The sequence below is a fragment of the Dendrobates tinctorius genome, unplaced genomic scaffold, assembly GCF_039654945.1.
Source record: "Dendrobates tinctorius isolate UK_male_01 unplaced genomic scaffold, ASM3965494v1 ptg000138l, whole genome shotgun sequence".
NCBI lineage: Eukaryota > Metazoa > Chordata > Amphibia > Anura > Dendrobatidae > Dendrobates > Dendrobates tinctorius.
The window spans coordinates 8,486,931-8,631,109 of record NW_027361806.1 but is presented as its reverse complement, the minus strand read 5'-3'; the positions used below and the strand labels follow the sequence as shown (position 1 = coordinate 8,631,109).

The window sequence follows — 144,179 nt, the reverse complement described above, 5'->3', positions numbered from 1 at the left end:
TGGTCTGGTTATAAAGATGTCTGATAAGGGTGGAGTGGTAGTGGTATTAAATTCATCAGATTACCACCGCAAGATGTTGGAATTATTATCAGATGACACCACCTATAAAAAATTAAGATATAATCCATCAAAAGAAATAATTGCTCAGAATAGTGCCATTATTAAAGAGGCTTTCAGTTTGGGAGTACTGACAAAAGGTCAGGCTGAATATTTGGAGGTTAAAAATCCTGTTTTACCCATAATCCATGGAGTCCCTAAAATTCACAAGTTTGATGGTATTCCTCCAATGCGACCAATAGTGTCGGGCATAGGATCTACTAATGAACACCTATGTCAATGGGTGGATTCATTACTTCAAACTCTAGCTCAACGAACTCCTGGACATATTAAAGATTCCAAACAGGTTTTGGGTATTTTTTGTAAAAGAAAGTGGTCCTCTAATTATGCGTGGCTCACATGCGATGTAATTTCATTGTATACCTGTATTCCTCATGAGGTAGCAATTCGGGCATTACAGTATCATTTCCGGAAATTTAGTAATTTTTCTGACAAACTACAGAATTACATTTTACAAGTAGCTTCATTTCTAATGACACATGTATTTTTTTATGTTTGATGGTAATTTTTTTTTACAACAAAGGGGAGTGGCGATGGGTGCAAAATTCTCGCCCTCTCTCGCTAGTCTCGTTATGTCCTTTTGGGAATTGGAGTATATATATTCCGCATCTAATCCTTTTATAGAGAGCCTGATCTGGTATGGCAGATATATCGATGATACCTTAATTATTTGGGGTGGAGATATGTCTGCCATACCAGATTTTGTGGAGTACTTGAACTCCAATAAATATAATATCAAATTCACACACAAAAGTGATCCCTAGAATATTTCTTTGTTGGATTTAGATTTAAGGGGTATAGATGGTGAATTTATTTGTACAAAAACGCATCATAAACCACGTAGTGGGAACACCATCTTACGTGCATCAAGTAGTCACAATAAACAAACAATAAAATCAATTCCAGTGGGTGAATACACTCGAATTAAACGTAACTGCAGTTCAAGTGATGCCTTAATGGATGAATTAGCATGTGTTACTAATAAATTGAAGAATCGTGGGTATCCCAATTGGACACTCAATAGACCACAACGTATAGTACAGGCAAAAAATTGGGAGGAATTAATCATGCTTTCCTCAATAGATCGGAGGAAAAATGAGGATATAGAGAAGAAGCCATATATTTGTTTATAATATAGTCCGCAATTTGTGGGCATTAAGAAAAATATTATTAACAAATACTTACCTATATTATATGAAGATGACCAATTAGCAAGAATTTTAACTTCTGGCATAAATGTAGTATCCCGCAGGGCACCTTCACTGGGTAATATGTTATCACCAAGTATGTTTTCATCTGCCGGTAAAAAACCTAGGGATAACTGGCTTACCAATAGAGGTTTTTACAAATGTGGCGCCACGTGTTGCAAAATGTGTAAACATGTACTGATATCAAAGGAATTTAATAACAATGACAACACTCAAAGATTCAAAATTAATAATTATATCAATTGCAACTCAAAAAACATAGTGTATAAAATAAGTTGTGACACCTGCAATTTGTCTTATGTCGGATGCACTACAAGGCAATGAAAGGTACGAATCAGAGAGCATTTGTACGATATTACGAATATTAATAATTTTGAAAGGAATACATCAGCGGCTTCTAAACATTTTATTGAATGTCATGGCAGAAGTACCTCTCATTTCATAGTACAAGGAATTGAACGTGTGAGTCCTTTATCTCGGGGGGAGACACCAGCCGACGCCTTCTCACTCGAGAGGCGTTTGGGATTTATCAATTAAATACAAGACATCCAAGTGGTTTAAACAAGAGACATGATTTAATGTTGCACTACCATTAATGTTTTTATTACTATCATTGTTATTATTGTGTGTGATGTTTTTTTTTATACACAGGACCTTTCCTGTGAATCATGTGATGTATATACCGATTCCTATTGGTTAGTCTCATATATATACCCGAGCTAGGCTGGGGACTGGTTATGGCTTTGATAAAGACCATGTAGGTCGAAACGCGTAGCCTCTGTAACATCTTCCTCTGGTTGGTTATAAGGAGAGTCATTATATGTCATTTTAACGATTTATAATAAAGAAGAGTTTTTACACAGCTGGAGCTAATCTTCTTTTCCATTTCCTGACGTTGGTTCGCACGGAGCTCCGTGAATCTGCAAGAGTTTACTGGTGAGCTGGCTTTTTTTCCATTTTCTTTAAACCCTAGACATACACTGTGAGAAAGGTCTGGAACTTGGCTAAGAGTTTTTGAGGACTGACATAGTATACACTCCTCTGTAATGTTGTTTTGCAGTGATGCTGGAGAGCAGTAATGATGGGGATCCTGTTAGTCAAAGTGATCACCAAGCTAATATTTGCCATCTATTCGGTGGCTAGGTGAGAAAAGTTTTTGGCTAGTATTATATCCCTTTAAAAGATACCCATACTGCACCTCTTCAGTCTCCAGTATATTGGGGATTGCTTACATTATCGCTATTTTATTAAACTTGGCCATGATTCTGTGCTTCTTACTAGTATATAAGTATTAGGGTATGTTCCCACGGTCAGTAAACACTGCAGGTTGGACGCTGTTTACTTGAGCAGTTGTAAAGGAGAGAGGGTCATTGGATGCAGTGACGAGCCAGAGGCAGAGAAGTGGTTAACAGGATTTACTGAACAGGTAACTAAACAAGGAATACTCCATGCAGGGAGGCAAGATTAGTAACGGCAACAACAGGAATTGCACACAAACACAATGCTCGAGAGAAAGATATACAAAAACAAGGTAACTTATTGCTTGCAGTTCTTGCAGGGGAAAAGCTGGAATATCTCCCGACGGCGTCGCAAATCGTGGACAATGTCTCTGGCTCTGTTACGGAGGAACGAGAAGCACTGTCTCCCGACGGTGCTAATGGATCCGGTCCTGCTTGGCTTGAGTGTGCTGGAATGTAGAAACAGTCCTTTGTGTAGATTCCTCAGGGATGGTGCCAAACACGAACCATGAGCACGCTCACAGACCGTGGCAGCGGGCGGTCCTCTGGATAAATCTCTAAGAACGGAGCTAGGCAGTTTATCTGCAACTGCAGGCAGGAAAGAGCAGTCTAGAAAGGGAGGATCAGAAGATAGCTCAGTTGTGACACAGTCAATTTTAGAGCAAGTATGCTGCGGGATGGATGACGTGGAGTTAGCAGTCAGAGCGGAGAGGGAGTCAACCTTCTCCTGCTGCTTTCCTGCCAAGTCTGACCCGTTCCCGCACTCAGTCCCTATTATATTCCCCACGCCCCCTGCTGTTCAACGTGAAGGTCCTCCCCTCCCAGAAGAACCCTCCCCCGGCAATAGTGGTGACAGTCCCGATAGTTCCGGCCTCAAAGGGCACTGGAAACTGCTGACTCTTGTCTCGGCTCATCTTCTTACACCGTGTCCAACCCGCAGCGTCCAGATATTACAGCATAGTGGATGGGATTTCAAGAAATCCGATGCCCATTATGTGTGCACAGACGCCCGCGGCTTATCTGTAGAGACGGACATGCGGCGCGTCTTTCTAGACTGCAACATGTCCTTTATCTTGCGGAGACGTGAGCCTCCACAAGATAAATTTCACCATACATTGTATAAGACGAGGTGATTTGGCACGGTTCAATGAACACATGCGGAAACACCTGCGTTCAATAGACGGCAGCGCTTTGGACGCAGCGAACGTGCTGCATCCAAAGAGCTGCCACTTCCTGAACATGTGCACATAGCCTTAGAGGTTCTCCTCCTGTACTGGTTAGTGTCGCCTTCCTCATAGACGGCACAGCTCTGCGCTTCTCAAAATGGCCAGATCTGTCCATCCTCAGTGTTTCTCTGCTCATGTCACTCCATCAACATCCATTGTGAGAACAGAATCAGACTCAATCAGTGAGTTAGAAGGAGAACATGTAATCCTTATATATTAACATCACAAATCATGTCAGTAATTTATGGTTGCAATCAAAAGTTTCAACTCTCATTGCAAATTAGATTTATTTCCAACATTTACAAACTTTCTGCTGTTTGCAATAAACCAATGAACCAGAAAAGATTGGAATACCTCAATGCAACTAATATAACAAGTGGTTTCTCCAAATTGTGCCTCTTTTACTGGCTACCGCATTCTGTGAATTATTCACCCTTTTACATCTTTAGTACTTAGTAGAGCACCTCTTGCTGTTATAACCTGCTGCACATATGAAGCATAGGCAGACAGCAGCTTCTGGCAGCGTTTCTGAGTAATCTTAGCTTTCTCATTACGGGCAATGGCCTCCAAGTCACTGATAGGAACTGAAGGAGTTAAATTGAGTTCTGTCTATGTTGCATTCTCTTGTTTAAAACCTTATCTGTTCTTCGAGGAGATGTCTCAGACATCTCCCTTGTGAACCCAGGTCAAATACCTCTGCTTTTTCGCCTAAATGACTTTCTTTGTCGAAAACAAGTTGTAAAATCATTTGTACTGCGCATGTCTGTAAAATGTTTAAATTCTTTACTATAAAAGACGGAAGCCTAACTGATAAGCCAGAGGCGTCTTGGAGGCATCCTGAGTGGTATTATACAGCTGGTGTCTGTGTAGTTCTTCTCGACGGAGCTGATTTAATTAGAGACATATGATGCTTCACACCTAAGAACATCGGTCCTTCAGATGAAAGAGTAATCTGAGGGATCCCGACAGTTTCCTGGCGCCCGAAACAGGGACCTGATATAGGCACCTCTCCAAGACTACCCGATCTACAGACCACTCCAGTTACTGATGAAATTGTGAACAGCAGACCTAAACACCTGGCCAGGTAAGAGATCAATTTTTCTCTTCTCTGCTCTTCATAATCTATCATTATAACTAAGGTCCGTATAAAGGGGAATCTAGTAGAGGAGGGGGCCGTAAAATCAGGTCCATATAAGAACTCTGAGGAAATCGGGTGTGACACGCATATGTAATTTCTGCTCGAATGAGAGGTTACTGTAGGTTCTGTGTGTGCACAGCTATTTTTAGAAAAAGAGCTGATGCAAATCAAAATGGGAGAGGTCTGACATTACGGAATATAAGGCTGGGTGAACAGTTCATACTGCGCAGCCCGGACGGACAAGTTTTTCACAATAGACGGTTCCGCACTAGGAATAGAGGAGGTTGTTGAATCGCTACTTTGATTTGAAAGGTTGTGGAAAGTAGAAAAATAAGCTGCACAGTAGGTATTCGTTCAAAGAGTGGTGCTATTGCCTAACTGGGTCATGTGACAGCGTCCTTTCGGGGAGGTCACCGCCTAAGCTTAAATCAACACCCTTTACGAATAAACCTTGTGACAGATAAGAGTGTGACCGAATGAGCACAGGACCGTGAAATGAGCCTGTGACAGGATATGACTGAAGAACCCCAGTAGATGGACACTTTATTTACAATCCTGTGTGTTGTGGGAGTATTTCTGTTCGGATGCTACATAGCATATAAGTACACGAAACACGTAGTACACCGAGGAACAGACACTCCATTTAGCCTGTTAGCACCTTAGGAAGAAGGTAACGAGGTATAGTAGAGCCTAGTCTTGAGCTTACCCAATACACCACCTAAGGCAGGGGACTAACAGGAAGACAACAAGAGAGACAGGATAAGAATAAAAGATAAGATGGGGAACAGTCAGGGAAAGATACCTGAAGAAGGAAATCGGTTATGTGATATAATTGAGGATAGATATGGAAGTAGTGCAGCAAAGAACCTGGAAAAAGTATTAATCAAATCCAAAGTGCAAGATAGGCAGGCTGTGTGAATCCTTGTATATATGTCTATGAGAACCTCTGAATAAGATGAGAGATGAGTAATTGAGTATAAAAAAAAAAAAAAAAATCAGTGAATGAGCACGTATGAATGAATCATCACACATCATTTTTGTGTCAAGAGATTTGTGACCTTTCTAGTTGTGGTGGAATCCCGGACAGATGCGTTATAGATATTTCAAATCTACATCTGAGACTGAATGAATTGAGTAATGATATAGTTCGTGTTATATGTGGCATTACATTGTAAAGTTTCCTGAATGCATTTGGCCAGAAAAAGGGCAAGGCATGGTTAATCTCATTATACAGTTATCTGCCCTTACAGTGAAATCCCGTGATTTTGAGTTTCTTTGTAGAAATTGATTTTGATAAGTCTAAAGAACTACAGAATTCTGTGAAGGACGACGCTGCATTCTGACGGGAGGGGTGAAGGATGGAGCTGCGTAGTTTTTCTTCTCCCTTCGCTCTTATCTCTGCTGAGTGTGAGTTGTGCTCAAAATTCTCTGTAATTCTATCCGTAAGGTACACACTGAAAGATTTGTGCATTTTAAAGCAACAGTACTTAATTGAAGATTGGAAGTTAAAAGTAAGATATGGTGCCTAAATTAGAAGGGAATTGTAAGTGATTGCTTGGTCATTAATGTGTTTGAACCTGCTTCTAGTTGTGTGATTGATTTGTATAGCAAATTGTGTCAAATTACAAAAGACAGAGAAGGAAGGAAGCAGTAAAACAAGTGGGACAAACATTGAAAAAGGCAAAAATACCAGAGTGTGAATGTTTGGATGTACAAAAAGGCACAGACAAGGGAAGAAAATAGCAAGTGAATAAATGATGCTTGAGAATGTGCAGCAGTGTGGAAGGTGTATTATGAATGTTTGATTGACAAAGTGTAACCAGAGACCCAGACAAAATAGATGGACTTGTAAACACTGTGGTCAGACTCAGACAAACCCAGACTGAATAGCTACTAGTGTGACCTGTGCTACTGACCTAAGAGAATTGCACTAAATCCTATCCAGACAAGATCATAAGAAGCTGACATAATAGTGTGGATAGTGGGTAGTGGGGACATTGGCCCTTGAGGAGTAAGCTGACAGTAGACATCAGACGGCCAACCCCAGCAGGACCTAGAAGTGTGACTAGAATAAGAAAGATACAGGTGTATTATCCCTGGAGCCCCTCTGACCAGCTAGCTTTGCTGAAGCAGCTGCCTGCCCCTGAAGACCAACCATTCCCGTTTTACAGACACATAAAAAAAGTACAGCAGACATATAAGTGTACCTGGGCAGACCTAGAGAGGTTGGTGAGTTTAAAGGCAGGTGACGCACTAGATCATATAATTAAGACACACAGATGTGACAAAGAATCAGGCTTGGGGCATGGATGATAAATCTGCACGATCTGGGGAGATGTACTGTGAGTCACTAAGACAATGGGCTGCAGTGGAACAATCAGAGCAGTCTGTACTCCTGACTAATGTGACACAGCAAAGAGGAGAGAGAGTAGAGATATACCTTGGACGGTTACAGCTGAAATGGGCAGACATGGGGTACATTTGCATAAACCCACTTGATGTTAGAATACTGGTGAATGCATTCATTGACGGTATGAACAAAGACTTACGAGACGCAGTACAGACAGCCAGACCTGAATGGAGACATGTAGATCCGAAAGACCTCCTTAAGGTAGCTAAAGAAATTGAGCAAACAAGGACAATAAAACGACCTGTCATGTATGCTGGAGCACAAGGAAAAAAGTGGAGACGTAATAGGAAAGGCATGTGAGATGACACTGACGATCCATGCCATACTCCTACAAGTTCAACCAAAACATCTGTCTATGGCCAGACAGCTCCGACTTGAGTGTGCTCTACTAATTCCTGAGTATGTCACTCCTCAAAAGATGTAACGTTCTGAATCCAGCCACCCTCCTGCCTGTGGATTCAGAAAAGGGGGAATTGGTGACCGTATTGGCAAGTGAGGAAGGATACTTTGACATGACGCATGAACATGTCTGCATAGAACTGATGAGTCAGGAGACAGTTGGGTTTGCACACATTCATGAAAAACCTGTTCCTAATGCAGACTTTGAGTTTCTTTTTTGTAGATGGCCCCAGATACCACCAGGATGGACGATTCTACACTGGATATGCAGTAGTATCCTCACATGAGGTAATCCGAGCGGAACCACTCTCTCCTCACATGTCGGCGCAGGAGGCAGAGTTGAAGGCACTCACTGAGGCGTGTAGAGCCGCTGCAGGTAAAGTCGCTAATATTTTCACAGATTCGAAGCCCATTAAAAATGCAGAGCTGGTGAAACAATTGATGGAGGCATTGATGTTACCAGTCCAGGTTTGCATTGTCAAGGTAAAAGCACACACAAAGGTGACTCCGTGGAGGTAGAGGGCAATAGAAGGGCGAACGAGGCTGCTAAAATAGCACAAGGCGGCCTAGAGAGAGCAGTGGACGGTGGCGGGGAGTCAGCGTATTCCAGCCACATTGGGTCTAGATGTCCTGAAATCCCTCCAGCAAAAGGCTGCCCAAACAGAGAAGGTACACCGGGGGAGACTGGGAGCTGAGCTGAACTCAAATGGAGTATGGGAGAATAAGGATAAAATGTGCCCACCAAAGTCCCTGTTCCCAATCATGGCGCAAGCAGCACATGGCCCCAATCACACCTCAAAAAGTCACATGTGTGCCATGGTAGATGCCTTCTGGATCGCTCCTGGCTTCAGTTGCGCAGCCGCGAAACTTGTACAATCATGCCTCATCTGTGCACAGCACAACCCAGGTAAAACAGTAAAAGTCCCTAAGAAAGCGACACCTAGGCCTCTCTACCCGTTTCAGAGACGGCAGATTGACGACATACAGCTACCAAGGTAGGAGTGTATGCAAATATCCTAATATGTGTAGATCTCTTCTCTGGATGGCCAGAGGCCTACCCGGTGAAAACGGCTACAGCTCGAGCTACTGCAAAGAAACTGGTGATGGAACTAGTACCACGATTCGGTGTCCCTGAAACAATTGAATCAGACAGAGATCCAGATAGTGTGGAAGGAACTCACTGTCTACAACCTGGTGATTACGTATATGTCAAGAAACACTCCAGAAAGACCCTTGAACCCCGATATCAAGGACCTTACCAAGTACTCCTAACAACGCCTACTTCTGTTAAGTTGGAAGGACGACCAACCTGGATCCACGCATCGCATTGCAAACTAGCCACAGGAATTAACAAAGCATAAGAGTGCATAATGTTTTGGTTTGGTTTTGTTGCATTATCTGTAATAATGGTAGCTGCGTGGGATAGTCTAAATTCTTCAATGTCCTTGAATAATAAGTTTATACAACATCATGAAAAAATACTAAATGATTGGTCAAATCATTTGCTGGATCTGCACACATTCAGCAGTATCAGCCACTAGTATTCCGTTCCTTGTTATTCCTGTGCCACCCGAGGAATTATTTGCCTGGACCAGTTGTTCTGATACACTTGCTAATAATGCCACAAATAATGTGAAGTTATGGAACACAACTGTTGGTATACCTATTGTGGGATGGGTAGGATACCCTTGGTGGCAGGGTAATCTTTCAGGAAGTAATACATACCTTCAATATCTGGCATATAAAGGGGGGGCTTGGGTACCCAGGAATAGAACTCGATTAACCTACCTGGGGCAAATTCCAATGTATGGCCTACAAGTTAGTTTTAATGTAACTTCCCACTCTACTGATGCCTTCAAACCAATACTGCTAGAAAGAAGGTTGCATAACACGTCCTGGGAGTATTCCAATTTATTTCCCCAGGGCAATAATGAAACTTGTTTTAATATTTCAGGTAATATACCTTGCAACGAGTCATCTGGATATGAGAAAGGAACTCCCACCTGTGGAAATCCCGATGTAGGGTAGTGTAGCCCTTTAGGACAACTTCCAAATTGGTGTATGCTTCAGAATGTATCTGCGTTCATAGATTTAGTTCATAGACTGGTATTACAACATTCAGCCCTATGGGACCTACCTAATGACATGTTCTGGGTATGTGGAGACAATGCATATAAATGGTTGCCAGTAGGGGTAAAAGGTGCTTGTACTCTGGGTCGTTTGACTCCAGCTACCTTTGTTATTCCGAATGACCAGTTGAATACTCAGAGCATACCTAAACACACGTTGTACAAAAGAGCTGCTGACAATACACCTCGCCTCTCTGGGAGACCACATATAGTGCAGATGAGTGTGGCTAATAAAATTGTCAGCTCTATTTTTATTTATCCTATGATTACTCAAATGTGGGATAAATTAGTCAGGGCTACAGATTACTTAGATGACCAAATATGGGATATATTGGATATATTGAACACCACCGTTGCTGTCCAAAATCAGCTCATCATAGCCACTAATCAGCATACCATAGTATTAGATTATTTAACTGCAGCGCAAGGAGGTATGTGTCAAGTCATCGGACCAGCTTGCTGTCATTATATAGATCCCAACAGTAGTTTAAAGTTAAAATCAAAAATAGAGGATGTTCAAAAACTTAGAGATCAGTACAATAAAGACAATGATCGTACTAAGGATAGTTGGTGGTCAGATACATTCTCCTTTCTTAATCCAGCTAATTGGTTTAAGGGTATTGGAGGCTGGATAACTGGGATTATACTAAGTCTATTACGTATTGTTGTTTGTATCTTCGTAATATATGTGCTATTGAAACTTGTTTTTTGGTGTATCTCTGTATGCAAGAAAAGATGTAGAAATAGATAAGGAAGTTTGACTGTAAACAACAAGAATTTAACTATTATTCCTTTGAGTCCTAGATTGACATCTTATTTCTGGCATGAAGGAGCGTACTCTTGCAATGATGGACGTGGCTTCAGTATCTGGGGGATGGAGAAGGTAGAAGACCTGTCTCCCTTGGGCAACCCGTCGGCCTGGGATAGTACCTGGTGAACGAGCCACTATCCGCTGTTGTTGCAGGATCCAGTGTTCCAGATTGTGGAAAATGAAGATGTCAAAGGGGGGAATGATAGGAACTGAAGGAGTTAAATTGAGTTCTGTCTATGTTGCATTCTCTTGTTTAAAACCTTATCTGTTCTTCGAGGAGATGTCTCAGACATCTCCCTTGTGAACCAAGGTCAAATACCTCTGCTTTTTCGCCTAAATGACTTTCTTTGTCGAAAACAAGTTGTAAAATCATTTGTACTGCGCATGTCTGTAAAATGTTTAAATTCTTTACTATAAAAGACGGAAGCCTAACTGATAAGCCAGAGGCGTCTTGGAGGCATCCTGAGTGGTATTATACAGCTGGTGTCTGTGTAGTTCTTCTCGACGGAGCTGATTTAATTAGAGACATATGATGCTTCACACCTAAGAACATCGGTCCTTCAGATGAAAGAGTAATCTGAGGGATCCCGACATCACTAATGTTCTTGGGTTGTAAAAAGAGTGGTCCAAAAAGAAAGAAAAGAGATCACCGTCTTATACAAACAAGGTAAATGATAAAAAAGATACAAAGCCAATGAATGTTCGAGAGACACACATAGCTGGAATAAGAGCTCACAAGTTCAATGCTATAGGAACTACAGGCATGAACATGGCAGTAAGAGGAAGCTGTCAAGAGATTCCCAAGGAGGCAGATGGTCAAAAACAACAGCAGCAACCTAAGGGAAGGAGGTTTCAGTTTGTACAGTAAGGCTAGAGTGACAAGAGAGTATAAAAAATAGTTCTGATTTTCATCCACAAAAGTGCTACGTTTTTCTCACTTGTCATCCATCCGTGTGCAGCCCGTATAAGCCATTTTTTACTCAACAGCTATCAGTCATTTACAGTACGAATTAGTTTCCTGTTACAGCATTGCAATGTATAGATTGGAGAAAAAAGGATTTAGTTAAGCTCACCCCTCATTGATGCTGCAGCAAGGTCCGAGCAAGGACACGTCTCCACTTGGACATCTTGGAATACTTCATAGAAAAAGGAAAGTCCAGCTCAAGGAGTAAAATCCAGAATTTTCTTTATTTATTTAATTAAAATGCAAGCATGGCTGCTATAGTCATCATTGCGGTTTTTACCCTGGCATGGGATAGCCGCACAGAGAGTTCCCAGGAGGTTCTGTACTTGTTTCGAGCGATTTACGCTCTTAGACTCAGACATTCTGGGGGCTTCACTGCTGGGCTCTCCTCACCTTCCCCTCCCTGGTAAGTCACCTTATGGATCCTTCTGCAGCTTTTATGTATTTCTAGCGGGTAGCACTTGTTTCCTATCCGGCCTTTGATTTGTAGGGATCCAATCTTACGACGCTGACATGGCATTATGATATGGGATAGGAGGGGTGTTATTTTCCCAATTGTGTTACTTACCTGATTTTCCATCTAGGGGAAATTCGAGGGGTTGTTCCATGGGATATATCTTCCATACTTATTCATGAGCACTCTTTTGTTATTAGTTTTGTACTATTGGTATTTAATAAAAATTTGGATTTTTTTTTATACAAATGTGACTGCATGCTCTCTTGTTTCTCCTGGTATTAATAGTGAAGAATAATGGTGGCTCGGTGATGCCTACAGTGAAGCATGGTAGCAACTCATCAATGCCTACAGTAAAGCATGGTGGGGGCTCGATGATGCTTACAGTGAAGCAAATCGCATTAGGAAAACTTTCTGAACATGTTCATATTTGTCTTATTTGTGGGTCATATTCATTACAAACAAAAACTAAGGATGAAATTCACTTTCAATATAAGCCCTTGAAGGCATTATCCAAGATTAGAAAAACATAGCTACCTTCTTCCAGAAATGCACCACACCTATCTACAAGCTCATAAGAAAGTAATTTTTATTTTTTCTAATCCTAACCAATCTTTTTAACCTTCTGGATCAATATTCTAGAGCTCAGGCACAGCGCTTGTTTTGTGATAACAAGAAATTTATCGGAAACCTGAAAGAGAAGTTTCAAATAACCTAAGGCAATCACGTTATAGGAAAATTATTTTCAGAGTGAAATCCTCCTCATGACACAGTAATTGAGTTTTGATGACTTGTTTCATTAAAGGAAACTGTGATTTGCATATTAATTAAAGGCTTGAAAAATTCCAGGCATTGTTTACATATTTTTCCAATGGGTGTCTTTTAGTTTTTGATTTTAATTAAATTCAAATGTCTTGGTGGAGCAATGAAAGTAAGAAACATGTCCTGAACAAAGAACATGACCCACCTCCGCTGTATTATATTCTATAGTACAAGTATCACAGAGGCCATTCACAAGGAGCACATATTGTAGCCAGTATTCCAAAACCATACAAAAAGACAGGTAGTGTGTCCCAGTTTTGGCACAATCGTGTTTCTTTCCAATACAGACAGTTTGAGAAACTACAACTGCATAAACAAATGACTTAGTTGTAAATTCACTGCAGTTTCTCTATTGGACCCACTGTGTGTATATATCACATATCCTGTACAGATCCTGAGTTAGATCCTAAATTATACTCAAGAGCTGCACTCACTATTCTGCTGGTACAGTCACTGTGTTCATACATTACATTACTGATCCTAAGTTACATCTTGTATTATACCCCAGAGTTGCACTCACTATTCTGCTGGTGCAGTCACTGTGTACATACATTACATTACTGATCCTGCGTTAGATCCTAAATTATACTCAAGAGCTGCACTCACTATTCTGCTGGTACAGTCACTGTGTTCATACATTACATTACTGATCCTAAGTTACATCCTGTATTGTACCCCAGAGCTGCACTCACTATTCTGCTGGTGCAGTCACTGTGTACATACAGGATGTTACTCAGGATCAGTACTGTAATGTATGTACACAGTGACTGCACCAGCAGAATAGTGAGTGCAGCTCTGGAGTATAATACAGGATGTTACTCAGGATCAGTACTGTAATGTATTATACTCCAGAGCTGCACTCACTATTCTGCTGGTGCAGTCACTGTGTACAGACATTACATTACTGATCCTGAGTTACATCCTGTATTATACTCCAGATCTGCACTCACTATTCTGCTGGTGCAGTCACTGTGTACATACATTACATTACTGATGCTGAGTTACATCCTGTATTATACTCCAGAGCTGCAGTCACTATTCTGCTGGTGCAGTCACTGTGTACATACATTACATTACTGATCCTGGACTGATCCTGAGTTAGATCCAGAGAGGCCATACTGGGCCTCTGGCCTTAAAGGGAGGCCGATATGATGGGGCTAAAGCAAAAATAAAGGGAGCTGCATAGTTTATAGGGGACTTAAAGATCGGAGGTGGAGTTTAGGTTTCAACCAAGGAGAAGAGGTGTCAGAGGTGTGGGGGAGGTATATATAAGGGTCAGCCATCTTCCTAGGGGCAAATATTTTAGATGGTCATTAGCTAGTGAGAAAAGCTATTGATATATGTGTTATGTGTATATGTGTTAAGGATACAATTTGGGGGTTTGGTAAAAATGGGGATTTAAGTTTATATTTGTTGATAGATTTCAGCATATCATATAAAATATGTCATAGCAGTACGCATGGGGGGTCCCAAAATTGGTGGAGTTCATTAATGTCAGATCAGTGGGGGGGATCTCAAAAGGTTCTGGACCACCCCTAGGTGGATTTAAGTGGACGGGTGTTTAAATAATCCCAGGGAAGCAATTAAAGGACCTGTGGTTAATGGTTATGGACATTGGCCAGGTTAGTTAATAGGTTCTTCTGAGCTGGTGAATAGCGGCTAGAGGTAAGACATGACCTGGGGTCAAGGTGGGCTTCTTAAACTTGAGGTTTATAGTTTTGAGGTTTCGAGGACCACCCCTTTGGGTGGTTCTTGTTTACATTGTTTGTTAATAAATGTTACAAAAAGGCTGCTGTGGCCAATTAATCCAATTTAGGCTGCTTTCACATATCAGTTTTTTGCCATCAGTCACATTCCGTCAAATTTTTTAAAAAGCGGATCCGGCGACTGATGCCGCTGGATCCATTTTTTCTCATAGACTTGTATTAGCGATGGATGGCAGCACGTTTCATCCATCGACGGATCCATCGGAAATTCTTTGTCCGTCGGCTGGATACAACGGACATAGGAAGGTTTTTTGTCTACGTTGGAAAATCGGACAGCGACGGATCCGTCGCTGTCTGATTTTTGCAAGAATAGAAGCCTATGGGCGACAGATGATGGAAATCGGCTTCGGATTCAGTTTTTTTAACAGTGCATGCGCCGACACTGTGTGTCTGTATGGTGTGTGTGGGCTATGTGTGTGTGCGTGTGTGTGGCGGGCCTGTGCGAGGGTCTGTGTGGGGGTATGCGGGGCTCTGCGGGGGTTTGCTGGGCTGTGCGGGTCTGTGCGTGGGTATGCGGATCTATGCAGTGGTATGCGGGGCTGTGCTGGGGTATACAGGGCTGTGCGGGTCTGTGCTGGGGTATGTGGGTCTGTGGGGGTATGCGGTGCTGTGCGGGGGCCTGCGTGTGTGTGTATGCAGGCATTGTCCGATGGGACTACAAGTCCCATCAGGCCATGCCTGCTACAGTGACAGTGATTGACACATTAGCCAATGATGGGACAGTAGTAGTCCCATCATCTTGGTAATGTGATGAATGTAAAAAAACAAAAAAAAACAAAACATACACACATACAGTATATAGTTCATACTCACCATATTCTGCTATTCCCCAAAGCCCTTGCTCACCTGAAAAAAAATTAAAATAATAAACCAACAATATACCTCCTGTGTCCGACGTAATCCAATTAATACGATTGTCCCACAACTATCTCCCGTGGAGCGCTGTCAGACCAGCTGATGTGACCTCTCTCCAGGGGCTCCGTTGATACAATGACAGAGATGATCCTCCGCATTGTATCACTCCGCCGCTGACAGGTCACCTGAGTTCACATGCCACTTTGTGCACTACAGCGTGAGGATTTTCTCACGCTGTAGTGCCGTAAAGCGAGAGGCTTATCTCCAGTGACACACTGCTGGAGGGTTATCTCCGGTCAGTGTGTCATCGGAGGCCTATAGGGCCTGTCACACTAAGCGATATCGCTAGCAATGTCGCTATAACTTGTGACGTTATAGCGATATTGCTAGAGATATCGCTGTGTGTGATACTTACCGCCGACCAGCTCCCCCGCTGATTATCGCTGATCGCGCGAGAACCTCCAGGACTGTTTCTCGTCGTCAGCTTCCTGCGGCGCTTCCTGTGGAGAGACGAGCGACGAGCGTGGACGCGGGCGGGAGGACGCAGGAGGACGCCTAGTGTGACAGGTAAGTAGCGACCCCCGTCCACTGCGATGTCGCTGGTGAGATCTGCCTGTGTGGCAGCTCACTAGCGACCACTTAGCGATGTACCAGCGGTCCTGACCGCGTCATATCGCTGGTCGGGATCGCTGGTACATCGCTAAGTGTGACAGTACCTTATAGAGAGGTCACATCTGCTGATGTGACAGCTCTATAGGGCAGATCGTCATGGGACAATCATTATTAAAGGGATTACGTCGGACATGGAGTATAATGTTGGTTTGTTTTTGTTTTTTTTGCAGGTGATCGATGGCTTCGACTGGATAGGTGTAAAATAAAAATTTTGAAAAAATGTGTCGTGTTTTATTTCATTAAAATACTTTATTCTTATGTGTGTTTTTTTAACCCTTTATTAATATAAGATTAATATGCATAGGCATCTTATTGATGCCTCTCCATTATTGACCAGGCTTAATGTCACCTTCCAATAGCAAGGTGACATTAACCCCTTATTAACCCATATGCCACCACTACACCGCAGTGGGAAGAGAGGGTCTAAGTGCCAGAATTGGCGCATCTTAGAGATGCGCCATTTGTGGGGCGGCTGTGGGCTGGTATTTGTAGCCGGGGGGGCAATATCCATGGCCCCTTCCTAGGCTATGAATATTAGCCCGCAGCTGTCTGCATAGTCTTTCTAGCTATAAAATATAGGGGGACCCCACATCATTTTTTGGGGGGTCCCCCTATTTTACAGTAATAGCCAGTAAAGGCTATGCAGACAGCTGCGGGCTGATTTTCATAGCCTGAGAACGGGCCATGGGTATTATCCCCTTCCCAGGCTATAAATATTGGCCCCCGGCCATCGGCTTTCCCCCTATGGCACAGAAAATTGCGCAAGAGCCCACGCCATTTTTTTTTCCGTTTTTTTCTTAAATAAAAAATATTGTTCATTACTAAGCATCGGCCTTGCTATTATTTATCTATCTATCTATATCTATCCATAGATATATCCATACATATCTACCTCGCTGGCGTATGAGTGGAAGTGGAGGTCTGTGCCAGTTACTGATCCGGCCATGAACCAGTCCATCTGGTCTGTCAAGAGACACACTCATCTCATCAGTGCATAAAACCTGGGAACCATCTGTCTTCACTCTTCACATATTTCTTGGACCAACCTTGACATTTCCCATTGTGTGCCTTGCTCAGTGATGGTCGTATTCAGCCTCCTCATCTCGGACATGTCTTGGAGCACTGAACACCTTGTGCTTCAGTGTCTTGTTCAGTGGTGGTCGGGCTCGGCCTCCTCACCTGAAAACCTTGTACTTCTGGCACTGGAGGATAATGGCTTCCTGATCGCTTCACGTCTGATTTTCTTGGATCTTTGTCAGTTAATGTGCTTCTTTTTTTCTCAACATGTTTTTTTCTCCCTGGCGACTTTTTTCAACAAAACTTTTGATAGTTCTGATATTGCCCCAATATGTGAGCATTTTAAGGAGCTGCGTCCTCTGTAAGATTTGTAATAATTTGTAACTTTTCAGCGTCAGTTAAATCTCTTTCTGGCCCATTTTCCCTGAGGAAAACAAACTGCCTGATAATTCTGCACACCTTGATAAAGGTCGTTGTATCCTTAGGCCTCACCTCCCTCATTACACAAATACTCATCACCTGATCTGCTTCATCCAATAAGCATTCAAGTTTATACAAAAACATCTGTGTAAAAATCACGTTATGGTCAAAATACTCACCTGCCTAAGGCTGCTTTTACACTTACTGTGTTTTTGCGGGCCGATTTTGCCGCCCCAATAGATTTCTATGGGGCCGCAAAATTGGCCCGCAAAAATTCCACGGTGCGCCATGTGCCGTACGGCCGTGAGGGCCATATTTGTGGCCATGATAAAAGATTGAGCTTGCTCGATCTTTTTCACGCCGTACAGACACGGCTCCCATTGAAAATCAATAGGGCCGCAAGAACAAGCGGAAGTTTGTTTTTGTGGCGCACAGTGACTTCCTGTTTTGTGGAACGCCAGTTTTTTTCCATTACTATTTCCATAGTATTGGAAAAATGAAAACGACGATCCGCAAGCTTTTTTGCAGCCCGTTACTGCGGCACACCGTAAAAATTGCGGCAATACGGCCCGCAAAAAACCTGTAAGTGTAAAAGTAGCCTAATTATTGCACACAGTGTACAAGCCGGTAGGTACTCTTAAACCCAAAAACCATCACCCTGGGCATCCCGGGGTATGTAATGTAATGTATGGTGTTCTCATATAGCGGTAACTTGTTAGATGGGAGAGGAATTATACCAACCAGTACAATGTAAGAATCAGTTATAATATCATATTAATGATGTCTTCCGTACTTATATTAAAGTTCCATGTTTTATCTACAAAGTGGCATAGCCAACAGGGTCCACTACCTTAAAGGCAAACTGTCATGTCTCCAAATGCTATTAATCTGCATATATTGTGGCTTCAGTCACTAATATCACTGTGAGCAGCTGCTGTAAGTATGCCCCTTGCACTTAGATTGACAGCTTGCTGTGCAGTGTGCACAGATCGGCGGCAGGGTGAGCTGTCAGTCAAAGTCATGGGCCCTTAAAGCCAGTAATCACAATGATGTCACTAGTGACTGTAATTGCTCCAGGTACACTTGTATGACTGAAAGCTGGTGGCTGCAAGGAACAATAAAGTTCTTTTTCTCCCAAAAGCCAAACTTTTAATAAGGCGACCAAACAGCATTTAAACACTTAACATGCCGATTAACCCTATATCTGCAGGTTAATAGCATTTGGGTACAAGACATTCACTTTAACAGAAGTTTAAGGCCCCGTCACACTAAGTGACTTACCAGCGATCCCGACACCGATATCAAGGTGTCAGGATCGCTGGTAAGTCGCTATGTGATCGCTGGTGAGCTGTCACACAGACAGCTTCACCAGCGATCAGCACAGCGATGCCGAGTGCCCGGCGTCGCTGGCCATCCCTGTAAAAAATAGAATCAAAATAAAAAATATAGTTATTCTCACCTTCCGACGTCGCGTTCAGCCATCCTGCCTCTCTCCACGCTCCGGTCCTAGTGATCCTTTGCGAGAATGACCGCGAGATGTCACGGTCTCGCGGGAGCGCGAAGTCTCACGGTCATTCATGCAAAGGATCACTGGGACCGGGAGCGTGGAGAGAGGCGGGATGGCTGAACGGGACGTCGGAAGGTGAGAATAACTATATTTTTTATTTTTTTTATTATTTTTTACACCTGATCGCTGGTCTCCCGCCTGTCACACACAGCGATGCGTGCTGGCCAGCGGGAGACCAGCGACCAAAGAAATGTCCAGAGGTTTCTTCCAGTGATCAGCGATACCAGCAGTGGGGCCGCTCGCTGATCGCTGTCACACACAGCGATCTCGCTGGTGAGATCGCTGTTATGTCACAGAAGTTGTGACTCAGCAGCGATCTCGCTACTGAGATTGCTTAGTGAGACGGGGCCTTTAGTCAGGGATAGTAAGTAGAGATGAACTACTTTAAACTACCCAAGTCAGGCGATCACCTTGTTCCTCTGCGACAGCTGGACCATGACGGAGCTCACTTCTGCCCTTGTAATTCTCTCTCAGTAGGCAACACTCTCTTGGCTGGCTACCGCAGAGGCAGATACTTGTTCCTTGACTGGGGTATTTTGGATTGTCTTGTTCATCTTTAATGATAATGCAGGCAGATATTCCTTAGAGGTTCAGCCAGGAAAGAAGGGGCATGGAGTTTTTCACAAGGTTTTCAACCAGGGGAGTTGAGGCATGACGTTTTGACTCTAATAAAAAGACTAATGTATCAACTGCCTCCATATATAAACCAGGGTCTGAAGGTTTATCAGCCAATTGTGGCTACAATGTGAGCTTGGGGCAAAGAGGGTTAGAAAGGGAATCAATATAGATCCATAAACGTCAATGGAGCCTAAACCAGAAGCTTCCTATTTCTCTTGCTATATTCTCTATATTTGATCCCTATAAGAATTTTCTATGTATTATACAATGTTATACTCGGTTTGCCAGCTCATTATGCTCATATTCACTCCTAATACACAAATAAACTTCTTATTGTTGACCTGTTTATTAAATTTGTGTCAATTGGAGTTGACAATTGCTGTATAAACAGATAATATTAATAAATTACTGCTTGTACAATGTCGTGCATCAGGCTGCAAGGTATGTGACATTCCCACTCTATTGTCCTGCTCCTCCCTAACTTCAAAGCACTCTGGAATATTAAGGAAATTCTCCTGAGCCATAGTCATCATCATGCTGCATAGATGGATGCTCACATGCTGCAGTCGACTTTCACTCCAATCTTTCTATAATTCGGGGGTCTGCAGCCAATGACTCAAGCTGTATTGAAACTACAACTCTTAGAATGCATGCCGAGGGCTGAAGTTTCCCTACAGCTGGAGGATCCCCGGATTCAGACCGCTGCCATAAATCATTGTGAATCTTATAGGCTTTATGGAATGTGTGGATCACACCAACAATGTTATATACAGTAAATAAATTTCAAAAATGCGCCTTAAACTGTGTAAAGTAACAAAATTAATCAAAAAGTTGTCCTTGTTAAAAAAGCACTAAATGGCACTTTCCAATAATATACACACACACCAAGCAGTGATTAAAACGCTAGCTAAATGAAGGGAACCATTATTAGGTTAAAATTTAACATTAGGTAAGTTATTACAATAATTAATTAAAAGCCACACTTCCAAAATACACAAAACATACCCCAAACAAAGGGGGAACCAAAAAATCCACATCAAAGTGGAAAACACTAGTGTTGATCATCTTCTACGAGGTTGAAAAATAGTAGGAACTTCATGCAATCAAACTCAATTATTGTCCACTAAGAATAAAGTCATGTAATAGGAACGGAAAGGAGGTACCTAAATAATTAAATATGTGCCTAAGGCATGACAAATATTAGTCTCCTTTTCCAAGACCTTATACTGGTATAAGAAACTAAAATGTTTCTATACTAATGCACAAAGCATGGGCAACAAACAAGGAGAACTGGAACTACTAACGCAGGAAAAGAAATATGATGTCATTGGAATCACTGAAACTTGGTGGGACGATACACATGATTGGAATACAAGACTAGAAGGATACAACTTATTTGCAAGAAACAGACTTGATAAACGAGGAGGGGGTGTCGCATTGTATGTTAGAAACACGTATATCTGCACAGAGATTGAAGCTTCAGAGACTGGGAGTTCTGTGGAAACTGTTTGGGTAAGAATACAAGGACAGAACAATGGAAAGGACACCATTGTAGGCATTTACTACAGGCCGCCTGTGCAAGCTGAAGATATGGATGAAATTCGCCGAGTTCTCCAAAAATATGACATAGTTGTCATGGGAGATTTTAACTATCCAGACATTTGTTGGGAATCTCTCTCAGGCAAAACTAACAGGTCAAGGAAATTCTTATCCTCTTTTGCTGACAACTTTATCTTCCAAAAGGTAGGGGAGAAAACAAGGGGAACTGCTACCTTGGATCTAATCCTTATAAACAGGGAGGAAATGGTTGAGGGGGTAAAAGTGGCTGGGACCCTAGGAGGTAGCGACCATGCTATTTTAGAATTTTGGATAACTAGAGGAGGAAGACCTGTGAAGACTCAGACGTCAAGGTTAGATTTCAGAAAGGCAGATTTTAAAGGATTCAGAAAGAGAATTGGAGGGATCCAATGGCTGGATATCCTTAAAGACAAAAATGTCCAGGAAGGATGGGAAATCTTGAAAAATGAAATTCTCAAAGCACAGTTGTTAACAATTCCGAAAAGAGGGAAGAATAGGAAGCATTTAAGGAAACCAGGATGGATGAACACAGAACTTAAGCACATGCTAAAAAGAAAGAAAAAAATGTTTATAAAATGGAAAGAGGGAGGCATATCTAAAGAAGAATATAATGCTGCCTGCAGAACCTGCAGGGCACAAATCAGATTACTAAAGCTGACAATGAATTGAGGCTTGCAAGAGACGTCAAAAGCAATAATAAAGGATTTTGGGGATATGTCTAAAGTAAAAGAAAAATCAAAGATGCTATAGGATTTTTACAGGATAAAAATGCTGAAATGGTAAGACAGGATGTTGAGAAGGCTGAACTTTTAAATTCCTATTTTGCATCTGTTTTCTCTCAGAAAGGAAATGTAACATCAACTGTTCTTCACTGTCCTATTAAGGAAGTAAAAGAATCCAGGATATCTATAAACAGAAAGATAGTGAGGAAACACTTAGCTAACCTAAATGAGTTCAAGTCTCCAGGTCCAGATGAATTACACCCCAGAGTACTGAAGGAGATAGCAGAAGAAATTTTTGAACCCCTCTCCATAATCTTTGAAAATTCTTGGAGAACAGGAGAAGTCCCAGAAGACTGGAGAAGAGCAAATGTTGTTCCTATCTTCAGAAAGGGGAAGAAGGTGGACCCAGGCAACTATAGGCCGGTGAGTCTGACTTCTATACCAGGAAAGATCTTTGAACAAATTATTAAACAACTTATATGTCAGTAACTCGATAAGAATGAAGTGATTAAACAGAGTCAGCATGGGTTTGTAACTAATAAGTCATGCCAGACTTACTTAATTTCCTTCTATGATGGAATCACGGATTGGGTGGATCAGGGAAATGCTGTAGATATAGTATAGTATAGGTGGATTCATAACTGGCTTAGTGATCGGACCCAAAGAGTGGTCGTAAATGGCTGCACATCCAGTTGGAAGAATCTCTCAAGTGGGATACCACAGGGCTCTGTCCTGGGCCCTGTATTGTTCAACATCTTTATCAACGATTTACATGAAAGAATTGAGGGTAAACTGATTAAATTTGCTGATGACACAAAGCTAGGAGGGATAGCTAATACTAGAGAAGAGAGAGGGGATTCAAAAAGATATAAATAAACTGGAGCAGTGGGCAGCAACTAACAGAATGCTGTTTTAACAGAGAAAAATGCAAAGTACTACATCTGGGCAATAAAAATGAAAAAAGCATATACAAAATGGGAGGAATTTTGTACAGCACATGTGAAAAAGACTTGGGTATACTAATAGATCACAGACTGAATATGAGTCAACAGTGTGATGCAGCAGCAAAAAAGGCAAATGCAATTCTAGGATGTATTAACTGAAGCATACAGTCTAGATCACGTGAAGTCATTATTGCCCTCTACTCCTCTTTGGTCAGACCTCATCTGGAATACTGTGTCCAGTTTTGGGTGCCACATTTTAAAAAAGACGCCAACAAACTGGAGCAAGTTCAGAAAAGAGCGACCAGAATGGTGACCGGTCTGCAAACCCTGTCTTATGAGGAAAGGTTGCATTATTTGGGAATGTTTAGCTTGCAAAAGAGAAGACTGAGAGGAGACTTAATAGCTGTCTACAAATATCTAAAGGGCTGTCACATTGTAGAAGGATCATCTTTATTCTCATTTGCACAAGGAAAGACTAGAAGCAATGGGATGAAACTGAATGGGAGGAGACACAGATTAGATATTAGAAAAAACTTTTTGACAGTTAGAGTGATCAATGAGTGGAACAGGCTGCCACAAGAAGTGATGAGTTCTCCTTCAATGGAAGTCTTCAAACAGAGGCTGGACAGACATCTGTCTGGGATGATTTAGCAAATCCTTCTGTTAGGCGTCGGGTTCCTGCCGCTGCACAGCAGGAATCCAGAGCCTTGCACCCAGCAGTCTCCCATTCTTCTTCGGCCGCAGTGGAGCCTGCTCAGCAGATTTGTCAGTCCCGGCGCTCTGCCGAGGCCAACTCCGTGGGTTTGCTTGCTGCTGCCACCTCTGGCTCAGCAGCTAGATTCTCCAGGGACTAAGTCCTCATGTCGGGCCACTGAGCATGCCCGTGGAGTGATCTCCCATTGGAGATCGAGGGTCACGTGCTCAGGTCCTGCTCGTGTTCGGATTGGCCCATCCGAGAAGCCAGGAAGGTCCCGGACACCCGTGGCTATAAAAGGTTCGCATGGCCGCTCGCCCATGCGCTAGGATAGACTGTATTTACAGACCATAAGGTTTGAGAGATGCATGCCCGTATGAATGTATCTGGTGACTGACTCATTATGAAACCCCTACCCTTGGTACGCATGTGTTGTGCAGCCTAGCCTGCTAGCGCCCAGGCTTAGGTGTAGGTAGCTCAGGGTTTGAGTCAGACATTGGTCCTCACCAGTGATCCAGCACGCCTCAGTGCACGTGCTCCACACTCCACTGCCAGCGTCTTTAGCGGCGCTCGTGGCAGTGACGCCGCGCGCTCAGTGGGCCTAGAAGGACTCTAACCCCGTGTACTTGGGGTAGCGTTCTGTGGCCGTACACTGTGCGCTCTTCTAGCCGAGCTCTGTGAGCACAAACAGACTCCGGCGTTTATGTTCAGCGGTAGTGCGGCTCTGTGAAGCAACAGAGTCCGCCCCCGTACACACCGGGTGACGATAACCCGCGTGTGTTTTTATAGTATACCGCCATATAGCATCCGCCATTACTGAGCAGCAGGTTACCACCCCTGCCCGGTGGACCCCGGGCTGCGAACGCACCTTATTACTATCTTTATTATTTGGTGCGTTCCGCCAGCTCTAACACCTGCTTTGAGCAGGGGGTTGGACCAGATGGCCCAGGAGGTCCCTTCCAACTCTACGATTCTATGATTCTATGATATCAAACTACAGCCAGAAGTTGTATTGCACCTGTGAAGGAGTAATATTACCTTAACCCAGAGAGCGGGAGAAAAAGTGTGGGTGGTCCAGCGGTTCCCCCTGCGTCCTGACGCGCGTTTCTCCCTTTGCTTCTTCCGGAGGCATGTGTAAAGTAACAGTCTTACCTTGGACCCACCCGCCTTCTTCATGCAGTCCAAAACTCAAAATCCTGATGACGCGGTCATACTCAATATTAGGCTCATTATGGCGCAATGCAGTTGCAGTTTATATTAGTTTCAGGATGAGGCATATTTTTCTGTTTTTCCTCTTTAAATTCCAGGAGCCATCACTCTTTTTTTTGCTGATGTTTTAGGGTGAATTATTTTAAGTAGCATTTTTCAGTATGTAGAAATTAGAATTTTATTTAAACTATTTTATTCTAAGTACAATTCCCCCTAAAAAAAAAATACATTTTCATTTGATAAGTATTTTTGTAGTTTTCCAGGCTTCATATGTATTGTATGTACTATACTGACGTTAACGATTCACTCACGGAAAATATGTTAAATTGTTGGTTACGCTTGCTAAGGTTACATTGTCAGTTCACACTGAAGTTGACATCTTCAGCGTTTAAAATTTGTTTTTAACTCTTTTGTTAGTTTAGTGTTAAAAGTTGTTTATTTTTACAAATTTGTCCTAACACTGATGCGAACAACAACTTCTTTTTGAACAAATATTTATTAACTATTAAAATTTACTCTCCTTTCCAAAATACAGAAAAAATTAAGAGGTGGCACAATAGTGCAACTCTTCATCCCCCTCCCCTATTGTAACCTATCAGTGATTAACGGGCAAAGGGGTAAGATTAATTGACAGATACACAGGTGTGGATTTGTAGTGCTTTTTGGTAAACAACGCTTTTCTCTTTACCTTCAAGTGTATATATGAATTGGGGTTGCCCACCCTAGAGCAAGCAACGTAGAGTTGTTCATGTGAGATACACGGACTCTCCAAATTATTGCCGACTAAGTGATTGATCTTGTGCTTTGTTTATAGTCATAGAAAATGCAAGTCGGATTGGAAACTGCAGATGCTTAATTCAGACTGTCACATCCGTTTCTCTTGAAGACGATGTTCCTGTTAGGCTGGCGGAACGCACCAAATAATAAATTGATAATGGGGTGCGTTTGCCGCCTTTGGTCCACCGCGCAGAGATGTTAAACTGCAGCTCGGTAATGGCGGAGTGCAAACTAAACACCGGCGGGTAACCGCTGACCCGGTGTATACAGGAGTGAACTCTGTTACTTCACAGAGTTCGCTGGCACCAATGCCGGAGCCTGTTAACTCCACAGGACTCGGCAAATGGAGTGCTACTGTAGAGTCTCAGGACTCTTCCCCAAGTACACAGGGATAGAGTTCCTCTTGACTCACTAGTGTGTGGCACCGCAACTGCGTTGCCAGCAAAACAGATATATTTATAAACAAGCGTGCAAGTGTGCACAGAGCCGCTCAGGCGGACGTTGCCACTCGCCCCGGATTGGGCAGATAAGCGCACAGGTTGCGCACGGCACTGCACAGGCGGTGGCTGTTACTTGCCACAGTACGATAGTGCCCCACAGGCAGCGACACCATCGGACGCTAGTTTGTGCTGAGAACTAGGAGCACAGTGGCATGAGCATTGCCACCTGTTGGCGCTGACTCTAACTCTGAATCCCTAACTCAAACACAACCAGAGGGAGGGAATCTTAATGAGTCAGTCACCAGATACATGCATCCATCTTCATACACACAAATAACAATTAGAGTCTATACTAGCACATGGCCGAGCGGCCATGCAAACCTTTTATAGCAGCGTCCTTCCGAGACCTTCCTGACAGTCCAATCCGAGCTGGGAAGGACCTGAGCATGTGACCTCCGATCTCCAATGAGAGATCGTCCCACAGGCATGCTCAGTGGACCGAAAGGAGGACTTAGTCCCTGGAGTAGCTCGCTGCTGACCAGCATGCCTTGCTATAGCTTGACCTGAGGTGGCAGTAGCACCCAAACCCACAGTGCTGGTCTGAGCAGAGCGCCAGGATCGACGAGTCCGCTGAGCAGCCTCCTCTGCAGCTGGAGAGAAATGGGAGATCGCCGAAGGCAAGGCTTGGGATTCCTGCTGTGCAGCGACAGGAACCAGACGCCTAACAGTTCCAGGTGTTCAGATGTTTCAGCTGCCTTTGATTCAGCCTGTATCATTTGTTTCTCCTGAAGACGTTGTTCCCGATATTCAGATGTTTCACCTTCCTTTGATTCAGCCTATCTCATATGTTTTTCCTGAAGACAACGTTCCCGATGTTCAGATGTTTCAGCTTCCCTTGAATCAGCCTGTCTCATCCATTTCTCCTGAAGATGACACTCCGGTGTTCAGATGTGTCAGCTGCCTTTGATTCAGCCTGTATCATTTGTTTCTCCTGAAGAAGTCGTTTCCGATGTTCAGATGTTTCAGCTCCCTTTGATTCAGCATGTCTCATCCGTTTTTCCCGAAGACAACATTCCCAGTATTCAGATGTTTCAGCTTCCCTTAAATCAACCTGTCTCATCCATTTCTCCTGAAGATGACATTCCCAGTGTTCAGATGTTTCAGCTGTCTTTTATTCAGCCTGGCTCATCTGTTTCTCCTGAATATGTTTTAATTATTTATTAAATTAAAGACAAGTTTTACTAAAGCTGGATTAATTTTTTACCTGTAAAAAGGGGCACAATCTGTGGAGAAAATCCACTTCAGAAATTTACATAACAGGGATGATATATTTATATTTCATCCACAATATTGCCACTGTATTGATCTCTAGATTTCCTGCCAAAAATATTGGACAGAAAATTCTCCGAAATGCTGGAACTTGTGGATTTACCTTTAGATGTTGGTTGCCCTTGTATGGTTCTAATGGTGAAGTACATTGCACCTATTAAAATCAAAAGGTGTCGGTTTTTCAGAGCAACGTTCTATATTCTGCTTGATAGAGAAACTGAAATATATTAAGTGTCCTCCCAGAGACTGATAAGCAAACAAATCAATATTCTCATACAGAAATGTATGCAAATGTCGCTAATGAATTACCCATGCATGACCCAATGTGGAAACAATGTACCCAGCCTCTAATTACAAGCTTACTGCAGGGCACACAAGTGGCAGCTGTAGATGTGGCTACAGTCATAGAAAATAAGCTTTGTGCAACTTATCAGAGTACTATCTACAAGCTAATATTATTGGGAGAATTTATAGGCGTAGAAAACACGAGTTGTTACATGTGTCACATGGCTTGAGTTCATAGAAGCTCGAGGCTCAATATCATCTACAGATCAATAGGATACATAACACTGGAAGCTCCTGGGTCTCAATGCAATATCATGGTCCATGATTTACCATTTGACATTTATAATATTCTGGTCTTCCTATCTGGACTTTTGAGCCCCTGTCGCATGTACATTTGCTATAGCTATATCTGGGATCATAACTTTAAAAGAGTTTATCTATGTATCTCATATCTATATATATCCAAACCATTTAACATCCAACCATCCATCTATATATATATCTCATGTCTATTTATGTATCTGTCAAACAATCCTTCATTGAGGAGTAGAGTGGCTAGTAAAACCCTTGGATCCACAGATCAGTGTGCCAATGCATGGATTTCCATACTTAAGTGGCTGACATTATGGGATTACCGTAATTGTAGTTTGCATGTCCACTACAGCATGACTGAATTTAATGGAGCTCCTAATATTCCTATTTAGTTACTTCTATATTTAGGGATTAGTCAGATTACAGTTATCAAATTTAACGAACAAGTTCATCCACTGTGTTCGGCAAAATTTACCGGGAACTTTATTTCACAACTGACGATGAACATCTTTGTTCTTATCTGAGAATATTGAAATCAACTCTGACCCCTCCGTTCAACCCAACTGGCCAATGGAGATTTTTGGAAAATAAACTCAGTTTTCACAGCTACCTAAACCCAATATAAAATGACATTGACAAATAGCTTCTTGCGAAACTTGTCGTTTAGCAAGTCAGTCTCCAGTTCTGTGTCAGTTGGATTAATCATATGGCTTTCCAGTGTCTGCCTGACATTGAGACTTCAAAAATTGTAGTAAGCGTGTAAGAAGGTTGACTATGATGGTGTTGTGTACCTTTAAAGCGTAATTCCCACAGAAAAACAAGTTATCACCTATACCAGCGGTTGGATCTCCAGCGATCCCGAGATCGGTGCTCTGAAGCCCTCTCCTGCACATGCGCTGGCTCCATTCATTGTTTAGGATACTGCCAAGTGTAGCCCTTGGCCTTTTCCTGCAGACAGCTAAAATTTTGACAGGCAAGCTACATACTAACAGCATTTTCATCCCGGAACAGTAGTAGACATTTTTAAAGTTACTTTATTACACTTTAGTGATTTGAACAGAAATAAGTGCCTAAATGGCTACACAAGTTATTTAGATCTCTGTAAATAAAAGTTAGGTAACAATGTATTCTCCACATACGGCAATACTTAATAATGACCATATTACACAAGTTTTGGTATGGCTAAATTAAAGGTCTGACCTTAACCCCTTCACGACCTATAGGTACATGATTGGTCGTGTATTCCCCTTTGATGCGGGCTCAGCTGATCTCTGGAGATGAAGTAGAATGAGTGTGCTGAAGGCAAAGGGGGATTACACTGTAAAATAGTAAGTTCAATTTTCTCAGAAAATTTCGTTTTTGTATTATAGGTAGATAAATTATTGAATACGCCTTATATAATGTGAATAAAGGTCACCTAGATTCAAGAATAAAGTTTGCTATGGGACCCATGGGACACTAGTTGATCATTGCTTCTGCTCCTTCATTTTAGCGATCGATAGGGGTCTGGACATGTGAAAAGTTTTCTGAAAGCGCGGTTATGCCTAAAGCAAATAATATTTATTAGGGCTCACTCACACACGCGTATAACATGGCTGAGCGCTACCTTTTTTTTTTTAGCAGATAGCAGTTGGACCAATGTTATACTATGGGTCAGGGCAGATCTGCATTTTTTTATGCAGATTCTACAGGAGAAAAAAAAAAATCATAGCGTGCTGTGAGGCTCTCTGCAAGTTGGACCATGGGCACTCATTCAAGTCTATGGGTGCGTGTAAAATATCAGACTGCACTTGGAGGTCATTCTAGTGCAGTCCGATTTATGCGGACACAGACAATGGAGAAATTCATTTCTTCTTCTTCTCCGCACCTGTGATAAGATTTTCTCATGTGAGAGAATCAGATCACAGTAAACTGAGACACGGCTCAAACTCTGATGAGATTTTGAGCCAAGTGTCATTACTGTAATCGATCTGATTCTCTCGGAACTTCGGAAGAGAGAATCATTGCTTGTGTGAGCGAGCCCTTACCCACATTTATTTTTGACGCAGGTAACATCTTGTCTAGATTAACTTAGACCTATATATAGCTATTGACATTATGATCAGGGTGAAGACTGAAGATTTCTAGATAAACCATTAGTCACAAATTAATGCAGCCAAATCAATTAACAAAGGGAGGAAATTATCACATACCGCACTGCATTCTTATGAAGAATAGTGTAGCATTCATCATTACATTACATTAATATTTAATATATACTGCAATCTACTTATAATCTATCTTCCCAGTTCAAATTAACATTACCAAAGTATGTGGTACATCTACAAATGATGGACAGATACAACCCCAGTAAGATCATGGCACAGTATCTTCCTCTCAGTCTGTGAGAACTACAAATGTATTGTGCTGCTATTCCCATCGTGTTTTGTTCTTACCTTGCCGGATGTATAGCTTCTTGTTATCCTCCAAGGAGGAAAAGGTCAGCGATTATCATATAATGAATGCCCCTCACTAGCTATTATTTGGATCTTTGTATCAGGAAAATGGTCTTCCAAGGCTCAGTCTGTGGTGCTGCCGCTTTTGTTGTCCCCTAGCTTCAGAGTTTTTCTACATGTGAGGTTAAGCTGTAATTACACTGAAAGATAATCAGGAACGAGTGAACTTAAAGGGAATCTGTCACCCCATTTTCGGCCTATAAGCTGCGGCCACAGCCATCAGGGGCTTATCTACAGCATTCTGTAATGCATTCTGTAATGCTGTAGATAAGCCCCCGATGTATCCTGAAAGAGAAGAAAAATGAGTTAGATTACACTCACCAGGGGGCACGGTCGGGTGCGGTGGGTGTCGCGGTCCGGCGCCTCCCATCTTGTAGAGATGATGTCCTCCTTCTTGCTTCTGCTGCGGCTCCTGCGCAGGCGTACTTTCTCTGCCCTGTTGAGGGCAGAGTAAAGTAATGCAGTGCGCAGGCCCTAGAAAAGGTCAGAGAGGTCCGGCGCCTGCGCACTGCTGTACTTTACTCAACAGGGCAGAGAAAGTACGCCTGCGCAGTAGCCGCAACAGAAGTAAGAAGGAGGACATCATCTGTAGAAGATGGAAGGCGCCGAACCATGACACCCATCGGACCGAACCAGACGCCCGGGTGAGTATAATCTAACTAGTTTTTCTTCTCTTTCAGGATACATCGGGGGGCTTATCTACAGCATTACAGAATGCATTACAGAATGCTGTAGATAAGCCCCTGATGGCGGTGGCTGGAGCTTATAGGCTGAAAATAACAGAGAAAAAACTGTTGCACTCACTGGTAGCTAAAAAGTTATTCCTTTATTATATACAGGGCGGAGGATACAGGCCGACCGAAAAAGAGCGATGGCTGTTTCACACTGCCAAGCGATTCATTCAAGATCCATCTTCTCTGTTGTCTCTGTGCACAAATATCGGACTGCACACGGATGACATCCGAGTGCAATCCGATGTTTTACATGCACCCATAGACTTGTATGAGTGCAAGTGATACGAATATCAGAGCCACTTGCAGCATGCGGTGATTGCTTCCTTATCCCGAATTGGCATGAGAAATTAATCGCAGATCTGCACCGCCCCATAGTATAACATTGGTCAGAGTGTTATCCGATAAAACATCGGATAGAACTCGGCCGTGTTATGCAGCACTGTGAGTGAAATCTTTTACTGGACCCGTAGAAGCGAGTAATCGCGAAACGGCCGTTGCCCGGCACCTCCCTCCCCTAGCATTCCTCTACGTCCTGCATGTCCACAGATTTGATGGAAATTATGTGAAATAAAGACGCACAGTTTTTCAGCTACATCGGTGAGTGCTGCATTTTTCTTCTTTTTTCGCTTCACATTGAAATACTCATGTTTTTTCATGCAAGCACCTCCATTTTTTGACTGAATTATATGCCGCAATACTTCAGATAAATAGCTCCGTCTGGTAATATGGTGATTTGTGTGCCCTAGTATGCCGTTCATCTGTTTGCTCTTTGCTGAAATCTTTTATTGACATACTGCCCAGAAAACTTACACAGCCAGGAGAGGCACAAATCTAAATGGAGTTCCCTTCCTAATTTGATCTAAAAGCAAATTTGGTCCGCAACCAATATGCTATCACAAATACACAGGCTTTTTTAGAAATGCTACCGGAGGGACGCTTACCAACATACGTGTTTGCCTCGTCAGGTGTTTTTACCTGTGGGACTCATACTGCAAACCTGTTAGTGCAATTTCTGAGCCTCTAAACCAGGTGATAATTATAGAAGTTGTCCACTACTTGGAAAACTTCTTTTCATACCCCTCGCTTTCCCCCATAAAATAATAAAGCTTATACTCACCTCCCATGCTGGCGACGTTCTCGTGGAATCGGCACTCGCTCTCCCTGGGGTTTTGAGTTGTGACACGTGACGCCGACGCCAAATCTGCGCTGCAACATTGTCCCCGCACTTCATACGAATTGAGCATGATGAGGAAGGCAGGTATCAGCTGCAGCCAGGAATTCCTCTTCATGTGCCATTTGTCCGTAGGCAGATATAACTTGAGTATCTGGGTGCTTGGATGAGCTCGGCTCTTGATGAGCATTGGCTGGTGCTTGGATTTGAAGCTCAAATCCCCGCTCCCGCATGTTTGGCGCCTTGCTGACACAGCCAATAAACATGCAGGGATTGCCTACCAGTCATTGTAATGCCGTAGCCATCTTGGTAGTGGCATTACTGTGACTGGCTGACAGCATTACCTCATCATGGGTTATAAAGGGACAGGCACCACCACGCTCGGCACACTGACACCCTTGCACAGCTCAGGGACATTTGTGATTAGCGGGAGAGAATGGTTGTCCAGGCCTGAGTGTGCACAGTTTAACTAATCATAGTCCGCTTGTGGTGATACTGGTGCTAATGCTGAACCATCAGACTAACGGTCATTCTAAGGGTACTTCACACATAGCGAGAGCGTTAGCGAGATTGCTGAAATGTCACAGGTTTTGTGACGCAACAGCGACCTCACCAGCGATCTCGCTACGTGTGACACATAGCGGCGACCGGCCCCCCACTGCGATATCGCTGATCATGCTCGAATGTCCCAGGCCATTTTTTGATCGTTGGTGTCCCGCTGGCCGGCATGCATCGCTGTGTTTGACGCCATAACAATGACGAGCGACATCGTTGGCGACTCAGAACTCAGGGATACAGGCGTGATTTTGCTTTGTCTTTTCAACGCCCCTCAGCTCCGATTAGTGGTCTCAAATTAGGATCTTTGTAACGTTTCCTTTTATAAGTCAGCTATCAATTATATGCAATCATAACATTTAACATGTACAGTTATAATAATCGCGTGTCCCCGTGTCAGTGACTGTGGATCCACGAATAAATAGCGCACTAGCGACTCAGACAGGGACGCTGAAGCGGGGTGTGGAAAAGGCAACGCTGAAGCACGCCTATTGGGGTCTGAGTCGTCAGAATCGCTGCTGTGTGACAAGGTCTCAATGACCGCCGAGGTCCTTATACGGATCGCCGTATCGTTGCTGCGTCGCTGAGTAGATCTGCCTGTGTGACAGCTTACTAGCGACCATGTTGCGACGTACCAGCGATCCTTACCAGGTCATATCGTTGTCGGGATCGCTGGAGCGTTGCTATGTGTAACGGTACCTTAAGGGCTAATCCTGTGCTTTGCTGTTTGTATCAGATACATTGTGCTATAGCCTAGGGAGAGTTGCAGGAATATGGAGAGTGGCAGAATATAGCTTCGAGGCAGGGCTTAGCGCTTTGCAGTCCATTGCTATATATATATCTGCTGCACGCGACCACATTTGTTTTTTTGGGGGGATTGACTATATTGTCATCTATAGTTTAACATGCTTACTGTTACATTATAGTGGTATATAAAACTCAAAAAAAGTTCACTTTTTTTTTGTATTGAATTAGTCATCCATACAGTTTAATGTAGTTAGTGTTACATTATTATTATTATTATTATTATTATTATTATTATTTATTATAGCGCCATTTATTCCATGGCGCTTTACATGTGAGCAGGGGTATACATAATACATACTAGTACAGTAATCTTAAATAATACAAGTCACGACTGGTACAGGACCCCCGCGAGGGCTCACAATCTACAACGGGATGGGTGAGGATACAGTAGGCGAGGGTAGAGCTGGTCTTGCAGCGGTTTCGTGGATTAGTTGTAACTGCAAGTTGTAGGCTTGTCGGAAGAGGTAGGTCTTCAAGTTCTTTTTGAAGGTTTCCATGGTAGGCGAGAGTCTGATATGTTGTGGTAGAGAGTTCCAGAGTAGAGGGGATGCGTGGGAGAAATCTTGTATGCGATTGTGGGAAGAGGAGATAAGAGGGGAGTACAGAAGGAGATCTTGTGAGGATCAGAGGTTTCGTGCAGGTAAGTACCGGGAGACGAGGTCACAGATGTACGGAGGACTCAGGTTGTGGATGGCTTTGTATGTCATGGTTAGGGTTTTGAACTGGAGTCTTTGGGTAATGGGGAGCCAGTGCAGGGATTGACAGAGGGGAGAGGCCGGGGAATAGCGGGGGGACAGGTGGATTAGTTGGGCAGCAGAGCTAAGAATAGATTGGAGGGGTGCGAGAGTGTTAGAGGGGAGGCCACAGAGCAGGAGGTTGCAGTAGTCAAGGCGGGAGATGATGAGGGCATGGACTAGGGTTTTTGCAGATTCTTGGTTGAGGAATGTACGGATCCGCAAAATATTTTTGAGTTGAAGTCGGCAGGAAGCAGAAAGGGCTTGGATATGTGGTTTGAAAGAGAGATCAGTGTCAAGAATAACCCTGAGGCAGCGAGCTTGAGGGACTGGAGAGAGTGGGCAGCCGTTTACTTTAATGGATAGGTCTGTTGGGGGGGTCACGTGATATTGGCGAAAGATGATTAATTTTTTTTGTCCATATTAAGTTTTAGAAATCTAGTGGAGAAGAAGGATGAAATAGACAGACATTGAGGGATTCTGTTTAGTAGGGAGGTGATATCTGGTCCAAAGATGTAGATCTGTGTGTCATCAGCATAGAGATGATACTGAAAGCCATGAGACTCTATGAGCTGTCCGAGGCCGAAGGTGTAAACGGAGAAGAGCAGGGGCCCTAGGACTGAGCCTTGCGGGACTCCGACGGATAGGGGGCGCGGTGAGGAGGTGGTGTGCGAATGGGAGACGCTGAATGTCCGGTCTTCTAGGTATGACGCAATCCAAGATAGGGCCAAGCCTGTGATACCAAGAGATGAGAGGGTCTGTAGTAATAGGGAATGGTCCACTGTGTCAAAGGCAGAGGACAGGTCCAGGAGGAGGAGGACAGAGTAGTGTCGCTAGGCCTTGGCGGCTAGTAGGTCATTGGTGACCTTAGTTAGGGCAGTTTCAGTGGAGTGGTGTGGCCAGAAGCCAGATTGCAAGTGGTCAAGGAGGGAGCAAGAGGAGAGGTGGGAGGATAGTTCAAGATGGACCTGTTATTCCAGTAGTTTTGAGGCATAGGGGAGAAGTGATATAGGGCGATAGCTAGATACAGAGGATGGGTCAAGAGAGGGCTTTTTGAGGATAGGTGTGATTGAGGCATGTTTAAAGCTTGAGGGGAAAACACCAGTTGTTAGTGATAGGTTGAAGAGATGGGTTAGGGTTGGGATGAAGACTGTGGTGAGGTTTGGGATGAAGTGGGATGGGATCGGGTCAAGTGCACAGGTAGTGAGATGTGATCTTGAGAGTAGAGTGGAGAGTCGATCTTCTGTAATGGTGGAGAAGTTGGTTTTGGGGGAGGAGGGCAGGACAGGTAGGAGGAAGGGCACTGGGGGTTGTTGACCAAAACTGTCTCTGATGTTATCAATCTTCTCCATGAAAAATGAGGCAAAGTCTTCAGCTGAGATGAGTGGAGAGGGAGGAGGTGCTGGGGGGCGGAGGAGAGAATTGAAGGTGTTGAATAACTGTTTAGGGTTGTGAGACAGGGCGGATATGAGAGATGAGAAGTAGGTTTGTTTTGCTGCAGCGAGTGTGGCCTTGAAAGTAGTGAGGGACTGTTTGAATGCGATGAAGTCCACATTGGAGTGGGATTTTTTCCATCTCCGCTCAGCAACCCTGGAAGCCCGCCTCAGTTCTTTGGTCAGACTGGTGTGCCAGGGCTGTCTGTTGATTTTGCGAGTTTTTGTATGTTTGAGAGGGGCAACATTACAATGATATATAAAAGTGCAAAAATAGTAATTTTTTTTTCTGAATTGAAATAGTCATCCATAGAGTTTAACATGGTTAGTATTACATTACAGAGATATAGAAAACTAAAAAATAAGTTCAACATTTTTTCTTGGATTCACTTAGTCATCCATAGAGTATAACAAGGTCAGTGTTACATTACGGTGATATATAAAACTAAAAAGAGTTGAATTTTTTTTCAGAATTCAATTAGTAAGACTTACAGTTTAACACGCTTTGTGTAAAATTACGGTGATTTAAAATTTGTAAAAACCACTTGAGCTGCTACAGTTGACCAAATTTTTTGTTCCATTAAAAAAAATTAGTTTCAATTAATAAAGGAAGCTTGGTTCCCAGAGACCTAGCGATTACAACATGTGTAAGGGATATGAAAGTGGAAGTGCTGATGATGGTGCATACAGACGCTGAGGACGTGTGGCAGATGCGACTATGCCTGTTGCTGGAGCACAAGAAACGTGCCCATCCATGACACATAGCTTCCTGTCCCACTTTGCAGGGAGGCACGAGAAACCACTTCTGAAGTCACACCAGTGCGAATAGTCGGTTGGAAATCAGATGTTTCCAGCATGCTTTCCAGCACCACCCAGTCTTCCACATGGTTTAGTCTCAGCAGCCAACAGTGTGGATCACTTAATCCTCACCCTGATCCCCCTTCCTCCCACCATATTGAGTCCCAGTAGACCAGTGATCCCACACTAGGACATTACGAGGAGCTCTTTACAACATCATTTCTTGATTGTGGCCTCTCAACCTGGATGTTCCAAGAGGGACAGGAAGACATGCTGTTTAGTGATGCACAAAACTTAAAGTAGCCACGGTCACAAGAAGATGATGGTGAGGAATGTCATATTTTGTCTAAGAAGATAAGTGATGATGAGACACAGTTGCCGATAAGTCATGTTGTTAAGTCATCAAGTCAGGAGGACCAGCGTGCAGCCGTGGAAGATGAGGTGTGGATTACGAAGTCACCAACCCAACTTGGGAAGCTGGCATGCAGTACCGAAACTGGCAGGAAGAGGCAGTAGGGTGACCAGAGGGAGAAGGCAGGCAACTATGCAGCAGAGCACCAGCACTTGTGAATTTCGCTATCAAAGAGTTAGGAATTCCCCAGTCTGGGACTTTTTCAAAGAAAGGAAAAAAGGTCATCAGGCACTTCCAAAAACTTAACACAGCACAGGGTTTAGCTGTACCTACCGCAAACCGTGGAACGAAAAAGAAGTTTCACAACCTACCACCTACAGGCCCAAACGCTAAACGGGCATAATTCCAGACTGCTTGTCCTGGAAATGTTGCCATTTTGATTTGTAGACACAGAGGACTCCCGCCGACTCATGGAGGCAGCCGTCCCTCTGTACTCGTTCCCCAGCCAACACTATTTCTACTGTTGTGGCATCCTGGCCTTGTACCAACACATGTTCAGGAACATCACCTGTGCCCTTACCAACTCACTTACTGGGATTGTACACTTAACGACCAACATGTGGACAAGCACTTATTGCCAGGGATGCTACAGTTCCCTGACGGCACACTGGGTGAACATTGTGGAGGCTGGGGCCAAAATCCACCCTGCACAGAACATGTGCTATCGACACTGAGGATTGCTGACCCTACTTCTGTCAGGGTTCCCTCTAACTCCTACACCAGTTCCTGCACTCCCTCCTGCTCTTCCTCATCCTCCTTCTTGGATTTGGTATTTCAGAGCACGTCATCCACATCAGCCGGAAGCTAGAAGCACTGCCTCAGCAAAGTTACAGCAGGCTCTGCTGAAGCTAATTTGTCCAGGAGACACACTGCACACAGCGGTTATTGAAAAGAATAACTGAGAAAAATCATAGTGGAGACCCTCAGGTTACATTCATCTTGACCAAAAAAAGAGTACTGGTCGTTCACCCTACTAGACCCACTGTCGAATGTCTGAACCAATTTCATGACACCCTCCAACGTCCAAGCCCTGATGACTGGGTAATTTTGACAAGGAGGGAAAAGTTTTTAAAGATGGTCTAGCAATACCTGACCCACAAAAGCAGCATATTCCATAATTCCTCTGTGACCTTCAACTATTGGGTGTCAAAGCTGGACACATGTCCGTCTATGCCTTGGAGGTGTTGTACTGCCTTGCTGCTAGCATTAGGAACTACTTGGTTCATGTAACGAGCATCCGTGCATATTAGTGCTCACTCATCTCCATTTGTAAGGCAAAACCAGTAGTGTATAAAAAATGCAGAAGTCATGCACCGCCTCTATTATAATTTTCATCTGATCGCTCCACTCCTTGTTTTGTCTTTCAAATACTGATCAAATACTGACCGTGAGAATGTGGCCTTATTCATATATCAGTCATCTTCCCAATTAGATATTTTAAATATAAACATTTATAGTATAGGACATATAATATGTGCACAACTCATAATTATTCAAGTTCAACACATTAATTTCATTATGGTTATTAAACAGTTCATTTGTCCTGTCAATGTGAATAGCTAGGTATAGGCACCCCTCATTTAGAGGGGTTTTCCACATTCAGAACAGTGGACTCCAAATGCTGAATAATACTGAAAATAACATCATGTACTTGCCCTCAGCAGGCCCAGCGCCAGCTCCCAGCTGCTGCTCAGGTCCCACCAAGATTCACTTCTATGGCCAATGACTGAGCTCTGTGACTGTGCCGAAAGAATTTACAGGAAAAGGCAGCCTTTGAGTTAAAAAAAGGTGAATACTTTGATTCTGAGCAGACTGTGTATGCAACATATTTATGTACCCAAAATGTCCAAGTGCACTGAGCTGGAACTTTGTATACACCGGCTAAAAAAATAATTTGTACAAAATTCTATTTCTCTTTTTTACATCCTGACAGCCTCAATTAGATGTATAGCAAGAATTCAAAATCAGGAATAACCCACCATCTTCATAACGGAGTTACAGTAATGCCAATATAACTCTTATCATTAATTGATGGCCCCTCTTGTGCACAAGGGCAGTCAACATCTCTCCTATAATGTGACAGGTTCTAAATGTAACATGGAACTTTCTCTGTTGTTACAGACATTGTCCCATTCATCTCCAGCCCTGGTCTCCCAATAACCTCAGTGACCTAACTCCAATCACAGAGCTGCCCTCTCACTTCCCGCAGGCTGCACCCAGATAACTGTGACAGGAGCTGTGGCCCCGCCTGGGGTTGTCTCTGCTTCTTTCTCTAATTCCTCACATACTTGTATTCCATTTTATAATGGTGATGACTGTACTAATTGAGATGTCCTGCTATTCCTGCATCCCAGTGTCAGGTGTGAGCAGGGAAAGGGGATGATATTCTGTGCAGGTACCTGACTCATGTAACTAGTTGGCACTGCCCCCTTTATTTAAGCCATTGTCGCCTTCCAGGCCTCACACTTCCCTTTATCAGCCAGGAGGATTATACAGGGGGTATAAGCACTCAGGTGAGGATGGAAAATCTCATTGTTATTTATTCCTGGAAAATGATTTGTTTATTCCAAGTTATTTTACTTGAAGCTCCTGGAACAGTATCTGAGAAAAGATAGCAAATAATATTTACATATCCAAAGTCAATGGTCCACTGTGCTTTGTAAACTAAACAGGACTTGGGGTAAATACTTTGGACTAAGGCAAGTGGGAGACATCTTTATTATATCTGACACTGAACTAGCAGCAAATGTCGAAAGATTTGATCTTTGAAACTTGAATTGTGGGGAGTAAAATGCTGGATATAACTCAGGGTCAGTACTTTAAGGTATGTACACAGTGACTCCACCAGCAGAAAAGTGAGTGCAGCTCTGGAGTATAATACAGGATGTAACCCAGGATCAGTTCAGGATCAGTAATGTAATGTATGTACACAGTGACTGCACCAGCAGAATAGTGAGTGCAGCTCTGGAGTATAATACAGGGTGTAACTCAGGATCAGTAATGTAATGTATGTACACAGTGACTGCACCAGCAGAATAGTGAGTGCAGCTCTGGAGTATAATACAGGATGTAACTCAGGATCAGTGATGTAATGTATGTACACAGTGACTGCACCAGCAGAATAGTGAGTGCAGCTCTGGAGTATAATACAGGGTGTAACTCAGGATCAGTAATGTAATGTATGTACACAGTGACTGCACCAGCAGAATAGAGAGTTCAGCTCTGGAGTATAATACCTGATGTAACTCCGGATCAGTAATGTAATGTATGTACACAGTGACTGCACCAGCAGAATAGTGAGTGCAGCTCAGGAGTATAATACAGGATGTAACTCCGGATCAGTATAATGTATGTACACAGTGACTGCACCAGCAGAATAGTGAGTGCAGCTCTGGAGTATAATACAGGATGTAACTCCGGATCAGTAATGTAATGTATGTACACAGTGACTGCACCAGCAGAATAGTGAGTGCAGCTCTGGAGCACAATACAGGATGTAACTCAGTACACAATAAGATAATTTGTATTCACCAAGTGACTGAACCTTCCTAATCCTATTTCTCTGTAAATCTATTTATCTGTTTATCTAATAGAAATCTCATCCATATCCATTCTTCTATTTCTAAATTTAGGAGTGGGTCAAACTTCCATCTTGAGATAAACAGGTTCATCCACTATAATGAGTGGAGCTACTTGGAAAACTATTTCACAATAGTGAATCAACAGCTTTGTCATTGTACATGAATATCTATTATCAATCTAGCCATATATTTATCTGTCCATACTTGTATCTATCTATCAACAAATTTGTTAGAAGATGTCATAACTGCTATTTTTAGGAGAAAATTAAAAATAAAAAAAATAATAAACAGCAAAAGCTAATTTTATGAGATAGATTGTAATTCTACAGATACCTCAATGTGTACACATTTAGCATCATATTAATGAATGAACAGTCACTTAAAGTCAATGATGTCACAACTGTTTTCTGACCATTTTTAAAGATAAGAATCATAGAATCATAGAATCATAGAATCGTAGCGTTGGAAGGGACCTACTGGGCCATCTGGTCCAACCCCCTGCTCAAAGCAGGATTCGCTAAATCATCCCAGTCAGATGTCTGTCCAGCCTCTGTTTGAAGACTTCCATTGAAGGAGAACTCACCACTTCTCGTGGCAGCCTGTTCCACTCATTGATCACTCTTACTGTCAAAAAGTTTTTTCTAATATCTAATCTGTGTCTCCTCCCATTCAGTTTCATCCCATTGCTTCTAGTCTTTCCTTGTGCAAATGAGAATAAAGTTGATCCTTCTACAATGTGACAGCCCTTTAGATATTTGTAGACAGCTATTAAGTCTCCTCTCAGTCTTCTCTTTTGCAAACTAAGCATTCCCAAATCCTGCAACCTTTCCTCATAAGACAGGGTTTGCAGACCGGTCACCATTCTGGTCGCTCTTTTCTGAACTTGCTCCAGTTTGTTGATGTCTTTTTTAAAATGTGGTGCCCAAAACTGGACACAATATTCCAGATGAGGTCTGACCAAAGAGGAGTAGAGGGAGATAATGACTTCACGTGATCTAGACTGTATGCTTCTGTTAATACATCCTAGAATTGCATTTGCCTTTTTTGCTGCTGCATCACACTGTTGACTCATATTCAGTCTGTGATCTATTAGTATACCCAAGTCTTTTTCACATGTGCTGTCACTTAGCCCTATTCCTCCCATTCTATATATGCTTTTTTCATTTTTATTGCCCAGATGTAGTACTTTGCATTTCTCCCTGTTAAAAACCATTCTGTTAGTTGCTGCCCACTTCTCCAGTTTATCTAAATCTTTTTGAATCCTCTCTCTCTCTTCTCTAGTATTAGCTATCCCTCCTAGCTTTGTGTCATCAGCAAATTTAATCAGTTTACCCTCAATTCCTTCATCTAAATCGTTGATAAAGATGTTGAACAATACAGGGCCCAGGACAGAGCCCTGTGGTACCCCACTTGAGACAGTCTTCCAACTGGATGTGCAGCCATTTACGACCACTCTTTGGGTCCGATCACTAAGCCAGTTATGAATAAAATATGAAAAATATGAAAAATATGTTCCATTTATTTAGCCAATCTTTGGGAGGAAAAACTGAAATAAAATGTGAAAACCATGGGTCACAAGGAACATTTTCTTTTTTTATAAGGAAACATTTAAGTTGCGACTGTGTGAGTGTTAATACTAACCTTACCTGTTTTTTCATTGATGCATCCACAGGTACTGGGGACACAAAAGGAAAAGCTCTGAGACTCTGATCTCAGAATGAACTGGATGGCGCTCGCCAAGCTCGGGCTGCTCCTAGCAGGTAAGTGGATAAATCTTTGCACTGGACATAGGTCCTGAAAGAGAAATTTTTATGAATTCGCACCACCTCCAACCTTTAAAAAATTGGAAAAGTTTTGTAACCTGCAGCCATTGCTAGGTCACGCCTTCATCATTTTTTGAACATTAAAACCTCTAACTTTCAAGCAAAGTATCATCAGAAACAGCCTATTGTTTTTTTATGATCCCTCGCTAAGTAACACTTCTATTATAAAGTTAGGTCCATACCCAGGAATCACACTATTTTCAATACCTGGTAATGGACTCCTGTCCTATATGCATATCATTGCATATCTTCTACACTATAAATATCTTTTTCTGAATAAGATTTCCAATTTTGCTGCAGTAAAGCAAATTTCTGGAACTGTTCTTGTAGCACTCGGGCAAGATCGCTGCACTCAAAAATCATATATTATAACAATATTACACCTTTAAAGGGAACCAGTCACCTCCAAAAACATGATATACCTGCATATATGGGCTAATATACAGGTAAATACCATTTATATACTGTTTAGCCCACTTACAGGAGCAAGGAGAAAATGAAGTTTTATACCTCCTGCATGCTCTTCCTTCCAATTTTTGGGGAGGTGCAGGAAGCCGTTATAGTCACCGTACACTATAAAGTGAGTGCGGCTGTAATCATTCCTCTGCATATTGACTGACAACCAACTCCGCAGCGTCTGTGTGCAGAGCAGGTTGTCAAAGCAGCAGAAGGAAACATAGAAGTATAGGAACAATACATTAGATGGTCACTTTAATGGTTAATCTATCAGCTTAATATGCTGCCATTAAAAAATGCACAGGACATATAATTCAAGAGCGGTGGTATTTATGAGCATTGTGCCGCCCCTGCCTCTCCCAGCCCCTCTTTGCATTGGCTTACAGGCTGTTGTACATATTTGCATACACAGAAATACAACAATCCCTGCTCTGGACAGTGGGGGGAGCTGTGGAGGGGCAGTGCTTTTCTCAGAAACAACATACAGTGGGGAAAAAAAGTATTTAGTCAGTCAGCAATAGTGCAAGTTCCACCACTTAAAAAGATGAGAGGCGTCTGTAATTTACATCATAGGTAGACCTCAACTATGGGAGACAAACTGAGAAAAAACAATCCAGAAAATCACATTGTCTGTTTTTTTTTCATTTTATTTGCATATTATGGTGGAAAATAAGTATTTGGTCAGAAACAAAATTTCATCTCAATACTTTGTGATATATCCTTTGTTGGCAATGACAGAGGTCAAACGTTTTCTGTAAGTCTTCACAAGGTTGCCACACACTGTTGTTGGTATGTTGGCCCATTCCTCCATGCAGATCTCCTCTAGAGCAGTGATGTTTTTGGCTTTTCGCTTGGCAACACGGACTTTCAACTCCCTCCAAAGGTTTTCTATTGGGTTGAGATCTGGAGACTGGCTAGGCCACTCCAGGACCTTGAAATGCTTCTTACGAAGCCACTCCTTCGTTGCCCTGGCGGTGTGCTTTGGATCATTGTCATGTTGAAAGATCCAGCCACGTTTCATCTTCAATGCCCTTGCTGATGGAAGGAGGTTTGCACTCAAAATCTCGCGATACATGGCCCCATTCATTCTTTCAAGTACCCGGATCAGTCGTCCTGGCCCCTTTGCAGAGAAACAGCCCCAAAGCATGATGTTTCCACCACCATGCTTTACAGTAGGTATGGTGTTTGATGGATGCAACTCAGTATTCTTTTTCCTCCAAACACGACAAGTTGTGTTTCTACCAAACAGTTCCAGTTTGGTTTCATCAGACCATAGGACATTCTCCCAAAACTCCTCTGGATCATCCAAATGCTCTCTAGCAAACTTCAGACGGGCCCGGACATGTACAGGCTTAAGCAGTGGGACACGTCTGGCACTGCAGGATCTGAGTCCATGGTGGCGTAGTGTGTTACTTATGGTAGGCCTTGTTACATTGGTCCCAGCTCTCTGCAGTTCATTCACTAGGTCCCCCCGCGTGGTTCTGGGATTTTTGCTCACCGTTCTTGTGATCATTCTGACCCCACGGGGTGGGATTTTGCGTGGAGCACCAGATCGAGGGAGATTATCAGTGGTCTTGTATGTCTTCCATTTTCTAATTATTGCTCCCACAGTTGATTTCTTCACTCCAAGCTGGTTGGCTATTGCAGATTCAGTCTTCCCAGCCTTGTGCAGGGCTACAATTTTGTTTCTGGTGTCCTTTGACAGCTCTTTGGTCTTCACCATAGTGGAGTTTGGAGTCAGACTGTTTGAGGGTGTGCACAGGTGTCTTTTTATACTGATAACAAGTTTAAACAGGTGCCATTACTACAGGTAATGAGTGGAGGAAAGAGGAGACTCTTAAAGAAGAAGTTACAGGTCTGTGAGAGCCAGAAATCTTGATTGCTTGTTTTTGACCAAATACTTATTTTCCACCATAATATGCAAATAAAATGAAAAAAAAACAGACAATGTGATTTTCTGGATTGTTTTTTCTCAGTTTGTCTCCCATAGCTGAGGTCTACCTATGATGTAAATTACAGACGCCTCTCATCTTTTTAAGTGGTGGAACTTGCACTATTGCTGACTGACTAAATACTTTTTTTCCCCACTGTAGGACTCAAATTGTGTTTTCAATGTTATTTTCAGCATTGCTAGTAGCCAAATGGCAGATGCAATATAAGGTCTTCAATAAGGCAGCATATTAGGCTGATTAATTTAAAAAGTGATGTTTTCTTTGGTGCACAATATTGGCATAAGAAAGAAAGCCAACAAATAGGTGGAATAAAGGTGGCACCAATGTGAGAAAATGCATCATCCAGAGTGAGCCATGTGATACATTTGGAGCATCTTCCTCCTGACTATCTGACTCCTGCTTGTTGTAGCACAGGGGCTAAACTTCTCACTATCCGGCCCTTAGAATGACATGAATAGGCTGATAAAAATGTACATGACATGTAGGTAACATTTCACATCATACAGCTAATGGATAATCTGCATTTTTCTATATACAGCTTTGAGCCTGGGAGCTGACGCTCAAACGACTACTGGTAAGTTGAGAAATTTTAAGTAAAAAAAATCAAAAGTTCTGAACCATGCTTCAAATACCACACAACCTCCCACCAGCACTGAGCCTCCAACTACTACACAACCTCCCACCAGCACTGAGCCTCCAACTACCACACAACCTCCCACCAGCACTGAGCCTCCAACTACCACACAGCCTCCCACCAGCACTGAGACTACAACTACCACACAACCTCCCACCAGCACTGAGACTACAACTACTACACAACCTCCCACCAGCACTGAGACTACAACTACCACACAACCTCCCACCAGCACTGAGACTACAACTACCACACAACCTCCCACCAGCACTGAGACTACAACTACCACACAACCTCCCACCAGCACTGAGACTACAACTACCACACAACCTCCCACCAGCACTGAGACTACAACTACCACACAACCTCCCACCAGCACTGAGACTACAACTACCACACAACCTCCCACCAGCACTGAGCCTCCAACTACCACACAACCTCCCACCAGCACTGAGACTACAACTACCACACAACCTCCCACCAGCACTGAGCCTCCAACTACTACACAACCTCCCACCAGCACTGAGACTACAACTACCACACAACCTCCCACCAGCACTGAGACTACAACTACCACACAACCTCCCACCAGCACTGAGACTACAACTACCACACAACCTCCCACCAGCACTGAGACTACAACTACCACACAACCTCCCACCAGCACTGAGACTACAACTACCACACAACCTCCCACCAGCACTGAGACTACAACTACCACACAACCTCCCACCAGCACTGAGACTACAACTACCACACAACCTCCCACCAGCACTGAGACTACAACTACCACACAACCTCCCACCAGCACTGAGCCTCCAACTACCACACAACCTCCCACCAGCACTGAGACTACAACTACCACACAACCTCCCACCAGCACTGAGCCTCCAACTACTACACAACCTCCCACCAGCACTGAGACTACAACTACCACACAACCTCCCACCAGCACTGAGACTACAACTACCACACAACCTCCCACCAGCACTGAGACTACAACTACCACACAACCTCCCACCAGCACTGAGACTACAACTACCACACAACCTCCCACCAGCACTGAGACTACAACTACCACACAACCTCCCACCAGCACTGAGACTACAACTACCACACAACCTCCCACCAGCACTGAGACTACAACTACCACACAGCCTCCCACCATCACTGAGCCTCCAACTACCACAGAGCCTCCCACCAGCAATGAGCCTCCAACTACCACACAGCCTCCCACCAGCACTGAGACTACAACTACCACACAACCTCCCACCAGCACTGAGACTACAACTACCACACAACCTCCCATCAGCACTGAGACTACAACTACCACACAACCTCCCACCAGCACTGAGCCTCCAACTACCACACAACCTCCCACCAGCACTGAGCCTCCAACTACTACACAACCTCCCACCAGCACTGAGACTACAACTACCACACAACCTCCCATCAGCACTGAGACTACAACTACCACACAACCTCCCACCAGCACTGAGACTACAACTACCACACAACCTCCCATCAGCACTGAGACTACAACTACCACACAACCTCCCACCAGCACTGAGACTACAACTACCACACAACCTCCCATCAGCACTGAGCCTCCAGTCCCAAACAATAATTCTATCCTAACTTACTCTATCATCACTACCAACTATCTAAATCCCTATATTATCTCTCTTACTCTCTAGTAATATGCCTTACCCTACACATTACTTATCTTACATTACTACACACTATACATTATATTTTATGCATAGCCAGATCACACAATACATTATAAAATACATAAAATACATGACACAATATATACAAAAATGCAGGACACAATTAACATTACATCACAACACACCACACTGACCCGATTAGCGTCTTCAGGGGTAAACATGCTGGAGCACAGTCCACCATCCTTACAAGATCACAAACTTTACCGACCCAATACTCACTGGCATCATCATCATTAGTTTTATATCAGCTTTGAATTTATTTTACAAGAGCAAAAACAATTTCTTGTGTTAGAAATTGGAAGATATCTGCAAAAATCAGATACTTTACGGCTGATCCGCAAGGGATCTAATTTGTTTTGCACAACAATAGATTTAAGTAAGGTCGGTTTCAGATGTCCTGATATTTCCAGTACCGGAAAAACCGGTACCGGAGATATCCATGTCCATGTGTGCAATACGAGCAGCACATGTTTGACTAAGGCAATGTGCGCACATAGTTTTTTGTCTCTGCGGATTTTGTAGAGAAAACCGCAGGTAAATCCGCAGGACTTTGTCCTGCGGTTTATCTGCGGTTTTCCCAGCGGTTTAGCTCTGCGGTTTTACACCTCATAATGGATGAGGTGTAAAACTGCTGCGTTTCTGCATCAAACAATTGACATGCTGCGTTTTGAAAACCGCAGCAAAACCGCGCGGAAAAAAACGCAGCATGTGCACAGCTTTTTTTTATTTCCATAGGAAATAAAGGTACTGTACAACGCAGCAGAATCTGCTGCGTTTCTGCAGAGCCGTAACCGCTGCGGAAAAGCAGCAGAAAGCGCAAAGTGTGCACATAGCCTAACATGTGCCGCATCAGTACCACACGGACGTCCGCCGGGGAAGAAGCGCTACAGTAAGCGCTGTTCCCCAGTGGCGGGTGCTGAAGACGGCTCTCATCATTCTCCCCTGCTCTGCCGGCGATCGGTGCAAGCAGAAGAGAATGATGAGAGTTATATTAAAGTCAGAAAGATGACAGCAGGTGGGGGCTTTTGGGACAACAGCATTACTCGCTTCATCCTTCACCCGACACCTACTGCTGCTAATAACAGTGACAGCAGGAGCAGATGATCAGGGTATTCCTTAGCCGCCGCCTGCAATATAATTGATTGAAAAACCCAACCTTGGTTCCCCCCATTTTCATTAACCAACCATGCCAAACTCACAGCTGGGGACTGCAACCCTCAGCTGTCAGCTTCACCATGGTTGGTTATCAAGAATAGAGGGGTCCCCACGCTGTTTTTATAATTTTTTAAATAAATAATTTAAAAAAACAGGGTGGAGTCTCCCCCATTTTTGACAACCAACCTTGCTAAAACTCACAGCTGGGGGCTGGCATTCTCAGGCTGGTAAGGGGCCATTGATATAGGTCCCCCCAGTCTAAAAACAGCAGCCATCAGCTGCCCAAAAAAGGCGCATCTATTAGATGCGCCAATTTTGGTGCTTTTCCCGGCTCTTCCTACTTGCCCTGTAGCAGTGGCAAATGGGGTTCATATTTGTGGGGTTGATGTCACCTTTGTATTGTCCGGTGACATCAAGGCCATGGCTTAGTAATGGAGAAGCATCTATAAGACACCTATCCATCACTAATCCTACAGTTGTATGGTAAATAAAGACACAGCCAGAATAAAATCCTTTAAAGGGAACCTGTCAGCAGTTTTGGCCGACATAAGATGCGGCCACTGCCTTTCAGGGCTTATCTATAGCATTCTATAATGCTGTAGATAAACCCCAGGTCCGACCTGAAAGAGAAGAAAAATAAGTTTTATTATACTCACCGGGCGGGGGGGGTGTCGGTCCGATGGGTGTTGCATGTCCGGATCCGGCGCCTCCCATCTTCTTGCGATGCTGCCTTCCTGTTGCTTCTTCACTCCCCTGCATCGCGCTCCTGCGCAGGCATACTTATCAGAGTAAAGTATTGCAGTGCGCAGGTGCCGGGAAAGGTCAGAGAGGCCGGACTGCACCGGACCTCCCCCCAGGGTGAGTATAATAAAACTTACTTTTCTTATCTTTCAGGTAGGACCTGGGGCTTATAAGCCCTGAAATGCAGTGGCTGCATCTTATAGCGGCCAAAACTGCTGACAGGTTCGCTTGAATTGAAAAAAATGACACAGACTCCTTTAATATTCTCAATTAAACCATACTTACTACATCGCCTAATCCCAGCGAAGCCCTCAATCTCCTGTAATAAAAATAAAATAAAAAAACAACAATATTCCATACCTGTCAGTCATTCTCTTCCCACGTCGTAATCCATGTCTGGGGGCTAAATAGTTTTCAACCAGGACGGTGCCAAGATCCGACCATCCTGGCTGAAAAACACTGGTGAATGAGATGCTGCAAGCGCAGCCAGCCTGAACTGTGGTGACCCCAAGTCAGTGATGAGGTCACCGCAGTTCAAACTCAGTGACTTCACAGCGGATCACCGTGAAAAATTCTCCCTGAGAATTCTCTGCCAATCGCAGGCAGAGCAGGGGAGAATCGTGAGAGCCGTCTTCAGCACCTGCACAAAAACGGACATGTCTACGTGTAGGGCACACGTACACACGGTCCGTGAAAAAAACACAGATATGTGCACAGACCCATTCATTTGAATGGGTCTACCTGTGTCAGTGCCTCCAGTAGTTGTGAAAACTGTCACCACACTTCCCGGAGACATTGATGTGTGAAACCGACCTAAGCGAGTCTCATCCAAAATATCGAAAAGAGACTAGTGCATGCTGCAATTCATTTTACATGGACCAAAAAACCTGAACAGTCCAACTGAATAACATGGGTCAGAGTGCTGTTTGCGTGTGGTCAGTTTTTTCCATGGTTATCACTCAGACTGAAAATGCAGTTTGTGTGAACGTATCCGAATGATGAGGATTATAGATCATGCTTTTCTCACGGGTGTTATCAGTACACCTGTGAGATAAACAGCAGGAGCAGGGCTATAACTTAAGAGTTTCCTTCGCTACTCCATCTGTCTTCCTACTGTCATGTTAGTACCCCTATTAGATTTCGCCTGACACAGGGCCACATAGCTTGCCGGTCAGTTTTACACTTACAGGTTTGATACACTGCAATACTAAAGGTTTACAGTGTATAATATGAATGATCAGGCCCAAACAAGCTCAAGTTCCAGAGTGGAACTAAAAAAAAGCAAAATGAAATGTAAGAATATAAAAAAAATAAAAATAAAAGTAAAAGTAAAAATATCCACTTAAAAAAAAATCTGTATAAATTTCTCATCACCTTAATTGTGTGTGTACAGTGACCGAGAGCAGTAGCTGGACGATCTGCTGTATCATAACGCACTGGCACTTTACTGGAAAATCGTGTCCCAGTCACAATGTGCTATCAAGTGTGGAGTGCATTACACTCACTTGTAGGCCGCAGGCCTCCACCATCTCCAGGTCTCCATACTCGGATACTTGGAACCGCCGCACATAACTCAGGGGAAACGCAGTTAATTGTAACACGCAACCGTTTACTGGACAGTTGGCGTTGATCAGACTGTAATACGCAGTTTCGGGCACAACAATTCTTATTCCTTGTTTCCTTAGTACAGTATGTTTCCAGCATTACTATCCTCTCCCCACGTTTACTAGTTCTGCCACCCCCTGGGATTTCCTGTACAGTTCCGCAGTGCACCCGGGATCCATTACCTTCCCTTAATGTGGTTCCACATCCAACTTCCTCTGTACGCCAAAGGAAAAGGCACTCTACGCAGTACCTGTACCGAGCTCCGGACATTGCAGAAATGTCCGCAAGAGATTCCAGTAAGGTTTCCCACTGCACTTGAACTTGACCTTAGTCACTGTACTTCCCTATCTGACCAACTATCAGGAAGTAGTCCTCTCTTACTATGGCTTTCACCTCACATTATGGGCTAGTCCCAAACTTTAACTATGTCTGTCCCTATGTAGCTGGGCAGATCTCCATCAAAAAGCACTATACAATATATTAAGTTCTTACATGTGGACCCACAGAAAATGAAATGTTATTTTAACCATGCAGTGAACACAGTAAAACCCATTTCTAAAACTACAAACTTGCACCTCATCACTAGACACAAACATCACCCTAAATAAATACCAAATTATGCAAAACTGGCCATTTTATGATTTTAATTCTTATTGTCTGACAACAAAAATCTCACCCAGGCTTTAGGATTAGCCCCATATTCTATATTCAGCCTATCCCTGTGATATAAACAGGAATTAAGGGATGCACTGATCAGTTACATAATCCTGGGGAAAAGGTTTTGCTTTCGACACTGATTTAAAATATTTCAAGAAAAAAGTAATTGTCCTATTGACCACTAGATGTCAGCATATTACACAAACTTCAGGAGTGGAAGCAGAGGGGGGCTGCTTTATTGTTCTGCTGCAAAGATTGCAAGCTATCATCCATCCTGTCACCTTCAGGGAGAGCAGATACAGAAAATTTGGAAATGCTTAGAGGTTAGGAGGAAGAGAGGAAGGAGCTTCTGTCCACGCAGGAGTAAATACCATACTTGACAATAGGCCTGTTTTTTGTGAGCCTGTGAACAGAATTTCAAAGTGTACTGGTTTCTAAAAATGGAATTACCCTAAAGAGGACCTATCACTTGCTTAATCAAATGATTTAAAATACTACATTTACGTACTCCATTTACTCTGCCGCTTTTTTCCATTTTGCGCTACTCCCTGTTCCCAAGTTGCTGCCACTACTCTTGTGTGTTGCTGCTCACTTATAGTTAATCTGTCGGACAATCTTTTTTCCATTCATATGGTTGGGGGCCGCACAGAATGGCATCATGGGCTGCAGGTTGTGCACCCCTGCCCTAAACCAAATATTTACATATACACAAATAAGACAGAATCATAAAACATGTTCTGTACTGATACTGTGTTACATCCTGAATTAGAACCCAGAGCAGCACTCGCTGTTCAGCTACATTCACATGACCATATTGTCGGTCTGAGTGCTGTCTGTGGAAAAGATTGACATCTCATAGGCAGCACTAGGACTAATCTTACCCAATTGGGCAGTTTAGATAGCCATTTTTTTTGCACATGGACCAAATGCCGGCTTGAAAAAAAATTGCAGCATGCACTAAGTCTCCCTAATCTTTCGGACGAGACTCGCCTATTCATGATGTCTATGGATACATACATAAAACGGAGCCCGTGCAGATCATCTCTATAGCACCTGATTATTATGGATGTCTTCAAGTTATTAACAAAGGAAACTGTATTTGATCTTGTAGATTTTATTCACTGCTTATGTATAAAAACGTTGCCGTACGGAGGACAGTGCAGATGAATAATTGTCAGTTTTTTTGCTAAATGTAAGGTAGCGCTCACTGAGTGTATTGGGGGACACTCACTTGGCTGCAGATAAACCAATAAACCATTTCCGGCACAGGCTTTTCACATAGCATAGTCCATATGGTTTATTGTATACAGCATAAACCATGGCAGCATTAAGAAAACAGTAACAGTCTTACCGCAGACCAAACGAATGTTCATAGTGGACTCCACTCCTTTAGCCCTGTGTTCACACAGGCGGTGCTTTGTCCAGCAATCAGGCTCTACAGTCTCTCAGTTAATTCCCCCAGTCCGGGGTTACCTCTTAGTTGCTTCTCACTCCGGACGTCCATTCCCTCCTGGGGACTGTCCGATACACACAGGCCATTATACACAGGCCTTACCCGGTCAGCGGCCTCCGCATGTGCTCTTCAGGAAGGCAGCACACCTTCCAGCACGTTAGCCTTCCGAGACCTTCCACACGAACCAATCAGATCCAGGCACTCTCCCCCATGTGACCTGCCCTGGTCACCTTATATGGTCCGTAGCCATACCCACTGGTGAGATACGGATCACATGGCTATGACCTCATCACAGGTCCTTTCGGGTGTTCAGACACACGTACCTGGGTGGGTTTGTAGGTGACTGGTCCCACCCGTCTCACCAAGCCACCTGGAAGCTTTCCCTGATACACTGTAACAAAACCTCAGCAGTACCTCTGCTGATCAACACACGTTCAAGCTTCCATCCCAGGGCCACCCACCCTGGGATACATAACGGTCATTTACCATCCTGCCGTTCATCCTATCTCCATTACCACAATGGATATGCCTGTGTGCATGACTCATACAGTGTCCCCTAGCTGTCACAAGGGTCACTGCATCACATAAATGAAAATCAGACGTCTGAACTTAGCCTTCTGCTAGTTGTTTTCTAATAGTGCACACAGTTAGCAGCCTCTACACATACTGTATGTAGCAAGAACTATCCACTTTGTTAATGCAAGAACAAGACATATCTGAAAAAACATAGAAAAAGTCAGTATGATGAGAAACTAAGCTAAGAAATCTTAAACCTGCATACCTTACACAGACAGCATTTATAAATGTAGGTGATGCATCTGTAATTAGGAATATGTCATCAGAGCTGAGATAGCGTTTTTCATTGGTCGCCCTAAGATGATAGAATAATGAACGCTCAAAAAACTAAATAGATGATGTAATAGACGAGCTACTAACAATGCAATAATAATGATGGAATAGCCGCATGAAAGGTGTCATAAGTGATTACAACATCCTCTGGATCTTGAAAATTAGAGCCAATTAGCAAATTTAAAAATCATATTCATTTTCAGCACCACAAAATTAATTAAGTTCAACTGTTTTCTTTTCTGAGCCAATTTAGCTATAGTACAGTGTTATCAGTCACTGTTGTTCCTGCATCTCATAACTAGAATGCTCCATCAGTGACTGGAGTAGATCTCTGGAGGAATTAGCACCAATAAAGAGGCATAAATTGTAACAAATGAGCAGAGCATCATTCCGCTCATGCTCCGACCATATTAATGAATCTGTAAGGGACTGACATGAAAATGTTCAATGCTATAATATTTTTACGCAATTTCCAAGATGTGCAAACAGTTATCGAGAAATGAAGCTGTTTTATGCCATAAAATGACACAAACACTTCATGTGAATCAGGACCCCAGTGTCCATTATTATCACACACATCACATAGAGAATGCAGAGCCGCAGATATACACAATCCACAATAACCAGTGTTTCCTACTGGTGTCTCCAAATGAGGAATTTGTACTAAAATTATCTAACACATACAAATTTTCCTACAACAGGTATAACGACCTCCTCCTCGGCACTGACAGCCAACTCTACACAAACAAGTAGTGACATACCTCCCACTACCACAGAACCTCCCGCAAACAATGAGACTACCACTACCACTGAGCCTCCAACTACCACAGTGCCTCCAACTACCACACAACCTCCCACTTCCACAGAGCCTCCAACTACCACACAGCCTCCCACTACCACAAAGCCTCCCACTACCACTCAACCTCCCACTACCACAGAGTCTCCCACTACCACAGAGCCTCCCACTGCAACACAGCCTCCCACTACCACAGAGCCTCCCACTACCACACAGCCTCCCACTACCACACAGCCTCCCACTACCACACAGCCTGCCACTACCACACTGCTTCCCACTACCACAGAGCCTCCCACTACCACACAGCCTCCCACTACCACACTGCTTCCCACTACCACAGAGCCTCCCACTATCACACAGCCTCCCACTACCACAGAGCCTCCAACTACCACACAGCCTGCCACTACCACACAGCCTCCCACTACCACACAGCCTGCCACTACCACACTGCTTCCCACTACCACAGAGCCTCCCACTACCACACAGCCTCCCACTACCACAGAGCCTCCAACTACCACACAGCCTCCCACTACCACACAGTCTCCAACTACCACACAGCCTCTCACTATCACACAGCCTCCAAACACCACACAGCCTCCCACTACCACAGAACCTCCAACTGCCACACAGCCTGCTACTGCCACACAGCCTCCCACTAACACAGAACTTCCAGCTACCACACAGCCTCCCACCACTACTGAACCTCCAAATACCACAAAGCCTCCCACTACCTCAGAGCCTCCAACTACCACACAGCCTCCTATTAATACAGAGCCTCCAACTACCACAGAACCTCCAACTACCACAGAGCCTCCCACTACCACTCAACCTCCCACTACCACAGAGCCTCCCACTACCACAGAGCCTCCCACTGCAACACAGCCTCCCACTACCACAGAGCCTCCCACTACCACAGAGCCTCCCACTACCACACAGCCTCCCACTACCACACAGCCTCCCACTACCACACAGCCTGCCACTACCACACTGCTTCCCACTACCACAGAGCCTCCCACTACCACACAGCCTCTCACTATCACACAGCCTCCAAACACCACACAGCCTCCCACTACCACAGAACCTCCAACTGCCACACAGCCTGCTACTGCCACACAGCCTCCCACTAACACAGAACTTCCAGCTACCACACAGCCTCCCACCACCACTGAACCTCCAAATACCACAAAGCCTCCCACTACCTCAGAGCCTCCAACTACCACACAGCCTCCTATTAATACAGAGCCTCCAACTACCACAGAACCTCCAACTACCACAGAGCCTCCCACTAACACACAACCTCCCACTACCACACAGCCTCCCACAACCACAAAGCCTCCAACTATCACACAGCCTCCCACTACCACACAGCCTCCAACTACTACACAGCCTCCCACTACCATGGAACCTCCAACTACCACACAGTCTGCCACTACCACACAGCCCCCCACTACCACAGAGCCTTCAACTACCACAGAGCCTCCCACTACCACACAGCCTCCCACTACCACAGAGCCTCCCACAACCACACAACCTTCCACTACCCCAGAGTCTACCACTATCACACAGCCTCCCACTACCACAGAGCCTCCAACTACCACACAGCCTCGTATTAATACAGAGCCTCCAACTACCATAGAACCTCCAATTACCACAGAACCTCCCACTACCACACAACCTCCCACTACCACACAGCCTCCCACTACCACAGAGCCTCCAACTAACACACAGCCTCCCACTACCGCACAGCCTCCAACTACTACACAGCCTCCCACTACCACGGAACCTCCAACTACCACACAGCCTGCCACTACCACACAGCCCCCAACTACCACACAGCCTTCCACTACCACAGAGCCTCCCACTACCACACAGCCTCCCACTACCACAGAACCTCCAACTACCACTCATCCTCCCACTACCACACAGCCTCCCACTAACACAGAACTTCCAGCTACCACACAGCCTCCCACCACCACTGAACCTCCAAATACCACAAAGCCTCCCACTACCTCAGAGCCTCCAACTACCACACAGCCTCCTATTAATACAGAGCCTCCAACTACCACAGAACCTCCAACTACCACAGAGCCTCCCACTAACACACAACCTCCCACTACCACACAGCCTCCCACAACCACAAAGCCTCCAACTATCACACAGCCTCCCACTACCACACAGCCTCCAACTACTACACAGCCTCCCACTACCATGGAACCTCCAACTACCACACAGTCTGCCACTACCACACAGCCCCCCACTACCACACAGCCTTCAACTACCACAGAGCCTCCCACTACCACACAGCCTCCCACTACCACAGAGCCTCCCACAACCACACAACCTTCCACTACCCCAGAGTCTACCACTATCACACAGCCTCCCACTACCACAGAGCCTCCAACTACCACACAGCCTCGTATTAATACAGAGCCTCCAACTACCATAGAACCTCCAATTACCACAGAACCTCCCACTACCACACAACCTCCCACTACCACACAGCCTCCCACTACCACAGAGCCTCCAACTAACACACAGCCTCCCACTACCGCACAGCCTCCAACTACTACACAGCCTCCCACTACCACGGAACCTCCAACTACCACACAGCCTGCCACTACCACACAGCCCCCCACTACCACACAGCCTTCCACTACCACAGAGCCTCCCACTACCATACAGCCTCCCACTACCACAGAACCTCCAACTACCACTCATCCTCCCACTACCACACAGCCTCCCACTAACACAGAACTTCCAAATGCCACACAGCCTCCGACCACAGAACTTCCAACTACCACACAGCCTCCCACTACCACAGAGCGTCCAATTATCACACAGCCTCCCACTACCACAGTGCCTCCAACTACCACACAGCCTCTCACTACCACGGAACCTCCAATTACCACACAGCATCCAACTACCACACAACCTCCCACTACCACAGAAACTCCCACTACCACTGAACCTCCAACTACCACACAGCCTCCCACTACATCAGAGCCTTCAACTACCACACAGCCTCCTATTAATACTGAGCCTCCAACTACCACAGAACTTCCAACTGCCACAGAGCCTCCCACTACCACACAACCTCCCACTACCACACAGCCTTCTACTAATACAGAGCCTCCAACTACCACAGAACCTCCAACTACAACAGAGCCTCCCACTACCACACAACCTCCCACTACCACACAGCCTCCCACTACCACAGAGCCTCCCACTACCACAGAACCTCCAGCTACCACACAGCCTCCCACTACCACACAGCCTCTCACTAACACAGAACTTCCAACTACCACACAGCCTCCCACTACCACTGAACCTCCCACTATCACACAGCCCCCCACTACCACAGAACTTCCAAATACCACACAGCCTCCCACTACCACAGAGCATCCAACTAACACAGAGCCACCCACTACCTCAGAGCCTCCAACTACCACACAGCCTCCCACTACCACAGAATCTCTAACTACCACACAGTCTCCCACTACCACAGAGCCTCCGACTACCACACAGCCTCACACTACCACAGAACCTCCAACTACCACACAGCCTCCCATTATCACAGAGCCTACCGCTACCACGCAGCCTCCCACTACCACACAGTCTCCAACTACCACAGGGCCTCCCACTACCACAGAACTTACAACTACCACACAGCCTCCCAGTACCACACAGCCTCCCACTACCACAGAACCTCCAACTACCACACAACCTCCCATTATCACAGTGCCACCCGCTACCACACAGCCTCCCACTACCACACAGCCTCCAACTACAACAGGGCCTCCCACTGCCACGGAACTTCCAACTACCACACAGCCTCCCACTACCACACAGCCTCCCACTACCACTGAACATCTAACTACCACACAGCCTCCCACTACCACTGAACCTCCAACTACCACACAGCCTCCCACTACCACAGAGCCTCCAACTAACATACAACCTCCCACTACCACAGAACCTCCAACTACCATGCAGGATCCCACTACCACACAGCCTCCAAGTACCACAGAACCTCCCACTACCACAGAACCTACAACTAACACAGAGCCTCTCACTACCATAGAACCTACCACACAGCCTACCACTACCTCTGAACATACAACTACCACACAGCCTTCCACTACCGTACAGGCGCCTACTACTACAGAGTCTACAACTACCACACAATCTCCCACTACCACGGAACCTCCAACTACCACAGAACTTCTAACTACCACACAGTCTCCCACTACCACAGAGCCTCCTACTACCACAGAGCCGCCAACTACCACACAGCCTCTCACCAGCACTGAGCCTCCAACTACCACACAGCCTCCCACTTCCACTAAACCTCCAACTACCACACAGCCTCCCACTACCAGAGAGCCTCCTACTACCACACAGCCTTCCACTACCACAGAGCCTCCAAGTACCACACAGCCTCCCACTACCACTGAACTTCCAACTACCACAAAGCCTCACACCACCACACAGCCTCCCACTACCACAAAACCTCCAACTAGCACACAGCCTCCCACTACCACGGAGCCTCCAACTAAAACACAGCCTCCCACCAGCACTGATTCTCCAACTACCACACAGCCTCCCACTTCCACTAAACCTCCAACTACCACGCAGCCTCCCACTACCACAGAGCATCCAACTACCACACAGTCTCCCACTACCACTGAACCTCCAGCTACCACATACCCTTCCACCACCACTGAACCTCCAACTACCACACAGCCTCCCACTACCACAGAACTTCCAACTACCACACAGCCTTCCACTAATACAGAGCCTCCAACTACCACAAAACCTCCAAATACCACACAGCTTCCCACTACTACAGAGCCTCCACCTACCACACAGCTTCCCACTACCACTGAAACTCCAACTACCACACAGCCTCCAACTACCACAGAACTTCCAACTACCACAGAGCCTCCCTCTACCACAGAGCCTCACACTACCACAGAGCTTACAACTATCACACAGCCTACAACTACAACACAACCTCCAACTACTACAGAGCCTCCAGCTACCACAGAGCCTCCTACAGTAATTGGTGAGTAACTCTAGGAATCATCTTTATAATTCTATAATCCAGGATGAGATTTATGGAGATTTTGTAGTGAAATCACAAATAACAAAGGGAGCAAAATAGTTTGTAAAAGTAATTTTTTTTTATTTCTGCAGATGTAACAATACCCACTACGGCACCGAGCACCGAACAAACTACTACTCCAGTATCAACCACCACAGGACCAAAAGAAACTACCACACAGCCTCCAACTACCACAGAGCCTCCAGTTATCTCACAGACTCCCATTACCACACAGCCTCCAACTACCTCACAGCCTCCCACTACCATGCAGCCTCCAACTACAACACAGCCTCCCACTACCTCACAGCCTCCAACTACCACACAACCTCCAACTATCACACAGCCTTCTACTACCACACAGCCTTCTACTACCACAGAGACTCCAACTACCACACAGCCTACCACTACCACAGAGTCTCCAACTACCACACAGCCTTCTACTACTACAGAGCTTCCCACTACAACACAGCCTACAACTACCACACAGCCTTCTACTACCACAGAGACTCCAACTACCACACAGCCTACCACTACCACAGAGTCTCCAACTACCACACAGCCTACCACTACCACAGAGGCGCCAACTAGCACACAGCCTCCTACCAGCACAGAGTCTCCAACTACCACACAGCCTTCTACTACTACAGAGCTTCCCACTACAACACAGCCTACAACTACCACACAGCCTTCTACTACCACAGAGACTCCAACTACCACACAGCCTACCACTACCACAAAACCTCCAAATACCACACAGCTTCCCACTACTACAGAGCCTCCACCTACCACACAGCTTCCCACTACCACTGAAACTCCAACTACCACACAGCCTCCAACTACCACAGAACTTCCAACTACCACAGAGCCTCCCTCTACCACAGAGCCTCACACTACCACAGAGCTTACAACTATCACACAGCCTACAACTACAACACAACCTCCAACTACTACAGAGCCTCCAGCTACCACAGAGCTTCCAGTTATCTCACAGACTCCCATTACCACACAGCCTCCAACTACCTCACAGCCTCCCACTACCATGCAGCCTCCAACTACAACACAGCCTCCCACTACCTCACAGCCTCCAACTACCACACAACCTCCAACTATCACACAGCCTTCTACTACCACACAGCCTTCTACTACCACAGAGACTCCAACTACCACACAGCCTACCACTACCACAGAGTCTCCAACTACCACACAGCCTTCTACTACTACAGAGCTTCCCACTACAACACAGCCTACAACTACCACAGAGGTGCCAACTAGCACACAGCCTCCTACCAGCACAGAGTCTCCAACTACCACACAGCCTTCTACTACTACAGAGCTTCCCACTACAACACAGCCTACAACTACCACACAGCCTTCTACTACCACAGAGACTCCAACTACCACACAGCCTACCACTACCACAGAGTCTCCAACTACCACACAGCCTTCTACTAATACAGAGCTTCCCACTACAACACAGCCTACAACTACCACACAGCCTTCTACTAGCACAGAGACTCCAACTACCACACAGCCTACCACTACCACAGAGTCTCCAACTACCACACAGCCTACCACTACCACAGAGGCGCCAACTAGCACACAGCCTCCTACCAGCACAGAGTCTCCAACTACCACACAGCCTTCTACTACTACAGAGCTTCCCACTACAACACAGCCTACAACTACCACACAGCCTTCTACTACCACAGAGACTCCAACTACCACAGAGCCTCCAACTACCACAGTGCCTCCCACTACCACACAGCCTACCACTACCACAGAGGCGCCAACTAGCACACAGCCTCCTACCAGCACAGAGCCTCCAACTACCACACAACCTCCAACTACCACACAGCCTTCTACTACCACACAGCCTTCTACTACCACAGAGACTCCAACTACCACACAGCCTACCACTACCACAGAGTCTCCAACTACCACACAGCCTTCTACTACCACAGAGACTCCAACTACCACAGAGCCTCCAACTACCACAGAGCCTCCCACTACCACACAGCCTACCACTACCACAGAGGCGCCAACTAGCACACAGCCTCCTACCAGCACAGAGCCTCCAACTACCACACAACCTCCAACTACCACACAGCCTTCTACTACCACACAGCCTTCTACTACCACAGAGACTCCAACTACCACACAGCCTACCACTACCACAGAGTCTCCAACTACCACACAGCCTTCTACTACTACAGAGCTTCCCACTACAACACAGCCTACAACTACCACACAGCCTTCTACTACCACAGAGACTCCAACTACCACACAGCCTACCACTACCACACAGCCTCCAACCACCTCACAGCCTCAAACTACCACAAAGCCTCCCACATCCTCTGAGCCTCCCACTGCCACACAGCCTCCCACTACCACAGAGCCTCCAATTACAACACAGCCTCCCACTACCACAGAAACTCAAACGACCACACAGCCTCCCACTACCACACAGCCTCCCACTACCACACAGCCTCCCACTACCACGGAGCCTCCAACTGCCACACAGCCTCCTACTACCACAGAGCCTCCAACTACCACACAGCCTACCACTACCACAGAGTCTCCAACTACCACACAGCCTCCTACTACTACAGAGCTTCCCTCTACTACCCAGCCTACAACTACCACTCAGCCTCCCACTACCACAAAGCCTCCAACTACTACACAGCCTCCCACCACAACAAAGCCTACAACTACCACACAGAATCCCACAACCACAGAGCCTCCAACTACCACACAGACTCCCTCTACCACAGAGCCTCCCACTACCACTGAGCCTCCAACTACCACACAGTCTCCCACTACCACAGAGCCTCCAACTAGCACACAGCCTCCCACAACCACAGAGCCTCCCACTACCACAGAGCCTCTCACTACCACAGAGCCTCCAATTACAACACAGCATCCCACTACCATAGAGCCTCCAACTACCACACAGTCTCCCACCAACACAGAGCCTCCCACTACCACACAGCTTCCCACAACCACAGAGCCTCCAACTAGTACACAGCCTCCTACCAGCACAGAGCCTCCATCTACCACACAGCCTCCAACTACCACACAGCCTCCAACTACCACACAGCCTCCAACTACCACACAGTCTCCCACTACCACACAGCCTCCCACAACACAGCCTCCAACAACCACACAGCTTCCAACTACCACACAGTCTCCAACTACCACACAGCCTCCCACATCCACTGAGCCTCCGACTACCACACAGCCTCCAACTACCACACAGCCTCCCACTACCACACAGCCTCTCTCTACCACAGAGCCTCCAACTACCACACAGCCTCCTACTACCACAGAGCCAACTACCACACAGCTTCCTACTACAACAGAGTCTCCCACTACCACACAATCTACAACTACCACACAGCCTCCCACTACTACACAGCCTCCCACTACCACAGAGCCTACAACTACCACACAGCCTCTCACAACCACAGAGCCTCCCACTACCACAGAGCCTCCCTCTACTACACAGCCTCCCACTACCACAGAGCCTACAATTACCACACAGCCTCCCACTACCACAGAGCCTCCAACTACCACACAGCCTCCAACTACCACAGAGCCTCTAACTACCACAGAGCCTCAAACTACCACCCAGCCTCCAACTATCACCCAGCCTCCAACTAACACAGAGCCTCCAACTACCACACAATCTCCCACTTCCACAGAGCCTCCAACTACCACAGAGCCTCCCAGTACCACAGAGCGTACAACAACAACACAGCCTCCCACTACTACAAAGCTTACAACTGACACACAGCCACCCAGTACCATCCAGCCTCCAACTACCACTGAGCCCCCAACTACCACACAGCCCCCCACTACCACAGAGTCTCCAACAACAACACAACCGCCCTCTACCGCAGAGCCTCCAACTACAATGCCTCCCCCTACCACAGAGCCTCCAAGAACAACACAGCCTCCAACTACAACACAGCCTCCAACTACCACACAGGAACTTACAACTACTAAGCGTCCAACAACTACTCAGAACAAGACAACTCCACGTGCTGATTTGGTTTGTCCATTACAAATCACAATTGTGAATATATTGTTTACGAACAGTCTCCTGGACACATCGTCTGCAGATTATAAAGCACGGTCCAATCAAGTAATCAGAATAGTAAGTAACATTGAACACATCTCCACATTTATATTTATATGATTAAGGAGCAGTCCGTACATGTTCACAAAATGAATATGTTATGTCATGTACTACCAGGCAGACATATGGCAGATTATATTCTCACATCTGATCATCCCTATAAGGCCACGTTCACACGTCAGTATTTGGTCAGTGTTTTACATCAATATTTGTAAGCCAAAACCAGGAGTGGGTGAAAAATGCAGAAGTGGTGACACCTTTCTAATATACTGTACTTTTTCTCAGATTATTTCTCTCCTGATTTTGCCTGGAAAATACTGATGTAAAATACGTAAAATACTGACCAAATACTGAGCGTGTGAACTTGGCCTTATGGGGATCATATTTCTATACATCACATGTATTAACAGAAGAGTTTTTTTTACACTGTTCTTAATGAAAAAAATTAGATCCACTCCTGATATGAGCAGGGGTATATTTTCAGCAATATTCGTGCCGTTTCCTCCATCACCTGTCGCCTCAGTAAGATCTATAGAGTATGGCCTGCTTCATATCACACTGGATGCTATAACACAGGAGGATGGGGGTGATCCCACGATCACATTACTGGAGATCTCACTCTTTTTTCCTCTGATCTTATTTCTACAGATACTGGTACTTATACAGCCATATTTCAAGGTTAACTTCTATATAATCAACGTGAGATTTCGGTAAGTACTTATAGTATAGGATTGTGAAGGACACAGTGATAATGATCTGGGAGGAAATTCATCATCCAGGGACGTCACCACTATTAGCCACATTTGGACATTTCACATCCTAGTCTGATACTACATGAGGGATTACTGATACATTTTAGGTATTTGCTACCCATGTGTTAAACACTATAGAGGTCTTATGTCCCCTTTTCTGCTACATCAGCACAACAGGCAGAATTGGTATTGAGGTACTGTAGAGCGTCTGAGCTTTATACAACTTCATAATGAAGAGGACGTGACACTTGTAGACCGCGGTGAACGCCAGGTGGACAAAGATTACTAGTTATAACCATCAGAATGCCTGACTATGGCAGCAAATTCCTGTCCGTAGGTAAAGTTCAGCTCTGCAGTACAAATTGTGGGAACATTTATGGGAAAATGTTATAATATGGCTCCGGTGATATCTCCTCAGGAGAATGATTGGTGTAGGAAGGACACGAAAAAACTAAGCTGATTAGAGCCTCCCATTATTATATGGTATGTGCAGGAGGGGCACATGTGTGACTGCAATGTAATAGCAATCAGTCACAAAACATGTAACAGAAAATGATATTTGCCAACCTGTCACAACAAGACGACCTGTTCAGATAGGACCCTATACTAAACAGACACCTGTCCAGGGGAGGAATCCAAGACAGAGGCAGTCACCAACCCGAAATGTTCAATGTAAGAAAGAAAGTTACTTATCACCTCCTGAGTAAAATAAATGTCAAATGCAAATCTGCAATGACTTCAATGGGAAAGATAAAGGGGCAGAGTTATCAATATTAATTTTAACATAAATGGGAAGTATTGAGGTGAAAGTGTCACAGATACACCAAAAATTATAATTGTCTGTACTCTCCATATAAAGGCTTCAATACAAACCTACCTAACCACAGAGGTGGCATCCTAATAGGAAATGCAAGATAGGCGCCCCGCTCATTGTCGCCTCTCCTTAGGGAAGGTACCCCAGACTACTAGTGTCCCTCTTATTGTAGCAGGTACAAAGCCAGAGCAATCCAGTGATGGTGTAAGTCATCCATCACACTAGACACCATAAATAGACATCACCTTCCAGCAACAGATAGAAAGACACAAGATTGTCTCCGTATGAGATGATCACAGTAAAAGATCAGGACATTTGCTTCAAAGGAGGGATATCATCCGTGAACATTCAAGGGATCAATGATGTTCATTCCCCACAGTTACCAATACATATCACCTCTAACAGCTTGATGCGTTTCCCATTTTAGAGAGCCATTCATCAGGAGTGAAGTAAGATGTCACAAAATATTGATGACGCCACTATATATTTTTTCTCTTTGCCAATCAGCACCTATCATCTGGCTTACTCTGTGCTAAAAACTTGCCTTAAAATTGTGTTCATATTTTTTGAAGCACAGAGCTGCACTAAGAACACATCCCCTTTCCAGCCAGGCTTCCTTGTCAGTCAAGGAGATAAACGTATTTACAACACAGTAAATACGATGTAAATCAAAAAAGAGCAAAGTGAGCCAGAATTCAGCTGCATTATATAATACATCTCCCCTATAGTTTTCAGTGTATAAGAGACTTCCCCATGAAATTATTCTCACCCTCTATATCCCCAATTCTGCTGTCAGTATACTGGATATTTCAGAACTTCTAACCTGACTTTTTGGTTTCGTCCTGCAGGGAAGGTTCTATAATCACCACCATGGATATAGTTTCTGAAAATGCTACAGATACTCCTACCTCCGAACAGATGGTTGAAGCAGTGAGCGAAGGATTGAAAAACACCTCACCGCCGAATAATGTTGAGGATTTAGAGTTTGATCCTCAGAGCATTCAATCTAGAGGTAAATGTACACTGGAATTATTCTGGACTATATAATATTCACACAACCCTCCATAAGCAAAAATTATTATTCAGAAAGAGCAGTATTATTTAAAAGTAAATTATTGATCGCAAAAAAAACATTCTCCAGCGTAATTTATTATAGTGAAAGAATATTATCTTTTTATTGTCTATGTGTTTCGGAGACTACTCCTAAATTCCCTCTCCTGTCTGTCACTAAGGGTGTGTGCACACGCTGCGGATTATGCTGCGGATCTGCAGCGGTTTTGGCCCTGCGGATCCGCAGCAGTTTACAGTACCATAATATCCAATGGGAAATGGAAATCGCAGTGCAGACGGTGCGGATTTTGCGCGGATTTGCTGCGGTTTACCGTCTCCTCCATTGTAGAGGTGATAAACTGCATGGCAAAACCGCAGGCTAATCCGCAGATACCTGCGGATTTTGCAAAATCCGCGCGGATCAATCCGCAGACCAATCCACAGCGTGTGCACACACCCTATCTCTCTGCAGTTTGGCCAGGAAATTTGTTTGGTGAGCGTCTACTCTTAGATCAGGACATGATCTTCATACGATTTAGGAGACGTGGAGGTGCAGGGCTCACGGACCTCTCCCTCTATCACAAAACGTCCTTATGGTTTTGCATGTTGGGTTTAATTTTGGGCGAGTCCTATTTTGGAGAAACCTGTTCCTCCAGGGGCAGGATACCTGTACAATAGGTCTAGGCATTCATCATTATCTTCAAGGTGATGACTTAACCCCTTCCAACACTTTGATGTAACTGTACATCTAGATTGAAAGTAGTTTTCCTCAATGATGTAAAGAGTTATGTCTCTTGGATGGTGCAGGCACTGGAGTTGTGCCTGTGCTATCTGCAGCAGAGACTGCCTATACACAGCTGAGCTCCTGACGCATGTGCCGAGAGCGGACTTAACTCTGATCCCAGCACTTTAACAATTCAGATGCCGCTCTCAATATCGCTACTGTGCAGTGACTCTCCGGTGCCAGCGCAGAAACAGGATAAAGACACTGCCCATAGAAGGGCGGTTAAGGTACCAATAACCGTGTGAGTGCATGGTGCATGCACAGGATTACGGCAACGCAACTGCACGTCACAAGGCAGTGTGACATGTATGGGAGTGATGTGGTTTTGTAATGAAGAGAGGAAGTAGGGATTTCTTCAAGGCACCGCATGCCTTGTTAAAAATCATTATCATAAAAGTGCTTTTCTTAATATCTACACCACAGCATACAGGTAAGACTAGTTTAACCATTCTATTACCTGTATGCCCATAGTAATAGCTTAAAAGCGTCCAGGAGGGACAGATTCCCTTTAAGGGATTTGACAGGGGAAGAACTCTTCTTCTGTAATCCTACTGGCAATCCCCACAGCACGAATGCCTGTAAGTGTCAATGGCTGCAATGCCTGTGGGTCTGGCATACACCTCAGCCTATCAAATTCCATCACCGTCCATGTCCCATAGGCTTCCTGTCAGTCAAACACTGTCGGGTTAGACAATGCACTGTACTACATAAGTTGTACAGTGAATTTCAATGCGATCAAAGGATTGTATGTTCATGCAGCATGTAATGGGTGGATGCCGTCAATTATATCACGACAATGAGACTCATTATAGAGACTGGAACTGTGAGGTCAGTGCAGGTTCGGATGCAGTTAAGTTACATTGTTCTTTTTTAAAAAGCTTCCAAATTTTCTAGATGTATCTTTATTGTGTTCTGAACACAGAAAGATTGGTAATTTATTTTAACCTAGGTATAAGGCTGGAGTCACACTAGCGAGAAATACGGATGAGTGCTATGCGAGAAAAAAATCGCATTGCACTCGGACCAATGTTAATGTATGGGGCAACTCCCATCAGCCGATTAATTCTCGCCCGTACTATACGGGCTGAGAAAAACGCAGCATGCTGCGATTGTTACCGTATTACGGCCGTAATACGCCAATGCAAGTCTATGGGGGCGAGAAAAATACGAATTACACACAGATCACACGTGTGACTTGCAAGAAATACGCACCGGTCTCCTTTAGAAAAGCCGGCAATTCAGTGCGGTGTACTGTAAAATCACACTGACAGGTTATTTTTTAATAAAGAATTGAAATAATAGATATATACACATAGTAGCACGGCTTCATTAAAATAATTTTTAATTAGTGTGTGTGTGTGTGTGTGTGTGTCTTTTTTAACCCTTTATTACTGTGGGATTAATAATGGATAGTTGTCTTATTGACACATCTCCATTATTAAAGGCAATGGGAATAGAGAGGCAAGAAAAGGCGCATCTAATAGATGTGCCTTTTCTGGGGTGGCTGGGGCCAGATGTTTGTAGCCGGGGGGGGCCAAAAACAATGGTCCCTTTCTAGGCTATGAATATCTGTCCTCGGTCACTGGCTTTCCCTCTCTGGCGGAGAAAATACCGCGGAAGCCCACACTTTTTTTTCAACTAATTTACCCATTAATTTAACACCTACATGTCCCAAATTTTTCACACCTACCCTAATCTAATTATTAGTCTAAAACATTTTTAAAACTAAATGAAATGAAATGGTTTACTGTATGTAAACCACGTGTCATTTCATGTCGGGTTCTGTAATGATTTTACAGAAGCTGGCAGTTGATTTAGCGACTATAATGCTATGTAGAACTCTATGAAATATAAATATATATATACACAGTATTTGTGGCTCAATTACACACATATATATATATATATATATATTCTATGTGTCTATATCTATTCTTTCACTTGTGTTTTAAAACCTGTCATTGGGGTCCATTATATGTCCGTTTTGCAAGCCAGCGACACGGATGCAATACAGATGTCACATGGATGCTTAGATGCGAGAAAATTGCTTTCTCGCATTACAATCGGATGACATAGGGATCACTGTTCAGGGAACATTTCTGCCTATTACGACCGTAAAATACGGACCGTATTTTTATACGTTGTGTCTGACTCCGGCCTAATCCAATTTTTCTTCTAAAATGTTGCTTTGGCCCCAAATTTTCTATCTTCACAACAAGTATTAGGAAAAAATGGATCCCACAATGTGATATACACGTTCTCCCAAAAGCAATAATAGCATGTTTGATCGCCATACAGAGGTGCACAAGCAAACATTATTCTTCAGGTGAGTACGTTCTCAGCAATACCAGATTTATAAAAGTTTTTGTTTTACTTCTTTTGCCCACTATAAGCTATTTTATTTTTAAAGCAAGTTTTTAGATTAGTATCCTCATAATTGGAGACCTACACATTTTTTTGTTAACAGTGGTATATGAGGGTTTGTTTTTCACTGCATGAGTTGAAGTATAAAGTGCATGTTTATACTTATTTATCCTTTTCTACGGTAGTCACCTTATGGGTTATATAATGGGACAGTTTTATCTCCAGCCATTCCAAACACAGTAAGAGTCAGTGATAAGCGGTCATAAAGAAGCACTAAAGGGGCCTTTACACATAAAAATCGGGTGACGTTATAGCGATATTGCTAGCGATATCGCTATAACGTCACCCGATTTTGTGACGCAGCAGCGATATTGCTATGTGTGATACTTACCTCCGACCGGCTCCCCCGCTGTCTGTTGCTGATCGCGCGAGATCGTGCAGCTCCATTTCTCGTCGGGCGCTTTGTGCTGGGCTTCCTGCTGTCGCCGACGAGCGATGTGTGGACGCGGGCAGGAGGACGTCAGGATCGCCTCGTCTGAAAGGTAAGTAATGACCGCTGCTGCGTCGCTACATCGCTGTGAGATCTGCCTGTTTGACAGCTCACTAGCGACCATTTAGCAATGCACCAGCGATCCTGACCAGGTCGTATCGTTGTCAGGATCGCTGGTGCATCGCTAAATGTAAAGGGGCCTTTAGGAAGCAACCCAGGGGCAGACAAGGATGTCAGGTCTCCACCGCAGCTCCAGCCGAAAGCCTCCAATGGAGGATAGGAGCAATGAGAAAATGGAAAACGGTCTTAGGAGCGCAGGAAAGAGACTCGGACAAGAGATGGGTTTAAACCACAACGCGTTTCAACGGAGGAACGGTCTTCATTGACCTGATGAAGACGGTTCCTCCGTCGAAACGCGTTGTGGTTTAAACCCATCTCTTGTCTGAGTCTCTTTCCTGTGCTCCTAAGACCGTTTTCCATTTTCTCATTCCACACACAGTGATACTATTTAGTGGCGGCTTTTTTTGTACATAAAAAAGCATTTTTAATAGTCAAAGATTTTTCTGTGAAGATTTTTTCAATTATTTTTTTACCTTTTTATTTTGTCCCATCATAGAAAGTGAACATTTTACATATTGTTCTCTTGGCTAATGCACTGCCATTCTTCTGTATTGCTGTGCATTAACCCCATCACTACTGAGCCCGTTTTCACCTTCATGACCACGTCAAATGTTACAATTCTGACCAGTGTCACTTTATGATGTAATAACTCTGGAACGCTTAAACTGATCCCACCGATTCTGAGATTGTTTTTTTTGTGGCATATTACACTGTACCGCCGCTACACATGAGGGCAATATGGCCAGGCACCCCCAGAGCCTCGGGCCCGGAGAACCCGGCCAGATTGCCCTCATCATTAGCCGCCTTGAAGCGCCCCTTGGAGGCTCTGGGCCCTGGTGCAGTCGCACCTGTTGAACCGGCGGTATGTCCGCCCATGAGTTTCAGCTTCCTCCGAAGATTTTCTATTGGGTTCAGGTCTGGAGACTGGCTGAACCACTCCAGGACCTTGAAATGTGTCTTACGGAGCAAACCCTTTGTTGCCCTGGCTGTGTGTTTCACATCATTATCATGCTGGAAGTCCTAGCCACGGCCCATCTTCAATGATCTTACTGAGGTAAGAAGGTTGCTGGCCAAAATCTCACAACAGATGACCCCATCTATCCTCCCTTCAATACGGTGCAGTTGTCCTGTCCCCTTTACCGAAAAATACATCCACAGTATGATATTTCCCTTACCATGCTTCACGGTTGGGACAGTGTTCTTAAGGTTGTGCTCATCCTTCTTCTTCTTCCAAACCAGTACCGCTGATATATCCCTTATAGATGGTGAGCACTCATGGGCAGAGTCCTCTCTCATTCCTTCTCCTATACCAGTCGTGACTTGTATTGTTTAAGATTACTGTACTTGTTGTTTATTATGTATACCCCTTCTCACATGTAAAGCGCCATGGAAAAAATGACGCTATAATAATAATAAATAATAATAATACTAAAAATTTCTATTGTGGTCTCATTTGACCACCTGACCTTCTCCCATGCCTCCTCTGGATCATTCAGATGGTCATTGGCCAACTTCAAACGGGTCTGGACATGTGCTGTCTTGAGAAGGGGGATCTTGTGTGCCGTGCAGGATTTTATTCCATGACGGCATAGAGTGATATTAACAGTAATATTTGAGACTGTGGTCCTAGCTCTCTTTAGATAATTGGCCAGGTCCTCCCGCTTAGTTCTCGGCTGATTCTTGACCTTTCTCAGAATCATCCTTACCCCATGAGGCGAGATTTTGAATGGAGCGCCAGACCAAGAAAAATTGACAATCATCTTGTCTGTCTTCCATTTTCTAATAATTGTGCCAACAGTTGTTGCCTTCTCACCAAGCTGCTTGCATCTTGTCCTGTAGCCCATCCAAGCCTTGTGCAGATCTACAATTTTGTCCTTGGTGTCTTTAGGCAGTTCTTTGGTCTTGGCCATGGTGAAGAGGTTGGAGTGTGATTAATTGAGTGTGTGGGCAATTGTCTTTTATACAGGTAACGAGTTCAAACAGGTGCAATTAATACAGGTAATGAGTGCAGAGTAGAAGGGCTTCATAAAGAAAAACTAACAGGTCTGTGAAAGCCAAGATCAATTGCAAATTAATTATTTAAAAATCATACAATGTGATTTTTTGGTTTTTATTTTTAGATTCTGTCTCTTACAGGTGAAGTGTACCTATGATAAAAATTGCAGGTCTCTCGATTTTATGTAGGTGGGAAAACTTGCAAAATCGGCAGTGTATCAAACACTTACTGTATTTTTTGTATTATGAGACACTCCGGAGCGCACCCAAAATTTTGAGGAGAAAAATAGGAAATAATTTTTTTTTAATAAAATGGTGGTGCTTATAATCCATGCGTCTTATTGCTTACCGGGTGTGGTGGCTGTGGTGAAGCGGGATCCCAGGGTCACTGCTGGAGTAGGCAGGAGTGGAGTGATGCTGCAGGCTGGGATGAGGGGATGTTCAGATGTGCGGCGTGCCGCTGCGGTTGTCCGATGCTGCTGCGGGTGTCCGACACTGCTGCAGGTGTCCGGCATTGCTGCAGTGTCAGGAGCTGCTGCGGGTGTGTCCAGTGCTGCGAGTGCCCGTCGGTGCTACAGGGGTGTCCGAAGGTGCTGCTGCGGGCGTCTCCGGTGTTGTGGGTGCCCGGCGGCGCTGCGGGGGTGTCCAGCAGTGCTGCCCGGTGCAGCTGCGTGTGTCTCCGGTGCTGCTGGGGCTCTGCCGACATTTTGTGAAACTCCAGAGCCCCGGCAGTTCCATGGTTTCCTGTGCGGTGGACTCAGGCAAAATGTATTACTCAGACCTGCCTTTTTATGGCATTGAGGATTACGTGAATAACACCCCCAAGTGAGTACAGGCTGTGTGAGTATCAGCTGTATATTACAGCCAACACCGTGCTGCAGCAGACACCATCTGAGCCCCACTGATCAGCTGAAAACAGGTCCGGTGGTCGCTGGATGTAACCACATTAAACACAGATACTGATCCCAGCTCTATTCAATGTGTAGCAGCTGCTGTTGAGTATTGCAGAACAGCTCCTAACCTTTTGATCAGGAGTTGTGCTGCAGGACCTGGCAGAGGCCACTACACATTGGAGATACATATTTTCCTGTATGACACAGTGATGTAGCAGCTACACAGAGCAAACTTTAGACGAACGACCTCTGTCATTATAACATCCCTACCAAAATTAAATAATGCACAGTGCCATAATGGAATTTTTCTAAGTGGACCCAGACCGCACTTCAGTTTTAGACCCCTGATATAAGTAATACCTTTATTACCTAATCAAAACTATATATTGCAACCGTTCAGAGCACAGAGACCCCTATGTCTGGCAAGTATGGAATCCGCATGAGGAATCTATCAAATAAAATGAAAAGCAAGAATAATCTGATATTCCTCTTGATGCTAATGAAAAATATGTAGATGACATAATTCAGTGACGATTTATTAATATTTGAAGTTATAGGACTGTGGCTGCTGAATTGGACTGATCATATTACAATCATTCATGATTTAAGTTATAACTGTTTTGTCGGCTGCATACAGCTGAAAGTGACTATTACAAGGCCAATTGCCATTTCAACATATTGCTACAAAGCAGGAGGGCGGAGCTTTATCAGCTTTACCTCCACTACATCACCGCAGCACCGAGTGGCTGAATCTGAATTCACGTCATTGTTCACATAAGATTCAATCAAATCTACTAGATGTGGACACTGATGTGGATGGTGAATTCCATCCAACCAAGATCTCAGTACAAAGTCTTCTCACAGCTCCAGCAATCAGAATAGTGACCATGTCAGTAATTGGTGAGTAACTATAGGAATCATCTGTATAATTCTCTCTATAATCCAGGATGAGATTCATGGAGATTTTATAGTGAGATCCACAAATAACAAAAGGAGCAAAACAGTTTGTAAATGTCATATTTTATTTCTGCAGATGTAACAGTACCCACTATGGCACCGAGCACAGAACAAACTACTACTCCAATATCAACCACCACAGGACCAACTGCAACTACCACTCAGGGTCCCACCAGCACTGAGCCTCCAACTACCACACAGCCTCCGACTACCACACAGCCTCCGACTACCACAGAGCCTCCCATGACCACAGAGCCTCAAACTACCACACAGCCTCCAACTACCACAGAACCTCCAACTACCACACAACCTCCAACTACCACAGAGCCTCCAACTACCACACAGCCTCCAACTACCACAGAGCCTCCGACTACCACAGAGCCTCTGACTACCACAGAGCCTCCGACTACCACAGAGCCTCCGACTACCACAGAGCCTCCGACTACCACAGAGCCTCCGACTACCACAGAGCCTCCAACTACCACAGAGCCTCCGAATACCACAGAGTCTTCCACTACCACAGAGCCTCCAACTACCACAGAGCCTCCGAATACCACAGAGTCTTCCACTACCACAGAGCCTCCCACGACCACAGAGCTTCAAACTACCACACAGCCTCCCACTTCCACTGAACCTCCAACTACCACACAGCCTCCAACTACCACACAGCCTCCCACCAGCACTGAACCTCCAACTACAACAGAGCCTCCTACTACCACAGAGCCTCCCACTACCACACAGCCTGCCACTACCACAGAGCCTCCGACTACCACAGGGCATCCGACTACTACAGAGCCACCGACTACCACCCAGCCTCCCACTAACACTGAACCTCTCACTACCACAGAACCTCCAAGTACTACACAAACTCCCACTACCACACAGCCTCCAACTACCACACAGCCTCACACAAGCACTGAGCCTCCAACTACCACACAGCCTCCAACTAACACACAGCCTCCCACAACCACAGAACCTCCAACTACCACAAATCCTCCCACTACCACAGAGCCTCCAACTACCACTGAATCTGCAACTACAACAGAGCCTCCTACTACCACAGAGCCTCCCACTACCTCACAGCCTCTGACTACCACAGAGTCTACGACTACCACAGTGCCTCTCACTATGACACAGACTCCAACTTCCACAGAGCCTACGACTACCAAAGAGACACTGACTACCACCCTGCCTCCCACTACCACTGAACCTTCAACTACCACTGAGCTTCAAAGTACCACCCAGTCTCTCACTAGCACAGAACCTCCAAGTACTACACAAACTCTCACTACTACACAGCCTCCAACTATCACACAGCCTCACACCAGCACTGAGCCTCCAACTACAACACAGCCTCCAACTAACACACAGCCTCCCACTACCACAGAACCTCCAACTACCACAAATCCTCCCACTACCACAGAGCCTCCAACTACCACTGAATCTGCAACTACAACAGAGCCTCCTACTACCACAGTGCCTCTCAGTACGACGCAGCCTCCCATTACCACAGAGCCTCCTACTACCACAGAGCCTCCGACTACCACAGAGCCTACGACTACCACAGTGCCTCTCACTACGACACAGCCTCCAACTACCACAGAGCCTCCCACTATCACAGAACCTCCAACTACCACACAGCCTCCAAGTACTACACAGACTCCCAGTACCACAGAGCGTCCAACTACCACAGAGCGTCCAACTACCACAGAGACTCCCACTACCATAGAGTCTCTCTCTACCACAGAGCCTCCAACTACCACACAGGCTCCCACCAGCACTGAGCCTCCAACTACCACACAGCGTCCAACTACCACACAGCCTCCCACTACCACTGAACCTCCCACTACCACTGAACCTCCAACTACAACAGAGCCTCCAACTACGACACAGCCTCCCACCAGCACTGAGCCTCAAACTACCACACAGTCTCCCACCAGCACTGAGCCTCCAACTACCACACTGTCTCCAACTACTATACAGCCTCCAACTACAACACAGCCTCCTACTACTACAGAGCCTCCAACTACAACACAGCCTCCAACTACCACAGAGCCTCCAACTACCACTGAATCTGCAACTACAACTGAGCTTCCTACTACCACAGTGCCTCTCAGTACGACAGAGCCTCCAACTACCACACAGCCTCCGACTACCACAGAGCCTCCAACTACCACAGAGCCTCCGACTACCACAGTGCCTACGACTACCACAGTGCCTCTCACTACGACACAGCCTCCAACTACCACAGAGTCTCCCACTACCACAGAACCTCCAACTACAACAGAGCCTCCAACTACGATACAGCCTCCCACCAGCACTGAGCCTCAAACTACCACACAGTCTCCCACCGGCACTGAGCCTCCAACTACCACACTGTCTCCAACTACTACACAGCCTCCAACTACCACACAGCCTCCTACTACTACAGAGCCTCCAACTACAACACAGCCTCCAACTACCACAGAGCCTCCAACTACCACTGAATCTGCAACTACAACAGAGCCTCCCACTACCACAGTGCCTCTCAGTACGACGCAGCCTCCGACTACCACAGAGCCTCCGACTACCACAGAGCCTACGACTACCACAAAGCCTACGACTACCACAGTGCCTACGACTACCACAGTGCCTCTCACTACGACACAGCCTCCAACTACCACAGAGCCTCCCACTACTACAGAGCCTCCAACTACAACACAGCCTCCAACTACCACAGAGCCTCCCATTACCACACAGCCTCCAACTACCACACAGCCTTCCACTACCACAGAGTCTCCCACTACCACAGAACCTCCAACTACAACAGAGCCTCCAACTACGACACAGCCTCCCACCAGCACTGAGCCTCAAACTACCACACAGTCTCCCACCAGCACTGAGCCTCCAACTACCACACTGTCTCCAACTACTACACAGCCTCCAACTACCACACAGCCTCCTACTACTACAGAGCCTCCAACTACAACACAGCCTCCAACTACCACAGAGCCTCCAACTACCACTGAATCTGCAACTACAACAGAGCCTCCCACTACCACAGTGCCTCTCAGTACGACGCAGCCTCCGACTACCACAGAGCCTCCGACTACCACAGAGCCTACGACTACCACAGAGCCTACGACTACCACAGTGCCTACGACTACCACAGTGCCTCTCACTACGACACAGCCTCCAACTACCACAGAGCCTCCCACTACTACAGAGCCTCCAACTACAACACAGCCTCCAACTACCACAGAGCCTCCCATTACCACACAGCCTCCAACTACCACACAGCCTTCCACTACCACAGAGTCTCCCACTACCACAGAACCTCCAACTACAACAGAGCCTCCAACTACGACACAGCCTCCCACCAGCACTGAGCCTCAAACTACCACACAGTCTCCCACCAGCACTGAGCCTCCAACTACCACACTGTCTCCAACTACTACACAGCCTCCAACTACCACACAGCCTCCTACTACTACAGAGCCTCCAACTACAACACAGCCTCCAACTACCACAGAGCCTCCAACTACCACTGAATCTGCAACTACAACAGAGCCTCCCACTACCACAGTGCCTCTCAGTACGACGCAGCCTCCGACTACCACAGAGCCTCCGACTACCACAGAGCCTACGACTACCACAGAGCCTACGACTACCACAGTGCCTACGACTACCACAGTGCCTCTCACTATGACACAGCCTCCAACTACCACAGAGCCTCCCACTACTACAGAGCCTACAACTACAACACAGCCTCCAACTACCACAGAGCCTCCCATTACCACACAGCCTCCAACTACCACACAGCCTTCCACTACCACAGAGCCTCCCACTACCACAGAGCCTCCAACTACTACACAGCTTCCCACTACCACAGAGCAACCAACTACCACACAGCCTTATCCTACTACAGAGCCTACAACTACCACACAACCACCAACTACCACACAGTCTCCTACTACCACACAGCCTCCAACCACCACACTGCCTCCAACTACCACACAGCCTCCAACATCCACAGAGCCTCCCACTACCACAGAGCCTCCCACTACTACAGAGCCTCCAGCTACCGCACAGCCTCCCACTACCAGCCAGCCTCCAACTACCACTGAGTCTCCTACTACCACAAAGCCTCCAACTACCACACAGCATCTTACCACTGCTAAGCGTCCAACAACTACTCAGACCAAGACAACTCCAGCTGCTGATTTGGTTTGTCCGTTAAGATTCAGAATTACTAATATCACGTTTAACGAGAGGCTCCTGGACACATCGTCTCCAGATTATGAAGCACTGAGCAATCAAATAATCAGAATAGTAAGTAACAATGAATGCATCTCCACATTTATATTTACCGGTTTATGATTAAGGAGCGGTCCGTACATGTTCACAGAATGAATATGTTTTGTCAGATATGGCAGATTATATTCTCACATCTGATCATCCCTATAAGGTCACGCTCACACGTTCAGTATTTGGTCAGTATTTTACATCAATATTTGTAATCCAAAACTGGGAATGGGTGAAAAATGCAGAAGTGGTGACATTTTACTATTTTACTGTACTTTTTCTCAGATTGTTTCTCTCCTGATTTTGCCTGGAAAATACTGATGTAAAACCACTGATCAAATACTGAGCGTGTGAACTTGGCCTTATGGGGATAATATTCCTATACATCACGTGTATTAACAATAGAGTTTTATTTACACTGTTCTTAATGAAAAAATTAGATCCACTCCTGATATGAGTAGGACTTTATTTTCAGCAATATTTGTGCCTTTTCCTCCATCACCTGTCGCCTCAGTAAGATCTATGGAGTATGGCCTGCATCAGATCACACTGGATGCTATAACACAGGAGGATGGGGGTGATCCCACAATCACATTACTGGAGAGCTCACTCTTATCTCCTCTGATCTTATTCTACAGATGACGTCCTTTTTACCGCAAGTTTTGAAGAAAGGTCCGATAAAGATAATCAACATTATATATGAGTAAGTACTTATTGTATATGAGTGTGATAACAGTGACACAATGATAATGACCTGGGAGGAAAATTATCATCCAGGGACATCACCACTATTAGCCACATTTGGACATTTCACATCCTAGTCTGATACTACATGAGGGATTACTGATACATTTTAGGTATTTGCTACCCATGTGTTAAACACTATAGAGGTCTTATGTCCCCTTTTCTGCTACATCAGCACAACAGGCAGAATTGGTATTGAGGTACTGTAGAGCGTCTGAGCTTTATACAACTTCATAAGGAAGAGGACGTGACACTTGTAGACCGCGGTGAACGCCAGGTGGACAAATATTACTACTTATAGCCATCAGAATGCCTGACTATGGCAGCAAATTCCTATCCGTAGGTAAAGTGCAGCTCTGCAGTACAAATTGTGGGAATATTTATAGGAAAATGTTATAATATGGCTCCGGTGATATCTCCTCAGGAGAATAACTAGTGTACGAGGGACACAAAAAACTAAGTTGGTTAGAACCTCCCATAATTGTTTGGTCTGTGCAGGAGGTACACATGTGTGACTGCAATCTAACAGCAAAGACTCACAAAAGATTTAACAGAAAATGATATTCGCTAACCTACCACAACAAGCCGACCTGTTCAGATAGGACCATATACTAAACAGACACCTGTCCAGGAGAGGAATCCAAGACAGAGGCAGTTGTGGCGCCCCTGAGGGTTCAGGCAGGGGAGGCCCAGGACAGTTTGCGCTTTTCTTACGGCCACCCATGTTGTCATGCCCTTCTTCACCGCGCCGGCGGCCATTTTGAGAGTCCATATTACAGTCTATTAATTTGGTTGTTTTGCACATTTTCCGCAATTTTAAGTCCAATAAATCTTCAGCACACAGAACCCGGTGGTACCCGGCTTCGTCATCCTGTTCGTGTCGCCAAAAATGGATCGCCCGCCAGGGCCGTGGGTTACTCGGTACTGGGCTGGTATCTCAGAGGGAAGTGTCACAGTGGCGGTGACCCGGTCCATGACCCTGGGCGTCCATGGAAAAGGGGGTAGTGTAATGGGGATAAAGTTATTGAGATGATTTGTGACGTGCCACCTGTGGTTTCTGGTCAGTTTGACCAGCGCTGCAGGGCTGCTTCTCTGGGACAGATGGTGTGGTGCAGCAATGATGTTGAAGCTCCCCACAGGTGTAGCTGTAGTCCCAGGGCAGTGTGGAAGAGGTTGGCAGATGAGGAGATAGTGAGGAGAAGGAGATGATGCAGTGTTAGGCCTGTTTCACAGTTCAGTTTTTGTCCATCAGTCAAGATCCGCCGTTTTGCAAAAAAAACGGATCCGCCATTTTGTTTGGCGGATCCGTTTTTTTCCCCATTGAGTTGCATTACCGGCGGATCTTGACGGATGGCCATCCGTTGGATCCGTTTTTTTGCGGATCCGACAAAATTTTGCCGTCCGCCGACATGCCCGAACGGAGCATGTAACGTTTTTTCGGCCGGCAGGATCCGCACTTCACACTGCGCATGCCCGAAAGTCTTCACTCAGCCGGAAATTTAACCCTAAAGTCTGTTCTGGTGGCTGGAAAAAAATTCTCTCTCTCTCTCTCTCTCTCCTCCCCGGGCTGCGGTTCCTTTAAAATTCTTCATTCATCGGATCCGTCAAAAAAACGGTCCAGTGGCATCCGTTCACATCAGTTAGCAACGGATCCGCTTTCCGCCATTTTGGCGGATTTTAACTGACACAAATAAACTGAAGTGTGAAACAGGCCTTAGGCACAGAGATGTAGCAGTGCTGAGTGGGTTGGCGCAGGAAGAAGGCAACAAAACAATGAATGCAGTTCCAGTTCTTTTACTCATGTTCTTGGCACAGACAGGTGCCCGCTTCCATGCCGCGGTCTCCAGATCAGGGGCTCAGCCAACTCCCAGGCAGATGGAATTAACCTTTCCAGCTCTCCCTTTCATGTGCCTGTTCTGAACGTCTCCTTTCTAGCACTTGTAATGAAGTACTTGTGGTTGTGTGTTAAACCCAAGTTCCTCCTTTCAGATGTTCCTTTGAACTCTACTTGTACAGCAGACAGCTGTAGCCTGCTTCGGGGACTCCTTGCTACCAAGACCCGATTCACTCACGTTGCTGTTGTGCCCCCAAGTCTTGGGTGGGAATAAAGTGGTGACAACTTCTATTCCTTCGGTGTCTGCTGCAGGACCATCAGTATCCATACAACCTTGGGTACCGGACCCCGGCCATGCACTTAGAACTTGAGGACCCTAGTCCTTAGTTCTCTTCTTCTCCTTACGTTCCGTACCAAACTATCTTTCTTCTGAAGAATCAGGCTTTCTATATCTCTTTCTTGTGCCAGCAGCTCCAGGTCACAGGAGTCTGCTGTAGCACTTCCTTCAATCCATCCCACTCAGGGGATCTCCTCTCACAGACTGACCTAGTCCTAATATTCTTCCGCAGTCTAAGCTCCACCCACCTCCCAGCACTCTTCGTGTTCCAAGCAGGGAGCCACCAAAGGTGCTTTGCTACACTACTATGTTGTGTGGGATGCAGGTGTTGGAGGCTGGTCAGGTGTTCCATCTTACCTGGAGAGTGGGATACTACACCTCAGGAGGAGGTGCAGTACTGTTGCGAGTTCATTTTCCCCTTCGTCACTGAGGTCTGGTGAACTCCCTTTTCTGGTAAAGGAAGGTAATGAGCCTGATTATCAGGCACCTGAGACTAATGATGATGACTGGCTGAGTGGAGTCACTGACTGGATATAAGGCTGCCTACGCCTTTCTGCCCTGCGGGTGATTTCTCTGTGGACTTCTAGGACACCAGTCTGATTCCTGCTCCTCTAAAGCTGAGTTTTCTGCATTGCCTTTTTGCATTTGTGTTTGGTTTTTTGTTTGCCTTGCTTTTCTGGATTCTGCCATTCCCTGCTGGAGTGAACTGAATCTCCTTTTGCCTGTTGCTCTGTCTTCAGAATATTCCTGAGTACTGACATAGTCTTTTTGAAGCCTAGCGTCTTCAGGGCCCTTTTCACTGTCAGTCTGTTGGCTCTTATTTTCATAGGGTTTTTCACGGATTGCAGACAGCAGCCTTCCTGTCCTTTCCTATCAAGTTAGCTTGGGCCCCGTCTTTGCTCAGTCTATCTTTCTGTCTGTGTTGTGTTCTTTCTTCTTGCTTCACCGTCATTATATGTGGGGGGCTGCCTTTTGCTTTGGGGTCTGCTCTGGGGCAGTTTAGATTTCCCTTTCTGTCTTTAGGCTATCTAGCTCTCCGGCTGTGATCGAGGGGTCTAGGGCATCGTAGGAACCCCCCACGGCTACTGCTAGTTGTGTTGATAGGTTCAGGGGTCTGCAATCCGATAGCTGCCAACTTCTCTGGTTTTCTGGACTTAGCTTGCATTTCTGTTTTTGCCTCCTACGGTGACTCAATCATAACATAATCACCCGCCCTACCGCAGATCCTAGGGTACTGAATAGCAGGAAAGAATTGTGTTTAAAAAAAAAAAAAAAAAAAAGAGGGTGTTTGTATATTCTTTCCTCTATATCTCTGAGGCCGTAGGGGGAATTTTTTTTTCTCTCAATGGAGATAAAACAATTGTCTGATCGTGTGGAGCAGCTCGCTGCGGAATTGTGGGGAATTTCCGCCTACCTTGCTCGTTCACATGCTGTTGAACCAAAGATCCCTATACCTGATGTATTTTTTGGGGATCGATCTAAATTTTTGAGTTTCAAAAATAATTGTAAATTATTTTTTGCCTTGAAGCCCAACTCGTCAGGGAACTCCGCGCAGCAGGTTAAAATTGTCATCTCTTTCCTGCGTGGCGATCCCCAGGATTGGGCGTTTTCTTTGAAACCAGATGATCCTATTCTGACTAATGTGAACGCATTCTTTCAAGCCTTGGGGTTGTTGTATGACGAACCTAATGCTGTTGATCAGGCTGAAAAGACCCTGTTGGCATTGAACCAGGGTCGAGATTCTGCAGAGTTGTACTGTCAAAAGTTCCGAAAGTGGGCGGTCCTTACTACCTGGAATGATAATGCCTTGGCTGCTCTCTTTCGGAAGGGTTTGTCAGAAGCTGTAAAAGATACTATGGTGGGATTTCCTGTTCCCTCTGGTCTGGACGATTCTATGTCATTAGCCATTCAGGTTGATCGGCGTTTACGTGAACGCAGGATTGCACGAGAGGTGTTGCCAACGGTTGAACAGACGTCTGAACCTATGGAATGTGATAGAGTTTTGTCTAAGGCGCAACGTCAGGAGTTCAGAAGGCGTAATAAGCTGTGCTTTTTCTGTGGAGATGCCTCGCATATAATTTCTGTTTGTCCTAAACGAGAGAAACGCTTTGCACACACGTTTTCTGTTGGTGGTGTTCAACCTAAGTTTCTTCTGGCAATTACTCTGATCTGCTCCCTGTCCACATTTTCCGCCAAGGCTTTTGTGGATTCGGGAGCAGCGCTAAACCTAATGGACTTGGATTTTGCTAAACGTTGTGGATTTCCGATGACACCTCTGCAGACGCCTATCCCTTTGAGGGGGATTGATGCTACTCCTTTGGCGAAAAATAAACCTCAGTTTTGGACCCAGGTGGTCATGCGGGTCGCCCCAGACCATCAAGAAAATTGCAGATTTTTGGTGTTGCATGGTCTGCATGATGCTGTTGTTCTGGAGTTTCCCTGGTTGCAAATTCATAATCCAGTTTTGGATTGGAAATCTGTGTCTGTGGTGAGTTGGGGTTGTCGGTGTGCCTTCAGTGAGGCTCCGGTTTTTTCCACCTCTCCTCAGTCGCATGATATTCCTGACTATTTGGCGGACTTTTATGATGTATTTAGTGAGAATGAGTCTGCGTCCTTGCCTCCTCATAGGAGTTATGACTGTGCAATTGAACTGAGCCCGGGGTGTAAATTTCCCAATGGTCGGCTCTTCAATTTATCTGTACCCGAGCACGAGGCTGTGCGGTCCTATATTAAGGAGGCGTTGGAGAAGGGTCATATTAGACCATCCTCTTCACCCTTAGGTGCCGTTTTTTTTTTTGTGGCCAAAAAGGATGGTTCTTTAAGGCCTTGTATTGATTATCGTGCCCTCAACAAAATTACTATTAAATATCAGGATCCGTTACCCCTGATTTCGGATCTATTCTCTAGAGTTAGAGGTGCTTGCTGGTTTACCAAGCTTGACCTCAGGGGGGCGTATAATCTTATCCGCATTAAGCAGGGGGATGAATGGAAGACGGCGTTTAATACTCCGGAGGGACATTTTGAGTACCTGGTGATGCCTTTTGGGCTCACTAATGCCCATTCTGTCTTCCAGTGCTTCATGAACGATATTTTCCGAGACTTTGTCGAAAAATTTTTTGATTATCTATCTGGATGATATTTTGATCTTCTCCAAAGATTGGGATTCTCATGTGGAACATATTCGGACTGTGGTCCGGATCTTGAGGGAGAATTCCCTGTATGTCAAAGGATCGAAATGCCTTTTTGGAGTACAGAGGATTTCATTTTTGGGATTTATTTTGTCTCCGTTAACTATTGAAATGGATCCGGCCAAGGTACAGGCCATTTATGATTGGGTTCAGCCCACTTCTTTGAAGACCCTCCAGAAGTTTTTGGGTTTTGCTAATTTTTATCGGAAATTTATAGCAAAATTTTCTAGTATTGCCAAGCCATTGACTGATCTGACTAAGAAGGGTGCTGATGTGTTGAATTGGTCTCCGGAGGCTGTTGCTTCCTTTCAGGAGCTGAAGCGAAGATTTACCTCCGCCCTGGTTTTGCGGCAACCTGATGTCTCACTCCCGTTCCAGGTAGAGGTGGATGCTTCTGAGATTGGTGCTGGAGCTGTTTTGTCCCAAAAGGATCCTGTAACATCTAAAATGAATCCCTGCGCTTTCTTTTCCCGAAAGTTCTCTCCATCTGAACCTAACTATGATGTGGGGAATCGGGAACTGTTGGCCATGAAATGGGCATTTGAGGAGTGGAGGCATTGGTTGGAGGGAGCTAAACATCAAGTTGTGGTCCTCACTGACCACAAGAATTTGATTTATCTTGAGTCGGCTAAACGCTTGAACCCTAGACAGGCTAGGTGGGCCTTGTTTTTTACACGTTTTGATTTTGTGGTCTCTTTTCTTCCTGGAACTAAGAATGTCAAGGCAGACGCCCTCTCTAGGAGCTTCTTTGCTGATTCTCCAGTGGTGACCAAGCCTGCTACCATCTTAGGTGAAGGGGTAGTTCTTTCTGCCATCTCGCCCGATTTGAGACGTGCTCTGGAAGAGTTCCAGGAGGACAAACCTGAGCGTTGTCCCAGTGGAAAGTTGTATGTTCCTGACCAGTGGAAGAAGAGAGTGATGTCTGAAGTTCATTGCTCGGCTTTGGCTGGTCATCCAGGTATTTTTGGTACTAGAGATCTGGTGAGTCGGTCTTTTTGGTGGCCCTCCTTATCTCGTGATGTCAGGAATTTTGTGCAGTAGTCCTGTGCGACGTGCTCCCGGTCTAAATCTTGTTCTCGCTCTAGTGGGTTGTTGATGCCTTTGCCTGTCCCCAAGAGGCCATGGACCCATATTTCAATGGATTTCATCTCTGATATGCCTGTCTCTCAAAGGATGACTGTTATTTGGGTGATTTGTGATAGGTTCTCTAAGATGGTTCATCTTGTACCACTCCCTAAGTTGCCGTCTTCCTCTGAGTTGGTGCCTCTGTTTTTGCAACAGGTGGTTCGCTTGCACGGGATACCTGAGAACATTGTATCTGACAGAGGAGTTCAGTTTGTGTCTAGATTTTGGAAAACTTTCTGTTCCAAGCTAGGAATTCAGTTGTCCTTCTCCTCCTCTTTTCACCCTCAGACCAATGGGCAGACAGAGAGAACAAACCAGACCTTGGAGTCGTATTTGAGATGTTTTATTTCCGCTGATCAGGATGACTGGGTTTCATTTTTGCCCTTGGCCGAATTTGCTTTAAATAATAGAGCTAGTTCTGCCACTTTGATGTCACCTTTTTTTTGTAACTTTGGGTTTCATCCTCGATTTTCTTCAGGGCAGGTGGAGCCTTCTGCCTGCCCAGGTGTTGACACTGTGGTGGAGAGAATGCACCAGATCTGGGACCAAGTGGTGGATAAGTTGTCTCTTTCCCAGGAAAAGGCCCAGCGGTTTTCCAATCGACATAGGACCATTGGTCCCCAGTTTAAGATTGGTGATATGGTGTGGTTATCATCAAAAAATATTGCTATGAAGGTGGCTTCTCCTAAGTTTAAGCCTAGATTTATTGGACCTTACAAGATTTTGGAGATTATTAATCCGGTCTCTTTTCGTTTGGCTCTTCCTGTCACATTTAAAATCCATAATGTGTTCCATAAGTCCTTGTTGAAGAAGTTTGTTGAACCAGTTGTTCCTGGGGTGGCACCTCCGGACCCTGTATTGGTTGAAGGTAACATGGAATATGAGGTAGAGAAAATTCTGGATTCCCGTCTGGCTAGACGGAGACTCCAGTATTTGGTTAAGTGGAAGGGTTATGGTCAGGAGGATAATTCCTGTGTCTCTGCCTCTGATATTCATGCCAAAAGATTGGTGCGTGCCTTTCATCGGGCTCACCCTGATCGCCCTGGTGGCGTGGTTGAGGGTTCAGTGACCCCTCCTCAAGGGGGAGGTACTGTTGCGAGTTCATTTTCCCCTTCGTCACTGAGGTCTGGTGAACTCCCTATTCTGGTAAAGGAAGGTAATGAGCCTGATTATCAGGCACCTGAGACTAATGATAATGACTGGCTGAGTGGAGTCACTGACTGGATATAAGGCTGCCTACGCCTTTCTGCCCTGCGGGTGATTTCTCTGTGGATTTCTAGGACACCAGTCTGATTCCTGCTCCTCTAAAGCTAAGTTTTCTGCGTTGCCTTTTTGCATTTGTGTTTGGTTTTTTGTTTGCCTTGCTTTTCTGGATTCTGCCATTCCCTGCTGGGGTGAGCTGAATCTCCTTTTGCCTGTTGCTCTGTCTTCAGAATATTCCTGAGTACTGACATAGTCTTTTTGAAGCCTAGCGTCTTCAGGGCCCTTTTCACTGTCAGTCTGTTGGCTCTTATTTTCATAGGGTTTTTCACGGATTGCAGACAGCAGCCTTCCTGTCCTTTCCTATCAAGTTAGCTTGGGCCCCGTCTTTGCTCAGTCTATCTTTCTGTCTGTGTTGTGTTCTTTCTTCTTGCTTCACCGTCATTATATGTGGGGGGCTGCCTTTTGCTTTGGCGTCTGCTCTGGGGCAGTTTAGATTTCCCTTTCTGTCTTTAGGCTATCTAGCTCTCCGGCTGTGATCGAGGGGTCTAGGGCATCGTAGGAACCCCCCACGGCTACTGCTAGTTGTGTTGATAGGTTCAGGGGTCTGCAATCCAATAGCTGCCAATTTCTCTGGTTTTCTGGACTTAGCTTGCATTTCTGTTTTTGCCTCCTACGGTGACTCAATCATAACACAGTACCTCTGTGGCGACTGAACCCTCAGGGGCGCCACATAGTCACCAATCCGAAATGTGCAATGTAAGAAAGTTACTTATCACCTCCTGAGTAAAATACATGTCAAATGCAAATCTGCAATGACTTCAATGGGAAAGATAAAGGAGCAGAATTATCAATATTAATTTTAACATAAATGTGAAGTATTGAGGTGAAAGTGTCACAGATACACCAAAAATGATAATTGTCTGTACTCTCCCTATAAAGCCTTCAATACAAACCTACCTAACCACAGAGGTGGCATCCTAATAGGAAATGCAAGATAGGTGCCCCGCTCATTGTCGCCTCTCCTTAGGGAAGGTACCCCAGACTACTAGTGTCCCTCATATTGAAGCAGGTACAAAGCCAGAGCCATCTAGTGATGGTGTAAGTCATCCATCACACTAGACACCATAAATAGACATCACCTTCCAGCAACAGGTAGAAAGACACAAGATTGTCCCCGTATGAGATGATCACAGTAAAAGATCAGGACATTTGCTTCAAAGGAGGGATATCATTCGTGAACATTCAAGGGATTAAAGATGTTCATTCCCCATAATTACCAATACATATCACCTCTAACAGCTTGATGTGTTTCCCATTTTAGAGAGCCATTCATCAGGAGGTTAGTCAAGTACGATGTCACAAAATATTGAGGACGCCACTATATATTTTTTCTTAGCCAATTGACACCTATTATCTGGCTTACTCTGTGCTAAAAAGTTGCGACTGAGGGGCGTATCTACTAACCGTATATAAGTATATAAGGGGACAATACAAATATCTCTCCGAGGATCTGTTTATACCAAGGAAGGTGATGGCCACAAGGGGGCATTCTCTGCGTCTGGAGGAGAAAAGGTTTTTCCACCAACATAGAAGAGGATTCTTTACTGTTAGGGCAGTGATAATCTGGAATTCCCTGCCTGAGGAGGTGGTGATGGCGAACTCAAGAGAGGCCTGGATGTCTTCCTGGAGCGTAACAATATTGCATCCTACAGTTATTATTAGGTTCTTTAGAAGGATGTAGATCTGGGGATTTATTCTGACGGAACATAGGCTGAACTGGATGGACAAATGGCTTTTTTCGGCCTTGCTAACTAGGTTACTATGTTAAAAACTTGCCTCAAAATTGTGAGCATATTTTTTGAAGCACAGAGCTGCAATAAGGACACATCCCCTTTCCTGCCAGGCTTCCTTGTTGATCAAGGAGATAAATGTATTTACAACACAATAAATGTGATGCAAATAAAAAAGAGGGGTTTCTTAGTGCAAAGTGAGTCAGAATTCAGCTGCATTTTATATAATAAATCTCCACTATAGTTTTTGGTATAGAAGACACTTCCCCATGAAATTATTCTCACCGTCAACTTACTCTGGCCAAATTCTACTGCCAGACACCGTATGCTGGACATTTCAGAACTTCTAACCTGACTCTTTGGTTTCGTCCTGCAGGGAAGGTTCTATAATCACCACCATGGATACAGTTTCTGAAAATGCTGCAGATACTCCTACCTCCGAACAGATGGTTGAAGCAGTGAGCGAAGGATTGAAAAACACCTCACCGCCGAATACTCTTGAGAATTTAGAGTTTGATCCTTGGAGCATTCAATCTAGAGGTAAATGTACACTGGGATTATTCTGAACTATATAATAGTCACACAACCCTCCATAAGCAAAAATATTATTCATAAAAAGAGCAGTATTATTTAAAAGTAAATAATTGATAGCAAGAAAATAACTTTCTCCAGCGTAATTTATTATAGTGAAAGAACATTATATTTTTATTGTCTATAACTTTTATATTTCTCGGACACTACTGCTAAATAGTCGTGATTTCTCACTGCTCAATAACATGAGAACATTTCCTCTCCTGTCTCTCCTGACGCTTTGCTGTTCGGTCAGGGAACTTGTTTGTTGAGCGTCTACACTTAGATCAGGACTAATGATGGGCGAGCACTAAATTGCTCTGGTGCTTGGAGCAATTTGGAATGCTCGGGTGCTCGACCCAAGCATCGAGCCCAATGTAAGTCTATGGGAAACTTGAGCATTTTTACTTCTGCCCCCCCCCCCCTTCCCGGCAGTCTGCAGATGGACTAAAAATTGCGGAAATCGAAGGGAACAGAGCTCAAATGACATGGAACGAGCATGGGGAAGACCACTGGAAGCATTTCTGACTCCCAGGTCACTGCTGTGAACAATGTTGTCAGAGTCTTACACCACTTTTACAGACTCACAATGAAACATGCAAAAATGAAACCAAAATGGATTTTCCTGGGAAATATGTTAAGGAACATCCTTTCCAGGGTAATGACTTGTATATAAGGCAAAATAAATAACCCCCCAAAAAAATGCTTGGGCTATGTTCACACATAGCATTCTTGATGCGTTTTTGAACTTTAGCATTGCTTTCAACCAAAACAAATGCATTCACTAGGAAATATCATTTTATCATTTTACAGCCTTATCTGGCCATGTGGTGTGTGACACATCATCAGACACATCCTGTTTCATTTATGAAGGAGGTACTCTGAAAGTCACAAAATCTATTTTTATAGGGCCATCAGGCAGCCCTCACTATTCTTAGAGAGCCATCAGCCGGCTATGCTTTGTTGTTACCATTATTAAACAGTGGGTCTCTTATACTGTTATTGCGTATAAAATGAATGCAAGACCTGCCCCAAATTTGGATGCACCACAATACCCCTTTGAAGAGACATACAGGAGGGTATACTGAAAGCAATCATCCCATTATTAGGATGTTGGTACTCTCATACTGTTTGCCTATGCAGTAAATACAAGACCTGTCCCAATTTTGGACGCACCCCAATAACCCTTTGAACAGATGTACAGGAGGTCCTCCTAAAAGCAATGTTCCCATTATTAGGAAGTGGTTCTCCCATACTATTTGACTATGCATTGAATGCAAGGCCTGTCAAAAATTTGGACCTACTCCAATGCCACTTGGAAGAGATGTAGAGGTCAGAGGGCCTCCTGAAAAAAATGTTCCTATTATTAGGAAGTGGGTTTCCCATACTGTTTTCCTATGCAGTGAAAACAAGGGCTGCCAAAAATTTGGAGGCACTCCAATGCCCCTTGGAAGAGACGTGGAGGATGGCCTCATTACAAAATGTTCCCATTAGAAAGGAGTGGGTCTCCAATACTTTTAATGCCCATGCAGTAAGTGTATGGGCTTACAAACATTTACCCCTGGGAGGTATACATGAACAGACTGTATACTAATTTTTTTTTTTGCGTCCATCATAAACACCCGTTTAAAAAATTATGTGGGTGTTGCATCACGGACCACGGTTACCCTGGTGATATGGTGGTGGAGGATGAGGACAACAGCAAATAGCCAAAATCAGGAAGTGTATACCCATGTGTGGATGTGAAGAGGTGCATGGGAATAGACCTCCCAAAAAAAGACACAGATTTTGACTTTATGGTACGCTGCTATCAATCGGTGGTGTTGAGAAGTCTGTCCCAATCCAGCCATTGTTCATTTTTATTAGCATTTTCAGTTGATAGGCGTATGCGCTTATCAGTTATAATTCCACCAGCGGCACTAAACCCCCCCTGACAAAACGCTAGCAGCAGGGCAGGCCAGGACCTCCAAGGCGTAGAGAGCCAATTCATGCCACATATCCAGCTTGGACATCCAATAATTATAAGGCACATATGAATCACGGAGGGCGTTGGTACAGTCAGCAAGGTACTCCCTCAGCGTCTTCCCAAACTTTGCACTCCTTGTGAGAGTACCCCGCACCTCAGGGCCTGTGTGATGGGAGGGACTGAGAAAACTCTCCCAGAACATTGACAGTCTTCCCCTGTCTCTGCTGGATTGGAGTTGTCTCTCTCACCTGTGACCTCAGCGTTTTCAGATGGGAATTTTTTAAATAATTCCGCAACAACGGTCTTCTGGTACTGCCCCATTTTAATTGACCTGTCCACCTCAGGAATAAGGGAGATAAAGTTCTCCTTGTAGCTTGGGTCTAGAAATGTCACCAACTAGTAATGACTGTCACCCAAAATTTTGTTAATGCGAGAGTCACGGAAAAGGCAGTGTAACATAAACTCAGCCAAGCGTGCCAGACTGCTAACAGGCAAGACTTCCATGTCCTCACCAAGAGGACGACTGACCATGCTCTTCTCCTCCTCCTCCTCCCTGTCCTCAGGCCATCCATGATGAACAGACGGTATGACAGTTGTGGAGGTAGTACCGTCTATAGCGCATAAAATTAGCTCCTGTTCTTCCTCCTCCTCCTCTTTGTCATTGTCACCCAATACATGTCGAGATGAGATGAGGCTGTGTGTAATCACCCTGTACTGATCCTTCTCCTTCTCATCATGCACCGCCTGCATTGCATCCTCGTTAATTGTGATCAGAGAGCGTTTCACAAGTCAGAGAAGCGGGATGGTGATGCTAATTATGGCGTCATTGCTGCTCACCATCTTGGTGGAGCCCTCAAAGTTTTGGAGGATGGTACATATGTCTGACATCCATGTCCACTCCTGAGGTCTTATGTGTGGAGTCTGAACTGAACTGAATGGTGGTAGTCAACAACTGTCCTCTTCTGCTCACAAATACTTCCCAACATCTGAAGTGTAGAATTCGAATGCGTGGGGACATCACACACCAGTCGGTGAGGCAGAAGCTGCAAATGCTGCTGAAGCATGGCAAGGGCGGCAGAAGCTGTAGCTGACTTTCTAAAATGGGCACACAGGAGGCGTACTTTGACAAGCAGATCCGGCCGCTATGGGTAGGTTTTGAGAGACCGCTGAACCACGAGGTTAAGCACATGGGACATACATGGTGCGTGTGTGAGCTCGCATTGCCTCAGAGCCGCCACCAGGTTCCAGCCATTGTCACACACGACAATGCCTGGCTGTAGGTTCAGCGGTGTCAGCCACAGATCTGCCTGCTCTTTCAGAACTGTCCACAACTCTTCAGCATTGTGCGGTTTGTTGCCTAAGCATATTAGCTTCAGCACAGCCTGTTGCCGCTTGGCTGAGGCAGTGCTGCAGTTCTTCCAGCTTGTGACTGATGTGGTCATTTCGGAGATGGAGGCTGAAGAGGAGGAGGTGGAGGAGGAGGTGCAGGCGCTGTAGACTGTGGGGGCAAGCCTGATTGAGCGAGAGCCCGCAATCCTCGGCGTCGGGAGGACGTGTTCCATTCCAAGAGACATGAAGGAGGAACAGCATCCAGTCCAGGTGTCAGCTGAATTTACATGCTTTAGTGTTCCATCCCAAGGTCCAACTGGGTCCCGGCTTCCACTATGTTAACCCAGTGTGCTATCAGCGAGATGTATCGTCCCTGCCCACAAGCACTTGTCCTCGTGTCTGTGGTTAGGTGGACTTTCCTAATAACTGCATTGTTGAAGGCACAGCTAATGTTGTGGGACATGTGCTTGTGTAATGCAGGGATGGCACACCGGGTAGAAATAGTGGCAGCTGGGGACCGAGTACCGAGGGACGGCTGCTGCCATCAGGTTGCGGAAAGCTTCCGTCTCGATGAGCCAAAAAAAGACAACATTTCGAGCGCAAGCAGTCACGAAATGTGTGAATTTAGTACTGTTGCCTGTGGGGCGTTGGCTGCATATTTGCGCTTGCGTTCCGAGGACTGGGGTATGGACAACTGAATGCTGAGATGGAACAAGGACGTGGCCGTTCTTGATGATGGTGCTAGTTGAGTGTGTGCAACAACAGGTGCAGGGCAGGAGGCTTCTTCGCATGCACTATGAACAGGGGATTGGCTTGCACACACAACAGCGGAAGAAGCAGTGGTGTCACCCGCAGACACTGTTCCTGGACCCTGGGGTTCGGCCCACAAAGTCAGGTGCTTTGCTACCATGTGCCTGATCATGCTGGTGGTGGTCAGGCTGGTAGTTTTACTACTCCTGCTGATGCTGGCATGGCAGGTGGTGCAAATGGCCTTTTTGGGGTAATCAGCAGAGTTTTTGAAAAACAATCAGACTCGGTAAGACCTAACAGTTGTACTGGGAACTTCCATCGTGTTGGTGTTATGGGGAATGGTTGCCCGCCTACTGTCTGCGGCCACCATACTGCTTCTTCCTGCCTGTTGGGGTGCTATGCCTCCCTCCCCCTGTGTGCTGCTGTCCTCGCTCTGCATGCCCTACTGCCAGGTTGTGTCAGTTCCTATATCATCCACCACCTCATCTTCCACTTCCACATCCTGGTCCTCCTCCTGACTTTATGGCAATTGTTTCATCATTGTCCACCTCCTGTGACACTTTCCCACCGTCCCCTTTGTGTGACCGTAGCTGCTCAAATATTTGGGCATCGCTACATGCGATCTCCTCTTGCCCCGCTTCAAGTGGGCTGGGCGAGAGGCCCGAATCTATAAATGGAAAAGTGAGCAGCTCTTCGGAGTCTCCAAGTTTGGGATCAGTTGTCTCCGGGCACTCGGCATGGTGGGAGGAAGGAGGATCAGGGTGAGGAATATGCGGCCCAGATTCACGGCTACTAAGACTTGACCGTGTGAAAGAATGGTTGGTGGTGGTAAACTGACTGGAAGCATTATCCGCTGTCCAACCAACAACCTTTTGACACTGCTCTGGGTTCAATAGTGGTGTGCTGCTGCGGTGCCCTAGTAATTGGGACAGAAAATTCGGGCGAGAAGATGTGGGTGTTTGTTGTGGCACAATTACAGCTTGCCCTCGGCCTCGGCCTCTGCATGCACCATCACTACAGTTTCCGGTGCCTTGACACGCGCCTTGCCCATTTTAAATGAAGGACAATATTTTCCAGGTTCACTACAAATGTCTGAATTTGGAGCGAACTTATATGTGATCTGTGTGACAACAAACCACAGTTTGAAATATCTGGCTTGTAGGTAACCATTTCTTTTATCAGAAAACTGGTGTCAATGACTTGACTAAGACACTGCAAAAAAAATTAAATGGAGGCCTGAAATGGCACAATTTTAAGCGCACTGATATGTGATCCATGTGACCGACAAACCCCACTTGAAAATATCTGGCCTGTAGGTAACTATTTTTTTTTTCAGCAAACTGGCATCAATAACTTGGCTGACACAGTAAAAAGAATTAAATGGAGGCTTCAAATGGCACAATTTTTTAGTGCACTGATAAGTTATCCGTGTGACAGACAAACCCCACTTGAAAATATCTGGATTTTTAGCGCTGTAATATGGAAAAGATCTGACTGTATTCTGCAGTCCCAACCAGCAAATGGAGCAGAAAAAGGTGTTCTTTGGATTGCTTTTTCAGCAAGTCATCAGGATTCAGATCCCAAAAAAATATTCCTGGCCCCTGATACCTGGGGCTATGTCTACAAATATCTGTAATAGGTAGCAGCAGCACACAGAATCGGAATGGACCCTCTTGTTATATGCACTGCAGTCTGCCACATACATTACATTGCCTAGCACTAATATCTATGCAGCTATTAGTCTTCAGAAGGACTGTTAGTTGATATGGATATGTGTCTGATATTGTGGTATACCTACAAAAACACACAAGTAAATCTCTCCCTAGCTCAGCAGCAACTCTCCTTACACCGCCTGATTCTGGAGTTGACTGTGACGAGCATGGCGGTGCCAGGTCTGGTATAGACCTGATGATGCTGTGCGGCAAGCCAATCACTAATGCCACAACCAACATGGCTGCGGCATTACAGTGTGTGGCAGACAATCCCTGCATGTTCATTTGCTCTCTAAAAAATGCCAAACATGCAGAGTGGGGACCCGAGCTCCCGCCAAGCAACCCCGGAAATACTCGCCGAGCAGCTCGATCAGTGAGATGCTCAGGCGATCGCTGAGTAGCGACGAGCATGCTCGCTCATCACTAATCAGGATGTGATCTTCATACGATTTAGGAGACGTGGAGGTGCAGGGCTCACGGACCTCTCCCTCTATCACATAACGTCCTTATGGTTTTGCATGTTGGGTTTAATTCATAATAAAGACTGCACCGTTCCTTTAAAAAAAAATCTAGGTGACCTCTATCAAAAAATGAAACTTGTTGAAATACTGTGAAAAACTAAGGAATTAGTTCTATCTTTTAATTTATCCCAAAAACCTCACACCAGGGTCCTGGCTGAATTAGATAGGAGCTTCATCCCACGTATTTCCATCATATTAAATTAGTTTAATTTTGCAGAAACCTTCTCCTCCAGGGGCAGGATACCTACACAGTAGCTCTAGGCATTCATCATTATCTTCAAGGTGATGACTTAACCCCTTCCAACACATTGATATAACTGTACATCTAGACTGAAAGTAGTCTACTTCAATGATGTAAAGAATTATGTATCTGGGATGGCGCAGGTACTGGAGTTGTGCCTGTGCTATCTGCAGCAGAGACCGCCTATAAACAGCTGAGCTCCTGATGCATGTGCCGAGAGCGGACTTAGCTCTCATCCCAGCAATTTAATAATTCAGATGCCACTCTCAATAGTGCTACTGTGCAGTGACTCTCCGGCGCCTGCGCAGAAACAGGATAAAGACACTGCCCATAGAAGGGCGGTTAAGGTACCAATAACCGCGCAAGTGCATGGTGTATGCACAGGATTACAGCAACGCAACTGCACGTCACAAGGCAGTGTGACATGTATGGGAGTGATGAAGAGAGGAGGTAGAGATTTCTTCAAGGCACCGCATGCCCCGGAGCCTGGAAAAAATCATTAACATAAAAGTGCTTTTCTTAATATCTACACCACAGCTATGAGGCATACAGGTAAGATTAGTTTAACCATTCTATTACCTGTATGCCCATAGTAATAGCTTAAAAGCGTCCAGGAGGGACAGATTCCCTTTAAGGCAGGGGAAGAACTCTTCTTCTGTAATCCTACTGGAAACCCCACAGCATGACTGTGCGTTGTCGATGGCTGCAATGCCTGTGGGTCTGGCATACACCTCAGTCTATCAAATTCCAGCACCGGCCATGTCCAATAAACTACCTATCAGTCAAACACTGTGGGGTTAGACAATGCACTGTACTACATAAGTTGTACAGTGAATTATCAATGAGAACAAAGGATTGTATGTTCATGCAGCATGTAATGGGTGGATGCCGTCAATTATATCACGACAATGAGACTCATTATAGAGACTGGAACTGTGAGGTCAGTGCAGGTTCGGATGTAGTAAGTTACATTGTTCTTTTCTAAAAAGCTGCCAAAATTTTCTAGATGTATCATTATTGTGTTCTGAACACAGAAAGTTTGGTAAAGTTTTAACATAGATATTATCCAACTTTTCTACTAAAATGTTACTTTAGTCCCAAATTTTCCATTTTCACAACAATTAGTAGGGGAAAATGTGATACTGTATAGGCCGGGGTCACACTTGCGAGAAACTTGAGCGAGTCTCACCCATCAATACCCGGCACTGTTGCTGGCACTCGGAACCAGAGTGTGCGGCTGCATGTATTTCTATGCAGCTGAACGCTCTGGTCCGAGTACCGGCGTTAGTGCCGGGTATTGATGCCAGAGACTCGCATCACACTCGTAAGTGTGACCCCGGCCATACACTTTCTCACAAAAACAATAATAGCATGTTTGATTGCCATACAAAGGTGCCCAAGCCAACATTATTCTTCAGGTGAGTACGATATTAGCAATACCAGATTTATAAAAGTTTTTGTTTTGCTTCTTTTGCGCACTAGAAGCTATTTTTTTTTAAAGAAAGTTTTTAGATTATCATCCTCATAATCAGAGACCTATTCTTTTTTTGCTAACAGTGGTATATGAGGGTTGTTTTTTACTGGATGAGTTGAAGCTTTCAGTGCATGTTTATACGTATTTATCTTTTTATACCGTAATCACCATATGGGTTATATATCCGGACAGTTTTAACTCCAGCCATTCCAAATACAGTGATACTATTTAGTGGTGGCTTTTCTATACATAAAAAAGCATTTTTAATAGTGAAAGATTTTTCTGTGATTATTTTTTTAATTATTTTTTTTAACCTTTTTATTTTGTCCCATCATGGAGAGTGAACATTTTACATATTATTCTCTGGTCTAATGCGCTGCCATTCTTCTGTTATGCTGTGCATTAACCCCATCACCACTGAGCCCGTTTCCACCTTCATGACCACGTCAAATGTTACAATTCTGACCAGTGTCACTTTATGATGTAATAACTCTGGAACGCTTCAACTGATCCCACCGATTCTGAGATTGTTTTTTCGTGGCATATTATACTTCCTGGCAGTGGTAAAATTTCTTCTATAAGACTTGCGTTTATTTGTAAAAAAAAATTAATGAAAATTTATTGAAATTTTTTGCAGTTTTCTTTATTTTCTTGCCATTAAATGAAAGCGTTATATGTCACAAAGCATAGTTAATAAATACAATTTCTCATATGTCTACAATACATCAGCACAAGTTTTGAAACATAATTTTTTTTGTTAGCAAGTTGCAAGGGTTAAAAGTTTTCCAACAAAATTTACAAAACCATTTTTTTAGGGACCATATCAAATTTGAAGTGACTTTGAGGCATCTATATGACAGAAAATACCCAAAAGTGACACCATTCCAAAAAATGCACACCTTATTTTTCACAAGGGTAACAGGAGAAATTGCACCATACAGTTTGTTGTGCAATTTGTCCTGAGTATGCTGATACCCAATATGTGGATGAAAACTACTGTTTGGGCACACGGCAGGTTTTGGAAGTGAGGGAGCACCATTTGACTTTTTGAATGCAAAATTTGCTGAAATCATTAGCAGACGCCATGTCGCATTTGGAGAGTCCCTGATGTGCCTAAATAGTGGAAACCGCCCACAAGCGACACCGTTTTGGAAACTAGATGCCTCAGAGAACTTATCTAGATATGTTGTGAGCATCTTGAACCCCCAGTTGCATCATAAAAGTTTATAACTTTGAGCCATGAGACTAAAACATCACATTTATCCCACAAAAATGTTTTTTTAGCCCCAATTTTTTATTTTCACAAGGGTAACATGAGAAAATGGACCCCAAAATTTGTTTTGCATTTTCTCCTGAGTATGTACATACCCCATAAGTGAGGGAAAATTACTTTTTAGGTGCACAGCAGAGCTCAGAAAGGAAGGAGTGACGTTTTGGAATGCAGACTTTGATGGAATGGACTGCGGGTGTCATGTCACATCTGGAGAGCCCCTGATGTGCCTAAACAGTCAAAAAGCCAACAAGTGACACTATTTTGAAAGCTAGACCTCTCAAGGAATTTATCTAGATGTGTGGTGAGCACCTTGAAGCCATAAGTGCTTCACAGAATTTTACAATGTTGATCTGTGAAAATGGAAAAATATATTTTTCCCACAAATATTGTTTTAGCCACAAATTTTTCATTTTTACAAGGAAAGGAGAAAATGGACCTCAATTTCTCCTGACTACACCAATACCCCATATGTGGTTGAAAACTACTTTTAAGGCACAGTGCAAAGCTCAGAAGTGAAGAAGCACCATATTGGAGTTCAGATTTTGTTGGACTCATTTGAGGGTGCTATGTCACATTGGCAAAGCCCCTGAGGTGCCAGAACAGCAGACCCTCCCCATAAGAGAATCCATTTTACAAACAACAGTTGTCAATGAATTCATCAAGGGGTTTAGTGATCAGATTGACACCACAGGTGAGTCACCGAATTTTATACCATTTGGCAGTGAAGAAAAAAATAATTACATTTTTAACACAAAATGTTTTATTAGCCCTAGATTTTACATTTTCACGAGGGAAAATGGGCTAAAATGGGACCAAAATTTGTCCCACAATTTCTGCTGAATGAGGCAATATAATACTGCTTAGCCATGGGACAAAATTCTGGAGGGACGGAGTGCTATTTGCCTCCTGGAGTGCAGATTGTCCTACAATAGTTTACAGACTCCATATGCAGAACCTCTAAGTGCTAGAAGAGCAGAATTCCCCACTCATATTAGCCTATTTTGGAAATTATACTCCTTTGGAAATTTATCTACAGGTGTAGTGACGATTTTGACTCCATGGGTGTTTTCCAGAAACAAGCAGCAGTGGATGCTGCGGAGTGAAAATTACAAACCTCCATTGTAGTCCCCAGTATGTTGTAGTGACCAGTACATTGTAGTCTCCAGTACATCATAGTGTCCAGTACTTTGTAGTGCCCATACATTGTGCCTAGCTCATGCACCTGTAAATTAGGCATGCTGTTATCGCTACCGAAATTCCAAACGTGGGTGCTAACTGTGGATTAGGCACACTACGGCTCAGAAGGGAAGGGATATTTCAACTTGGGAGCGCAGAATTTGCTGAATTTGTTTTGGGGGAGCGAGGATCCATTTTACTTTTACAGAGCCTTTATGCTACCAGTAACGTGGAAACTCCCTATATTTTCATCAACAGATGACTGACCTGAGTGGGGACTTGCTTTTTGTGGATTGAGTTAAAGCTTTTATTGAGAACATTTTACATAACATTTGGGATTACATTTATCTGGTGCTCTACGCAGAGCACTTAGATCAGGGTTTCCATCTAAATTTCCGAATGACGTGATTGAGATGAAACCCTGGAAGGATCCATTCACTATAATGAAGCAACAGAGTTACTCTGGACTCCATCTGGCCACTGTTCAGCATTTGTTCTTTTTATCAGTGGTGCACAAAACTGTGGCTGATGGCACTTTTATGCATGCCTTAAAAATACGGACAGTGCTGGATAACAAGTCAGACGATGTCAACAGTGCATCCATCTGCCTCATTGTAGGGAATATTCTACTGGGGTTTCCATCTCAATCATGTATTTAAGAGATTTACACAAAAACCCCAGAGTAAGCACTCTCCATAGAGAGCAGGGTAAATGTGAGCCAAGCCTTACTGCAGTCTTTGGTAGGCAGAATGAACAAATCAACAGCAGGTGAAAAATTGATATTTATTTTTTATGCCCCTCTTCGTGTGTTAGAAGTGATTAGACGACTTAATTCTTTGGGTTGGTGCAATTCCAGCAATACCAAATTTATATTGTGTTTTTTTTTGTTTGACTGCAGTCATACACTAAAAGACAATTTTTTTGGTAAAAACTATTTTTTGCATCACCATATTTTCAGAGCTCTAATTTTTCCATATTTTGGCCTACAGAGTCATGAGAGGGCTTGTTTTTTCGAACACATGACATTTTGATTGCTTTCTATTCCGATTTTTGGGAAGTAGAATGATCAAGACCATGAATTCAGGAACTGTTTTTTTTAATGTCATTCCACGTGTGGTAAAATTGATAAAGCAGCTTTATTTCTCTGGTCAGTATGATTACAGTGATACCATATTTATATAATTTTTTTAATGTTTTGGCGCTTTTACATAATAAAAACTATTTTATAGAAAAAAATAATTATTTTTGCACAGCTATAACTTATTTTTCTGCTCATGGCGCTGTATGGTGGCTTATTTATTGTGGAACAAGATGACGTTTTCAGAGATGCCACACTTATTTACATTCATCTTTTTGATCGTGTTTTTTTCCACTTTTTGTTTGATGGTATGATGATAAAGCATTCTTTTTTGCCTTGCTTTTTATTATTTTTTTACAGTGTTCTCTCTCTTATACATATATAACACTTTTTTTACTATTATTATTATTTTTATATATATTTTTTAAATATCACTTTAATTTGTCTCACTATGGGACTTTCACTTTTTACCATCCGATCGCTTATAAAGCATAGCAATGCAGGAGCATTGCAATGCTTTATAAACTGTCAGCGCTGCAATGACAGACAAACTCGCTGCACCATGATTTGAGCATGATCTAGCATATTTGCCGGCTGTAGTGACCCAGATGTCGTCGGGGGGGCACCAATCAGAGGGCAGAGGGGGCTCCCTCCCTCTGCATGCGTGTTAAATGCTGTGATCGGTAAATTGCTGGGAGACGTGTGGGCATCGCTCCTGGCAGTGCTGTCAAAATCAGCTGACACTCGACGGTGATCGCCCGCGCACAGTCTCCTGTATACAGGTAATCGCCATGACGTGGGGAAAATGAGTATTTAATACACTGACGATTTTGCAAGTTTTCCCATGTACAAAGAATGGAGAGGTATGTAATTTTTATTGTAGGTACACTTCAACTGTGAGAGCCAGAATCTTAAAAAAAAATTCCAGAAAATCACATTATTTGAAATAAGTATTTGATACAATAGAAAAACAGAACTTATTATTTGATGCAGAATCCTTTGTTTGCATTTACAGAGGTCAGACGTTTCTTGTGGCTCTTGACCAAGTTTGAAAATGACAAAAATCTTGGCACTCAATATGTGAAATATTCAGACACTTTTATTTTGTGCATCCAGACAGAAAGGTTTAAACGTTTTCGGTCCAGCATAGGACCTTCATCAGAAAAATCTTGTTTACTGAAATAAATAAATCCTTGCAATGGTAGCCAAAAGAAGGACAAAGTAGAGAGTCTGGATGGCTAGTCATTTTTGATTGATGGGTTGGATACCCGACTTGAGCACCAACAACCAAACTATTCCTGAGTGCCGTGCTCTCTTTATAGTCTTGACCAAGTTTGCACACACTGCAGCAGGGATTTTGGCCCACTCCTCCATACAGATCTTCTCCAGATCTTTCGGGACTGTCGCTGGGCAACATTGAGTTTCAGCTCCCTCCAAAGATTTTCTATTGGTTTCAGGTTTGGAGACTGGCTAATCCACTCCAGGACCTTGAAATGCTTCTTTCGGAGCAAACCCTTTGTTGCCCTGTGTGTTTCATGTCATTATTATGCTGGAAGTCCTCCTAGCCACAGCGCATCTTCAATGCTATTACTGAGGTAAGGAGGTTGTTGGCCAAAATCTCACAATACATGACCCCATCTATCCTCCCTTCAATTCGGTGCAGTTATCCTGTCTCCTTTGCAGAAAAGCACATCCACAGCATGATATTTCCTCACCATGCTTCACAGTTGGGACAATGTTCTTGAGGTTATACTAATCCTTTTTCTTCCAAACATGGTGAGTAGAGCTAATATATTCCTTGTAGATTGTGAGCCCTCGTGGGCAGGGTGCTCTCCCCTTCCTTCTCCTGTACCAGTCGTGACTTGTATTGTTTAAGATTACTGTACTTGTTGTTTATTATGTAAACCCCTCCTCACATGTAAAGCGCCATGGAAAAAATAGCGCTATAATAATAAATAATAATAATACTAAAAAGTTCTATTGCGGTCTCATCTGACCACCTGACCTCCCATGCCTCCTCTGGATCATTCAGATGGTTATTGGCCAACTTTAAACGGGTCTGGAAATATGCTGGCTTGAGAATGGGGTCTTGTGTGCCGTGCAGGATTTTAATCCATGACAGCATAGCGTGATATTAACAGTAATATTTGAGACTGTGGTCCTAGATCTCTTTAGGTAATTGACTAGTCCCTCACACTTAGTTCTGGGCTGATTCTTGACCTTTCTCAGAATCATCCTTACCCCACGAGGTGAGAGTTTGCATGGAGCGCCAGACCAAGGAAGATTGACAGTGATCTTGCCTTTCTTCCATTTTCTAATAATAGCGCCAACAGTTGTTGCTTTCTCACCAAGGTGCTTGCATATTGTCCCGTAGGCCATCCCAGCCTTGTGCAGGTCTACAATTTTGTCTTAGGGTGTCCTTAGAGAGATCCTTGGTCTTGGCCATGGTGAAGAGGTTGGAGTGTTATTAATTGAGTGTGTGGGCAATTGTCTTTTATACAGGTAACGCGTTCAATCAGGTGCAATTAATACAGGTAATGAGTGCAGAATAGGAAGGCTTCATAAATAAAAACTAACAGGTCTGTGAGAGCCAGAATTCTTGTTGGTTGGTAGGTGATCAAATACTTATTTCATACAATAAAATGCAACTTAATTATTTATGAATCACACATTGTGATTTTCTGCTTTTTTTTCAGATTCTGTCTCTCACAGTTGAAGTATACCTATGATACAATTTACAGACCTCTCTATTTTATGAAAGTGGGAAAACTTGGAAAATTGGCAGTGTATCAAACACTTATTTTCCCTACTGCATCCGTTGAGAAGTACCATACTTCCCGACCATGATGTATATATACTGCAAATGTCAGGAAGGAGTTAAACCTGTCAGGTTTAGACTACCCCATGGCCTGATAGACCTGCTTATGATAAGGTTTAACAAGCCACCATAGTAGCAGAGAACAAGGCTATTATTTGGCTTCCCAGAGGTTGTTGGCACAGTGAAAGGGCAAAAGAAGGAGCCGCACGATAAAGTGCAAATACAAATATAAAGACCACGCTATATAGTAAATAGTTAGATATACCTATGTAACTGACTAATTGTAAAACAAGGCATAAGTAAAATAATGGTGTTAGATGTATCAAACCAATAATGCTGTTGAATCCAAGACCAATGTCACGATCCATTTTTGGATCTGTCAGTTTGGGACGCTCACTTATAAACCTTTTTCCTTTCAGGCCATCGGGGGTTAATATTAGTTTTCCCTCCGGTGGCCGCTGGTGTTACTACATGTTTAGTTAGTCTGCGTGTGCTGGTGGTGACCACTCCCTCCTTCCTATATAAGGTCACCTGGTGCATCAGCTGAGTGTTGGTTATGACAGGTCCTTATTGGATATCAACCCGTGGTGAAGACTGGAGCTACCTTGTGCAGTGGTGGTTCAGCTTGTTGGGAGCAGTGGTGGTTCTGCTAAAGAGAGGAGCTTTCTGGAGCAGTGATGATTCTGCTGAAAGCTGAGTTCAGGAGCCTTACTCTGCTGTACGGTGCATTGGCAGCAGAGAAAGCTAAGTGTTGTTTTGTTTACCCCTGTCTGTCGTATCTCCCCTTGCTGTTTTATTAGTGCAGTGGTGGGACGAGTGTCCGCACTTACCAATTCCCTAGTGAGGGATAGATGCAGGGTAAGTGAGGGACAAGGTATCCTGCTCAGCGACAGGTCGAGAGAACCTGTATAGGGACGTCAGGTTAGTCCAGGACTCAGCCGCAGCAGAGTGCAGGATGTGTTCCTTTTCCCATTCCCTATAGCAGTGCCCACCATTGTAATTGTGTCCCTGGTGTCCCCTTGTTTGTCTTGTTGTTTGGTGACCAACCGGTCGTCGGGTCGCGCCACACAGGGCCAGTCACATATTGTGACAATCAAAGGTAGCAGAATCAGCTGAGAATGTCAGTGGAGGAGAACCCCAAGCGTATCGCTGCTCAAGACAGCTTCATCAGGGGAAAGACGTTGTAGTATACAGCTTATATTTGCTCAGCCTATACCTACTGGCATACGAAAGCAATGTATTACTCAGAGCTGCCTTTTTATGGCATTGAGGATTAAGTAAATAACACCCTCAAGCGAGTACAGGCTGTGTGAGTATCAGCTGTATACTACAGCCAACACCGTGCTGCAGCAGACACGATCGGAGCCCCACCGATCAGCCGAAAACAGGTCCAGTGGTCGCTGGATGTAAACTCATTAAACACAGATACTGATCCTAGCTCCAATGAATGTGTAGCAGCTGCTGTTGAGCACTGCAAAACATTTCCTAACCTTTTGATCTGGAGTTGTGCTGCAGGACCTGGCAGAGGCCACTACACATAGGAGATGCATATTTTCCTGTATGACACAGTGATGTAGCAGCTACACAGAGCAAAATTTAGACGAATGACCTCTGTCGCTGTAATATCCCTACCAAAATGTAACAATACACAGTGCCATAATGGAATTTTTCTAAGTGGACCCAGACCTTATTTCAGTTTTACACCCCTGATATAAGTAATACCTTTATTAGCTAATCAGAAATATATATTGCAACCGTTCAGAGCACAGAGACCCCTATGTCTGGCAAGTATGGAATGAGCATGAGGAATCTATGAAACAAAATGAAATGCAAGAATAATCTGATATTCTTCTTGATGCTAATGAAAAATATGTAGATGACATAATTCAGCGACGACTTATTAATATTCAAAGTTATAGGCCTGAGGCTGCTGAATTGGACTGATCATATTACAAACATTCATGATTTAAGTTATCACTGTAACGGTGGCCACAAACACCTGAAACTGACCACTACAAGGCCAATTGCCATTTCAACATATTGCTACAATGCAGGAGGGCAGAGCTTTAGCAGTTTTACCTCCACAACATCACCGCTGCACCGAGTGGCTGAATCCGAATTCACATCATTGTTCACACAAGATTCAATCAAATCTACTAGATGTGGAATCTGCTAAATGTGGACACTGATGTGGATGGTGAATTCCATCCAACCAAGATCTCAGTACAAAGTCTTCTCACAGCTCCAGCAATCAAAATTGTGACCATGTCAGTAATTGGTGAGTAACTATAGGAATCATCTGTATAATTCTCTATAATCCAGGATGAGATTCATGGAGATTTTATAGTGAGATCCACAAATAACAAAAGGAGCAAAACAGTATGTAAATATCATATTTTATTCCTGCAGATGTAACAGTACCCACTATGGCACCAAGCACAGAACAAACTACTACTCCAATATCAACCACCACAGGACCAACTGCAACTACCACTCAGGGTCCCACCAGCACTGAGCCTCCAACTACCACACAGCCTCCGACTACCACACAGCCTCCGACTACCACACAGCCTCCAACTACCACACAGCCTCCAACTACCACACAGCCTCCAACTACCACAGAGCCTCCAACTTCCACAGAGCCTCCAACTACCACAGAGCCTCCAACTACCACACAGCCTCCCACTACCACGGAGCCTCCCACTACCACAGAGCCTCCAACTACTACACAGCCTCCCACAACCACAGAGCCTCCAACCACCACACAGCTTCCAACAACCACAGAGCCTCCCACTACCACAGAGCCTTCAACTACCACACAGCCTCCCACTACCATGGAGCCTCCCACTACCACAGAGCCTCCAACTATCACACAGCCTCCCACAACCACAGAGCCTCCAACCACCACACAGCTTCCAACAACCACAGAGCCTCCCACTACCACAGAGCCTTCAACTATCACACAGCCTCCCACTACCACGGAGACTCCCACTACCACAGAGCCTCCAACTACTACACAGCCTCCCACAACCACAGAGCCTCCAACTACTACACAGCCTCCCACAACCACAGAGCCTCCAACTACTACACAGCCTCCAACTACTACACAGCCTCCCACAACCCCACAGCCTCCCAGTACCACAGAGCCTCCCACTACCACAGAGCCTCCAACTACCACACAGCCTCCCACTACCACAGAGCCTCCAACTACCACACAGCCTCCCATTACCACAGAGCCTCCAACTACCACACAGCCTCCCACTACCACAGAGCCTCCAACTACCACACAGCCTCCCACTACCACGGAGCCTCCCACTACCACAGAGCCTCCAACTACTACACAGCCTCCCACAACCACAGAGCCTCCAACTACCACACAGCCTCCCATTACCACAGAGCCTCCAACTACCACACAGCCTCCCACTACCACAGAGCCTCCAACTACCACACAGCCTCCCACTACCACGGAGCCTCCCACTACCACAGAGCCTCCAACTACTACACAGCCTCCCACAACCACAGAGCCTCCAACCACCACACAGCTTCCAACAACCACAGAGCCTCCCACTACCACAGAGCCTTCAACTATCACACAGCCTCCCACTACCACAGAGACTCCCACTACCACAGAGCCTCCAACTACTACACAGCCTCCCACAACCACAGAGCCTCCAACTACTACACAGCCTCCCACAACCACAGAGCCTCCAACTACTACACAGCCTCCAACTACTACACAGCCTCCCACAACCACACAGCCTCCCAGTACCACAGAGCCTCCCACTACCACAGAGCCTCCAACTACCACACAGCCTCCCACTACCACAGAGCCTCCAACTACCACACAGCCTCCCATTACCACAGAGCCTCCAACTACCACACAGCCTCCCACTACCACAGAGCCTCCAACTACCACACAGCCTCCCACTACCACGGAGCCTCCCACTACCACAGAGCCTCCAACTACTACACAGCCTCCCACAACCACAGAGCCTCCAACTACCACACAGCCTCCCATTACCACAGAGCCTCCAACTACCACACAGCCTCCCACTACCACAGAGCCTCCAACTACCACACAGCCTCCCACTACCACGGAGGCTCCCACTACCACAGAGCCTACAACTACTACACAGCCTCCCACAACCACAGAGCCTCCAACCACCACACAGCTTCCAACAACCACAGAGCCTCCCACTACCACAGAGCCTTCAACTATCACACAGCCTCCCACTACCACGGAGACTCCCACTACCACAGAGCCTCCAACTACTACACAGCCTCCCACAACCACAGAGCCTCCAACTACTACACAGCCTCCCACAACCACAGAGCCTCCAACTACTACACAGCCTCCAACTACTACACAGCCTCCCACAACCACACAGCCTCCCAGTACCACAGAGCCTCCCACTACCACAGAGCCTCCAACTACCACACAGCCTCCCACTACCACAGAGCCTCCAACTACCACACAGCCTCCCATTACCACAGAGCCTCCAACTACCACACAGCCTCCCACTACCACAGAGCCTCCAACTACCACACAGCCTCCCACTACCACGGAGCCTCCCACTACCACAGAGCCTCCAACTACTACACAGCCTCCCACAACCACAGAGCCTCCAACCACCACACAGCTTCCAAAAACCACAGAGCCTCCCACTACCACAGAGCCTTCAACTACCACACAGCCTCCCACTACCATGGAGCCTCCCACTACCACAGAGCCTCCAACTATCACACAGCCTCCCACAACCACAGAGCCTCCAACCACCACACAGCTTCCAACAACCACAGAGCCTCCCACTACCACAGAGCCTTCAACTATCACACAGCCTCCCACTACCACGGAGACTCCCACTACCACAGAGCCTCCAACTACTACACAGCCTCCCACAACCACAGAGCCTCCAACTACTACACAGCCTCCCACAACCACAGAGCCTCCAACTACTACACAGCCTCCAACTACTACACAGCCTCCCACAACCACACAGCCTCCCAGTACCACAGAGCCTCCCACTACCACAGAGCCTCCAACTACCACACAGCCTCCCACTACCACAGAGCCTCCAACTACCACACAGCCTCCCATTACGACAGAGCCTCCAACTACCACACAGCCTCCCACTACCACAGAGCCTCCAACTACCACACAGCCACCCACTACCACGGAGCCTCCCACTACCACAGAGCCTCCAACTACTACACAGCCTCCCACAACCACAGAGCCTCCAACCACCACACAGCTTCCAACAACCACAGAACCTCCCACTACCACAGAGCCTTCAACTACCACACAGCCTCCCACTACCATGGAGCCTCCCACTACCACAGAGCCTCCAACTATCACACAGCCTCCCACAACCACAGAGCCTCCAACCACCACACAGCTTCCAACAACCACAGAGCCTCCCACTACCACAGAGCCTTCAACTATCACACAGCCTCCCACTACCACGGAGACTCCCACTACCACAGAGCCTCCAACTACTACACAGCCTCCCACAACCACAGAGCCTCCAACTACTACACAGCCTCCTACAACCACAGAGCCTCCAACTACTACACAGCCTACAACTACTACACAGCCTCCCACAACCACACAGCCTCCCAGTACCACAGAGCCTCTCACTACCACAGAGCCTCCAACTACCAAACAGCCTCCCACTACCACAGAGCCTCCAACTACCACACAGCCTCCCATTACCACAGAGCCTCCAACTACCACACAGCCTCCCACTACCACAGAGCCTCCAACTACCACACAGCCTCCCACTACCACACAGCCTCCTACTACCACAGAGCCTCCAACAACTACACAGCCTCCCACAACCACACAGCCTCCCACTACCACAGAACCTCCAACTACCACACAGCCTCCCACTACCACAGAGTCTCCCACCACCACAGAGCCTCCAACTACCACACAGCCTCCCTCTACCACTCAGCCTCCCACTACCACTCAGCCTCCAACTGCCACAGAGCTTCCCACTACCTCACAGTCTCCCACTACCACTGTGCCTACAACTACCACACGGCCTCCCACTACCACACAGCCTCCAACTACAACACAGCCTCCCACCAGCACTGAGTCTCCAACTACCACACAGCCTCCAACTACCACACAACCTCCCACCAGCACTGAGCCTCCAACTACCACACAGCCTCCAACTACCACACAACCTCCCAGCAGCACTGAACCTCCAACTACCACACAGCCTCCAACTACTGCACAGCCTCCCACAAGCACTGAGCCTCCAACTACCACACAGCCTCCAACTACCACACAACCTCCCAGCAGCACTGAGCCTCCAACTACCACACAGCCTCCAACTACTACACAGCCTCCCACGAGCACTGAGCCTCCGACTACCACACAACCTCCCACCAGCACTGACCCTCCAACTACCACACAGCCTCCAACTACAACACAGCCTCTCACCAGCACTGAGCCTCCGACTACCACACAACCTCCCACCAACACTGAGCCTCCATCTACCACACAGCCTCCAACTACAACACAGCCTCCCACCAGCACTGAGCCTCCAACTACCACAAAGCCTCCAACGACCACACAGCCTCCCACCAGCACTGAGCCTCCAACTATGACACAACGTCCCACCAGCACTGAGCCTCCAACTACCACACAGCCTCCAACGACCACACAGCCTCCCACCAGCACTGAGCCTCCAACTACTACACAACCTCCCACCAGCACTGAGCCTCCAACTACCACACAGCCTCCCACAAGCACAGAGCCTCCGACTACCACACAACCTCCCACCACAACTGAGCCTCCAACTACTACACAACCTCCCACCAGCACTGAGCCGCCAACTATCACACAACCTCCCACCACAACTGAGCCTCCAACTACCACAGAGCCTCCTTCCAGCACTGAGCCTCCAACTACCACACAGCCTCCCACCAACACTGAGCCTCTAATTACCACACAGCCTACAACTACAACTCAGTCTCCCACCAGCACTGAGCCTCCAACTACTACACAGCCTCCCACCAGCACTGAGCCTCCAACTTCCACACAGCCTCCCACCAGCTCTGAGCCTCCAACTACAACACAGCTTCCAACTACTACACAACCTCCCACCAGCACTGAGCCTCCAACTACCACACAGCCTCCAACTACAACACAGCCTCCCACGAGCACTGAGCCTCCAACTACCACACAGCCTCCAACGACCACACAGCCTCCCACCAGCACTGAGCCTGCAACTACCACACAGCCTCCCACAAGCACAGAGTCTCCGACTACCACACAACCTCCCACCACAACTGAGCCTTCAACTACTACACAACCTCCCACCAGCACTGAGCCTCCAACTATCACACAACCTCCCACCACAACTGAGCCTCCAACTACCACAGAGCCTCCTTCCAGCACTGAGCCTCCAACTACCACACAGCCTCCCACCAACACTGAGCCTCTAATTACCACACAGCCTACAACTACAACTCAGTCTCCCACCAGCACTGAGCCTCCAACTACTACACAGCCTCCCACCAGCACTGAGCCTCCAACTTCCACACAGCCTCCCACCAGCTCTGAGCCTCCAACTACAACACAGCTTCCGACTACTACACAACCTCCCACCAGCACTGAGCCTCCAACTACCACACAGCCTCCAACTACAACACAGCCTCCCACGAGCACTGAGCCTCCAACTACCACACAGCCTCCAACTACAACACAGCCTCCTACCAGCACTGAGCCTCCATCTACCACACAACCTCCAACCAGCACTGAGCCTCCAACTACCACACAGCCTCCAACCAGCACTGAGCCTCCAACTACCACACAACCTCGCACCAGTACTGAGCCTCCAACTACCACACAGCCTCCAACTACCACACAGCCTCCCACCAGCACAGGACCTTCAACTACTACACGACGTACAACAACAACCTCAGGACCAGGAACACCAACCCTGGGACCTGCAACAAATCAGCCACAAGGTAAAGAGACCAGTAACACAGATACATAGCACTGGTAATTTTTAATTTATCGTGGATATTTTGGCTTAGCAGAAAATATATTGAATTTAACAGCTAGGGTTTTTTTGCCGTCAACCAAAAAAAGAGATTCTAGCTTAGGTAAAAGATACAATTCGTTTTATTAACATGAATAATTAAAATCAATACAAACAACAATTAATTAACAGGTGATGAAAAAGACCTCCTGGGGGGAAGTGCAGAGAGGCTATTTATTCACCCCACAGCAATCCCAAATGAATGGAGCCTTAGGGTCCCGTTACACTTGGCGACGCACCAGAGATCCCGACAATGATACGTCCTGGTAAGGATCGCTGGTGCATCGCTAAATAATCGCTAGTAAGCTGCCAAACAGTCAGATCTCTTCAGCGATGCAGCAACCGTCCAGCGATCCTCGGCGGTCGTTGGTACTTTGTCACACAGCAGCGTTTCTAAATGATTCCAGCCTGCGTCCTGAGTTCTGCGTCGATGAAAAAATGGCCCAGGACATTCGAGTACGATCAGTGATATCCGGGGGGGGGGGGGGGGGCGGTTGCCGCTGCGTGTCACACAAAGCGAGATCGCTGGCGAGGTCGCTGTTGAATCACAAAATCGGTGACGCTTCAGCGATCTCGCTATGTGAGTAAGGGGCTTAATTTAGACAGGTAAAGATAGTAGTATCAAAGCTAAAAAAGTTTTAGTATTGCAAAGATATAAAGTACTATGTGCTATTGTAAACTTATAATTATTATATATAGAAAAAGGACTTAGCAGTCCTGTGTATTAAACAAGGAAATGGCAAAGTGTTTAACCATAGGCATTGTGAATAATGAAAGGAAGCATGAATGCTAAATATTTATAAACCTGCCAATGTTTAAATTACATATAACATAAGTACCAGTAGTAGGCAAACATTTAAAGATAACCCATAAAGGTAGGTACCTCACCTGAGTAAATAGGGCAATGCAGTCCAAGAATAGACTTAGTACAGTCGCACCTCCCCAACCCCTACGCCGTTTTACATTAAAGCTTCTGGGGGTGTATATTATGTATATAATTTTGCTCCATTTTGTTTTTCTACAGGAGTTGCTGCTCCAGCCTCTATCCCTGCCTTTGGGATTGCCCTAATTGTTCTGGTCATTGTCGTTATCGTTATTGTACCTGTATGCTTTATTGTGGTATGTAGACAAATATTACTGGGGCTCCTATCAATATAATGATGATTACCCCCTGCTTAGTTTGGGGAGCATTTTAAACCTTTCTCATTATAACAAACCCTTCTGCATATTTCCTAAACGGGAGAGCCTCTCAGAACCCTCTCCCTTTTAGGAAAGCTCAGATCTGCGGAATTAAATAAATTGTTATTATGGCAACATGGTTCCTTAAAATGTATTTCACGTCTAGGGAAAGTATTTCTAGTATTTCACACGCCTGATAAAACTGATACAATGTATCCAGTCTAAACAATTCTCTAAGCTACTGTAGGAGAAGCAGCAGTATAAATCCTTTCCCTGTCCTAGACCAGGCTGATAGCTTTTACCTAGACTGATACATTGTAGAAGCTCGGCACTCAAGTGTATATTGTAAACCTTCCCTATACAATTAATAAAAATAATTTGAAGAAAAATTCAGGAAAAATATTCACCTAGCACCACGGGATTTTTTCACAACCCATAGCACGAATACTATATGGAACTCGCGCTTTTCTCTGCAACCTGAGTTTGATAAAGGCTCATGTTGTAGGGTCGAAGCATTGCTACTATTTTTGGGATTGCCTTATAAATAAAATCCATATTTTCCCTGTTTTTTTGAGTGCCGAGTATTTATATAATAATTATTGATACAGAGTGGACCCCATTCTTCAGCACCACATCCTGAGTGGCATACATTCATCCACATTGTAGAAGTCCATCAGCTGTGGAGCAGGACTAGATCAGGAATGAAGCTTCTGAATGTTGACAATGAGCAATGGTCCTAAAGACACAGACATTATTAGTACTGCACTCTTCATTTAATACTGGGATTACTTGTCACAACTCATTTTGTGGAAGTCGTGACAGCTCTGGTTCTGCTTTAATTTAAACATGGCTTTTCCTTTTGGGCCAGCAAGGGTTGATGTCAGTTTCCTTGCTGGCAGCTGCTGTTTTTGCTGGTCAGCTGATGTGGGTGGTGACCACTCCCACCATTCTTTAAATAATCACCTGATGCATCAGCTGACTGTTGGTGATAGAGTTTTTCTCTGGAGACAAGCCAAGGAGTTGGGAGCTCTCTGGTGCTAGCGGGTATCATCTGAGTGAGGTCCTGGTTCCGTATCCTCTGCTGTGTGGAGCTTGCAGCAGAAGCTTGAAAGCTAAGTTTTCTTGTTCCCTGTCTTGGTTTGTCTCACGCTTGTCATTACCCCTGTGTGTACACTATCTGCAGTGGTGATGCTAGCGTCCTTGTCGGACAGTGCACTAGGCAGGGTATAGTGAGGTGACAGCTAGGGACTAGGCACGTGACGGCGGCGGAGGGAAGGACCCACATAGGACTTTAGGGGAGCTTAGCGATAGGCACAGGCTGTGTTAGGAGGTGCCCCATCCCTTGTTCCCTATTGTTAGGGCCTTCCTCTGCCTTTTTCCATCCCCGTTGTTGGTGTTTGTTGTGCTGTCCGCTGGAATGACCCTTGTGGGTCGTGACATTACCTGATTAATGTGAAATACAGAGTGCACAGTGCGATGCATACCAGTGTGATACATCTCATTTTTTATTTGCAGGCTGCCAGATTCACTACTGTGTCCTTTACCTTGCCTAATGTTCGGATCCCCACCTAAAGTTTTGATACTTGCAAAGGTAAGAGAATTTCTGTTGGTTTCTACCCACATGTCCTAAGTGACGGTGTCAGGATCCAGTCGGATTATTGTCACTTTGCACTAACGTCACCCACATGGACACATATTATGTGGCTATATCTCAAAAATACAGAATAGCTGGGAATTATGCTTATGCACAAATCTACAGACAATGGCGGGTATATCAGTCCTGTATCCATCTTATTCAGGGATGTTTTTTTTTTTTCATGCAGAGATGTTGATGTGCGATTCACTGATCAACTGATAAACCAGAAAAAAAGGGACAAACAGCAACGAGAGACGTCCAATATGTCTCAAAGAACACTGCAACAGTAGTGAAAGAACGACTTCTGATCCAGAGATCCTGATAAATCTAAAAACCTGAAAACTAGCAATACAAGAGAAAAGAGAAACAATCTCCATACAGTCTGTGACTATCAGGCCATTCTAAGAGTTATTGTTTCCACAGCTGGAAAGATGCCGAATGAAGACCATTATTATATGTCCTCTGCTCTATAATCTCCTAGTAAGACCCTGCATCACGATTCTGCCATTCCCCAGATTCACTTCCAGTATTGGTGACCACCCACATTTTGCAGACATGTAATTTGCACATAGCTGTGGTCACTGGTAAATGTCTGGGATGAAAGGAGGGTCAGAAATGTAATGCAGGTCTGTGGCTTTGCACTAATGTCTACAATGATTTTGGCCTTGTCAATGGATGGTCAGATAACACACACATGACATCATATGACAAACAGGACAACGGTTCATTTCTACATACAATATCATACCCGTCTGCTGCACATGATGAATAACACAAGCACACCCATGAGCGCTTCATTTATTTATCTTATATGTCTATTTATTGAATGATTTCTCTTTTTTAAATGTTTTATTGAGAGCAACGTGATATTTGTATATATAAATATATGTAATAATTTTCATCATTTTGATATCTAATCTGTGGCCTTCTAAATAAAAAAATATGACAATCAAAGCCAGACGCATTATACATTTTTATAATCTGGCATAAAATGTTGGATTACCATCTGGACTACCGGATGTATATACACATACACAAATCATAACATTTAACTAACATGTGATTTATTAGAAATTGGATTTGCTCCACTTGGTCAGAGCATCAGGTGAGCTCACATTACTTCCCCTATTAATAGCAACTTTGATGCTCAAAGATGACTTTTCATCAAATATCTTATGTTGACTCAGGGGACGGACACTGGCAGCTTGGGGCCCCTGTGCAAGAAATGTATCTGGGCCCCACTCCTTCTATGGTGACAAAGCTATATATGAATAATATAGCCACACACACATTCATGTATATATATATTACATAGTCTCCTTTATTATGTATATTGCCGTCCCTTATTATACAGTTCCCTCTCTTGTTATGTACAGCACCATTCCTTACATATTGGATTATATAGGGCCCTGTTTTTTATTACATACCGTCCTGTCTTGTTAGCTGTATAATGCAATGATGGCTGATGGCGCATGGGAAAGCTTCTTTTGTAATGCAGGAGCTGATGGACTGGTAGTCTGGTCACCGACTCCTCCATCAGCAGTCATTTTATATCTAATAAGAGAGGGGACTATGTAATAAAAGAGGGCACTGTGAATAACAAAAATAACAAGAATACACTATGTAAGAGACAGCACTGTACATAACAGCAGAGGAAGCTATATAATAAGGGATGGCATCATAAAAAGTGACTACACTATATATTGAGGGATGGCACTATACATAATAAGCGAGTACACTATATACTAATGTGCTATACATAATAAATGAGTACACTATATACTAAGGGGCTGTGCTATGTATAACAAGTGAGTACACTATATACTAAGGGACTGTTTTAGACATAATAAGCGATAACAACGTCTTCCTCCACCTCCCCCTGTTCCTTAATCCATTATAAATCCACCTTCCTCCCATCCCATTTCCCCACACCCCTCATTTTCCTCTTCTCCCCGTGTCCCATTATTGTCCCCTCCCCCACCCCAATCTTTGCTCTCTTCACCACCTCCATCATTGCTTTCTCCTCCACCATGCCATCATTGCCCATTCTACCACCTCCATCATTTCCTCCTCCCCCACACCCCCATCTTTGCCCTTTCCACCATCATTGTCCTTTCCACTACCACCCCATCATTGCCCAATCCACCACCTCCATCATTTCCTCCCCCACACCCCCATTATTGCCCTTTACGCCATGACCATCATTGTCCTTTCCACCACCACCGTCATTGCCTTTTCCCCACCACCCCCATCATCGCCCATTCCACCACCTCCATCATTGCTTTCTCCCCCACCACCCCCATCATTGTCCTTTCTACCATCTCCATCATTGTTTTCTCCCCCACCACCCCATCATTGCCCTTTCCACCACCTCCATAATTGCTTTCTCCCCCACCACCCTCATCATTGCCATCTCCATCACCCCAATCACTGCCTTGTCCCCCACCACTCCATCATTGCCCTTTCCACCACCTCCATCATTGCCTTCTCCACCACCTACATCATTGCCTCCTTCCCCACCACCCCATCATTGTCCTTTCCATTGCCAACAGCATTGTCTTCTCCCCCACCACCCTATCATTGCCCATTCCACCACCTCCATCATTTTCTCCTCCCTCCACCATCTCCATCATTGTCCTTTCAACTGCCACCATCATTGCTTTCTCCCCCATCACCCCCATCATTGCCATCTCCGTTCAGGGCTGGCTCCAGGTTTTCATCGGCCCCGGGCCAAAGAGTCTCAGTGGGCCCCTTTAACACATACCACAATTCATGATGCTCCGATACGGCAGAGAAATATAGGTATAGTACAATGAAAAATACTTCACTTTTTACATGACATGACTGATATCTATTTTAAATTCTACAATAGCTCAAAAACCGGACAGTATATTGCTCCATACAGTATTATCGCCACCACAGAATAATAAGCCCCATATATTGCTCCATAAATAATTTGTCCCATATAATGTTCCATACAGTATATGATGAGCTCCCCATAATGCTACAGTATATGATGGTCCCCATGGATGATGCTCCAGTGTATGATGGGCCTATATAATGCTCCATATATAATGGGCCCCATATGATCCTCCAGTGTATAATGGGCCCCGTATATGATGCTCCAGAGTATGATGGGCCCCATTTATAATGCTCCAGTGTATAATGGGCCCTGTATATGATGCTCCAGTGTATGATGGGTCCCATAGATGATGCTCCAGTGTATGATGGGCCTATATAATGCTCCATATATAATGGGCTCCATATGATGCTCCAGTGTACAATGGGCCCCATTTATAATGCTCCAGTGTATGATGAGCCCCATATAATGCTCCAAATATACTGGTCCTCATATGTAATGCTCCATATATGAGCTCCATGTGATGCCCCATAAATAATGAACCCCGTATGATGCTCTAGTATATGATGGGCCCCATATACTGTATATGATGGGCCCCAAATATAATTCTCCAGTGTATAATGCTCCCCATATATTGCTCCAAACATAAAAAATAATGAAATACCTCTCCTCACTGGGCACTGCTCTACTCTGGACTCCTCAGCGTCGCCATCTTCCAGCTCTCTGCACTGTGACTGTTCAGGCAGAGGGTGCACAGACGTGACATCATCGCGCTCTCTGACCTGAATGTCACTGTCAGGAAACGCAGAAGATGTCACAGCGGTGGAGCAGGGAGACGTAAGAATTGCAAGTGCTGGGGCCCTGAGCAAGCAGGAGGAGCCAACCCATGGGCACACTGGCACAGGGCCCCTCATAGTATGCCAGTGCCTCTGATGGCGAATGGGCCCCCCACATGCTCAGGGCCCCGGCACTTGCCCGGGTGCGCCAGGTGCTGATGCCGGCCCTGTCTCCATCACCCCCATCATTGCCTTCTCCCCATCACTGCCCTCTCCACCTACACACAGCACCATTCTCCTCTCTGCACGTTCTCCCACAGCGACGCACACACACAACCTCTCCTCCACCAACACACACAGCACCATTCAATTCTCTGCACATTCCTCCGCAGCGACACACACACACTCTCCTCCACCTACACAGACAGCACCCTTCAACTCTCTGCACGTTCCCCCGCAGGAACACATACACTCACCTCTCTGCACCTCTCACCTCTCTGCATGCTCTCCCACAGCATCACCATCGCCAGCAGCTTCCTCTCTCTGGCACTGCCGCGACGCGTAATGATGATGTCATCCAGCTGGCAGGACGGATCACTGCAGCTCCACTGCCATTTTCTTTTGCAGGCAGCGGAGCTGCAGGGACCTCTTCCTGCCCAGGGCCGGACTGGGACTAAAATTCAGCCCTGGCATTTGAAGTTACATAGGCCCACTAGTCACATGGTGACTATATAATATCTTTGTACACTTGTAGGTTACAAGAAGTGAGAGAAGATTAACACAACTATATAACATGTAGTCACAGCTGTGCCCAGTATTACAGCTCAGTCCTATTTATTGCTTTTAGGTACAGTACTCCTCCCAAAGCTCTGTCCCCTTTTGTATGCATGGTGACAGAATTCCTGGCAGAACTGCTATCCATTGGGCAACCAGACCCCCTGGTCATAGCCGCCCCTATCATACCTCCCAAGTTTTGAAGAAGGGAAAGAGGGACAAAGACTGCAAATTTTAGGCCACGCCCCGGCCACATCCATTTCGCAACTAGTCACACCCATGTCCACGCCTAATCGCACCCATTTAGCACTGCTGATCACACTGACTGGTACTGAGGGCACAGTGGCTGGCATTATGGGCACACTGACTGGCACTAAGGAAGAGAGAAAACAGAGAGAGAGAAAAAAGAAAACAGAGAGAGAAAGAAAGGAGAGCGAGAGAGAAAAAAGAGCAGAGAGAGAAAGAAGAAAGAACAGAGAGAGAAAGAAAGAGGGGAAAGAAAGAAAGAACAGAGAGAGATAGAGAAAGAACAGAGAGAGAGAAAGAAAGAAGTAAAGAGAAAAAGAGAGGAAAGAAAAAAAAAGACAGAGGAAAGAAAGAACAGAGAGAGAGAAAGAAAAAAGAAAGATTAGAGAGAAAGAAAGAACAGAGAGAGAAAGAAAATGAGGGAAAGGCAGAACAGAGAATGAGAAAGAAAAAACAGAGAAATAAAGAAAAAGAGAGAAAGAAATAAAGAAAGATTCTATAAAGATACTATAGCAGCCCGGCTCCCATTGTAGTGCCCACCTGAGCCTCCCGATGCAGGACATTTCATGATCCGCTCACATGGCCGGCATCCCCGTTCAAAAGGCGATCCTGCTGTCTGTGCATTACTAGTTCCGTTACAATCTCCTCATGAAATTATCTAATTTCCGGTCAGCTTCCAGAACATCACTTCCAGTGGAACGTCATGTGTGAGTTTTAAAATGCTCCTCGGGGCTCCGCCGTGTACTCCTGTGTCCGTGGGAAAAGCCCGCTTTGTATGCTTCGTACACACTTGGCTCCGCTCCGTACATCCCGTACACATATGGCTCCACTCCGTTCACCAAGTACACACACGGCTCTGCTCCATACACCTCGTACACACGCGGTTCCTCTCCGTACACCTCGTACACGTGCGACTCCGCTCCGTACACCTCGTACACACTTGGCTCCGCTCCGTACACCTCGTACACACATGGCACCGCTCCATACACCTTGTACACACACAGCTCTGCTACATCTACCCTGTAAACCCGTCCTGACCCCACACATACTTCCCTCATCCAGCACCATGACAACCTGCCGCCCACGGCCCACATGACAGCGTCCCAGCGGGAAAATGCCCGGTTGGGCATATTACCAATCCGGGCCTGTCCCTGCCCACCGCACATGAGGGCAATCTGGCCAGGAGCTCCCCAAAGCCTCGAGGCCGGATAAGCAGGCCATATTGCCCTCATTATTAGTAGTCCTGCAGGGGCCCCCTCCACCTTCAGGCCCCGATGCGGTGGCTGCACATGCGGTATGTCCGCCCCTGTGTTGACCAAGACATGCAATGCAATAATGGCTGCACAAAGGAATACATCTTTAAAAAAAGCAAAAAACAAAACTTACCTCTCCGTTGCGGAGAGGTTAAATAAAAAATGTGAATTTCTTCTAAAAAAAAAAAATGCATCTAATCCTTTTTTACAACATTGACTGTTCCCACTGTGACCAGCTCCTGAAGTTGGCTATTTAACCACTCTCATACCTTCAGTATTTGGTCAGTATTTTATACAGGGCTGGACTGGGACTGAAAATTAGCCCTGGCACACAAGCCAAAGCAGCCCACATTCAAATTAATTAGAAAAGAGTGTATCTTCTATGCAGCCTTTTCTATACAGTTTGTGGGTGAGAACACATAATTGAGTTAACTAGGTGAAAAATTACAATACGTCACTCCTTGTCATTAAAAGTTGGGAGATACAGCATTCCATGACTGCACATATACCTTGTGACCCTGCTGACATTTTTGGTTTTGAAAAAAATTGCATGCTGCGAGTGGCTCCCAAATTCGGATCATGCGCACCTACAGGTGCATCTCACAAAATTAGAATATCATCAAAAAGTTAATTTATTTCAGATCTCCAATATAAAAAGTGAAACTCCTACTGTATATTGTATAGAGTCATTACAGACAGTGATCTATTTCAAGTATTTTTGTTAGTGTTGATGATTATGGCTTACAGCCTGTCACGGCGACTACCTTGGCCGGCACACGGCTATCACATTTAGATGGGGGCTTATCTTGATTATCCCACCGCTGCCACCAAATGTGAGGAAAACACAGCAAGCTAGTCTTGACTAGTGTTGAGCGATACCATCCGATACCCTAAAATATCGGATCGGATGGTATCGGCCCGATACGAAAAAAGTATCGGGTATCGCCAATTCCGATACCGGAAGTCCCATTCAAGTCTATGGGACTTCTGGTATCGGAATAAGGAAAACCCTTTTCTGTCCTTGTACAGCCTCTCGGGGGTGTGTACGGGCCTTCCGGGGGTCTGCGCCGACTGCCCGGGGGTCTGTGCCGACTGCCCGGGGGTCTGTGCGGACTGACGGGGGTCTGTAAGATGACAATGGCTTCGGGGAACAAAGTGACAAGTGATGGTGAGTATGTACTCTATGTTATATGTACTGTATGTCTATATGTATGTATTGTATGAATGTATTGTATGTAGTATATATGTATGTTGCATGCATGTAGTATATATGTAGTATGTATGTTGCATGTAGTATATATGTATGTTGCATGCATGTAGTATATATGTAGTATGCATGTTGCATGCATGTGGTATATATGTAGTATGTATGTAGTATGTATGTTGCATGTAGTACATATGTAGTATATATGTATGTTGCATGCATGTAGTCTATATGTGGTATATATGTAGTATGCATGTTGCATGCATGTAGTACATATGTTGTATATATGTATGTTGCATGCATGTAGTATATATGTTGTATATATGTATGTTGCATGAATGTGGTATATATGTAGTATGCATGTAGTATATATGTAGTATGTATGTTGCATGCATGTAGTATATATGTAGTATATATGTAGTATGCAAGTTGCATGCATGTAGTATATATGTAGTATGTATGTAGTATGTATGTATGTTGCATGCATGTAGTATATATGTAGTATATATGTAGTATGTATGTTGCATGTAGTATATATGTAGTATATATGTATGTTGCATGCATGTAGTATATATGTGGTATATATGTAGTATGCATGTTGCATACTTGTAGTATATATGTTGTATATATGTATGTTGCATGCATGTGGTATATATGTAGTATGCATGTAGTATATATGTAGTATGTATGTTGCATGTAGTATATATGTATGTTGCATGCATGTAGTATATATGTAGTATGTATATTGCATGTAATATATATGTTGTATATATGTATGTTGCATGCATGTAGTATATATGTTGTATATATGTATGTTGCATGCATGTAGTATATATGTAGTATATATGTAGTATGCATGTTGCATGCATGTGGTATATATGTAGTACGTATGTATGTTGCATGCATGTAGTATATATGTAGTATGCATGTAGTATATATGTAGTATATATGTATGTTGCATGCATGTAGTATATATGTAGGTAATATGTAGTATGTATGTTGCATGTAGTATATATGTTGTATATATGTATGTTGCATGCATGTAGTATATATGTTGTATATATGTATGTTGCATGCATGTAGTATATATGTTGTATATATGTATGTTGCATGCATGTAGTATATATGTGGTATATATGTAGTATGCATGTTGCATGCATGTGGTATATATGTAGTATGTATGTATGTTGCATGCATGTAGCATATATGTAGTATGCATGTTGCATGTAGTATATATGTAGTATATATGTATGTTGCATGCATGTAGTATATATGTGGTATATATGTAGTATGCATGTTGCATGCATGTAGTATATATGTAGTATGTATGTTGCATGCATGTAGTATATATGTAGTATGCATGTTGCATGTAGTATATATGTATGTTGCATGCATGTAGTATATATGTGGTATATATGTAGTATGCATGTTGCATGCATGTGGTAAATATGTAGTATGTATGTATGTATGTTGCATGCATGTAGTATATATGTAGTATGCATGCTGCATGTAGTATATATGTATGTTGCATGCATGTAGTATATATGTAGTATATATGTAGTATGCATGTGGTATATATGTAGTATGTATGTATGTTGCATGTAGTATATATGTAGTATATATGTATGTTGCATGCATGTAGTATATATGTGGTATGCATGTTGCATGCATGTGGTATATATGTAGTATGTTGCATGCATGTAGTATATATGTGGTATATATGTAGTATGCATGTTGCATGCATGTGGTATATATGTAGTATGTATGTTGCATGTAGTATATATGTAGTATATATGTATGTTGCATGCATGTAGTATATATGTAGTATGCATGTTGCATGCATGTAGTATATAGGTAGTATGTATGCAGCATGTAGCATGTATGTAGTATGTATGCAGCATGTATGTAGCATGTATGTTGCATGTATGTAGTATGTATGCAGTATGTATGTAGCATGTAGTATGTATGTAGTATGTATTTTTTTTTTGTACATTCAACACACTAGCCGGATGATGGGACTACTACTGTCCCATCATTGGCTAATGTGTCAATCACCGTCAGACCCCCGCTGCCTGCACAGACCCCCGGACAGTCGGCACAGACAACCGGCAGGCCGGCACAGCCCCCGGCAGGCCGGTACAGACCCCCGGCAGTCCGCACAGACCCTCGGACAGTCGGCACAGACCCCCGGACAGTCGGCACAGACCACTGGCAGGCCAGCACAGCCCCCCGGCAGGCCGGTACAGACCCCCGGCAGTCCGCACAGACCCCCGGACAGTCGGCACAGACCACCGGCAGGCCGGTACAGACCCCCGGGCAGTCGGCACAGACCCCCCGGAAGGCCTGAACTGACGGCGCATCATGATGCGCACAGACCGCGCATCATGATGACGTCATTTCGGCAGCCAATCAGAGCCACAACAGTGGCTCATTGCATTATGGGAACTTCCGATTCCGATATTGAAAAAATATCGGTACTCAGTATCGGAATTCCGATACAGCGAATATCGGCCGATACCCGATATTTGCAGTATCGGAATGCTCAACACTAGTCTTGACCTATCAATTTACCGCAGGGGCTTATTTTAGTTTTCCCACTGCTGCCAACAATATGTCACGAACTGCAGGGATTTATGTATATCCCACTTCCCAGTTCTGCTTTGGAACTCGCAGCTCCCGGCACCCCCCTTAACCTCAGGTCAGTCAGGGAACTACACCTAGGATGATTGGTCACCGGATGGGCCTGCTTCACTGTGGACTGGCTATGAGGCACGCTGCAGGGAGGGAATTATAGCTAATCCTAGCCGCAGCTAGCCAATGAGCTTATAAAACCCGATCCGTCACTGTCAGCTTTACCCAACTAGCCCAGAACACACTTCGCTGCCACCAGCTCCGATTTCTCTATTAATATTTCTAAACTAATAAAGGGGGTCCGAAGCCAACCTAAATTAGTAGCGTAATTCACTTCGAGGTACGTGCAAATTCGTTATAGAGCATGGAGAAACGAGACTAGTAATTTTATATTTTACTCCAAAAAGGTAGGCAGTGTTTACAGAAGGTATAAAAAGATTTTACAATATGGGACAATTAAAGTATGTACAGACAATTAAAAAAAAACAGGAGTAAAGAAGAAAACACTTACAATTGCTTAGATCATCTCAGGCAGACCAGGCTGGTGGGAGGAGCCATACATCACAATGCATTACAGAGAGGGCTCTGTATCTCAGCGTTCCCCAGGCAAGACTGACTGCAGACTGAGTGACAGTAACTTATACTTCTGGGCTTGTGACATCACAAAAGAGTTTGAGCTACCAATGCCCTCCCTTTTTCTCTGAGTTGCAACTTGGTTAAGAAAACTTCGAAGCTACATAACTAGGCTGGAGAACCTAGCAGAATAACGGCAGAACCATCACTCATCTTGTCTTGGAATTAGCTTCCTATCGACTCTAAACACGGACTGTCTATTCAACTCTGTTCAGGAGAAATCCATTTCTTAGATTCTGTTGGTGCTAGAGTTTCGGAAAAGGTGCTGTAGAGTCGCTTAAACAGTGCCAGTCCCAGATATGTAATTTTCATTTTCATAACATTAACTGGCGTTGAGTTACATCGAATGGTTAGATTCTAAATCCCATCCATTTTCCACAGAGCACGTGGTTGAAGACAAAAGAACATTCCTCTGCTAATTAACACATTCCTGAGGGGGGGTAAGAGGTGTAGTGTTGGATTACAGATAGGAATGAAGTGAGCTAGGGAGAACAGCCTGCTGACAGGGGGGAAGGAGGGGGGTCGCTTGTCTCTGGGCAGCTATGAATGTAGCAGAAAGTTCTGGAAAGGCATGTTACTAAGGAAAACCATTCGTCATATTTAAGTTATCGTGGCACAGCCAATGAAAACACAAAAGTCGTTATCTCAGTAAATTAGATTAATTTATAACATCAGCTTGAAAAAATGATTTTAAGATCCGAAATGTTGGCCTACAGAAATGTATGCTCAGTAAATGCACTCAATACTTAGTCGGGGCTCCTTTTGCATCAATTACTGCAGGTGATCAGCCTGTGGCACTGCTGAGGGGTTAAGGAAGCCCAGGTTGCTTTGATAACAGCCTTCAGCTCCTCTGCATTGTTGGGTCTGGTGTATCTCATCTTCCTCTTGACAATACCCCATAGATTCTCTATGGGGTTAAGGTCAGACGAGTTTGCTGGCCAATCAAGCACAGTGATACTGTTGTTTTTACACCAGGTGTTGGTAGTTTTGGCAGTGTGGACAGGTGCCAAGTCCTGCTGGAGAATGACATTTCCATCTCCAAAAAGCTTGTCAGCTGAGGGAATTATGAAGTGCTCTAAAATTTCCTGGTAGACGGCTGCTCTGACTTTGGTCTTGATAAAATACAGTGGACCTACACCAGCAGATGACATAGCTCCCCAAACCATCACTGATTGTGGAAACTTCACACTAAACCTCAAACAGTTTAGATTATGTGCCTCTCCACTCTTCCTCCAGACTCTAGGACCTTGATTTCCAAGGTCTAGTGTGAATTGCACAGCACCGCTCAATCTACAGTGTAGTGGCCACAATCGGGTTTGCACGTCCGCCCCTTCATTTGAATAAGGTACCAAATGTGCATTACCCACCACTATACAGTAGGTGGAGCCATGCTTTACTGTACCTGAGCAGTTCCCGCCGGCACCGAGTACAGCTGATCTGTGGTGGCGCCAGGTGTCGCACCCACACAGATCAGACATTGATCACCTATCCGAAGGAAAGATCATCAATGTTAAAGCAGTGGACACCTCCTTAAATTTATTAAATTTGTCCCTAGGTTGAGATAGATACTAACTCACCCAGTGACCCAGATTGCTGCAGATAGGGGCAGGAAAGACAACACACTGGGCTGACTGCTGGTCTGGTGCTAACTAGGTGGCTACCAGGGATGTTCATAGAAATCATGAGGCCCCAGAGCAAAAGTCCTAATAGCCCTGCACATAATATGATGGCCCCACATAGAGCCCTGCACACAATAGAATGGCTCCACAGATAGTCCTGCACATAATATAATGGCTCCACATATAGTCCTGCACATAATATGATGGCTCCACATATAGTCCTGCACATAATATGATGGCCCCATATATAATGCCCCATATACAGTATGATGTCCCCACATATAATGCCCCATATACAGTATGATGTCCCCACATATAATGCACCATATACAGTATGATGGCCCCACTTATAATGCCCCTTATACAGTATAATGGCCCCACATATAATGCCCTATATACAGTATGATAGCCCCACATACAGTCCTGCGCATAATATAATGTCTCCACATATAGATCTGCACATAATATAATGGGCCCACATACAGTCCTGCACATAATATAATGGCTCCACATATAGTCCTGCACATAATATGATGGCCCCACATATAATGCCCCATATACAGTATGATGGGCCCACATATAATGCCCCTTATACAAAGCCCGATATACAGTATGATGGCCCCACATATAATGCCCCATATGCAGTATGATGGCCCCATATATAATGCCCCATATGCAGTATGATGGCCCCACATATAATGCCCTCCATATACAGTATGATGGGCCCACATATAATGCCCCATATACAGTATGATGGCCCCACATATAATGCCCCATATACAGTATGATGGCCCCACATATAATGCCCCTTATACAGTATGATGGCCCCACATATAATGTCCCATATGCAGTATGATGGCCCCACATATAAAGCCCCATATGCAGTATGATGGCCCCACATATAATGCCCTCCATATACACTGTCATGACTCCACATATAATGCCCCCCATTTACAACATCATGGACCCACATATAATGCCCCCCATATACAGTATAATGGCCCCATATATAAACACCCCCATATACAGTATAATGGCCCCACATATAAACACCCCCATATACAGTATGATGGCTTCACATATAAACACCCCCATAGACAATATGATGGCCCCACATATAAATGCCCCCCCGTAGACAGTATGATGGCCTCACATATAAACCCCCCATATAACATAGTAACATAGTTATTAAGGTTGAAGGAAGACGTTAAGTCCATCTAGTTCAACCCATATCCTATCCTGACTTGTCCTAACATGTTGATCCAGAGGAAGGCAAAAAAAAACCCATGTGGCAAACAGTAAGCTTCACATTGGGGAAAAAAATTCCTTCCCGACTCCACATACGGCAATCAGACTAGCTCCCTGGATCAGTGCAATATCAAGGAAACTAATGTATATACCCTGTAATATTATACTTTTCAAGAAAGGCATCCAGTCCCTTCTTAAATTTTAGTAGGGAATCACTCATTACAACATCATATGGCAGAGAGTTCCACAGTCTCACTGCTCTTACAGTAAAGAATCCGCGTCTGTGAGTATGCTTACACCTTCTTTCCTCCAGACGTAGAGGATGCCCCCTTGTCCCCGTCACAGGTCTAAGAGTAAAAAGATCATTAGAAAGGTCTTGGTATTGTCCCCTCGTATATTTATACATTGTAATAAGATCACCCCTAAGCCTTCAATTCCCCAAGCTAAATAACCCCAGGTGTAATAACCTGTCTTGGTGTTGCAGACCCCCCAGTTCCCTAATATCCTTGGTCGCTCTTCTCTGCACCCGCTCCAGTTCAGCTATGTCTTTCTTATACACCGGAGACCAGAACTGTACACAGTATTCTAAGTGTGGTCGCACTAGTGACTTATATAGAGGTAAAATTATGTTCTCCTCATGAGCATCTATGCCTCTTTTAATGCATCCCATTATTTTATTTGCCTTTGCAGCAGCTGCCTGACACTAGCCACTGGCTCTTTTTCAGTGACTGTTTTGCCCAGTGTTTTACAATTAAGCACATAATTATACATCTTGTTTGTTCTACCCAAGTGCAAGGCCTTACATTTATCCCCATTAAAGCTCATTTGCCATTTATCAGCCCAAGCTTCTATTTTACATAAATCCTCCTGTAATATAAAATTGTCATCCTCTGTATTGATTACCCTGCAGTTTAGTGTCATCTACAAATATTGAAATTCTACTCTCTATGCCCCTACAAGGTCATTAATAAATATGTTAAAAAGAAGTGGGCCCAATACTGACCCCTGCGGTACCCCACTGCTAACCGTGACCCAGTCCGAGTGTGCTCCATTAATAACCACCCTTTGCTTCCTATCCCTGAGCCAGCTCTTAACCCACTTACACATATTTCCCCTATCCCCATTGTTCCCATTTTATGTATCAACCTTTTGTGTGGCACCGTATTACAAGCTTTTGAAAAGTCCATGTACACCACATCCACTGCATTCCCTTGGTCCAGTCCGGAACTGACCTCTTCATAGAAGCTTATCAGATTAGTCTGACAGGAACGTTCCCTTGTAAACCCATGTCGATATTGGATCATGAGTAGTGTTGAGCATTCCGATACCGCAAGTATCGGGTATCGGCCGATATTCGCTGTATCGGAATTCCGATACTTAGTTCCGATACTTTTTTCATATCGAATACCGGAATCGGAAGTTCCCATAATGCTAGGAGCCCGCTCGATTTGATTCAGCCAATGGGGATCCTCAGAAGTGTGGGCACATCCTGTTAGGCATGTAGGCATGTTAACTACTGGCATGGCTGTGATTGGCTGCTGAAATGATGTCATGATGCACTATAAAAACCGCAGCAGCCGCCATTTCGTGTTCACTCTGCTGTGAATTCAGTTAGGGACAGGCTGCTGTTGAAGACTGTGAGGGACAGTTAGAAATAGCGATCATCAAACATATCTATTGCTCTATCCAGGCTACATAATCCACTACTGTAGCATTTTTTTAGCCCAGCAGCGCTGTTTTAATAGCTGTCTGCAAGGCCTGTGTGAGTGCAGACCCACGCTGTGTAGTGTGTCCTGCAGGCACGTCTGCTTGTAGGCCGCCCAGCGTGTGTCTCTGCCTCATACACATTTTTCTTTTATTGCTGCTTTTTTTTTCTCCTGTATAGTGTGCTTCCATACGTATCCATATACGTTGGTTGCAAACACTAAAGGAGTGGACAGCGGAGCCTTTCAGCAGCCTTTCAGTGCTATAGCCCATTTCTCTGCACTGTTTTTGGCTGTCTGATAGGTCTCTCTGTGTGTGAGTGCAGCTCACGTTGCAGTGTGTTCTACAGCCACCGCTAGCTGTAGTCCGCTCAGCGTGCGTCACTGCCTCATACATAGTCCTTTTTTTGCAGCTAATTTGTCCAGATTTTTGCTCCTATATTAGTGTGCTTCCATCCGCATCCATTGTCATTGGTTGGTTGCAAACACTATATAGGATTAGATAGAGGAGCCTTTTTGCTGGCTTGTGCCCTTCAGGGCCAGCCAGACTATTATCACCCTATTTTTTGGAGCCTCATCAATTGCATTGTAGGTTAGCTTCCTGCATTGTAATCGCTCCAAAAAGTTTGTGATACTATAGCTTTCAAACTTTGGTCACATCCTCTTATTTTCCCCCCCCCCAAAAAAAAAGGAAATAAAGTTCACCAAACACTCCACTTTAGAGTTGTGTAGGCCACATTAGATCATATTAAAGTGTAGTACACACACTTTTAGCAAAATTAGTGTTTCTTATACTGGTTAGCAGGTGTTCAGGAATAAGAACACTAAGCCCCTTTTTTACTTTTCTGCCTATCTTTATCAGTCTACCAAGATGAAGAAGGCAGGGAGTAAGGCACGTGGTCGTGGCCATGGAGTTTCAGCAGGGAGAGGACGGGGGATTCAGCAGGGAGAGGACGTGGGGATTCGGTGTCTGCTGCGGCCACCAGTGACCCGGCATCCCCCACTTTTACCAGGCAACAGTCCTTCATGCGCAGCTTTGTAGGACCTCACCATACCCCACTGCTGCGTGACGAACAAATTGAAGCCGTTGTCGGATGGATGGCAGCTAACGCATCCACTTCAATGACTTCCGCATCCTCCCAGGGCCAGAGCACTGAAGAGCAACCATCTGTCTCTTCACCACCTGCCAAATTGCCCAGGCAGTCTGAGAGCCCTGGACAGGAGCCATCTCAATCTTTACTTCTGTTCTCAGAATCTGTTGGCTTGGAAAGAGGTGGCCAGCCAAGCAGCATTCTAGAGCGTGAAGAAGAGGGAGTATGCAGTGATGCGCAACTGCTTTGTCTCTCTGAATCTGAAGAGGCGGGTGGGCCAGTGCCTATTGTCAGCACACCTCAGCACTCATCTGATGATGATGAGACTCAGTTGCCAATTTCTGGTGCTGGCGAGACAACCCAGAACCAGCCGGTGCTTGAAGAGGGGAGTGGAGATGATGAGGTCCTTGACCCATCATGGCGTCAGCCACAGGAAGGTGGTGGGAGCAGCTCTGAGGAAGAGATTTCCCGAACGGCCAAAAGAGGAGGGAGAGGGCGGGGGCAGACTTGGTTGCCTGTAGCCTCCACTTTGGCACCCGTGAGGAGCAATCCTCTTCCAAAACACAAAACGGGCGCTCCCAGGACTTGCAGTGCGTGGTCTTTTTTTGACACAGTTGCAGATGACATTTGCTTTGTCAAATGCAAGCTTTGTCATCAGAAAGTTAAGGGAAAAATGTGAGCAACCTCAATACCACAAATATGTGGAAACATGTGCGTACCAAGCACGAGGTGGAGTTACACAGACACACTGAAGATGTAGGCCAACCTTCAGCAGCACCTACCACCTCTTCAGCTCGTGTTGGGGCCTCTTCCTCCAGCTCACACACAGGTGGTTCGGCTTCCTCACTGGAATGCCATGGAAGAACCTCTGCCACTGTTGTCCAGAGACCCAGGGAAATTCCACCCACTGAACCACGTTCTCAGTCATCATCACACTCCCAGGCCACTCACCAGCAATCGGTAGCACAGGCATGGGAGAAAAAGCGGCCATACTCGGCAAACCATCCCCGTGCACTGGCTCTGAATGCCGGCATTGCCAAACTACTGGCCCTTGAGATGCTGTCATTCAGGCTGGTGGAGACTGACACCTTCCGGAACTTGATGTCATTGGCAGTTCCACAATACAATGTGCCCAGCCGCTTTTATTTCAGCAGGCAAGCCGTCCCTGCCCTGCAAAAGCATGTGGAGGGAAAAATTAAAAATGCGCTACTAAACGCCGTCAGTAGCAAGGTCCACCTGACCACCGATGCGTGGACCAGTAGCCATGGACAGGGACGATACCTTTCCCTCACTGCCCATTGGGTCAATGTTGTGGAGCCGGGTACAGATCTGGAGAGTGGCTCTGTACGTATTCTGCCAACTCCAAGGATTGCAGGAATGCAGTCTGTACATATTGAGTCCTCCTCCTACTCTAGTTCCTCAGAATCAGCACTGCATGAGCCTGTTAGGCCAGATATGAGCGCAGGTGTGGCCAAACGTCAACAGGCCGTCCTTAAATTAATTTCTTTGGGGAATCGGAGCCACACAGCACAGGAGCTCTGGAATGCCATCAAGCAGGAGAGTGATGTGTGGTTTGTGCCAGCGAATCTCCAGCCAGGTTTGGTAGTGAGTGACAATGGCCGAAATCTAGTGGCAGCTCTGGGCCTAGGCAACCTCACTCACATACCATGTCTGGCACACGTGCTCAGTTTGGTCATGCAGAGCTTTCGGAGGGACTATCCGGATCTTGATGCACTGCTGCACAAGGTTCGCCTAGAGTGTGCTCACTTGCGGCGTTCCAGCATGGCAAGATCGCGCATTGCATCTCTGCAACGCCGATTCCGCCTGCTAGAACATCGAATCATATGTGACCTCCCCACCAGGTGGAATTCAAAGTTACATATGTTGGAGCGGTTGTGTGAGCAGCAGGCAGCAGTAATGGAGTACCAGTTGCATCAGGCGCAAACAAGTCGCACTGTGCGCCAGACACACTTCACCACCACTGAGTGGGCCACTATGAGGGACATCTGCCAAGTTTTGCGTGCCTTCGATGACTCCACGCGGATGGCCGGTGCAGATGATGCACTAGTCAGCATGACTGTCCCCCTTATCTGTCTGCTTCAAAAAACCTTACAAGTACTAAGTGAGGAGGTTTTTGAAGAGGTCGAGGATGAGGAGTCAGAAATGCCATCTGCTTCTGGCAAGTCTGCGCAACGTGCTTCCACACAAAGGCCCAGGCAGGGGACTGTTATGATTGAGTCACCGTAGGAGGCAAAAACAGAAATGCTAGCTAAGTCCAGAAAACCAGAGAAGTTGGCAACTATCAGATTGCAGACCCCTGAACCTATCAACACAACTAGCAGTAGCCGTGGGGGGTTCCTACGATGACCTAGACCCCTCAATCACAGCCGGAGAGATACATAGGCCTAAAGAAGGAAAGGGGAAATCTAACTGCCCCAGAGCAGACCCCAAAGCAATAGGCAGCCCCCCACATATAATGACGGTGAAGCAAGATGAAAACACTTACACAGACAGAAAGACAGGCTGAGCAAAGACCGGGCCCAAAAACTACCTAGATAGGAACGGATAGGAAGGCTGCTGTCTGCAATCTGCCAAAACCCTATCAGCGACAAAACCAACAAGCTGATATAAAAATGGCCCTGAAGCAACTAAGCTTCAAAAACTAAATCAGCACTCAGGTACTTTCAGAAGACAGAGCTAACGGAACACTGCACACTCCAGCAGGGAGTGGCAAAATCCAAAAAGCAAGAAAAACAAAAACAAATCTTAAATGCAAAAAGGCAAAACAGAAAACTTAGCTTTAGGAGAGCAGGAATCAGACTGGTGTCCAAGAGTCCACAGAGAAATCACCCGCAGGGCAGAAAGGGCGTAGGCTGCCTTAAATCCAGTCAGTGACTCCACTCAGCCAATCGTCCTCATCAGTCCCAGGTGCCTGATAATCAGGCTCACTACCTTCCTTCACTAGAATAGGGAGTTCACCAGGCCTCAGTGACGGAGGGGAAAATGAACTCACAACAGGGGACACTTAGTGAGGAGGATGACGAGGAGTCAATGGAGGAGGAGGAACACATCTCTCCAGAGGAGGGAGGTACACAAGGCTCTAGTAGTCAGTGTGTACAGCGAGGGTGGGGTGATGCTGAGCAGGCTGAGATGTTGCCTCAAGCTGGGGACAGCGTTTCCGGTCCAGTTGGCAGTCTGCAGCACATGGTTGATTTCATGCTGCAGTGCTTTTAAATGACCGCCGCATCGCCAACATTCTCCACACGGCTGATTATTGGGTTTACACCCTCTTAGATCCTCGCTACCGGGACAACTTACAAAGCCTCATACCACAGTTGAACCGGGAGCGAAAAATGTGGGAGTACCAAGAAACACTTGTGCAGGCCATCATGTTCTCCATTCCCCCGCAAGTGTTGCTGGTAGTGCTTTTCAAAGCAGCCATGTGGGTAGAGGCAGTGGAGGAAGCTCTGCACAAAGAGGTAGCAGAGGCAGTGCCACAGGACAAGGCAAGGCCAGTATGGCCCAAATGTGGAAAAGTTTTGTGGGACCGCCACAAACGGCTACACCATCACAGACGGCTCCAGTCAGCAGGAGGCAACGTTTCCGTCAGATGGTGACAGACTACTTGTCTTGCCCTGTTAGTGTGCTCCCAGATGGCTCTTCCCCGTTCAAGTTTTGGGTCTCTAAGCTGGATACATGGACAGAGCTTAGCCAGTATGCATTGGAGGTGCTGGCTTGCCCTGCTGCCAGTGTATTATCGGAACGTGTCTTTAGTGCTGCAGGTGGTGTGGTAACAGACCGTCGCACGCGACTATCCGCCGATAATGTTGACCGGCTTACTTTTGTGAAAATGGACAAGGCCTGGATCTCACCTGAATTTGCCAGTCCTCTTCCAGAATAAATATTTGCCTGGCAACAGGATCCAGGTCTCCTGTTGTGTTCATGTTTCTATGACCTGAACTTTATTTCCTGGGCTACAGCAACGCCCGTTGTTGCTCAGAAGTGCTGTCCACACAGACAAAACACTCGCTCATGTGTAAGTGGGGTTTGGTAACGTCAGCTGATCCCCTGCTGTGTGTATGGCAAAGTGTCCTGCTCCCTCCAAACTCAAAGTACCTCAGATGTACACCTGGCTCCAAGTAGGCCTCGGCCTACTACCTGATTTTCCCTGGGCTCCGACACCGCCCGTTGTTGCACAGACAAAACACTCGCTCATGTGTAAGTGGGGTTCGGTAACGTCAGCTGATCCCCTGCTGTGTGTACGGCAAACTCTCCTGCTGCCTACAACTTCTGACTACCTCTGATTTAATATGTTCTCTGATTTGCCCTCTGTCTCCACTCTGTTTTGAGTATTTCCTCCGGCCTACAACACCGCCTGTTTCTGCTCTCAAGTGCCGTCTGCACAATCAACACTTGTTCCTGTGTTACCTGGGTCCTGTAACATCTGCTCATCTCCAGAAGTGACTCCAGCAATGTCTCCTGCTTTGTCTACATTCCCACTACTTGTAGTGGAAAAGTGGACAGAGCAGGAGACATTGCCTGACTCACCTCTAGGGAGAAGCTGCTGTTACAGAACCCCAGTAACACAGGAACAAGTGTGGGTTGTGCAGATGGCATTTCAGAGCAGCAACTGGCATGGTTGGAAGCCAGAGGAAATACTCGAAACAGAGTGAAGACAGAGGCCTAATTGGAGTACGTTGACAGTTAGTAGTAGTCTAGAAACAATCTAAAACTGCCACCAAGTAGGCCTCAGCCTACTACCTGATTTTCCCTGGGCTCCGACACCGCCAGTTGGTGCTCAGAAGTGCTGTACGCACAGACAAAACACTTGCTCATGTGTAATTGGGTTTCGGTAACGTCAGCTGATCCCCTGCTGTGTGTATGGCAAACTCTCCTGCTGCCTCCAAATTCAAACAACGTCTTATCTTAAACTGCCTCCAAGTAGGCCTCAGCCTACAAAATGACTATCCCTGGGCTCCAACAACGCCAGTTGGTGCTCGGAAGTGCTGTCCACACAGGAAAAAACACTTGTTCATGTGAAAGTGGGGTTCGGTAACGTCAGCTGATCCCCTGCTGTGTGAAGGTCAAAGTGTCCTGCTCCCTCCAAAGTCAAAATAACTCCGATTTACACCTGGCTCCTAGTAGGCCTCGGCCTACACCATGATTGTCCCTGGGCTCCAACAACGCCAGTTGTTGCTCGGAAGTGCTGTCCGCACAGAAAAAAACACTCGTTCATGTGAAAGTGGGGGTCGGTAACGTCAGCTGATCCCCTGCTGTGTGGAGGGCAAACTGCTGCTGACTCCAAATTGTAACTACTTCAGATTTAAACATTCTCTGATTTGGCCTCTGTCTCCACTCTGTCTCTAGTATTTCCCCTGACCTCCAACACCGACAGTTCCTGCTCACAGTTGCTGTCCACGCATTCCACACTTGTTCCTGTGTTCCTGGTGTTCTGTAACGTGAGCTGATCCCCCAATGTGTGTCCAGCACTGTCTCCTGCGCTGTCCACCTTCCCACTGCAAGTGGTGGGAATGTGGACAGAGCAGGAGACATTGGCAGACACACATCAGGGGATCTGCTGACATTACAGAACCCCAGTAACACAGGAACACGTGTGGATTGGGCAGACGGCTACTGTATGCATAAACTGGCGGTGTTGGTGGTCACGTGAAATCCTGGAAACAGAGTGGAGACAGATGCCTAATTGGAGCACGTTGACAGTCTGTTGTAGCCTACAAACAATCTAAAACTACCACCAAGTAGGCCTTGGCCTACACCATGATTGTCCCTGGGCTCCAACAACGCCAGTTGGTGCTCGGCAGTGTCTTTGGCACGGGTACTCCCTGTTGCCCAGCCTGGTTCCAGCATGCCAGCTGTTTCCAGGTAGTGTCAAGGTCACTATGCCACCAATCCGTTGTCCTGTCGTCTTGCAGCCGGGTTAGCCGACTCTATGGTGCCTGCAGTTTAGGTGACTCCTATGTGGGCTGCGGGAACTGGCACTGAAGGCTGGATCCGTAGTGCCAATCGGACATGGACCCCCTGTAGGACTGTGGGTTTCGGTAACTGCGGCCGGCTTGAGGCCTGGCTACTTTGCTTTGGATGGGTACCTTCTGCTACCCACCCGGGTTCCAGCACTGTCAGCTGGTTCTCGCCAGAGCCTTTGGCCTAGGTGCCTCCATCTCGGTATCCGAAGGTCCAGCACCGTCAGCTGGTCCTTGGTAGTGCTTTCTAGCACAGGTACCTCCTGCCTAGTAACCGTGGTCCAGCACTGTCAGCTGTTCCTCGGTAGTGCCATTGGCTCTTGTAGCTTTTGCTACCCATCTGGGTTCCAGCACCGTCAGCTGGTTCTCGGCAGTGTCTTTGGCACGGGTACTCCCTGTTGCCCAGCCTGTTTTCATCACGCCTGCTGTTTCCGGGTAGTGTCAAGGTCACTATGCCACCAATCCGTTGTCCTGTCGTCTTGCAGCCGGGTTAGCCGACTCTATGGTGCCTGCAGTTTAGGTGACTCCTATGTGGGCTGCGGGAAATGGCACTGAAGGCTGGATCCGTAGTGCCAATTGGACATGGACCCCCTGTAGGACTGTGGGTTTCGGTAACTGCGGCCGGCTTGAGGCCTGGCTACTTTGCTTTGGATGGGTACCTTCTGCTACCCACCCGGGTTCCAGCACTGTCAGCTGGTTCTCGCCAGAGCCTTTGGCCTAGGTGCCTCCATCTCGGTATCCGAGGTCCAGCACCGTCAGCTGGTCCTTGGTAGTGCTTTTTAGCACAGGTACCTTCTGCTTAGTAACCGTGGTCCAGCACCGTCAGTTGGTCCTCGGTAGTGCCATTGGCTCTTGTTCCTTCTGCTACCCATCCGGGTGCCAGCACTGTCAGCTGGTTCTCGCCAGAGCCTTTGGCCTAGGTGCCTCCATCTCGGTATCCGAGGTCCAGCACCGTCAGCTGGTCCTTGGTAGTGCTTTTTAGCACAGGTACCTTCTGCTTAGTAACCATGGTCCAGCACCGTCAGTTGGTCCTCGGTAGTGCCATTGGCTCTTGTTCCTTCTGCTACCCATCCGGGTGCCAGCACTGTCAGCTGGTTCTCGCCAGAGCCTTTGGCCTAGGTGCTTCCATCTCGGTATCCGAAGTCCAGCACCGTCAGCTGGTCCTTGGTAGTGCTTTTTAGCACAGGTACCTTCTGCTTAGTAACCGTGGTCCAGCACCGTCAGTTGGTCCTCGGTAGTGCCATTGGCTCTTGTTCCTTCTGCTACCCATCCGGGTTCCAGCACTGTCAGCTGGTTCTCGCCAGAGCCTTTGGCCTAGGTGCCTCCATCTCGGTATCCGAGGTCCAGCAACGTCAGCTGGTCCTTGGTAGTGGTTTCTAGCACAGGTACCTCCTGCATAGTAACCGGGGTCCAGCACCGTCAGCTGTTCCTCAGTAGTGCCATTGGCTATTGTTCCTTCTGCTGCCACTAGGGGTTCCAGTACTGTCAGCTGGTTCTCGCCAGTTTCTCAGCCTTCTTGTACCTTCTGCTACATTTCCAAGATCAAGCTTTTTGAAATTGTCTTTGGTAATCCTTATTGATCTCCATGACGACGACCCTGATGATGACGACCCTGAAGACCACACCAAAGAAGACCAGAAATATGACCCTAAATAATATGACCAAGAGGACAAAGAACATGAAGACAACCACCAAGATACAGAACAAAAGACAAAAGAACAAGAAGCAGAAGAAGCAAAAGCAGAAGAACAGAAAGCAGAAGAACATTAAGCATAAGACTAAAAATCAGCATAGAAGAAATCAAAATTATAAGCAGAAGAAGACTAAGCAGTAAATGGGGGTGAGTCCGTTCCTCCTCGTGGTGCCCCTGGAAAATGCCTGCTGCTGCAGGCCAAACTGAACGCGGACAAATCCTGTTGTAAATCTTTTGTGACAGGCAGAACGTAAGGTGTAATCTTATAACTTTTATAGATAAGTACTACAGGAATGCCTGTCACCATAAGAAAATGAAGAAAAAGAAGAATAGGAAGAAGATGAAGAAATAGCATATGAAAATTAATAATAGCTGAATAAGAAGAATATGAAGAATGGAAAAAAAAAATTAATGGGAAGAAGGTGAAGAAGAAGAAGATGAATAAGGTGAAGAAAAAGTTGATGAAAAAAATGCTACTGCTGCGGATCATGAAGGAGAAAGTGTGGGAGAAGTACAAAAGAAGGTGAAGAGCATGGAAGTTGTGAAACATACATATCTGACAAAATATAAAAAAGTTAACATAGTCAATATCTTTTTAACTCCGAACGTCTTGAAAAAAAAATTGGAATTAATGCTATGCCATGTGATTTGAATAAACCACTATGCCTTTAATGTCTCCTCCACCTCCCATAATACATTCTACATGATTCTTATTTGTTTTCAATTATGTAGAATTAGCCAATAAGGAAATAAAGGGCTTTTTTTAATTCCGATACCGGAAGTCCCATTGACTTGAATGGGACTTCCGGTATCGGAATTGGCGATACCCGATATTTTTTTCGTATCGGGTGATACCATCCGATACGATATTTTTGGGTATCGAACGGTATCGCTCAACACTAATCATGAGCAGGCTCGGTCTGGCCTGGCGGGGTACCGGGGATTCCCCCCGGTGGGCCCTTGGCTGTGGGTCCGGGAGAGAAGGGAAAAAAAAAGTCTGCGATTTTAAGGGGCTCGGGCCCTTTAAAAGCACAAGCCGCCGCTATGTGCAGTGACGCGAGCTTGCAGCGTTCATTAGCTGAACCGCTGTCCCGATCAATACTGGCAAGTGTGCGCCCAGCGTATGACGTCAGTGTCATGCGCCGGGTGCACACATTCACCAGCCTCTGCTATGTCAATGGCCATTTTAGTATGAGCGTGCCGACATGCAGAGCAGGAGGATGAGGACGCCGCCACCTGGAGCGCAGGCAGGTAAGAGCAATGGTTTTTTTTTTCTTCTTTCTCTCTCCCTCATAGGGAGGCAAGGGACCAGGGTGGATATACAGGGGAAGGGGCCAGGATGGATATATATACGGGGGAAGGGGCCAGGATGGATATATATACAGGGGAAGGGGCCAGGATGGATATACATACAGGGGAAGGGGCCAGGAAGGATATATACACTGGGGGAAGGGCCCGAGATATATATATACAGGGGGAAGGGGCCTAGGGTGGATATATACAGGGGGAAGGGGCCCAGGAAGGATATATATACGGGGGAAGGGGCCAGGATGGATATATATGGGGAAGAGGCCAGGATGGATATATATGGGGAAGGGGCCCAGGATGGATATATATATGGGGGGAAGGGCCCAGGATGGATATATATATGGGGGAAGGGCCCAGGATGGATATATATATGAGGGAAGGGGCCAGGATAGGATATATATAAGGGGGGAAGGGGCCAGGATGGATATATATACGGGGGGGAATGGGGCCAGGATGGATATATATATGGGGGAAGGGGCCCAGGATGGATATATATATGGGGGAAGGGGCCCAGGATGGATATATATACAGGGGAAGTGGCCAGGATGGATATATACAGGGTGAAGGGGCCCAGGATGGATATATATACAGGGGAAGTGGCCAGGATGGATATATATACAGGGTGAAGGGGCCCAGGATGGATATATATACAGGGGGAAGGGGCCCAAGATGAATATATATATATATGGGGGAAGGGGCCAGGATGGATATATATACGGGGTGACCAGGATGGATACACATATGGGGGTGGCCAGGATGGATACACATACTGGGGGGCAGGATGGATTTATGGGGGGCAGGACAAGGGGCCAGGATGCATTTATATGGGGGCCAGAATGGATATATGGGGGGTAGGATGGATATATGGATGGGGCAGGATGGATATATGGGTGAAGGGCAGGCCAAGGGACCAGGATGGATATATGGGGAGCCAGGATGCATATATTTGCGAGGCCAACATGGATTTATGGGGGAGGGGGGCAGGACAAGGGACCAGGATGGATATATGGGGAGCCAGGATGCATATATATATGGTACAACCAGGATGCATATATATGGGGGCCTAGATGGATTTATGGGGGAGGGGGCAGGACAAGGGACCAGGATGCATATATATGGGGGGCAGGATGGATATATATGGGGGGCCAGGTTGCATATATTTGGGGCCAGGATGGTTATATTGGGGGGGCAGTATAAGAGACCAGGAAGCATATATATGGGGGCCAGGATGGATATATATGTGGGGCCAGGATGGATATATGGGGGGGCAGTTCAAGAGACCAGGAAGCATACAGTATATATGGGGGGAGCAGGATGCATAAATATGGGGGGGCCAGGACAAGGGACCGGGAATGGTATATGGGGGTCCAGGAGAGATATATGGTGAGGCAGGACATGGGACATATGTGGGCCAGTATGTATAGCTGGGGAAGCGGGATGGATATCTGGGGGCCAGGCAGGACAAGGGACGTAGGGGGCTAGGCTGGGGCATATCATAAAATAAAGGGGGGCAGGCTGGGGCATATTATAAAATAAAGGGGGCCAGGCCTGGGGCATATTATAAAATAAAGGAGGCCTGGCTGGGGCATATTATAAAATAAAGGGGGCCAGGATGAGGGACTTAAAGGGAACCTGTCACCCGCCCCCCAGGAGTTTTTAAGTAAAAGAGCCACCTTGTGCAGCACTATTGCTGCATTCTGTCAAGGTGGCTCTTTTATTTAGCGTCCCTTCCACCACAGAAATAAGCGCTTTTAAAATTGGTCAGACATACCAGAATTTTGACCAGGGGGCAGGTCTTTCGCCCTCTGACACCGACACCTCACATCCATCAGTCATGTCCTGCTTATGTCTTTGCTCCGCCTCCTCTGTGTTCAATTTCAAATGCTGGCACCTGCCCTGTAATATTCATTCTTAGGCATGCGCAGTTAGCGCTGCCCATCCTATGACATCACATGATGTGACACCATGTGACCAGGAGGGGCGGAGCTCAGCAGAGCAGTGGTGCAGCAGGACCTGTGATGACGTCAGCACCATGTGACAGTAGGGGCGGAGATCAGCAGAGCAGTGGTGCAGCAGGTCCTGTGTTGATGTCAGTGTCATGTGACCAGGAAGGGCGGTGCTAAGCAGAGCAGTGGTGCAGCAGGACCTGTGATGACGTCAGCACCATGTGACCAGTAGGGGCGGAGATGAGCAGGGCAGCGGTGCAGCAGGACCTGTGATGACGTCAGCACCATGTGACCAGTAGGGGCGAAGCTGAGCAGGGCAGCTGTGCAGCAGGACCTGTGATATCGTCAGCACCATGTGACCAGTAGGGGCGGAGCTGAGCAGGGCAGAGGTGCAGCAGGACCTGTGGTGACGTCAGAATATTACAGCACAAGCGCGAGAAAAAGAAATTAACACTGAGGAGTCGACGCCAAATTCAAAAGCAGGACATGACTGACATATGAGAGGCGTCTGTGTCCAGGGGGGGAGACCTGCCCCCCCCGGTCAAACTTCAGGTATGTCTGATCAATTTTAAAAACGATTATTTCGGCTGTGGAAGGGACGCTAAATAAAAGAGCCACCTTGACAGAATGCAGCATTAGTGTTGCACAATGTGACTCTTTTAGTTAAAAACGCCTGGGGCGGGTGACAGGTTCCCTTTAATTACTGTTTGAGGGCAAGAATGAGGATCATGATATATTAGTTTATGGTAACAAGCGGGGAAATAATTTCTTTAGGGTCCAATTAGGGACATTATTACTACTGTAACATAATTTACTTTTTAGGAAATGGTTTTCCATGTAAGGAACAAAAGGAAGGTCCTGTTGCTGTGCAGGGGGGTTCTATGTCGCTTTTCTTCTTCATCTGATGTAGTGTAGAAGTCAGGGAAAAAGTGGGGAACGTGCTCTGGAAATGATCAGCTATTGATAACTATGTTATTTTTTGCAGAGACGAGTCCTGGTTGGAAGAAGTGATGGCGGTCTGTGCTGGTTGAAGAAGAAAAGCTAAGATGAAGGACTGTTAAGGGAAGAATATATGGCACATGAATATATACAAGAATCAAAACTGTATCACTATATGGACGCTTTGCTGGATATTGGGATCATGTTGCTTTAAGATACTTCTGATTTTCTTATATTTTCTTAGAGTTGTTTCTGTATGGTATCACTCACCTAAGCTCCATCAAATATTGAATAAACTGGGTGGACCAGGGTAAGCCAAGCTAGAAAACAATACTTGTGTATATAAGTATTGTTTAGCGATATGGGAGCAGTAAACGGTAACCCAGAAATGTACATAATGATTGTGTAGCGACCTGAGAAAAGCAAATAGTAACTGGAAATATGTCCATGATGTAACTGATGATGTAGCTCAAATTCTGTTATAAAAGCTGTACACGTTTGATTAAAGACAGAGAAGAATCATACTGACACGATACCCTCTTGTCTTGTGTATTCTTTCCTCGAGTATACGTATACCTTGTGCCAAAGCTACAATTCGGCCACAGACAATTAAGACGGGTCGCACCTTAGTGTGACAGAATCATCAGTTGGCGCCCAACGTGGGGCTCAGGACGATACCAGACGACCACAGTGGCACCAAAATCTCCCCCAGGACGGACGTCTTTCCAGCAGGATGAGGCTGCAGCTCGAGACCAGGTGAGAAAATATATCATCTTACCTACCCTTCTGTATTCACGTCCGGCTGGGAGGAGATAGTTGGCTGTCTTCTCTGACCTCCTAAACTGACCACGTTTGCAAGTCCTGAGCCTACGGACCCGGTCAGATATATAATTCCTTAATTGTCTGTGTGTATTGATCGATCTAACCAATTCTAAAGGCATGCCTAATATCTGTTAAAAACTATTTCATGCTGCACTAGGGCTATTAGAAACATACAGAGCAGAGTACAAAGGGGTTGTTCACACTGAGTTATCACCCTGGTTCCGACCTTAGACGGTCGAAGAGGAGATATACACATAGGTGCTCACGTCCGGCCATACGCCCACGGTATAAACTGGGCCCGGTGACGTGAATGACACGGTATATACATTTTTAAGGAAAGAGGTGATTACTAATTTTTCCCCCTCTGCTGAAATATCAACCACCTATTTATAAGTGATTACCACTATTTACTACACCTAAAGTGACAAAAAGCCTAGCCCTAGCTGCCTTGGTAACAAAGAAACATTGATTGTTGTATTGCAATAATTTTTGTAGAACTGACATATTGATGAGACACGCCTGTCCGCAGCTCTTATACTGAGAAAAACTGGTAAAACTAGTTAGACCGCTACTCCAGCTGCATTTCCTGAACTCAAAGTGTTTTACAATCACGCTGAATTACCTGTAATCAGTCCGGAAGATATAACATCATATTATATAGAGTGTAATAAGTTGTTTCATAATACACACATACACAGTAACCCTTTTAGGCATATTTATAACTACGGCAATATAAAAGTTTATGAGATTCTGCTAAGATACAGTGGTTGACAATTAAGTTATAAACATGGGTCATAGTGAGTCTAAGGCTAATTATTTTTCTGCTCAAGAGGTAGTGGCACAAAGAGAAGGCAAACAGAATGTTAAAAATGCGAAACTCCTCCTAAAGCTTATAGGGTCTACAACCCGAGGGGGGAGACTTGATGAGACAGAATGGAAAAGTATGTTAATTACCAAGAAAGGTTTGTTACGTGACAGGAATGTATTGAGGGATGCGGAAGCATGGCACAGAAC

General features: G+C 45.4%; 1 protein-coding gene across 1 annotated transcript; it reads left to right on the top strand.

Annotated features, from left to right (window-relative positions):
- Positions 1 to 39,658: 39,658 nt before the first annotated feature.
- LOC141048686 (uncharacterized) lies at positions 39,659 to 115,392 on the top strand. The gene is made up of 14 exons (XM_073544525.1): positions 39,659 to 39,773; positions 42,514 to 42,601; positions 45,611 to 45,646; positions 54,601 to 59,760; positions 59,892 to 63,955; positions 64,586 to 64,647; positions 66,352 to 66,515; positions 74,233 to 78,467; positions 79,079 to 79,143; positions 89,038 to 89,201; positions 105,979 to 111,549; positions 112,648 to 112,742; positions 114,318 to 114,393; positions 114,626 to 115,392. Exons 2-13 carry the CDS (start codon positions 42,559 to 42,561, stop codon positions 114,372 to 114,374), a joined length of 19,716 nt encoding a protein of 6,571 aa, XP_073400626.1. The 5' UTR covers positions 39,659 to 39,773; positions 42,514 to 42,558; the 3' UTR covers positions 114,375 to 114,393; positions 114,626 to 115,392.
- Positions 115,393 to 144,179: the final 28,787 nt, after the last annotated feature.

Bases quoted from the DNA above. Each gene is read 5' to 3' on its own strand.
- LOC141048686 (XM_073544525.1), top strand. From the start codon at position 42,559: ATGAACTGGATGGCGCTCGCCAAGCTCGGGCTGCTCCTAGCAG. The intron at 78,468-79,078 runs GTAAGTAACAAT...CTTATTCTACAG, and splicing joins GCAATCAAATAATCAGAATA to ATGACGTCCTTTTTACCGCA. The intron at 111,550-112,647 runs GTAAAGAGACCA...GTTTTTCTACAG, and splicing joins TGCAACAAATCAGCCACAAG to GAGTTGCTGCTCCAGCCTCT.